The 105702-nt window shown below is 42.9% G+C and overlaps 2 protein-coding genes across 4 annotated transcripts; one reads left to right on the top strand and one right to left on the bottom strand.

Moving 5' to 3' along the window:
- Positions 1–2257: 2257 nt before the first annotated feature.
- nubp1 (nucleotide binding protein 1 (MinD homolog, E. coli)) lies at positions 2258–62351 on the top strand. The gene is made up of 11 exons (XM_055651754.1): positions 2258–2400; positions 5151–5255; positions 5345–5478; positions 35898–35966; positions 44435–44467; positions 45650–45740; positions 49512–49666; positions 54064–54174; positions 55318–55420; positions 58451–58534; positions 61139–62351. Exons 1-11 carry the CDS (start codon positions 2370–2372, stop codon positions 61189–61191), a joined length of 969 nt encoding a protein of 322 aa, XP_055507729.1. The 5' UTR covers positions 2258–2369; the 3' UTR covers positions 61192–62351.
- On the bottom strand, positions 61652–99881 carry LOC129707025 (Golgi apparatus membrane protein TVP23 homolog A-like). Of its 3 annotated transcripts, none has more exons than XR_008725132.1 (8): positions 98541–98626; positions 82811–83007; positions 77960–78104; positions 73223–73312; positions 71081–71212; positions 67970–68098; positions 65332–65425; positions 61652–62481 (listed from the first exon to the last, which is right to left on the bottom strand). XR_008725132.1 is itself a non-coding variant. In XM_055651756.1 (8 exons), exons 1-7 carry the CDS (start codon positions 99744–99746, stop codon positions 65399–65401), a joined length of 618 nt encoding a protein of 205 aa, XP_055507731.1. In that variant the 5' UTR covers positions 99747–99881; the 3' UTR covers positions 61652–62481; positions 65392–65398. The 3 variants fall into 3 exon arrangements, 2 of the variants coding, with proteins under 2 accessions (XP_055507731.1, XP_055507730.1); XM_055651756.1 differs by lacking the exon at positions 82811–83007 and adding an exon at positions 99738–99881 and having other exon boundaries at positions 65392–65425; XM_055651755.1 differs by having other exon boundaries at positions 65392–65425.
- Positions 99882–105702: the final 5821 nt, after the last annotated feature.

Below are 105702 nucleotides of genomic sequence, written 5' to 3' on the forward strand. Positions count from 1 at the left end.
TCGGAGCTTTGGAGGCTCTGGCCAAAAGACCGGTGGACAGGAACATCGGGAGCTCGCAGGTCCCTGGTGGGAGACTGCTTTCAGGAGCTCCCGCAATGGCAACTCCTCCCGCTGGAATCGCGGGGTTTAAATGACTCGGAGCGGGGCCTAACATCGCCCCGCGCGGCTTAAACGGCTGCGGGACTCACCATCGCCCGCCGAGGGTTTTAACATTGTGAGCCCCAGTCGCCTCGACGCTACAGTTGGACTGCTGGACCACGGGAGAACAAAGGGAAGAGATAAGACTTTTGCCTTCCTTCACAGTGAGGAGGTGTTGGAGATTCACTGTGATGGATGTTTGTGTAAAGTATGTATTATATAATCCGGAAGTCTGGACCTGGCTCAGTTGCTGCAAGATGGCGATGGGAGAGACCACGACTCTCAGTCTGAGCTGGGAATCTACACAACCCTGAGTGTCTACTGAACTGTGTGCCCTTTATGTGGACTGGAAATCAGTCCCTTCAGCCCACAATTAGAATTAAAATTACCTTTATTGTCATTCAGACCTTACGGTCACAACACCCATACTAGTGCTCCAGAAAGCCCCCCCCCACGCCCCCACCCCCACTGGCCAGCAATATTGGAATTGGTGGGGAGGTGGAATAGTGCATTGGGGGGGCCAGCCCTCCCGTGTGAAGCTGGGACCCAACGGGTCCCACTTAGTCGGGTCCCACTTAGTCTAGTATATATATATATATGTGTGTGTGTGTGTGTGTGTGCATTAAATTAAATGGTGCAATTCTACCAAATGGTAAACTAATAAGCTACATTCATAAGGTAGACAAAAATGCTGGAGAAACTCAGCGGGTAAGGCAGCATCGATGGAGCAAAGGAAATAGGCAACGTTTCCGGTCGAGACCCTTCTTCATAAGATGCTTGTATGTGAAGATCATTTTAAAAGATGGTATGAAATAAGAATGAGATGTAGTTTGCAAGGTATCAATTAAAGGATTATAAGGAAGCTAATGCCCCTGCCCTACTTAGGTGATTTTTTAGGCAACTACAGGCGACTAGGCTGTCGCCACATGGTTGCTGGGTGTCGCCTGTATGGTCGTGAGTAGTCTCCTCAGTCACCCAAAAAATCATTTTTTCTGGTCGCCGCTGGATTTTGAAATGTTCAAAACTTTGCGGCGACAGTTGGGTTGTCGTAGGTTGTCACCAGGATGACGTAGATTGTCGACGGTGCTGACTTTAGTGAATTCCATTGGTGACTACCTATGTCAACCGGCGCCAGGTACCGGCGACTGAATTGACTTCAGTTGTCGCCGACAGGGTCGTAGCTTGCCATAGCTTATCGTGGGTGGACGTAGGTTGACTTCGGTTGTCCCCTGTGTGGTCTTAGGTTGTTGTAGGTGTGGTCATAGGTGGACGTCCTCATGGGTCGCCTGTTGTTGGTAGCTTGTCGTAGCTGGACATCGACTAGGTGGTAGGTTGTTGTAGACATTGGCGTAGGGAGTCCAGCCGCCATTTTTTCGGCGACCTGCTGCGACTATGACAGTCGGCAGCAGTCACCGAAAAAAAAAATCCTAAGTGGGACGGGCCCATAAGGGCCAACGGTTTGTAGGAGTGTAAGCAATTTGTTTTCACAAGACTCGGCACACGGCAGAGTCTTAATTGGCAATAAACTTGTCCACAGTCAACTTAATTCGCACATCGGCAGTTAAAGGTTAGAAACCGATATCTCTTTCACTATCAAAGCTCAGCAATGTTATTGGCCTTTATTTAATTAAACGATCACAATGTTCTGCCTTGAAATAACAGAAATGAGAGTTGCAAAGTCGAGTTGGAAGTTATGCTGTGTTGGACCTCTACAGCCACACTGAGCTCCAACCTGACAGCATCTCACATTCCGCTTGGGCAGCTTACACCCCAACGGTATGAATATTGACTTTTCTAACTTTAAGTAACCCTTGCTTTCCCTCTCTCCCCATCCCTCCCCATCTTAGTCATCTGACCAGTCTGACTGCCCCCCCTGATTAAATGTTACCTCTGTATGTAGGCTTGGTTGTCAACTTCTCCAAACAAACAATGATCTATTCTACATTTTGCTAGACCCGCATCTCCTTTGATCTGTCGCTTTCACACCTTACCCTTCCACTATGTCTCCCTCTCTTGCCTGACTCTCAGCCTGAAACGTCACCCATTCCTTCTCTCCAGAGATGCTGCCTGTCCCGCTGAGTTACTCCAGCATTTTGTGTCTGTCTTCGCCGTCTGCGACGCTGCCCCGCGCCGGGAACGTTTGTCGGCAGCGCTGGCGGACGGACGGCCGGCGGGGCGAGGAGCGGGTTACACCGGGAAGCCGGAAGCGCGCTGCGGGAAGGGCCGGCAGGATGGCGGACGTCCCGAGCAACGCACCAGCACGTGAGTGTGGGACCGGCCGGCGTCGTCAGCGGCAGCGAAACACGACGGGGAGGCGGCGATGTGTGTGTGGCCCGGCAACTGTGGGCTGCAGCCGGCACTGACATCCGCCCAGAGGGGGCAGCACCCAGAGTGACCAGTGACCTGGCCCAGAGTGACCAGTGACTGGCCCAAGAGAGATCCCAGAGTGACCAGTCCAGGGAGGTCCCAGAGTGACCAGTGACCAAGGAGAGGTCCCAGAGTGACCAGTGACCTGGCCCAAGGAGATGTCCCAGCGACTGGTCCAAGAGAGGTCCCAGAATGACCAGTCCAGGGAGGTCCCAGAGTGACCAGTGACTGGCCCAAGGAGAGGTCCCAGAGTGACCAGTGACCTGCCCAAGGAGAGTCCCAGTGACTGGCCCAAGGAGAGGTCCCAGAGTGACCAGTGACCTGCCCAAGGAGAGGTCCCAGAGTGACCAGTGACCTGCCCAAGGAGAGGTCCCAGAGTGACCAGTGACCTGCCCAAGGAGAGGTCACAGAGTCACTGGCCCAAGGAGATGTCCCAGCGACTGGTCCAAGAGAGGTCCCAGAATGACCAGTGACCAGTCCAGGGGGTCCCACAGTGACCAGCCCTAGGAGAGGTCCCAGAGTGACCAGTGATGGGTCCAAAGAGAGATCTCAGAGTGACCAGTGACTGGACTGAGGAGTGACAGGAGACTAGTCTGGGGAGACAAAAGTGCTGGAGAAACTCAGCGGGTGCAGCAGCATCTATGGAGCGAAGGAAATAGGCAACGTTTCGGGCCGAAGCCCGAAACGTTGCCTATTTCCTTCGCTCCATAGATGCTGCTGCACCCGCTGAGTTTCTCCAGCATTTTTGTCTACCTTCGATTTTCCAGCATCTGCAGTTCCTTCTTAAACGGCTAGTCTGGGGACCTCTCCGACAGTGACTGTCCATGTTCAGCAGTGACCAGTGACTGTCCCTGAGATCTCAGAGTGGTCTGGCCCCAAAGGAATGGCCAGTAACCTGCCTGGGGGGGATCAATGACTGATCCATGGGAGCTCCCAGAGTGACCATTGACCAACCTGGGGGGAGATTCCAGAGTGACCAGTGCCCAAGAGGAGTGATGAGTGACCAGTAACGGGCCTGGGGGTGGGGAGGGAGGGACCAGTGACTGATCACTCTGTCACTAAATGTTGCTATAGTACCTGCCTCAACAGCCTCCTATGGCACCTTGTGCCATATACCTAACATTTTCTGAGTAAAAACGTTGCTCCTCGGGTTCCGATTAAATCTTGCCCCTTTCACCTTAATTCTCTGGCCACTGGTTCATGATTCCCCTACCCTGGGTAAAACTCTGTGCATCTATTCCCTTCATAATTTTATATTCCTCCATAAGATCACCCCTCAGCCTCCTGCACTCCAAGGAATAAAGTTCTAGCCTGCACAACCTCTCCCTATAGCTCAGCCCTTCTAATCCAGCCACCATCCTTGGAAATCTTCTCCTCACTCTTTCTAGCTTAATGACATTCTATAGCAGGCTGAACAAAACTGAACACAGTACTCCAAACGTGGGCTCACCAATGTTTTGTACAACTGTTCTTCATTACAATTTTTTTTTGATGAAAGACAAATGGTAGTGGTGGCATGAAAAAGTAGGGAGAGATTGGTGAATATTATAAGTAATGTGCTATAATTATATGCACTCCCATTCTCCCAAGAAAGGTATTCCATTGCCACTACTGAAGAAACCTGCACTTATAACATGACAAGTGTACCAACATGATTTATCATAAATAAGGACAAATCAATTCATGGAAAACGGCAGATGCTGGAAAAATCGAAGGTAGACAAAAATGCTGGAGAAACTCAGGGCGGGTGAGGCAGCATCTATGGAGCGAAGGAATAGACGACGTTTTGGGTCGAGACCCTTCTTCAGACTTATGTGGGGGGGCGGGCAGTACACCTGCTCTACATCGGTGAGACCAAGCGCAGGCTTGGCGATCACTTCGCCCAACACCTCTGCACAATTCGCATTAACCAACCTGATCTCCCAGTGGCTCAGCACTTCAACTCCTCCTCCCATTCCGAATCCAACCTTTCTGTCTTGGGCCTGCTCCATGGCCAGAGCGAGGCCCACTGTAAATTGGAGGAGCAGCACCTCATATTTTGCTTGGGTAGTTTACACCCCAGCGGTATGAACATTGACTTCTCCAATTTCAGGTAGTCCAGTCCCGTCCCGTCCCGTCCCCTCCCCAGCTCTCCCACAGCCACTGTCTTCGCCTCTTCCTTTATCTCCCCTCTCCCCTTCTCCCCCCCACCACCCCCACCACCACATCAGTCTGAAGCAAGGTCTCGACCTGAAATGTCGCTTATATTGAATTGGTTTTAAATAGGCAATGGGTAAATTTGAACAAAGCGTATCAAATTTCTTCCAACCATATTTTAACCTGTTCATTATTTCTGATTCTAGCAGTGTTTTATAGAATGTTATCAATGCTATATTATAATGATATATTTATACACAATGACACAGCAGAAACTCATTCAGCCTAATGAATTCATGCCGGGTCTTTGTAGAGCAATCCTATTAATCTAGTTTCCCTTGTCTTATTCCCATATCGCTATGCACCATATTCTCTCACATCCCTTCCAACACCTATTCTACATTTTACAGCGGCTAAATAATCTATCAACACATCTTTGGCATATCGTAGGGGAGAATGTGCAAATTCCACACAAAGACTAATACACGGTAATATCTGTTGATTTTTAGATTGTCCTGGGACAGCCAGTGAAGATGCTGGTAAAGTGTCTGCCTGCCAGGGCTGTCCCAATCAAGCGTTATGTGCATCCGGTGCCTCAAAAGCTCCAGATCCAGGTAAATGATCTGGCATATTTTTAGCTATCAAAGTAATTCATGTGGTTCGACGCTCAATGTGAAAAGCTCCAACTTTGTTTCAATACCAGCCATTCAGGAAATTAAGGAGAAAATGATGTCTGTTAAACATAAAATCCTGATATTATCTGGAAAAGGAGGGGTTGGAAAGAGCACCGTCAGTGCACACCTTGCTCATGGGATAGCAAGTGATGACACCAAGCAGGTAAGGAATTACAGTTTTGCACTTGGACTTTTGGTTGTTTTCTGTTACATTTTACATTAGTGCAGAATTAAAGAATGAAGGAACTAATTTTGAATGGACTTGCATTCTTTAGTAATGTAATTATATGGCCACTATCACATGATACAGTTTTGTCATGTGTAAAAATATTTCTTTGAATTGAAATAATATTTAAAATGGAATGTTATTTCTTCAAGATAATAGCAATAGACGTCAATGATAGACAGTCATCTGGTTATCATTACCCATTCGTCCTGCTGTATAATAGTGGTTCAGCTGTGACCAACGTTACTGCCATTCAAAAGTTTACTGTTGATGATAATATTGTTACCCTTGTTGGCTGGATTCCCCCTGAGTATTGCCTCCTTTCTTGGCTCTCGCTGTATCCTGACATAAAAGGCCACAGAGCAATGTGCACTAAACATATACTGACTCCTTCCTACTTGGAGCAAATCACCTTGTTTATTATCTTGCCTCATTCAAATATTTGTTCTGTGTTGTCTACTTAGTGTGATGATATTGAGCATATCCCTTCTGGAGCCCTAAACGTAAGACGTTAAACCCTATCAGTTATAAGTATCTGCTAATACCCTCACTTAGAGAGATTATGCTGTATCGACCTATATTTAAAAAAAAACTAATTTACTCTACCACCTTAGGCTCTTTTGTTGAATTGGTTTAGCTGTCAATAATCACTATCTCAAACAGCGGGACTCCTTCCCGACAAGGATGGGATACTTCCAGCAAACAAAGCAGTTTAGACATGGCTATATTTTTTAAATGGAGCGTGTTTAATTTTGGGGAGTAATTTCTACAGAGGTTATAAAGGATTTCCAAAACACAAGTACTTAAAAGGTTCAAAATGTGTAAGAAGGAACTGTAGATGCTGGAAAATTGAAGGTAGACAAAAATGCTGGAGAAACTCAGCGGGTGAGGCAGCATCAATGGGGCGAAGGAAATAGGCAACGTTTCGGGTCGAGACCCTTCTTCAAGCTGATTTGAGGGTGGGGGGCGGGAAGAAGAAAGGAAGAGGCAGTGACAGTGGGCTTAAAGAGAGCTGGGAAGGGGAGGAGAAAGCCGGGGCTACCTGAAATTGGAGAAGTCAATGTTCATACCAAAGATCCTATAGCGGAGCCTATATCCTCTGCTATAGGATCTTTGGTTCATACCGCTGGGGTGTAAACTGCCCAAGCGAAATATGAGATGCTGTTCCTCCAATTTACAAATGGGTCTCACTCTGGCCAGGGAGGAGGCCCAGGACAGAAAGGTCAGATTTGAAATGGGAGGGGGAGTTGAAGCGCTGAGCCACCGGGAGATCAGGTTGGCTATTGCGAACCGAGCGGAGGTGTTGGGCGAAGTGATCGGCAGACCTACGCTTGGTATCACCGATGTAGAGCAGCTGACACCTATAGCAGCGGATGCAATAGATGAAGTTGGAGGAGGTGCAGGTGAACCACTGTCGCACCTGGAAAGATTGCTTGGGTCCTTGAATGGAGTCAAGGGGGAGGTAAAGCGACGGGCTCAGCACTTCAACTCCCCTTCCCATTCCGATAGTTAATAGGATGGATAGTTAATGTCTGGATAGTTAATGTCCATCACACTGAGGCACCATGACAGCTTTGCTGCTTTCTGCTCTGCAATCAACAGTTTATCACCTTCAGCTCCTTATCCTTTTTTCTGGGATATGCTGCTCACCTAAACTCCATTCATCCCTTTGTCCACATAAACTCCCAACCCCTGCACATGGCCACACTTTCATCTTCTCTATCTCAAGTAATTCCACCATTTCCCTTATGTTAATTACAGATAAGCCATTCTTCCATAATTTTCTTGTACTCTTATATCCTTTCTGCTTCCAACCCTACTTCCTTATGTTCTCTCCTGGTGGAGAAAACCATTTCCTAGACTATGAAACTCCTACTTTTCTAGCAGTTGGCATAATATCTCCCAACTGCAGGTCCAATATCGTCTTGGTTATGTCAATTTTTAATATTCTGATCTTTATAGAAAGATAGAAAATAGGTGCAGGAGTAGGCCATTCGGCCCTTCGAGACAGCACCACCATTCAATATGATCATGACTGATCATCCAAAATCAGTACCCCGTTCCTGCTTTCTCCCCATATCCCTTGATTCCGTTAGCCCTAAGAGCTAAATCTATCTCTGTGTGCGTAAGCATCAATTTTCCTGCTTTTTTTTTGTGAAGTGCCATGGAAGATTTATTGTTAAGGAAATTGTAAGCATTTGGGTTGCTGTCTTATAATTAGCGATTGAAACTCACTGGTGTGGCATTTTGAGGTCTACTAAAGCCATAATTTGAATCTGTAGTACAGATCTGTATTAATTAATGAATTATATTTAAAATCTAAAATTAACTGAGATCTGTACTAATGTTAACCCTTCAGTGTAACCTGTGTGATCTCGGCCAACGGCATTTCTAACGTGAAGAAACTTTGAGTTACAGACAGTTCTGTAACTCAAAGTTTGTGGGAATCTTTCCTTCACACGGGGCATGGCCATACTGCAATAGACTTGTTCACCTGCTCAGAGGAACATGATCAGGGCACCACTTCTGTAATTCAGCATTGGTCAGGTCACAAGATTGCTGGACTAGAGTTCCAGTCTTCCATTTTAAATCTGATATAGATAACCATGTGTGTTAATAGATGCAGAGTCAAGGGTGTGGATAGAATTAAGATACTGACCATCCATAATTTAGTTGAATAATAGAGCAGATTTGAAAGAGCTGCATGGGCTACCTAACCTCATTTCAATGTTTCTATGAGTGGATTCTTCCACAGTAGTGAACGATAGTTTGTCTAAATGCTTTTGAATCTCTTCATGGGTGGTGTTGCAACACTGACTCTGGCTTGAACAGGTTTACAAAAATTTGGTGTGAATAAACTGAGAATTCTTGCTTCCAAACTACAAATTCTGACGGAAGGCCAATGCCCTGAAATGTCATCACGTTCGGAATCGCCTTGGTCTAAGATGATTTTGTATTTTTCGCCTTTAATTGCATTTTTGTTCTAACAAATTACATAATATTGATTCCGGATAAGAATGCATGGATTAGGAAAGCAGCAGATGGCAAAGGGACATGAGTTAAAATACAGCCGAGCTCTGGAGATGGGGAAAGATGCAGTACTAATGACTGCTCATTGTGGAACAGGAAGGCTACCTTCAGATCTATAAGAGCAACAAAGCTTCTCTGTTTTCTTAGTTAATTTTAATGTGCACCCAGAAAACTAGGGTCAGCGTTACATAGAAGGTGACGGAAGTAAAAACGTATTGATTTATAATATTGTGCAGTATCTGATTAAGTTCAAGTTCAAGTGAGTTTATTGTCATGTGTCCCTGATAGGACAATGAAATTCTTGCTTTGCTTCAGCACACAGAACATAGTAGGCATTTACTACAAAACAGATCAGTGTGTCCATATACCATTATATACATATATACACACTTGAATTAAGGATCCCAAAACAAAATGTTGGCTGTTTATTTACATCCACTGATGATACCTGAAAAGCTGAGTTCCTTCTTGAAAGGGGAATCGGTTATATTTAGTAGATTTTTCTTCTGTCTGATATATTCAGTGCTTAGCTTTAAATGTTTCATTATGCTCAAAGGTCATAATGAGCTTAGTCTTTTTTATTTACTAGTTTAGGCAGCCAGGTACAATACAGGTTATTTTGAGCAGCTTGCATTGTAAGAATTGAAAGGTGGGCTAACTGCGAGGCGGCAGCTCTAACTCCAGTACGTACTGGGTGAAATACACAATGAATAGTAGATATGGTTACATTTATTATTTGACAGCCTTCTAAACAACACAACAACAATATTGAACGTCATCAAATAAAGTCTAAAGAATTGTGTAAAAAGTAAAATGACAAAGTTGAGGTGAATCTTCAAAACGAAGAAAATATGAAGACAATGTGCTTTTTAACTTGGTTTATACAAGAAGGGTGGAGGGACCTTGATGGTATTGTGCAATTTGCAGAAAAGAGACATTTTATGTTCAAGTTGGCATACGCAGGGATAAGCATTGTTCGTGGAGATTTTGTTTTCTGGTCAAATAATTGGTAGGAAAGCAATGATAAAGTTTACCACCACCACTACTACTTATAACTAAAATTTGTAATCTCATCCTAATTGGTGATGCACAAAATTATTACAGCAAACGACTTGCATGCAGTTGCTGGATGGCCAATAATGCCATTGCCACTGAAATGGTATGGGGAAATATTTGAAGAGGTGATGGCGTGTCATACAACAGATTAATTTAACCTCAGATTATGTCAATTGGCCATGATTATAATTTTCCAAATAAATTGATTAATCTGCAGTTATTTCAAAATATCAGTTATTTCAAAAATAGTCAATTTACTTGCCTTTGATTGTTGCTTGTAGTAAGAAGACTTTGTTGTACCATCGATCACGGCAAGATCAGAAATCTGCCAATCAATTGTATTGGACGGCACAGTTGGTGCTACAGCTAGGGGTGGAAAGCACTCTGATGATGAGCAAACCTCAATGGTCCCAAGAAAACTCCTGCTAAAGTTTTGAATGGGATGTTACAGAATTCCCGTTGTAGTGGTTACACTGACTAGTGTTATTAAATCCAGAGCAACTGTGTCGGTGCTCACTGCAATTTGTGAAGCTGTTGGTGCAGAGCACAATTCTTTCTTCATGTAAACAGAGGTGAAATGGCAGCCTTGAGAGAGGATGTGTACCCGTATATTCAACCCCCTGAAAGGAAGATTGCTGGAGTTTAGGTTGGTACCTCACTCACCCCCATGTTACAAAGATAGACAAAATGCTTGAGTAACTCAGCGGGACAGGCAGCATCTCTGGAGAGATCACCCATTCCTCTCCAGAGGTGCTGCCCGTCCCGCTGAGTTACTCCAGCATTTTGTGTCTATCTTTGATTTAAACCAGCATCTGCAGTTCTTTCCTCCACACGATGTTACAGAGAGCAGTTACAGAGTGGTAATATATTGGCACAGTGGAACAGCTGAGAGATATGTTACCTCCCAATGCCAGATTCGATCTCGGGTGCTGTCTGTATTGCATATTTTCCCTATGACCACATGGGTTTCCTCCGGGTGCTCCGGTTTCATCCCACATCCCAAAGATGTGAGGGTTTGTTAGTTAATTGGCCGTTGTAAATTACCTCCAGTGCATAGGGAGTAGATGAGAAAGTGGGCTAAAGGGCATGTTTCCTTGCTGTATCTCCAGACGAAACTAAATCGGGGGCATGTGTACATTCCTAAAATGAAATAAAAGCAAGTTGTCAGAATGAAATAAAATTCTGGCATCTCGTGTTTTACGCGTATTTAATGTAATTCATTTTTGTAATTACAAACTTGTTTAATTAATTAATGTTACTTAATACCGAATCATAATTTACACCTTGTATTTTTGAAATATTTATGCCTGTTTGTTCCACGTTTTGAAATACGTTTCAGGAACTTAACCCCTGCGTAGAATGTACATAGATATAATTTAATCAAATATCTAGTTTTAATGTCCTAATAAACGTGCTTCAGGAGAATCATAGCACTTAAAAAATATTGGGGTTGGGTGTATCAGCAGAAAAAAACAAAGAATCCCCTTCCTGAGAAGTGTCTGTCGTAAAAGTAGATTTGGTGTCTCAGCACAAAAGAAGCGTCTGCCTCCTCTCTACCTCCTTGTGATCATGACACTGGTGTCTGAGCTATTTCCAAATTGCAAACTAACCAATACAATAAATTTCAGTGATTCATCAGCATGATTGTTCACGAAAGAATTTCTATTTGAAATGAAATCTTTCCCACCCATAGTCCAGATTTCAGTGTTTACCCTTCTTTCAAAAGCACCACAATTGCACTTGCATTTGAGTGTGAGCGCACAGTGTCATGAGCTCCCAAATTCTCTGCCCTTTATCATGACTTACCAGACTTGACAACAGTGTTGCTAAGAAAGAAGTCTCGGCAAACTATTTCAGTAATTTGTGCTGGGGGAGTAATGGGGAAAATACAATGGTGCAGACTTGTTCCAAAGCATTTTGTGGTATTAGTGAAGGAGGCCAAAGAAAGAATAGCCATGGCCAGTTTTTATCAAACAATAATAAGCGCTTTGTTGGGAATGTAGGGAGCTGCCATCAAATTTTGCTGCACAGGGTATAAGATTTTATTTCTCTGTTTTTTTATTGTATAGGTATAGCAGAGCTTTAGAAAATTCGACAGTAATATTGTTCATTCAGTCTCTTTTATTGGAAACTAAAATAATACTTCTGTGGAATTTTACAGCATAGAAAAGGTCAATCAGACCAGATGTCTATTGCCTGTGTTAGGAATTTACAGCACGGATGTATGCCATTTGGTCTATTGTGCCGATTTCTGCTATAAAAGAGCTATTTAGATTAATCCCATTTTCCAGCACTAATTTTTGCAGCTTTATTTTCAGTCTCTGGTGATGTTCCAGATTGTTTTAATGTAGTTTAACAACTATTTCTTCCTCCACATCTCTTTCACGCATTCAGTTCTAAATCCCCACCACTTTTCAGGTGAATAGATTCTACCACTTATTACCATAACTGCATTCCCTCCTAATTATTGACACCTCTGGTGATAGAAATGCATTTCTATTCATGCTAAATTGGGCTCTCATAATGTCGCGTAACACTTTAATTCTCCTTCCCATTCCCACACAGATCTTTCTGTCCTAGGTCTCCTCCATTGTCAGAGTGAGGCTAAACGCAAATTGGAGGAACAGCATATCATATTTCGCTTGGGCAGCTTACAGCCCAGTGGTATGAATGTAGACACAAAATGCTGGAGTAACTCAGTGGAACAGGCAGCATCTCTGTTGAGAAGAATTGCGAGATGTTTCGGTTCGAAACGTCACCTATTCCTTCTCTCCAGAGATGCTGCCTGTCCCGCTGAGTTACTCCAGCATTTTGTCTACCTTCGATTTAAACCAGCATCTGCAGTTCTTTCCTACACCAGTGACATGAATGTTGATTTCTCTAACTTCAGGAAGCCCCAGCATTCCCTATCCTCTCTCTCTCTCTCTCTATCCCTCCCCCACCCAAATTGCACTAGCTTCTTGCTTTCACACAACAAACAGCTAAAAATGGCTGGTATCCTTTATCATCGTTACCTTTTTGCATATCTTTCATTCATTGTTCTTTATCTCTCTACATCATCATCTATATCTCTTGTTTCCCTTATCCGAACCAGTCTGAAGAAGGGTCTCGACCCGTAATGTCACCCATTTCTTCTCCCCAGAGATGCTGCCTGTCCTGCTGAGTTACTCCACCTTTTTGTGTCTATCTTCTCATAATGTAAACATCTCCAATTAAATCTTCTCTGCCTCTGCCTCTTCTGTTCTAATAGTGAACCTGAACCTATCTGCTCTTTTCTCATAGCCAATGTGACTTTGTTGCACATGTTCTTTCTTCCACATTCTGATATTGTACGCTTTTCATGTCCTTGCTTAGGTTCCCATTAAATGCATTAATTTAGATACTTTAGCTGCTTCAAGTGTTTAGCAACAGTTTCAAGTGTTATATCAGTATGACTATTTCGGTTCACTTTTCCTGGAGTAATTATAGTCTGTGATTTTTCGGGGATCAAACCAGTATGGACCTACAGTGGATCGGCAGCCACTATCGGCGTATTTGTACCTTGCTCCATTTCCCTATCAGCAGAATATAAAATGGGTTGCCCAATTGTCGCAACTGCCGCCATGATCATTTTTGAGAAGACTCTGCTCCTTTAACTTCTGCAGATGTTCTACCAATTGGTGGTAGCCAGTGTCAACTTCTTCACTGTTGTGTGCTGGGGCAGCAGGTTGAAGGTTGCGGACACCAATCGGATTAACAAACTCATCAGGAAGGTTGGCTCCATCCTGGGCGCGGAGTTGGATTCATGGGAGGTGGTCTTGGAGGGGAGGATGCTCCACAAACTGCGGAGCATCTTGGACAATACAGCTCACCCCCTCCATGACACACTGGTCAACCTGAGGACTGCCTTCAGCAATAGACTGGTTCCACCAAGATGCAGTACAGAACGCCACAGGAGATCCTTCTTCCCTGTGGCTGTCAAAGTTTACAACTCCTCCCCCTTCTGTCATGGGGTAGGCTGACTCCCCTCTCCCCCCCACCCCAATCTTTGCACATCCTTAACTCTCCTTGCCATCCCCATGCAGATATTTCTGTCCTGGGCCTCCTCCATTGTCAGAGTGAGGCCACATGCTAACAAGAGGGACAGCATCTCATATCCCGCATGGGTAGTGTACAACATAATGCTTTGAACATTGAATTCTCCAATTTTAGATAACTAACCAACAAACGGCCCTCCCTTTTTTCTCCCTCTTCCCTGTGCCCTACCTGGATGTGCATCCATTTCTTCCTTTCGCCTTACTCTGTCTCTTTCCACATTTATTCCTTCCTCTGGCTTCACATTTTGCGCATCTTCTATCTATCTTTATCTCCATATCTCACATTTTATGTCTTTTCATATATGGCCTTTTGTCCATTGATTTGCCAATCATAACTCACCCTCGCCTGTATCCATCCATCACTTGCCAAATTTTGTCTTGCCCTCGCCTCTTCCAACCTTCTCCTACCCTCCACTACAATCAATCTGAAGAAGTGGCCTGGTCCAAAATATCACCTATTCCATGTTCTCCAGAGAAGGTGCCTGACTCCCTGAGTTACTCCAGCATTTTGTGCCTCTTTTGTTAACCAGCATCTGCTGTTCCTTGTGCCTACTTTAAGAAAGTCATTTTCCTCTGGCTGGCTTCTCTTTCTTAATCTAATCTAGTTTTTTTCTAATCCCTCTTATTTCTATTTTTTAAACTCTAATTTGATCTATCTCCGATGCTACTGATTGCTCTATTTTGCTCTCTGCTCTTATAATTCATTGCACCTGGTGCTCAGGAGATTCCATTAGCCTGTTGAAGAAACATAAGAATCAGGATTAGACTGTATATCCCCTCTTTCATGCTTCACCCATGCAATTCGAACACCCTTGGCCATGGAGTTTGAACCGGCCCGTTTGCGGAGCTCGGCTGAGCCGCGGGACTTACTTACCATCACCCGGTGGGGCCACAACATCGGAGGCCTGGATCGCCTCAGCGCAGAGGGAGAACAAGGAGGGAAAAGACAGAGACTTTAAGACTTTTGCCTTCCATCACAGTGAGGAGGTGCCTGGTGAACTCACTGTGGTGGATGTTATTTTGTGTTTATTGTATGTTTTGTTATTTATTATTATACGTATGACTGCAGGCAACGAAATTTCGTTCAGACCAAAAGGTCTGAATGACAATAAAGGAATCCAATCCAATCCAATAAGATTAAGGCTGACCTTTTACCTCAGCACCACCTTCCCACGCTATACCTAAAGCCTTTATTTCCTTATTATCTAAAAATACTATTGATCCCTTTCTTTAAACTAAAGAAAGGGATCAATAGTATTTTTAGATAATAAGGGATAGTTTAGATAGTTTAGGGATACATACAGCGTGGAAACAGGCTCTTTGGCCCACCCAGTCTGTGCTGACGAGCAATTGCCTATATACTAGTTGTATCCCACACTCCAGGGACAATTTACAGAAGCCAGTGTGTCTTTTGAATGTGGAGGAAATCGGAGCACCCAGAGAAAACCCATGTGGTCACAGGGAAAACATACAAACTCCATACAGACAGCACCCGTTATTTTTTGTCTAGTTAAATGTAGTGTTGGTGTTTTTTAATACTGGTTTTAAATGTGTATATGTGGGGGGGGGGGGGGGGGGGGGAAATCTCTGGGGGAGACCCGACCTTTTCCCTGTGGGTCTCGTTGTCGTTGGGGCCTAGCACCGTGGAGCGGCCTCCAACCTGAAAGACCCGGGGGCTCGGGAGACTGCAGATCTGCGGACTACTCACCATCTGGCTGGCTGGCCTCAGAGCGTGGGGAGCGGTGGTGACTCGCTGCTGCGACTAGACTCCTGGGGCTTGGAGGCTCCAGCAACGCAGCCGCAGGTCCGGTGGACTGGGACATCGGGAGCTCGCGGGTCCGGGTGGAGAGACCGCTTCCCGGAGCTCCCGCAACGCGACATCTTCAGCCCGTGTCACGGGGTTGAAACGACCAGGAGTGGGGCCGTACATCGCCCGGCGCGGCATGGCCGTGGGACATTACAGCGCCCGCCGGGGGCTCCAACATTGTGACTTTTAGACCGGGAGCGGGGCCGTAAATTGCCCGGCACGGCCTAAAATGGCCGGGGGACTTATCATCGCCCGCCTGGGGCTTGGACATCGGGAGAGAAATGGAGAACCGGGGAGAGAAAAGACCTTGCCTTCTCAGCCATACAGCCTTCTCAGCCATACAAACAAAGACAATTTCCTACAGACATACACACAATTTAATTCACACAAACATCCATCACAGTGAACCCACTGTGATGGATGTTTGTGTGAATTAAATTGTGTGTATGTCTGTAGGAAATTGTCTTTGTTTGTATGGCTGTGGAAACGGAATTTCGTTTGAGCCTCACTGAGGCTCATTTGACAATAAATATTGTATTGCATATTGTATTATAGGATCTGTTGTGTTCGATAAGTCACCAGATTCAGATAACAGAGTTTGATTCACTCAGTAATTTATTACACTTCTAAATAAGACACATACACTCACATATCCCCGAACACACTTGCAAACCCCGAGTACACAGCAGAGCATGCAGGATGTTTCTACATAACACTCACATAAACCTGTACACACTTGCAAACTCATCAGAGCACGCCGCAGGATGTTTCGTTCTTGATCACCTTGCACCATTCGCCACACGGTCCAGGGCTGAGATTCTCTCATCGAAAGGGTACCCAACACCTTCCTTTATGGCATTTCTTATCAGAGCAGACTGCGCCACTGCCTCCCCAGCCAATCATAAGCCCCCCTTGTCTGCAACGTTTCCGCGCCACAAACCGCAGGGGGCGCGAGTGGTCTACCCAACTTTTGCTGTTGTGTTTTGTTCACCAATGCAACGCTTTCCCATAGAATGGCCTGGGAAAGGCTGCGTTCCCAGACAATGCGAGTCCCCACACATGGACGGGTGCAAGGTCAATTCTAGGAGATAACACGTCCTAATCTTGTTTTCAAGAGGCTATGGAATGTAGGGCTGCTAATTTAGCTGATAACTCCATTCTACATTTTAGGTGAAATTGTCTGTTTAACCCCATTCACTATACGATCAAAACCCATTCTCTGACGCTGTAAGAAAGCACCTTTACCACTGTGCCACCCTCTGTGCTTGACAATGAGTAAGTCATTCCAGTCATCGTGGTCAGAATTCCAAAGATTGTAGGTTCAGACTTTCTAAGCCTAGTTATCTTTCCAATGTATTGTTAATTTTGTTTTTGCAGTTTGCCAGTGCTGGACCAAATAAAACTACTTTTCAGTACTAACTGCTTAAGGACCTTTGCAGATAAGAAAAATGAGCACATGTCAAACAGAAATGTACATTAGCCAGCATGACATATCTCAACAGATATGACATCCATGAAAAGCAAGAGAGTTAATCTTTTTAATCAGTAACCTTAAGATCACAAACCAAAATATGAAAGACTATCAATGCGAAGTGTTAGCTCTGTTTCACAGTTAAAAACAGTATTAAAAAAACACGAACAACCACATTTAACTAGACAAAAAAAAAAGACAGACAGGCTATAGGGGCCACTGCAACGTGAGTCATGCCGCCGCCGAAAATCTAGTTGCAGATTTCCTTCATTTTACATATTTTGTCTTTGTCCTGGCATCTGTTGCTAGCTGTGGGTATTGTGCTATTAATTCAACCAAATATATTGACTGATTGAATTTGGACTTGCTCATAGATTTTCAGCATACCAATCTCTGCTCGTGGCATTTCAAGAAAATATTGCAGCATTTGGGTGCTAATATGTAGAATAAGGAAAATCCTTGTGAAATGATTCCAGCTGCTGTTTTGGACACCACGAGTGAGGATTGAGAAAACATTGCCTGCTTGTAGGGAAAACGGATTGCCCTTTTGTTTTGTTGTGTGGGACAATGCAAATGTTCTGAAATAGGAGGAAAAATAGATTTAGAGGATAATGAAACTGATAGAAAATTATATTCTGCAGTTAGTATTTGATGGGAAGAAGAATACTGCAGAGGTACTTATTCAACTTTTCCTTTGCCATGGTTAACTTTAAATAATATGATTTTGAAAGCTCTGCTATCTCCTGACTTGCATTAGTCATCTTCCCAGCCTACTGCTCCTCTCTTAGCATCTGCAAATCATTAAAAAGGGTGTAGTTGACTCAGCGGATCAAAAGTTCTGTTCAGCTTTCCACTGAATGTATCTTTCATCAGTAAACAAGTTTTGAACTAGCTGCCCTCATTATAACAATCTAACCTTGTGTTCCAATGTTTCTGGGTGTATGCTATTTCCACTGAATAATTCGTCAAGATATTTGAGAAAGATCAGATTTTTAAGCCATCTATTAAACAGTGGAGAAAATCATGAAAGACTATGGAATGTGATGCTTGATTAAATTTTAAATCATTTTTATGTCTGTTAAACTGACGCTATCTTTATCAATGAAACTATTCTTTTAACTCCAGCATGATCTACTAAGGTCACCAGTAAAGGTGATCAAAATTGAGTTGCTAAATGAATCTGATTTAAAAATATAATAATGATCTATACTATTAGTATAAGGTAGACAAAAATGCTGGAGAAACTCGGCGGGTGAGGCAGCATCGATGGAACAAAGGAATAAGTGACGTTTTGGGGTCATAGTATAGACCATATCAGAAATAGCAGATCAATTAATGGAATCATTTTTTAAGTGTTTCTCTAATGCTGGGCTGTATTTGTTAGAAAGCTGCAATAGTGATCTACATCCTAACAACAGAACATTCTGAGAAACTATAGGAAGCAGGATTACTAAACGGCTGTATGTGTGATGGGGGTTTAGACATCTTGTCATATTACACCTAAGCAATTGCTAGGTGGAACAAACCAGGTGGTAGTGACCTGTATGCAAGATTCTGTTTTTTAAAAGGATAATATTTGAGGAATGTGATCAACTAATTTAATGAAGAAAAAAGTATTTTTCAGATATATCAAAACTGCAATATAGCTTTTTGTGCCCAGCAATGCTACACAATTTGACCCTGCTGTGTAAATGAAGATGCATCAGCTTCAGCCATATGCCTGATAATGTGGAATGAAGATAGACACAAAATGCTGACACAAAAACTCAGTGGGTCAAGCAGCATTTCGAGATGCTTTATCTTTTTATTCCTGAGGTGCTGCCTGACCCACTGAGCTACTCTAGCACTTTGTGTCTATCTTTGGTATAAAGTAGCATCTGCAGTTCCTTTCTACAGTGGATGAAGTTAATTTCAATGTACCCAGCCAAAATCGAAATAGTTTACATTTGGTACTTGGGTGTGATGATGATTCATTTTGAATTATTATCAACATGATGACGAGGATGATATGCTTTGAAAATATCCACGGTGAGTAATGATTTGGCTGCTTGCTTCAGGTTTTAGCTACAAACCATGAATTCATTTCTGATCACAGCAACAATAATGTGCATTCCCAAAAGGTTTGTGATCCTTGTTTGAGTTTTCTCAAGCTTTTGTTATCTGACCTGCCCACTACCAGTGCACTATTCTTACAATTTATCAGTTACAATATGGCCAACTCATCCATGCTGACCCATTTGCCCGCGTTTAATCCATTTCATTATAAACCCAGCTGATCAAGATTCTATTGTAATTCTAGATAATCTTTACTGTCTGCAATACCACCCACTTTAATGTTATCTGCAAACTTACTTATCACGCCTTTACACTCTCATCCAAATAGTTGATGTTGATGACCAATAACAATAAGCCCAGCACTAACCACTTACAGGCCTCCAGTCTGAAAAACAACCTTCTGCCACCACCCTCTGCTTCCTTCCATCAAGCCAATTATTTATCACTTAGCTAGCTCAGCCTCCTCTTCCAGAGCAGCCTACCACACAAAACGTTATCAGAAGTCTTGCTGAAGTCCATGTAGACTACTTCTACCGTCCTTCCCTCATCGACCTTCTTGGTTACTTCTTCAAAGAACACAATCAAATTTGTTAGACATGATCTGTCAAGCACAAAGCTATGCTGACTATCCCTAACCAACCCAATTTTCAAAATGTATGTGTATCTTGTCCTCAGAATCACCTAGAGTAACTTGCCCACTAAAGATGTTAAGCTTTTCTTTAATAGAGGCACAATAATATCCAGCCTCCAGTCTCATCGCATCCCCTCATGGTAGATGTTCGGCTAATGTGCCTCTATTAAAGAAGGGTTGCAAGGGAAAAACCTAACATCCAAAGAAAAGATACAGGTGGAGGAAAAAGAGGAGGGGGTTGTTGCATTTTCTGATAATTGGGATCATCATGGCAATAGTTATAATTGAGATCCTCTAAATATTTAATCTCTGGTTTTACTTTGGAGAAAGACATTAATTACTTAAACCCACAGCACGGAATCCATGAAATACAATGTTTTTTGAAAGGATGGTTATCTCTTCTGTGCAAATCAAAGTATCAACTTATTCTATTGATTAATTAGAAACAGTCCATATTTCTAAAATGGTTCTTAATTGTAAAAGGCATAAATCATTATTGCCAGATTTAGCAATAGTAATAATGACGTGGAAACGAACTAACTAACAAACAGAGTCGGCTTCATTAAACTGGGACTCTGGGCACAGACTGGCTCTTAGTTTGGTAACTGACAACAACACTTTCAGTTCACTTTGTATGTAATTTTTTTAAATTGCAGATTAATCTTGTCACATCTATAATTTGATCAGCTAAAATAGAATCATCTTATTTTGTCCTACCTTGTGACTGAGTTACTCGGACAATATTCAGAGTTTCTTGGTATTTATACTTTGATGTCAGTTTAGAGTGTAATGCAACACATTAAACTATTTGTATTATTTAAAGGAAATGCAAATATTTGTAATTGTTTATCACAGTGTTGTGCCCCTGGATATCAGAAACTGCCCTTTTACAAGGAAAATTGGATAAATATTTAATCAGATAGCATTGCCTTTTTCAGAAGGACTCGTATAAAAAATTGCATTTTCTTGGGCATTTGATAATCACCCAGATTTCCTGGTTAAATAGCACCACTCTGGAAATTGATGTAGACACGGCATCACATTGATGTCATGTCTACATCAGTTAAGTTAAGTTCCCTATAGGTTATTTACACACCATTTCTCATCTGGGCCACCACTAGGCAGTTGACCAACCCACGCCCTTGTCTTGCACTCAAGTACAAAGGAAAACCTTTGCCTCATGCAAGATTGATTCACTAGCTTCTAATACTTTGGACCTTGGATGTTCCCGAATTTACAGATCGTGGTCCGTAATTGAAACAATGGTGGGCTGTGCCATGCTGTGACTAATTAATGCACTATTTGAGGCACTGAAGAATTCTAGACAGTTGTTTCTGAAGTGCAGTTGCTACTATTGTCCTATCAAAAGACATAGAGACTTTATGGAACAACAAATGATTTTATTTGCCAAATGAACTATTTTTTGATTTGTTGAAGGATAAATGTTAGTACACCAAACAACTTTATCATGTTGAAAAGGTGCCAGGGGACAGTTTATGTCATGTAACCAGGCAGATGTGGCTGAATTAATTACAAAATAACACTACCTTAATTCAGCACTTTACTAATAACGTGGATTTTGTGGTGAAAAATGAGGTGTACATTTACACTTAAATAAGAGGGATGACAGCTACTAATCAATACACTTACTTTGTCTGATGCCAGATGTTGTTTATATTTATAAGATGACTCTCCTGAGAGTGGATAAATGTACCATTTACTAACATTGATGCTGACTTTCAATTGAACAAAACATAAGATCGTCTCTTAGATGGTCGCTCAGTTTCAAGCATGATTTGCTTCCATTCTAGTTCTTTGAGTTTTGAGATGCTCAAAGAGCCGGCCGGTACGGGATCTGCAGAATCTGCCATGTGCGAGTTTGAGGTAACAGAATAAATATATATTTTTTAAACTGCAGATGCTGGAAATATGAAACAAAAACACAAATTGCTGGAAATATTTTGCATCTGTGGCCCTTCATCAGAACTGAGAAAGGGAGAGAAGTTAGTTTTCAGTGGCGACGAGGTAGGGGAGGAACATGTAGGACAAAGGGATTATCTGTGTTGGGTTGGGGAAATTATTTAATGGGGACAGTTGTCAGCACATTAAGGTACAAGGCCTGAGTGCCGAGTTGCTAGTGGAAAGGTTGTGGGACTCATGCAGAAAGCTATACGTATTGACTATAGAAAACGGGTGGAGTACACGCCCCAGTCTGTATCAATGGTGCCGACGTGGAAATGGTTGAGAGCTTCAAGTACCTTGTAGTAAATATTATCAACATTTTCTCCAAGTCCAACCACATTGATGCTATGAACAAGAACGCGCACCAACGTCTCCAATCCCATAGAAGACTAAGGGAATTTGGCATGTCTCTGACAACTCTTACCAATTTCTTTAGATGCACTTTCGAAAGCATTCCATCCAGATGCTGGGGTTGGCAACTACCGTGCCCAAGACCACAAGATGTTGCAGAGTTGAGACAGTTGCACTATAGATCACGCATGCCAGCTCCCCAACATCGATTCCATCTACACTTCACAATGCCTTGGGAAAACAGCCAATGCAATCAAGGACCACTGGCATCTGTCATTTCCTATTCTCCTGTCTCCCTTCATGCAGAACTTAGAAAAAATTGACAACACGTACTACCAGATTCAAGAACAGCTTCTTCAACCCTCCCCCCGTGTTATCAGACACTTGAGTGGACCTCTCATATGTGAAGGATGACTTCCCGATCTCCCAATCTACCTTGCTGTGGCCCTTTGCACTTTGTTTTAAATGCACTTTCTCTGTAGCTGTAATACTGTATTTTGCATTCCGTTCTTAATCATTTTTGTACTACCTTGATGTACTTCATCATGGTATGATTTGCCTGGATAATACATAAATCAAAGTTTTTCACTTTATCTAGGTACACGTGACAATAAGAAACCAATACAAATACTAATTATGCATGTAAAATAAGAACAAAAAACAGTAAATGGAACATGCTGGAATAACCAAGCGTGTTAGACTGCATCTGTAGAAAACAAAAATGTTAATGGTCATCAGATTAGAAAGAGAAAAATAAGTTAGCAGCAAAATGTGGGATAAACGAAGAGAATTTCTGTGATGGGGCAGACTTGTGGCAGGTGGGCTAAGGTACAGTGGGTTGTGTAATTTGTTGCTGATGTGGTTCTGGCATAGTAGATGCGTTCATCAGGCCAGAATACACACAGCACATAAATGACAAAAGGATGTCAAATAATATGATTCCTGCATAACCAGGAAGAAAGTGCACGTTATCTAATGTTGGAGAGTTTGATATCGTCTGCAAGGCTACAACATACCCTTACACGGATGAAACGTTGTTCCTTGTGCAGGAGGCCACACATAAAGCCCTGACTCTTATTCTGAAAAAGGGTTTCAACCCGAAAAGTCACCCATTCCTTCCCTCCAGAAATGCTGCCTGTCCCGCTGAGTTACTCCAGCATTTTGTGTCTATCACAAGACCATGTCCTCTTTTGTTGAGAAGAGGTTATCTGAAAAAGAATGTTTGGGACATACGATGATGGGAATGGTTAAAAGGACAGGTATTGCTTCTCCTCGGATCATCTTAAGGTGAACGGCTTAGAAGGAGTAGACTTTTTGGAGTGCATTCATGAGCATTTTTGGAACCAGTTTGAAGAAAACCCTATAGGACGAAGGTCAGTTCTAGACCTGTTCTTGAGGAATTTGGTGATGGGAATGTCGGTGGGAGAGCATTTCATAGTGACCATTAAAGTAGCAATGTGTTGGTAAGATGGACACAGAAGTGGCAGATGGAATTTAATCTTGAAAAACGTGAGATGACATACTCTGGGAGCCGGCATAAGGCTAGGATATATACACTGAATGATAGAACTCCAAGATGTACAGGAAAATGGAGAGCTTGGTGCATAATGATCTTGATGGCATCAGCACAAGTGGACAGAGTGGTTAAGAAGGCATAAGGGATATTTTCCTCCATTAGCTGGGACATAGAATATAAGTGAAGGATAGTAATGTTGCAACTACTCAAACCTTAATTAAATCACAGCTGGAGTCCTGTGCTTAGTTTAGGTCACCACCATATAGGAAGCACGAGATGGCACTTGGGAGGGAGCAGTGGTGATTCACCAGGATGCTGCCAGAGATGACACATTTCAATTATGAGACTGAATAGGCTGGGTTTGCTTGCCTTGGAGTGGAGAAGGCTCATAAGGGTATAGATGATTATGAGAGGCAGTGACAGGGAAGATAGTGAGAAACCAGGTTTAGGAGATTTAAGGAGGATTTCTTTACCCAGAGGGTGATTGAAATTTAGAATATTCTCCTCGAGTTGGTGATGGAGGCAGTCACTTGTAAGGCATTTAAGACATGGATGAGCACTTGAAGCATCATGGCATCAAATGCGAGGGATTGAGTTCTGGAAATGGGATTAATCAGATTCAATTTTAATTGTCATTGTCAGTGTACAGTACAGAGACAACGAAATGCATTTAGCATCTCCCTTGAAGAGCGACATAGCAAACGATTTGAATAAAAAATAAATAATAAGTGTCCGGGGGGGGGGGGGTGATTGGCAGTCACCGAGGTACGTTGTTTAGTAGAGTGACAGCCGCCGGAAAGAAGCTGTTCCTCGACCTGCTGGTTCGGCAACGGAGAGACCTGTAGCGCCTCCCGGATGGTAGGAGGGTAAACAGTCCATGGTTGGGGTGAGAGCAGTCCTTGGCGATGCTGAGCGCCCTCCGCAGACAGCGCTTGCTTTGGACAGACTCAATGGAGGGGAGCGTGGAACCGGTGATGCGTTGGGCAATTTTCACCACCCCCTGCAGTGCCTTCCGGTCGGAGACAGAGCAGTTGCCATACCATACTGTGATGCAGTTGGTAAGGATGCTCTCGATGGTGCAGCGGTAGAAGTTCACCAGGATCTGAGGAGACAGATGGACCTTCTTCAGTCTCCTCAGGAAGAAGAGACGCTGATGAGCCTTCTTGATCAGAGTAGAGGTATTGTGGGTCCAAGAGAGGTCATCGGAGATGTTGACTCCCAGGAACCTGAAGCTAGAAACACGTTCCACCTCCGTCCCGTTAATGTGGATGGGGGTGTGCGTGCCACCTCTGGACTTCCTGAAGTCTACAATGAGCTCCTTGGTCTTCTTGGAGTTAAGGGCCAGGTTGTTGTCAGCGCACCATGCTGCTAAGTGCTGGACCTCCTCCCTGTAGGCCAGCTCATCGTTGTTGCTGATGAGGCCCATCACCGTTGTATCATCTGCATACTTGATGATGGTGTTAGTACCATGTACAGGTGTGCAGTCATAGGTGAAGAGGGAGTAGAGGAGGGGGCTCAGCACACAGCCCTGAGGAACGCCGGTGTTCAGGGTGAGGGTTGAAGAGGTGTGCTTGTCTAACCTCACAGACTGGGGTCTGTTGGTTAGAAAGTCCAGTATCCAGTTGCAGAGGGAGGGGTCGATGCCCAGGTTACCGAGTTTGGTGATCAGTTTTGATGGAATAATGGTGTTGAATGCTGAGCTGTAATCGATGAACAGCATTCTTACATAAGTGTCTCTGTTGTCAAGGTGGGAGAGGGCGGAGTGAAGTGCCGTTGAGATGGCATCCTCCGTACTCCTGTTCTTGCGGTAGGCAAACTGATAGGGATCCAGTGTGGGGGGTAGGCAGCTTTTGAGGTGTGCCAGGACCAGCCTCTCGAAGCACTTGGTGATGATGGGGGTAAGTGCAACTGGGCGGAAGTCGTCGAGGCTTGCCGCAGTGGAGTGTTTTGGCACTGGCACGATGGAGGTGGCTTTAAGGCAAGTGGGGACAACTGCTTGGGCAAGTGACAGGTTGAAGATGTCAGTCCAGACGTCTGTCAGCTGCGCAGCACAGGCCCTGAGCACACGCCCGGGGATGCCGTCAGGGCCAGCAGCCTTACGTGCATTAGTCCTACTCAGTGCCACGTACACGTCGTAGGGGGTGAGTGTGAGGGGTTGGTGATCGGCAGGTAGCACAGCCTTGATGGCTGTCTCTAGATTGTCCCTGTCGAAGCGGCCATAGAAGTGGTTAAGCTCCTCAAGGAAGGAGGCGTCGCTGGATGTGGGGGTGATGTTGGAGGGTCTGTAGTCCGTGATGGCCTGGATGCCTTGCCACATGCGTCGGGGGTCGGAGTTGTTGTTGAAGTGCTCCTCAATCCTGAGCTTATGGCAGTGCTTGGCCTTCCTGATGCCCCTCTTCAGGTTAGCCCTGGATGAACTGTAGGCTCGAGCATCGCCTGACCTGAAAGCGGTGTCCCGTGCTTTCAGCAGTAGCCTGACCTCGCTGTTCATCCATGGCTTCTGATTCGGGTATATGGTCACCTGTTTGAGGGAGGTGACACTATTGATGGTGGAGTTTATAAAGTCCAGAACAGAGGATGTATAGGAATCAATGTCCGTGTGAGAGTCAAGGGTGGCCTGGGCTGCAAACGCCTTCCAGTCAGTGTTTCCAAAACACTGCTGAAGTGTGAAGTCCGCTTCCTCTGACCAGACTTTAACTGTCCTTACAGTTGGTTTAACCCGTCTGATGAGTGGGGAGTACTTAGGGAGCAGGAACAATGAGACGTGATCAGACTGACCAAGGTGGGGGAGGGGGATGGCTTTGTAAGCTTCAGCCATGTTGGTGTAGACTTTGTCCAGTGTCTTGTCTACTCTAGTGGGGAAGGATACATGTTGGTGGAATTTGGGGAGTACAGTCTTCAGGTTGGAGTGATTGAAGTCACCCGCAACAATGAAGGCTGCCTCGGGATTGTGAGTCTGTTGTTTGCTAATGGCAGTATGCAGCTCTTTCATTGCAAGCTTGGCATTAGCATCAGGAGGGATGTAGGCTGCAGTCACAACAGTGGAGGTGAACTCTCTGGGCAGATAGAACGGTCTGCATCTAACCAAGAGGAATTCAATGTTAGCTGAGCAGTGACTCTCGATGATGGTGGAGTCCGTGCACCATGCTTTGTTTACATAAATGCACAGACCCCCCCCTCTGGTCTTACCAGAGTCTGATGTCCTGTCCGCTCGGAGTAAATGACGCCCCGATAGCTGGATGGCGCTGTCAGGAACGTCAGTGTTGAGCCAAGTTTCAGTGAAGATCAAGATGTTGCAGTCCTTGATCCGGTTGTGGGAGGTGATCCTTAGCCGGAGTTCATCCATTTTGTTTGCCAGTGAGCGCACGTTGGCGAGGAAAAGGCTAGGAATCGCTGCCCTGTGTGGGGCTAGCTCTAACCTGGCCTTTAACCCACCTCTGCGTCCCCGGCGGTGTTTTCGTACCCGTCGCCGTCTGTTGGTGCTTCTGGTGGGCCGAGCTGGCTTGGTGCGCGCTGGTGTTCTGCCGCTCCGTTGCTCCGCGTCTGCGTTACTCCGCAAGCGGTCTTCAGCCCCGCGGCTCTGCTGATGGTCTCCAGCCCCGGGGCTTACCTGGCGTTCTCCAGCTCCACGGGTCGGGTGGTGGTCTCCAGCTCCACGGGTCGGGTGGCGTTCTCCAGCTCCACGGGTCGGGTGGTGGTCTCCAGCTCCACGGGTCGGGTGGTGGTCTCCAGCTCCACGGGTCGGGTGGCGTTCTCCAGCTCCACGGGTCGGGTGGTGGTCTCCAGCTCCACGGGTCGGGTGGCGTTCTCCAGCTCCACGGGTCGGGTGGCGGTCTCCAGCTCCACGGGTCGGGTGGTGGTCTCCAGCTCCACGGGTCGGGTGGTGGTCTCCAGCTCCACGGGTCGGGTGGCGGTCTCCAGCTCCACGGGTCGGGTGGCGTTCTCCAGCTCCACGGGTCGGGTGGTCTCCAGTGGGTGGTCTCCAGCTCCACGGGTCGGGTGGTGGTCTCCAGCTCCACGGGTCGGGTGGTGGTCTCCAGCTCCACGGGTCGGGTGGTGTTCTCCAGCGCCACGGGTCGGGTGGTGGTCTCCAGCTCCACGGGTCGGGTGGTGGTCTCCAGCTCCACGGGTCGGGTGGTGGTCTCCAGCTCCACGGGTCGGGTGGCGTTCTCCAGCTCCACGGGTCGGGTGGTGGTCTCCAGCTCCACGGGTCGGGTGGTGGTCTCACAAAGCACAAAGGTAGACATTTGGTGTTGATCATAGATACAGCGGCCAAAAAGCCAGCTTCGGTGTGGGTTACTCTATGGTTATGATGTCAATACCTTGTAGGGCTGGAGGGCTTTAATTGAGGAAATCTGAGGCAAAGCCTCTCGTTAGAAAAAAATATTGCATGTTATCCATTAACATTAGCTTTACTTTGTGCTTAGGCTAAGTTTGTTTCACAATCTTTAAGATGTAGCTTGTAAATTAACTGCTTGCAGTTGAAATGGATGCAATACTGGGACAAAACAAAAAAAATATGAAGCTCTTGTATGTGCACATGAGCAATCTTTACATTTTGATGACCCTTGATGTTTCTGATGCAAATGTCTATTTGTTTTTAATTGAAATTCCGACTTTCAACAATACTTGGCATTTGTGGTGCACGGAATGGTTTTATGTTACAAAATGGGTATATGAATGGGTGTATAAACCTATAGAGATGATGGCAATGTATGGCATTGAACATGACAATTTACTAACAAGTTGAGTGGTCTGTGGCTACTAGTGTTGAGTGACAATGAACATAATTGGCATGTTGACATTTAACATTTAGTCTAAGTTCAGTATTAACTGGAAATCAATCTGTAAACCCATCCATCATTCCATAAAATTGCTTCCATTTGCTCCATATACATTTAATTGAGAGAGATGAGGGTGTGGTCTAGTTTAGTAGCAACTCCTTTCATGGAATTTATTTTTTAAAGGATGAATTTTTATTATTTTGTGGGCTGCAAGGCACAGTGGAATTATTTTCTTGTCACATTTGTTGATTTTCCCCACAAATAGAAGGCGGGAAAAGAAATTGAGTTAGATGATTTTACCTTTAAAATGTCTACGCTAAATTTGGCTGATGTACCAGGGACACTCTCTTGCTTGTTCTACATAGAAGCATAGAAAATAGGTGCAGGAGGAGGCCATTTGGCCCCTCTAGCCAGCATCGCCATTCATTGTGATCATGGCTGATCATCCACAATCAGTAACCCGTGCCTGCCTATTGTTACTGATGTGGATTTTGCATGAGATTAAAAACATATAATTTCAATGTACTCATGGGGTGGAGACACCACTGTTTCAGCTGACATTTATTGTTCTTGTAAGGCTCTTTCAGAGTCAGACAGTCAAATTCATTTGGAGTCACAAATAGACCAAGGAAGACATTTTCTTCCTGGAGGAATATTAATGAATCAAATCATTGGGGGGGGATTAATGCTGTTGGTTTTATATTTCAGATTTATTTAATCAATTGCAAGCAAAAAGAAAGGAATTCAGCAGCATTTGTGGAGGGAAATGGACAGGTGACGTCAGTCTGAAGTAGAGAACCAATCCAGCACATATTCTGTCCATTCTCCTCCACAGATGTTGCCTGACCCGCTAAGTTACTCCAGCGCTTCATCTTTTGCTCATGTTTTCAGCATCTGCCATCTCTTATGTCTACTTATTTAGTCAATTGGTTGAAATTAAATTCCTCAGCCCATCTGAAGAAGGGTCTCGACCCGAAACGTCACCCATTCCTTCTCTCCAGAGATGCTGCCTGTCCCGCTGAGTTACTCCAGCATTTTGTGTCATACTCCTGAATACCTCACGTGTACTTATTAATTTGTAGTTCAAATACACAAAACGGCCACATGACTGTTCCAGAAGTTATAAATTGAAGTCAAGCACATTCATTGCTGGTGTACATTTTTGCCTCACCGGCACTGAAGTAACTTTAAAATGCAAATGAGGGATTAGTTATCTAGGTTCAGAATTTATCCCCCATGCAGAGTCATTTCATTTTTGAGCTAGCAGGTTCCTTTACGTTTATTCTTTGTACAAACACATTTGCATTAACTGCAGGTAAATCTCAGCTGCAGAAAAAATAACGGCCTCAGACTACTGCTTAGAAATTTTTGAGATCTGTATTTTAAAACAACATTTCTATGAAAACATTAAAATTGGAGAACTCTGGGAAACGACAAAAATCAGTTGAAATCATTTTTTGAAACAGAACATTTGTGATTTTTAGTTTTTTTCATATTCTTGCCCTGCACTGGTGGTAGCTGATGGATACGTTCAGTGACACTATTTCCAAGATAATAATAATAATAATAATAAATTTTATTTATGGGCGCCTTTCAAGAGTCTCAAGGACACCTTACAAAAATTTAGCAGGTAGAGGAAAAACATGTAAGGGGAATGAAATAAATAGTAGAGACATGACTAGTACACAAAGTAAAGACAGAATTCAATTCAAAACACAATATGAGGCAATTAATGCACAGATGAAAAGGGAGGGGGACGTGGGGCTAAGGATAGGCAGAAGTGAAGAGATGGGTCTTGAGGGGGGACTGGAAGATGGTGAGGGACACGGAATTGCGGATCAGTTGGGGGAGGGAGTTCCAGAGCCTGGGAGCTGCCCTGGAGAAGGCTCTGTCCCCAAAACTGCGGAGGTTGGACTTGTGGATGAAGAGGAGACCGGCTGATGTGGATCTGAGGGACCTTGAGGGTTGGTAGGGGGAGAGGAGGTCAGTGAGATATGGGGGGGCCAGATGGTGGAGGGCTTTGTAGGTGAGGATCAGGATTTTGTAGGTGATCCGGTGGGAGATGGGAAGCCAGTGAAGAAAGAAGAACAGCAGAAAATCCTTGCAAACTATTACCCTCTCATGGCCATCATCCTGTACTTACATAGCCCAGGTGCTGTCAAGTGATTTTGTAGCTAGTAATAAAGAATTTTTATCATATTTTATGTTGAAATAATCTACAATTTATTTTTGAGCATAAATTCTAGTTATACATTAGATCCCAGTTGGATACTAATGGAAATGGGTTCAAAAAGTATATCATGCAAGTGAATTATTTAGACAATTAAAAATACCATAAGCAGACTGATTGACAAAACTAATGAATCAAAGTAGAGGGTTATCCGTAAAATTGAATTGTATTTAAATATTACCTTGTATTTTATTCATGAGGCTGGTAAAGAAACAAAAATGTTGAGTGCATTGAATTTTTAATATTCTACCTTGCTATTTCTATGATAAGCCAAGGGGGACTTAAGTCTCAAGATGGAGTGTGGCTCCTCTGACGTCAGTCGTGTATAAGTAGGATCCTTACAACTGGCAAAAGGAAGCAACTGCAAATCTCAAACTACTGTAGATTTGTATCCTCTTCCCGAAGGACAATCTCAACCCCTACCTCCATCCCATTCCTCTGCCCCTATCCAATACCTTTCACCTCGTTCACCTTTTCACATCTTGCAGCCTTGCATCACTGAGCAGGAAAGATCAAAGTTGTGAATTTCTTCACTCCATCATTAACGCACATATTGGCATGACGTGTGGCTTCATCAGCTCATTAGCATCATTGTCACTTGACCAGACCTCAAAATGCATCATGCTGGTGCTGAACGTTTCCCCGAATAGTTACATCTTTCATGAAACAATGAATCACTGAAGCCCGAAAGAGGGAAGTATTTCTTTAGAAAGTGCTGTCTGCAAAATCTCCTTCCCATTTTAGGTTGCCATGGATATGTGCAAACACAGCCTTATTTTTAAACAGTGGCACACCCTTGTTTCAGCTATGCTGCCTTTCTGACTAGTATTGCTGGTGCCTTGTAATGACATGTAAATAGGTATAGGCTTAGGTGGGTGTGTCTGAAGAAGGGTCTGGTGCTAAAATGTCTGTTCATTTCCCTCCACAGATGCAGCCCAAACCCACTTTGATCCTCCATCAGTGTTATATTGTTTTCTGCTCAGGATTCTAGCATCTGCAGTCTCTTGTGTCTTTAATCTTTATGTGTTAGCATTGAGTTAATTGGTAGGTTTCTCTAATTATGACTAATGTTCTGGATAAAGCTGCTTTTAATTCATACAAAACATTAGCATGGGAGAAAGACTAAATGCATTAATATATATGGTGAGGTGAACCCTGAAATGAAAACCTTGGTTAATCTGAACAGTTTTGAATCGCATGAACATTTTTCATTTTTCAGGCATTCTCCTTGCACCCAAGTGGCCTTTCAAATCAAATGCCTTGTGCCATCCAGATGCAGCCAGCGCCATCTGTTGTCCAAACGACACAGCTGTTTCTCAACATGCTGCTGGGCTGTTGTCTAACTTATCATTTGAGCACAACACATGGTTTAGAATGGAACAGGAAACCTGGTCCTTTTCTTTCTCTTCTCCCCTCATGGAGTGTTTGATATGCAACGTTGCAGATGTCTCTTAATGATGAACTCTTAAGTGTCCAAGTACCTTGCATAGATGTGTAGGAAGGAACTGCAGATAGACACAAAAAGCTGGAGTAACTCAGCGGGTCGGACAGCATCTCTGGAGAAAAGGAATAGATGACATTTTGGGTCGAGACCCTTCAGCCAACATAATAAAGGACGTTTTTCACCACAGTCATTCTCTCTTCTTCCTTCTGAAGAAAGGTCTTGACCAGAAACATCACTTATCCCCTTTTCTCCAGAGATGCTGATTGACCTGCTGAGTTACTCCAGCTTTTTGTGACTATCTTGCATACTTATTTAAGTGCCTCAGTTCTCCATTCCTATGGCAATCAGTGATTAAGATAAAGGGTTTGTTGTGATTGCAATTGATATTCCTGGCATTAACCTACAAATATCTGAATTTGATCTGGGATTTTTATTTTTTAAAGACTTTGCTTGTCTTTTTATTGCTATTGCTTTAGTATTGTCATGTGTACTGAGATATAGTGAGAAACATATTATATGCTATCCAGGAAAATCATGCCATATACCAAAGGTAGTGCGAAAGAGAAAAAGATTCAGGGCAGAATACAGTGTTACAGCAGCAAGAGTACCAACTTCTACAGATTCACTGCAGAAAGCATTCTATTGGGATACATCACAGCATGGTTTGACAACAGCTCCGCCCAAGACCACAAGAAATTGCAGTGAGTTGTTGATATAGCCCAGTCTATCACAAAGGGAAACCTCATCACCATCGACTCCGTACTTCAGTCTGCCTCAGGAAAGCAACCAACATGATCAAGGACCCTTTGGAGCCCCAGACATTCTCTCTTCTCCCTTCCCTCCTTGGACAGGAATTACAAAAGCCTAAAAGCATGTACCACCAGATTCAGGAACAGCTTCTTCCCCGCTGTCATCAGGTGACTGAGTGGTCCACCCATAAATCAGGGTGTAATCATGATCTTCCAATTTATGTCATTGTGGACCTTAAACTTTTTCTCAGGTCGACAAAAATGCTGGAGAAACTCCGCAGGTGAGGCAGCATCTATGGAGCGAAGGAAATAGGTAACGTTTTGGGTCAAGAAGGGTCTGAAGAAGGGTCTCGACCCGAAACGTTGCCTATTTTCTTGGACTTGTGAGGAAGTAGAGTTGTTTTTGTGCTTTGTTGGTTATAGTGTCAATGTATTTGGACCAGGACGAATCATTAGTGATATTTAAAGCTAGGAACTTGAAGCTCTCAACCATCTCAAATATGCAGATAGGGGCCTGTACTCTAAACTGCTTCCTAAGGTTGATGCTATGCCTTTGTTTTACGGAGATTGAGAGAGTTTGTTGTTTTTTTACGCCATGACCTAAGCTCTCTATCTCCTTCCTGTACTCTGTTTTGTCATTGTCTGAGATCCATTCATTATGGATCTCCGTGGGAGAAAAGGAGGAAAGAAGGTATAAGTTATTTGCCTTCCATCACAGTGGGGAATGTGAGGTCGCTGAAAAAAACAAGATGGACGTGCTCCCTGCACTGGTGAGGATTCGGAGGGAGTGCCGTGAATGCAGTGAGTTTGGTGTTTTGCGGGGACATGGCTCCATGAGCGGCCATGCTATCCGACCGGAAGGCATTGCAGAGAGTGGTGAAAATTGCCCAACGCATCACCGGTTCCACGCTCCCCTCCATTGAGTCTGTCCAAAGCAAGCGCTGTCTGCGGAGGGCGCTCAGCATCGCCAAGGACTGCTCTCACCCCAACCATGGACTGTTTACCCTCCTAACATCCGGGAGGCGCTACAGGTCTCTCCGTTGCCGAACCAGCAGGTCGAGGAACAACTTCTTTCCGGCGGCTGTCACTCTACTATACAACGTACCTCGGTGACTGCCAATCACCACCACCACCCCCCCCCCCCCGGACACTTATTATTATTTTTTTATTCAAATCGTTTGCTATGTCGCTCTTCAAGGGAGATGCTAAATGCATTTCGTTGTCTCTGTACTGTACACTGACAATGACAATTAAAATTGAATCTGAATCTGAATCTGAATCTGATGAGGACATCCCGGAGTCTAGTGTGAGTGCGGACGGCTTTCTGAATGTTCGGGCGAACAGGGACTGCAGAGAGAGTGACAGCGGTCAGTACAGCTCTGGTCACACCACGGGTGAAGGAACGTGTTTGTATGTGTGGCCCGGACATTGAACTGATGGCTGTGGGTCTCCGCTTATGCTGTGTTACGAGATGGCAAATCAAATTCCTTGTATGTTTACATACTTGGCTAATAAATTACAATACAATGTAATCTGCAAGCTTGTAAATTGAGTTAGAGCAGAATCCAAGCCTATAGGGAGTATAGTAAGAGGCTGAGAACACAGCCTTGTAGGTCACCTGTGTTGAGAATTATCATGGAACATATTTTGTCACTTATCCTTATTGATTGCAGTCTATGGGTCAGGAAGACAAGGATCCATGTACTGAGGGGATTGCTGAGTCTTGGGATACAAGGGATTAGAGATGTGTTTGGTTGGATTTATGGTGGTGAAGTTGGAGCTATTGTCAATAAATAGGAGGCTGATGTATGTGGTCTTGTTATCCAGATGTACCAGGATGCGTATAGGGCCAGGGAGATAGCATGTGTCGTGGACCTGTTGCAGTGGTAAATTTATTACAGTGGATCAAAGCACTTCATGATGATGAATGTCAGCGTCACCTGATCATTGTCATTAAAGCATGCTCCCTTGTTTTTATGAAGCACTGGGATGATAATGGTCTTCATAAAGCAGGTGAGATCCTCAGATGGGACTAGGGAGAGGTTAACGATATCCACGAATATTCCCTGCAGATGGTCTTCAGAATACAGGTGGTGGCTCCATCCGGGCCAATCCCTTTCTGTGGGGTCATTCTTAGGAAGGCCGATCTGAGGATTAAAATAGTGACCATGGGTACACGACCACCAATGGCTGTCAGGGTGGATGATGTCATTCCACTGATGTCCTCAAAAAGAGCATAGAATGCATTGAGCTTGTCAGAGAGGGTTGCATTGCTGCCAGCAAACCTGCCCAACTTCGCTTTGTGGCCTGTTATAGCCTGCAAGCCTTGTCACAATCAATGGTCAGTCTGGTACTCTAACTTGGTCCCGAATCACCTCTTGCTGTCCTTGATGCCATTACAGTAAGGAACGTGGGGAATCCGGTGGTGGATGTTTATGTTCATTTTTATGTAGTTGTGTGTCTTGTTGATTTGTTTTTAGTATGGCAATTTTAAATTTTACTGTACCCCAATTGGTACAAGTGACAATAAATTGACCTTGAACCTTGATAGCTTTGCAAAGGTTACACCTAGATTTCTATATATGACAGCTTTATGTAATATTCTCCAGGATTGTGTGGTAAAATGGTGTTCTGTGACAATGGTGGAAACCTAGATTGACAGTGTTTGTGCTTGTACATGTCCTGCATAAGGATAAATCTTGACAATGATTTTTATGATTCGTGACAAACAATGCCTCCGGTGAAATGTCCTGGTGTTGCCAGCGCCATCTGTTGTTCAAATTTCTTATGAAAGTTGCGGATTTACTGAAGATTTACTGATAGATTTTTTCCATCATCCTTTACACTAATACAGTCATGGGAAAATTCACAGCTATAATTTTTTGTCGTTGAATAATCAGCATGAATAATACATCCCCAAAGTTGAGGTTGTAGAGGATGGAAAACAATTAATCTAGAAATGTTTAAGTGGTTATTTTTTTTAGCAGATTCCAAGTTTGGGTGGGATGAGGTAAAGGGAGATAATCAAATGGCACTCTCTGGACTTTGTTCATCTGTTCCATGTTGACATGTTTATTCTTGTAGTATTGTCCATTTATTGTGCAGTTACATCAATGTGTTAAGGTTGTACTGTTCTTGGCAATTCTGATATATTAAGCTTACAATTGACATTCTTGGCATTTTTTGATTGGCAGGTTGCTCTTTTGGATGTTGATATATGTGGTCCATCAATTCCTAAAATGATGGGAGTAGAAGGTGAACAGGTAAGAATAAAATTCAACAGTTGTGAGTAATTGGAAACATTTTAATTGATATTGATTCATCTCGCTCATTGAAACAGCGTCTTAAAATTCTAGTAGTGGCTTGGTAATTACCAATTAAATCAAGTTAGACTTCAGAACACTTTCTTTCGTAAACAGTGCGTTACCACAATAATGATCCTGGTGAAGAAAAGTAACTGTTAAAAATGTGATTTATTTACCACGATGTACTTTTACTTTCTAAGCATGTGTTATTAAATATGTTATTAAATAAAATGACAGCAACTGGGCATAGGTGAGCTGGGATTGATACAAAGCAAAAGGAGTAAATTGATTGGGTTAGCTCTACTCTCTGGGAACACTACTCTTCTGGCACATTTTGAACAAGGAATAAGTAACCAGTACTGGAACGGACAAAGACTCAGAAAGATAAGTTTGCATTCACATAGCACTGGTCATAACTTTAGCCTGTGTCCCAAAATGTATACACTACTGAAGTAATATAGGACATACCATTGATAGACACAAATTGCTGGAGTAACTCAGCAGGTCAGGCAGCATGAGGATGAGTGACATTTCTGGTCGGAACCCTTCTTTAAACTAAAAGTAGGGAGGGAACTAGAGGTAGGAAAAGGCCAGAACAAATCTGGGCTGCCAATAGATGACCAAGGAAGGGTGTAGTCCATCATAGCCCATTGTTGGCTGGGGAAGAGGTGATACAAGGATGTGAGCAGTGGAACTTGTAGGACCACTAGGGTGGGGGAAGTGGGGGGAGTTACATACCAGTGGTTGGTGGTTGGCTTGTTAATTGAACCTCAGACTAGAAAATTGATTCTTCACAAAAGGGGAAGCTGATTTGAAGATAGCACTAAAAGATGATAGCACTAAATAAAATGATAGTAATTAAAGAGTTTTCATAATTAATTGTTTATTCCAAACAAACTATCCGTACTTTTCAGAGATGCTGCCTGAGCTGCTTCAGTACTGGTTTTTTTTTTGCGTAGACCAGCGTTTGCATTTGCAAAAGTAGGTGTCATATTTGTGTGGACTCGAATAACATTTGACAAATGTTTGACAAGGCCCTGCAACTAAGAGGAAAGTGATAATATTGATGAAAAATTGATGCTTTTAAGATAATAGAATATAGAACTCAGAACAGTACAGCATAGAAATGGGTCCTTCAGCCCACAATGTTTGTGTCACACACACGCAGGTAGTGTGATGATGCTTTCTCTCTCACAATCACTCACAGGGGCAATGTGATGATCCTCACACTCACACATGAAGGGCAGTGTGATGCTACACGCACACGCGCGCGCACACACACACACGCACACACACACAAACACACACACGTGTGATGTTGCTCACTCTCACACACCAACAAGGATGGTGTGACAATTCCCACACACACGGGCAGTGTGATGCTACACACACACGTAATATTGTCCGTCCACCCATTCCTTTTATCAATGAGCCAGTTATGAATCCATATGACCACTTTTCTCTGTCCATACTTGTGTATGGCTTGATTGTGCTTGTGTACGCTAGAACATAGAAACGTACAGCATAGGAACAGGCCGTTTGGCCCACAATGCCTGTGCTGAATGTAATGCCTAGAAACACTACTCTCATCTGCCAGCACATGATCCATATACCTGCATTCCATGCATGTCCACGTGCCTATTAAAACTGTTAATCACCTGCATCTTAATCTTCTGAATCAGCCTATCATTGGGAACTTTCTCAAGTGCCTTACTATAATCCATTTAGTATTACTTATTTATGTCAGTCAGGCTAATCTTTATTATTCACATTAATGGAACTGGATTTCAGAGCCATTGAGCATTAATAATATTAAGGAAGTTCTGAATTAATAAAGCTTCAAATTAACAAGGGTGCACTGAAATCTTTCAATGCAAATCCATTTTCTAACTCCTTCATTTCCACCTCTTTGCAGATCAGGTCCCCTCATTAATATATTCTGTAGTAATTAACAGTTGCCCTTAATTCTTTGCTTGATTATCTGTTTTTATTCAATGGATCATGGATGTTTGCCACCTTTGGCAAGCAGGACAGATGGTGAAATCCCCTTCTCACTGGTGTCCTCACAGATCCACTCAGGGATGAGCTTTTGGTTCTTGTTTAGAAACAGGAACAATTTCCTGTTTCCTTTTTACGAAACAAAAACTTTCCCATCAATGAAACACAACCCAGCAAAAATTGAGGAAGAAACCTGATCTTTGTGGGAGACAGTCTGAAGAATGGCCTCGACCTGAAACGTCACCCATTCCATCTCTCCAGAGATGCTGCCTGTTCCCGTTGAGTTACTCCAGCATTTTGTGTTTGTCTTTGAGGGAGACTCATGGAATTGCAGCTGCTGGAATTTTGCATAAAACATAAAGTGCTGGAGTAACTCAGTGGGTTGGCCAACATATCTGGACAACACGGATGGGCAACGTTTTAGGGGGTCCTTCAGACTGGAAAAGGATCCCAACCTAAAACATTGTCTATCTGTACTGAGTTACTCCAGCACTTTGTATTTTACTCTTTGAGAGATCCAGTGTCACATTTCTGGTTACGTGCTGTGAATGATTGGTAGGAGAAACAATGAACTTCTAGTTTCATGCTTGCATCTTAGTCCATTTGGCTGCTTTGGCAGAGATCTAGAATTGAAGCATAACATAAAGAATCAGGTTTAAAAAAAAGACACAAAATGTTGGAGTAACTCAGCGGGTCAGGCAGCATCTTTGGAGAACGTGGATAGGTGACGTTTTGGGTTGGATCCCTTCATAAGTGGATGCCAAATTAATGAGAGGAATACATTGAGAAAAATAAGGGTTTATTACTGTAATTCATTTGCCTTATGAAGTATGCACGACAAAAAAAGCCCTTTCATCTGTAAAGTGCAATTTTCACACTAGCCATTTAAAGGAGAACAAACTTACTTTCACTTCTCATTAAACAGTCTGCAGAAATGTATACATTTTCATTGTGGTTTTAATTAAGTTGCAAATTCACAGCACCAAATGCCCAGTAATTTGGCACTGAATTGTTTTGTACTTGTGAAGTGTTACAGGTGAAGCCTGCTGCTAAGTAATTGCAGGAAGCAGCATTATTGCTTAAGAAACGGAAGCAAGGGTCAACCATTAAGTGGTGCTCACTGTGACATTTATTCCACTGGCAGTTTAATGCACCAGCCCCCATATCCTTAATTCCATAACCTCACAATAACCTTAAAAGTATCCTTCTCAAGTATGGCTAGGTACAGAGATGCATCTGCATCATTGTGGTATGCAAGCTGTGATCTTAACCAAATCATCTACAACAGGTGCAAGGCAGTTTAGTTTTTAATCAGTGAGAAACTGGAGCACCTATGGTATTTATCACTGAGGTCTGAAGGCATGATTTGGTATTTATCACAGATCTGAGGGCATGGCCCTCTATTTATCACAGAGATCTGATGACCTGGCTTGAATTATCGTATGTCTCAGGGCAAGGGGAAAACACTCCAATGGAATCGTGCCTTACACAAAAAGAGATGGTTATGGCTGTGAAAAAGTAATCATCCCAGGCCCAGTAATCATTGCAGATGTTCCCTAGTCAGTACCCTTGGCCCAACCATCGTAAACTGCTTCATCAACAACCTTTCTTCTATCTGAAGGCTAGCCCTGGTGATTGCACAATTCCATTTGCAATGTTCAGTAAATGAAGCAGCTCATGCCTGCACGCAGCAGGGCCTAGACAACACATGGGCTGATAAGTGGCTTGTAAAATGTTACAGAAGTGCCTGGCAATGGCCATCTCCAACAAGAGAGAATCTATTTATTTGTCCTTAAAATAGAATACCACCACCATCCTTGGGTCCGCTGCCATTATTAGAGTGAGGTCACCATTGACCAGAATGCTCAGTTAGAGCGGCTACATAAACTACATAGGCATCTTCAGGGTAATTAAGAAAGGACAGTCCATACCAGCAACATCCACATTTCAAATCTAAATAAAAATCAACAAAACCGATACGGATGATGAAATTTGCCAACATGATCAGTGTACCTGCACAGCCATCTGAGGAATGTTTTGGATCAAGACTTAAGCCTGGCACAAACTCACGGTCTACCAGGCAGCAGTGATCCTGTATGCTTTGAAAGCATGGAGCAGCTACAGTAGGTGCCTCGAAATATCGGAAAGAATCCAACCACTTTTTCTCTGTAAAATATTCCAAATCCAATGGCAGGATAAAGAACCAACGTCAGTGTCCTGTCCCAGGCCAACTTCCCCAGCATTTCCATGACTGGTTAGCACACAAGAAAAGCTTTTCACTATACCTCGGTACACGTGACATTAAACTGAAACTGAAGCATTGAAGCAATTATTGGCTCCGTCAGTTCTAATGCGTGCCCAACACCTGACTCTTGAAAATGTCTGAAAGCTCGAAACTGTAGAGGACAGCAGAGCTAGCTAATGGCACCCTGTCCATCACCAGTGCGGTGTGGCTGCAGTGCGTATCCTTCACAAGATGCACCATGAACCAAAGCCCATTTTGACTGTGCCGTCCAAATCTGCAACCTCTGTGTCAAAAGCAGCATGGTAGGGCTGGTGTCATCACTTGCATGACTTCCTTCAACATTCACACAGCCTGGACATAGAAATAAATTGCCACCCCTTCTTAAGTCCTGAATCTCTCCATCAATGGAAAACACATAGAACAGTACAGTACAAGAATAGGCCCATCAGCCCACAATGTCGGTGCCGAACAAGATGCCAAAACCAACTTCTATCTGCCTGCACATAATCTATATTCCTCCATTCCCTGCATATACATATGCCTACCAAAAAGTATTTTAAATGCCACTATCGTATCTGCCTCATCCACCAGCCCCTGTAATGTGTTCGGGCACTTGCCACCCTCTGTGTAAAAAAACAACTTTATCCCGCACATTTCCTTTAATCTTTGCCCCTCTCAACTTAAAGCTATACCCCCCTAAGCCCTCCATACCTTCCAATGTTGGATTCATTGGAGGTGGTCTTGGAGGTGAGGATGCTGCTCAAACTGTGGAGCATCTTGGACAATACAGCTCACCCCCTCCATGACACACTGGTCAACCTGAGGAGCACCTTCAGCAACAGACTGGCTAAACCAAGATGCAACACTGAACGCCATCGGAGATCCTTTTTCCCTGTGCCTATCACACTCTGCAACTCTTCCCTCTTCTGTTGTGGGATAGACTGACTGCCCACCCCCACCCAATCGTTGCGTATCCCCAATCGTGGACTTTCCACTCATCATTTTAATTCTGTGTTTCATATATCTTGGTGTGTGTTTTGGAATGGGTGACATTTCGGGTCGAGATCCTTCCTCAGACTGATGTCAGGGGAGTGGGCGGGTCAAAGATAGAATGTTGTCGGAGATAGTAAGACTGGTGTGAGAACTGGGGAGGGGATAGAGAGGGAAAACAAGGGCTATTTGAAATTAGAGAAGTCAATGTTCATACCGCTGGGGTGTAAACTACCCATGAAATATGAGGCGCTGTTCCTCCAATTTGGGCTGGGTCTCACTGACAATGGAGGAGGGCCAGGACAAAAAGGTCAGATTGAGAATGGGAGGGGGAGTGCTGAGCAACCGGGTGATCAGACGGACTGAGCGGAGGTGTTCAGCGAAACGATTGCCGTGCCTGCGCTTGGTCTTGCCATTGTAGAGAAGTTGACACCTGAAACAGCGGATACAGTAGATGAGGTTGGAGGAGGTACAAGTGAACCTCTGCCTCACCTGGAAAGACTGTTTGGGTCCTTGGATGGAGTCGAGGGGGGAAGTAAAGGGACAGGTGTTGCATCTCCTGCGGTTGCAGGGGAAAGTACCTGGGGAGGGGGTGGCTTGGGTGGGAAGGGACGAGTTGACCAGGGAGTTTTGGAGGGAACGGTCTCTGCAGAAAGCAGAAAGGGGTGGAGATGGGAAGATGTGGCCTGTAGTGGGATCACGTTGGAGTTGGCGAAAATGTTGGAGGATTATATGCTGTATAATTCTGGTAAATCTCCTCTGCACCCTTTCCAAAACTTCCATGTTCTTCCTGTAATGGGGGCGACCAGCGTGCATGCAATACTCCAAATGCAGCCTAACCGAAGTCCTGTAAAGCTATATCATGACTTTCTGACTCTTGTATTCAGTAAGCTTTTGACTACAATGGTTCAAGAAGTCATCATCTTAGGGGCAAACGTGATGAGCACTGTACTCCCACGTCACCTGTAGCTTGTAGATGAATTTTTTGATAAGTCCTATTTCCTTTTCATATTTCCCTTTGAGTATCGATACTTTCACCTCCCCATTAGAGCAGTTAGCTGTGCCCTAAATGAATAGGATGTTGTGGGCAGCAAGGGAAGAAATTGCTGGGGGCTCTAGCAGAGATTTTTATATCTTCCTTAGCCACTGGTGAATTACTGGAAAACTGGAAGGAGGTTAACGGGCTTTTATTTCAGAAGGGCTGCAAGGCCAAGCCAGGGAACTACAAATCTATGCGTTTGCTGTCCTACAGCGCCAGAGACCCGGGTTCGATCCTGACTACAGGTGCTGTCTGTAGGGAGATTGTACATTCTCCCTGTGACTACATGGTTTTTCTACAGGTTCTCCGGTTTCCTCCAACACCAAAGACATACAGATTTGTAGGTTCATTGACCTCAGTAAGATTGTAAATTGTCCCTAGTCTGTAGGATAGTACTAGTGTAGGTGCGGGGATCACTTATCGGTGAGGACTCAGTGGGCCGAATGGCCTGTTTCCACGCTGTATCTCTGAAGTCTCATGTACAGAAGTAAGAATGTAAAATAAAATAATATTAAGGGCCTTGCTAATTTTATGGCCAGATCCTGGGTGGTTGGTTTTTGATCCCAGCCACGCCCTTTGAATCACACTGGTGAAGAGTGAGCAGATTCTGACTGCTTTCACCTTCAGCCTGTGGTTCAAAGGGCTCATTGCAACAAGTTGTCCAGTTTGGTAGAAATTGTGATAATGCTGAGAAAATGTAAAAAGATGCTGCAACAAGATCAAGAAACTTATACTAGAAACTAGACTTGGTTTCCCATTGGATGTATTCTCGCAGCATAAAGTACTATTGGAGTAAGCAAACGTGTTGTCCTTCATCACATTTACATCAGGAGATGGGTAAATCGTTATGGAATATTGTGAAATTGAAATTAAGTATAAAAGCAGCTACACTGTTACATAACACACTTTGTTAATGAATGCCCTTCAAGAAAGATCCTGATACTCTTACTTCAAACGGCCTATAATGACAGCAGTCTGATAGTTTATGGTTGATTCTAAATGCCCATTGAAACAACCTCAACAGCTTTTGGGTAATAAATTTATTCATTGCAAGGCAAGTTAATGGGGAATTATCAGATGTGCTTTAATGGCTATGATCACAGCAGCATGCAAGCTCTGCATTTGAGCAGTCTTGGCATAATCATTGCTGTAAACCTCTGCTCACCAATATCTTGCCTGCTTTAAGAGGTAATCACTGTGGGTATAAAAAAGGCACCATCTGGTTTCCTCTCCAAGTTAGATGTCATCCCGATGAGACGTGGCACCCATGAATCATCATGGTTGGGTTGAATTGTTTGACAACACCGTGGCAGCGTGACTATCATAGTTATGCCAGAAATTCAGGTAGCCTCAGAAACTGTAAGGTACACAAAAATGCTGGAGAAACTCAGCGGGTGCAGCAGCATCTATGGAGCAAAGGAAATAGGCAACGTTTCGGGCCTAAACCCTTCTCCATCTCAGGTCCACTATGAGTGAGCAATTTGTTATTTTCTGACATCACTTGTGTGCCAAGAATAAATATAAAGTGAAGGAATATTATCCCAGTATTCTACTAGATTAGGACCAACCAACTTTCGATTGTAAACCTGAAACATCCTTTATTTAGTCAGTTTTAGATTGCATGGGGAATGCACTATTTATTTACTTTGGTTTTCTCTGATTGATTACATTGGAAAGAATCCATGACAGTGAAGTTTGCCCCTTTGGACTTCTGATTAAAGTGCCACATGAGTAAACAAGCTGGCACTTGTGTTTCTTTACTTGTGAATGTTTGTGCTTGCAATGTTCTGTGTAACACTGCATGGATGGATCCTGTGGTACGTGCTTTCACAATCCTGACTGCTGCAATGTGGGAGTCGATTTATTTGGCTTGTGTTGGTTTATCCCATTACATATTTACTTTCTCCACTGGACTACAAGGAAGCTTCTCCTTAGCTATCACAACTAATATCGGTAAAGAAAAGTGGATATTATCCATCAGCATATGTTAAGGTGTCCCCCATTGGATTAAATAGCAATAAAATAAGTCAATCATAAGCTGCACATGTTTTTTATAATCTCAAATTTTAATGTTAGGAATGTAAATGATTATCAGAACATTAATCCCAATGATTTAACAGCAAGTAATTAAACCTTTTCCTTCTGCTCTTACAGGTACATCAGAGTGGGTCAGGATGGTCTCCTGTGGTACGTATTTCTTCATTTTAATGCTAGGGTATCTGACATTAACATCTGGTATGGAAAATGGAGGAGGACTGGCCAAATTTTGTGCCTTCCACCACAGTGATGAATGCTGTGTTGGATGTTTGTGTTAATTTTTTATTGTGTATTGTGTGTTCTTTTTTTATTGTACCGCTGCTGGCAAATTCATTTCACTTGCACTTATGTGCAAGTGCCGAATAAAACTTGATTGATTGATTGATTGATTGACGCTGCAGGTGAAAGGGCGAAGCTCTCGACGCAAGTGGGTGAAAGGGCTGATTAAACCCACAATCAACAAATCTTTCTAGTTGTACAGCATCCTTATTTCAAATGAACCATTAGTCACTGCAAATCTGCTCAAGAGTTATTGTAGTCCAATGGCACAAATCCAGGTTTACTTTTATAGGTTATGCTGCACAGTGCAGGGTGTGGAAGATTGAAAAAGTAATTTTCCAGGAAAAGTGTTTTTGTTTGCTCACAGCTTATTATTCTAAGAGAGATGATTGAGGCACCATATGGCAGTTCAGAGTGAAAACAATGGCACCCACAATACTTGAACGTTTTCTTTGAATAAATGATAAATGCTATTCATAGTGAATTTCTAAAAGTCGGTTTCCCACAGGGTTCATTTGGCCACCTCCCACTCCCATTTGTTGAAGCTGAGTTGCCTCAGAGACACACAAACTCTATATCTAGGGGCGACACAGTGGTGCAGCTGGTAGAGCTGCTGCATCACAGTGTCAGAGACCCGGGTTCCATCCGGACCTTGGGTGCTGTCTGTGTAGAGTTTATACACAGTCAACCCTGTGACTGCATGGGTTTCTTCTGGGTGCTCCGGTTTCTTCCCACATCCCAAAGCTAACCAGGTTTGTAGGTTAATTGGTCTCTGTAAATTTCCTTTCTTGTGGAGGCAGTGGATGCGAAAGTAGAATAACATGGAACAATGTGAACGAGCGATGGATAGTCAGCATGGAATCGGTGGACCGAAGGACCTGTTTCTATGGTGTATCTTTCAATCAATCTGATTCTCTTGTTTTTTTAATTAAAGACCCCATTTTATAACTGATGCATAATACCACTTCTTCCATTTTATGAAGCGACTGTTTTTCTCTGCACAATGTGGTTACAGTGATATTGTCTCTGGTTTATCTTTTTTGTCTCTCACAGTATGTAGAAGAAAACCTGGGTGTAATGTCAGTGGGATTTTTGCTCAGCAGTCTTGATGATGCTATCATTTGGAGAGGACCCAAGAAAAATGGTTGGTATTCTTTTGTTGATTTAACCTTTTCTGATTTAACGAATGCCCCTTCTGTCATTGGAAGGTTTCAAATGCATAACAACATGGGAAGCAATTTCGGGTGTTTCTGTGTTTCAGTTCAATGACTCTTCGTCAGTATAATTTCTTTAATCATTAATGCAATATTACAACATACAGGAACCATGATATGGAGGAAAGCTAGTTTTGATTAGGTCCAATTAGATACACTCAGTCCAGCGAGTATACTAGTTAATGCAGCAGTGAAGGCCTTCAATGGTCTTTATTGTGGAGGCATCGATAGGTGATATTTCAAGAATCATTGGAGTCAGGAATGGTTCCAAATGATTGGAAAATTGCCAATATTACCCCGTTGCACAAAAAGGGAGCAAGGCAGAATAGTGGGATCTGTAGGCCGGTTAGCCTGACTTCTGTGATTGATAAGATTTTAGAGTCCATTGTAAAAGATGAGGTTATTGAGTACTTAGAAGTTCACGATAAAATAGGCCAAAGTCAGCATGGCTTTTTGAAGGCGATGTCTTGCTTTACAAATTTGTGGGAATTCTTTGAAGAAGTAAATAGCAGGACAGACAAAGGAGAGTCAGTAAATGTTGTTTGCTTAAATTTTCAGAAAGCCTTTGATAAGGTGCCATACGTTAGGCTGCTAAGGCAGATGAGAACCCACGGTATCAAAGGGCAGAGATACTAGCATGGATAGCAGGTTGGCTGGATGGCAGAAGACCAAGTATGGCTATAAAGGGGGCTTTTTCTGGTTGGTTGCCAGTGACTAGTGGAGTTCTGCAAGGGTCGATGCTGGGGCCACTACTCTTCACGTTGTATATTAATGATTATTAATAACAAGGGGGTTGAAGGCTTTGTGGCCAAGTTTTCAGATGATACAAAAATAGGTGGAGGGGCAGGTAGTATAGAGAAAGCAGGGCCTGCAGAAGGACTTGAACAGGTTGGGAGAATGGGCAGAGAAGTGGCAGATGGAATGTAGTGTAGCAAGTGTGGAGTCATGCATTTTGGTAGTAGGAATAAAGGCAGTGACTATTTTCTAATTAGGGTGAGAATCCAGAAATTGGAGGTGCAAAGGGACTTGGGAGTGCTGGTCCACAATTCCCAAAACATTAATCTGCAAGTCGAATCAGTGGTAAAGAAAGCAAACTCAATGCTAGCATTTATTTCAAGAGGGCTTGTATACAAAAACAGGCATGCAATGTTGATGCTCTATAAGGCGCAGGTAAGGCCACATTTGGAATATTGTGAGTAATTTTGGGCATCTTATCTGAGGAAGGATGTGCTGGCTCTGGAGAGTGTCCAGATGAGGTTGACAAGAATGATCCCAGGAATTAGCAGGTTAACCTATGAAGAGGGTTTGCCTGCATTGAGCCTGTACTCGGTTGAGTTTAGAAGAATGAGGGGGGGACCTCATTGAAACATTCAGAATAGTGAAAGGCTTGGACAGAGTGGATGTGGAGAGGATGTTTTTACTAGTGGGAGAGTCTAGGACTAGAGTTCATAGCCTCAGAATTAAAGGATGTTCTATTAGGAAGATGAGGAGTAATTTCTTTAGTCAGAGGGTGGTGAATCTGTGGAATTCTTTGCCACAGAAGACTGTGGAGGCCGTCGGTGGATATTTTTACGGCAGAGATAGATAGATTCTTGATTAGTACAGGTTTCAGAGGTTATGGGGAGAAGGCAGGAGAATGGGGTTAGGTGTGAGATAGATCAGCCATGATTGATGGTGGAGTAGACTTGATGGGCCGAATGGCCTAATTCAACTCTTATCCCTTATGGCCTTATAATGTGCTGTGATGTCCATCCTTAATATTGCCAATCAAGTACCAGAGAAACTGAGTCAGGTCAAATCCATTCTTGATAAGCAATGAAGGGGAATCCAGTGATTAGATTTTCTTATCAGGCTCATTGACTGAGGTTGAAAAGTTAGTTGTGTGGCCAACGTCACAGCCAGAAAACAATGGTTTTGAATTAAAGGTATGTTCAACCTGCTTTTTTAAACTACCCCAGTGGTTGCATTTGTGGGATTGGGAGTTTAAACAGGAAACTAACTTTGCACATTTTTACTGTGGAAAATTGAGTTAATATTAGATATTCTGTTAAAATGGTAATCATGGTTCTTAGGAGTGTATTTTTTAAGCAGTCCAGACTCTGGAAACCGTTTCCAGAGTCCGAATGTACCTAAGCTGTGGTTTCCTGATGTCATATCAGACTGACTGCAAGTGCAAAAAACAGAATTACTTGATAATTTTGACTTCCATTACTAGGTATATATTTTTAGAATTGATATAAAACTCATTGACCTGAAACGCTAACACTGTTTTTCTCTAAACATGCGGTCAGACATATTGAGTTTTTTCAGAAATTTCACAGCTTGTATTTTCAGTATTATATCAGATTACACCTTTCAGAGTTCAACAATTTCCAGCTTTCCCTCCACTTAAATTATTAACAGTTCATATCAGTTTTATGATTCCTATCTGCAGTGGTTGGCATGGCTTCCTTATGCCTTGATGATTGTGCATTATTAAATATGTGGTCAGAATAGATCTCAATATATTATCATCATGACTTTCTCTGACGTGTATTCTACTATTTTGGCTGTATGTTTAGTATGTTAAGGTTTCTAATGCCACCAAATATTTAGTTGTTACTGGTGGCTTTTGGTAACTCAGAAGATGTTAGCGCACAGGAGTTGGACATTTAACCTATCAATTCTGACACTGAGATCTTTATAGATATCCTTTAACATTGATCTTTTTCATGCAATTATCTTCATTTCTGAAATTTTAATTTAAGAAATTTATTTTAACATTTTGTGACAAGGAATTCTAAATTGGAAACATCAGCAACTAATACGGGGTTTTTTTCTTGCTGATCCCTTTTGAGATTATTAAAAAATTGTGCTTTCCCATTGCCATCTCTCCCATCAGCAGAGAATCCAGTGCTATTTATCTTATTGTGTCTATTCTAATCTCTAAATCTTTTTACTGAGCCACCCCTTAACTTCTCCTTTCTACGTGCAAAGACCTCTTTCCATAGTATTTATATTATTTTACCTTTTTTTCCAATATTTTATGCTTCTGTTGAAGAAGTGCTCAAAACTATCCATATTGGTCCATTTATTATTCAGGTAAAAACCTCTTTAAAATCGCCTCTCAGTCTCCTCTCCCTAGCTCTTGAGTCCAAGCAATATCCTTGTAATTTTTTTTCAGCACTCTTTCCATGTTAATGACATCTTTCCTCTGGCAGAGTGTCCAAAACTGAACGTAATATTCCAAGTGCAGCCTTGAACAAAGTCTTGTACAACGGCAACATAACATCCCAACCTCTATATTCAATGCTCTGACAAATGAAGGCCAAATGCCAAAAGCCATCCTCACATAAAACAGTTAACAAAACCCATTTGATTAACCATTTCAATATCAGTCTGCATTGATATATTAATAATATGCTCTCTTCTAAGTTTTTTCCCCACTCAACAATTAGATGGCACTGAATTATGGTCATGATCTCTTTACAGCGTGAGGTATGTGTGTGAGATGGTTTTCCTCCTGACTTTATACTGCTTTACAATTGTAAAGTGCCTACAGTTTCCCCACCAACTTTGAGTATCTCTTATTTATAACAGAGGCTAGCAAGGAATCATGAGGGTGAATCCAATTGTGTTCAAACAGCCCTGTTGAAAATATTTATTTTGTTTTTTCTTCTTAGGTAAGCATTTATTGACAACATGTTAATTGGTTCCTTTAGGTTTGATCAAACAATTTCTGCGAGATGTGGACTGGGGAGAGGTTGACTACTTGATTGTTGATACACCACCTGGTACCTCGGATGAACATCTCTCCATTGTACAGTACTTGAGTGCCACGCCGGTGGATGGTGCTGTGATCATCACCACTCCTCAGGTAGGCTGCCTAATATAACCAGAAAACCAAGGCTGCCTATCCTCTGGAGTTGTCCTGACATTTAATATAACAGCATCTCATATTTCGCTTGGGCAGCTATACAACTCAGTGGTATAAATATAGATTTCCCTATCTTCAAGTAATCCCTGCACTCCCTCTCTCTCCATCCCTTCCCCCATCCAAGTCACACCAGGTTCCAGTTCTCACATAGCAAACGGCTAACAATGGCCTGTTACCTTTATCATCATTATTTTTTTGCATATCTTTCATTCATTTGCACTATATCTTTCTATATCTGTCTATATATCTAATTTCCCTTTCCCCTGACTAGTCTGAGGAAGGGTCTTGACCTGAAACGTTACCCATTCCTTCTCTCTAGAGATGCTGCCCGTCCCACTGAATTACTCCAGCATTTTGTGTCTCTCTTCGGTTTAAACCATCATCTGCAGTTCCGTCCTACGCTTCTATCTTCTATCTATCTATCTTATATATATAAAACTCAAATCAGTCCGCCTGCCGCCGTACGGCGTCCGCCGCGTTTCTTCCTTTGACGCTCCGCAACTCCGAAACCGGACGCTCAATCTCCGAGATATTTTCCATTTCGGTAGAGATTTCGCTTTTCTTTCTAAGTATCCGCTCCTCATTTCATTTCGTCGTGTTGAAGTACATGTTTTTAATCAAATCCTTCTCCCCCCCCCCCAAGTATTTCAAAAATAAACAGGCTTCTCCATTTACATCAGCTTCCAACACACTTCCAAACAAAGTTGCAAGAGAGGAACACTGAACTTTTCACTGCTGCAGCAGGCAGGGGAGGGCTGCAATCTTACATTTGGGAACGGGCTCAGTTCCAATGGAGGAGACGGGTGCATGGTGGAATATTGGGTTGGGGGATCACACCATTGGGGGAGCAGACCCAACGGGTCTGCACTTGGTCTAGTATATATATAAAACTCAAATCCGTCCGTCCGCCTGCAGTACGGATCCCTTCCTGCCTTTCGATTCGTGCCCGATACTCGCAGATGTCCAATCGGAATGGCCGATGCTCGCAGATGTCCAATCGGAATGGATTCATTTGCATGTACGGCTGCCGGCTGCATTTCTTCCTTTGATTCATTGCCACGCCCAATCCAGACGCTCAATCTCCGAGATATTTTCCATTTCGGTAGAGATTTCGCTTTTCTTTCTAAGTATCCGCTCCTCATTTCATTTCGTCGTGTTCAAGTACATGTTTTTAATCAAATCCTTCTCCCCCCCCCCCCCCCGACCCACCCCCAAGTATTTCAAAAATAAACAGGCTTCTCCATTTACATGTCAGCTTCCAACACACTTCGAAACAAAGTTGCAAGAGAGGAACACTGAACTTTTCACTGCTGCAGCAGGCAGGGGAGGGCTGCAATCTTACATTTGGGAACGGGCTCAGTTCCAATGGAGGAGACGGGTGCATGGTGGAATATTGGGTTGGGGGATCACACCATTGGGGGAGCAGACCCAACGGGTCTGCACTTGGTCTAGTATATATATAAAACTCAAATCCGTCCGTCCGCCTGCAGTACGGATCCCTTCCTGCCTTTTGATTCGTTGACGGCTGCTCCTTCCTCAGCTTCCAACACACTTCGAAACAATGTTGCAAGACAGGAACACTGAACTTTTCACTGCTGCAGCAGGCAGGGATTTTTTTTTAAAGAGGCAGGGCAGTGCTGGAATCTTACTTTTGAGAACGGCTTCAGTTCCATTGGAGGAGACGGGTGCATGGTGGAATATTGGGTTGGGGGATCACACCATTGGGGGAGCAGACCCAACGGGTCTGCACTTGGTCTAGTATACATTTAAAACTCTGGCCCCATCCGACCGACTGCCGACCGGCGCCCTTCCTGCCTTTCGATTCGTGCCCGATACTCGCAGATGTCCAATCGGAATGGCCGATGCTCGCAGATGTCCAATCGGAATGGATTCATTTGCATGTACGGCTGCCGGCTGCATTTCTTCCTTTGATTCATTGATAAGCCCAATCCAAACGCTCAATCTCCGAGATATTTTCCATTTCGGTAGAGATTTCGCTTTTCTTTCTAAGTATCCGTTCCTCATTTCATTTCGTCGTGTTCAAGTACACGTTTTTAATCAAATCCTTCTCCCCCCCACCCCCAAGTATTTCAAAAAGAAACTGGCTTCTCCATTTACATGCCAGCTTCCAACACACTTCGAAACAAAGTTGCAAGACAGGAACATTCTGAACTTTTCACTGCTGCAGCAGGCAGGGGAGGTGCCATTGGATTTTTTTTTTAATCCACTGCTGAGGGAGGCAGGGCAATGCTGGAATCTTACTTTTGGGAACGGCTTCAGTTCCATTGGAGGAGACGGGTGCATGGTGGAATATTGGGTTGGGGGATCACACCATTGGGGGAGCAGACCCAACGGGTCTGCACTTGGTCTAGTATACATTTAAAACTATGGGGCCATCCGACCGACTGCCGACCGGCGCCCTTCCTGCCTTTCGATTCGTGCCCGATACTCGCAGATGTCCAATCGGAATGGCCGATGCTCGCAGATGTCCAATCGGAATGGATTCATTTGCATGTACGGCTGCCGGCTGCATTTCTTCCTTTGATTCATTGCCATGCCCAATCCAGACGCTCAATCTCCGAGATATTTTCCATTTCGGTAGAGATTTCGCTTTTCTTTCTAAGTATCCGCTCCTCATTTCATTTTGTCGTGTTGAAGTACACGTTTTTAATCAAATCCTTCTCCCCCCCACCCCCAAGTATTTCAAAAATAAACAGGCTTCTCCATTTACATGCCAGCTTCCAACACACTTCGAAACAAAGTTGCAAGACAGGAACACTGAACTTTTCACTGCTGCAGCAGGCAGGGGAGGTGCCATTGGATTTTTTTTTAAAGAGGCAGGGCAGTGCTGGAATCTTACTTTTGAGAACGGCTTCAGTTCCATTGGAGGAGACGGGTGCATGGTGGAATATTGGGTTGGGGGATCACACCATTGGGGGAGCAGACCCAACGGGTCTGCACTTGGTCTAGTTTAATATAAATCTCTGGGCAACTTAGGAGAAAAACTCTGTGGTCATTGAAAATGATGTGCTTTTAATCTGCAATTCCCATTTTCTTTGAATAATTTTGTTAATGTTAATTGGGGTGGCGTGAGGGTGCTGTGGGAGGCTTTTCAGCGGAGCAGTAGATGTGGACAGATCATTTGATAGAGCCACAGTTGAAGTCTTGCAGGATAGATGTGCAATTGGAAGGATAGATGTGAAGGATAATAAAAGGATAGATTTGCAGCATAGATGGCAATCTGAAATTGATTTTCAAAGACAATAGTAAAATAGCCAGACTGTTGGTAACCTAAAATAGAGGGATTCCTGGAAACAACCCATATTGGAGAGGAAACAACCCATATTGGAGAGGAAACAACCCATATTGGAGAGGAACCAATAGTTTTGGTTTTCTGGCCAGCTTGATATCTATAAATTGAACTTGGGGTTATTAGATACACTTGCCTCCCATCACTGCACTCAGGTGCACACTGTGTGGGTTTTATGAATACTTGAGTGTAAGTTCTGCAACACTTTGTAGCAGTGAGATCTTTCATTAACCTGAGACGTGTTTAGAATCTTTAGATTTTTGCAATGTAATTTAATGTGAAATATCTGTGGGACCTTTGCAATGAACATTCATGTAATTTGAAATCTGATAAAAGGTATCCTGAATTGTTTGCTATTGGCGATAAACAACATGAATCATCCTACCACAACTAGAGAGCAGTCCTGAACGACTATCTAATAGCCCTGTCCCACGGTACGAGTTCATTCCAAGAGCTCTCCCGAGTTTTAAAAAAATCAAACTCGTGGTAAGCATGGAGAATGAACGTAGCAGGTACGTCGGAGCTCGGGGACGTCTCTTAGCGCTAACAGCAGGTACTCGGGAAGACTCGCTAACGGCAGGTAAGCACGGGAAGACTCTTGAAGATTTTTCAACATGATGAAAAATGTCCACGAGAGCCCCGAGTATCAACGAGTGGCCATTACCGTAAATCTCCAAGTTCGAATCAGGGCAAACTCGGGAGAACTCTTGGAATGAACTCGTACCGTGGGACAGGGGTTTATCTCTTTGGAGACCCTCGAACTATATTTGATCAGTTGTTACTGGCTTTATCTTGCACTGAACGTTATTCATGTTATTCCCTTTATCATGTATCTGTACTATGTGGCTGGCTCGATTGTAATCATGTAATGTCTTTCCACGTTCTGGTTGGCACGCAACAAAAGGTTTTCACTGCACCTCGGTAAACGTGACAATAAACTAAAATCAAACTTAAATGCCTTTAGAATATAATTTGTACTCTACCATCTGCTGTCGTACTGTAATCTTTATTCCGTTTTTTTTAACAGGAAGTTTCACTGCAGGATGTTAGAAAGGAAATCAACTTCTGCCAGAAAGTGAAACTGCCTATAATTGGAGTTATTGAAAATATGAGTGGTTTTGTGTGCCCAAAGTGCCAGGTGAGCTGTGCTTTACATCGAAGAATTTAACATTTAAAAAGTACAAACATTTTTTATCTCTTTGCTAATTCCAGTGTTTGTTGCATCATCACAATCTAGCGTTCAGGCTGTTGACTTTCCCGAGAATTTTTGTAGTTCTTACACGACATATAGCTCAAACATAAGTCAAGTAAATTCTTCTTCAGGAGAGTTCCTAATTCCCAGTGCTGGGAGTATAGATGGAACACCTATTGTTGAGTTTCAATCTTGACATTAAGCTAGAAAGAGTGCAGAGAAGATTTGTTTGAAAATATTGCCAGGACCTGAGAGGCTGAGCTATCTATAGGGAAAGGTTGGGCAGGCAAGGACTTTATTCCTCGGAGCACAGGAGGCTGAGGGGTGATCTTACTGAGGAGTATAAAATCATGAGCGGAATAGATAGCATGAATGCTGCAAGTCTTTTTCCCAGGGTAGGGGAATCAAAAATCAGTGGACATAAGTTTAAGAAAGGTAAGATTTAATAAGAACCAGATTGGCAACTTTTTCACTCAGAAGGTGGTGGGCACATGGAACAAGCTGCCTGAGACAGATACTATAGCAGCAAGTAAAAGACACATGGATAGGTACATGGATAGGAAAGGTTTAGAGAGTTATGGGCTAAATTTGGCCAATTGGGACTGGCTTAGATGGTGTATCTAAATCAGTCCCTAAGGCAGTATTGGCTTGATCAAGTTGGTCTGATGGGCCTGTTTCCATGCTGTATGACTATGACTGTACATAAAATAGAACTGGGCAAGATAATAATTTCCTAGGGCAGACTTTGTGAGTTTCAGAAATTAAACGAGGCTTGCTTTTTACAATCAGGCTGAAGGGTGATGGGGAGATTTATGATGATTTTTAGATGAAAATTTATGACTGCCTTTATCCTAGTTTTGCATTGAAGCAGCAACTTAGGACGCCAGTAATATGGTTAGTTAGTTGTATAGCTCTGTATGCAAGCAACTGAGGCGTGAGGACTGAGAACCCCTCTAAAAGGGTACCTTCCATAGGTTTGAATTGTCAAAAAGGACAAATGAAGGGTTAAATCAGTTCTATTTGTTATTGATGTATAATGTTACCATTGGTGGATCTATGTTGCTTATTCTGTGTTCTTTATGCTTACAGCATGAATCACAAATTTTTCCACCAACCACAGGAGGTGCCATGAAGATGTGCAAAGATTTAAACATTCCCTTTCTTGGTAAAGTACCCTTGGATCCCAGGATAGGTATGTCCGAGAACTACCTCACAAAGAACCTCACCCAAAGAGCAGCAGTGATTGCTCTTGGCAACAGCTCTGCACAAGATCACAAGGAATCAGAGTTGTGGATGTAGCACTGTCCATCACACAGACTAGCCTCTTCCCATCGACTCCATCTAAACTTCATGCTGCCTTGAGAAACCAGCCAACATAATCAAGGACCATTTTCACCCTTAGTTATTCCATCTCCTTCCATTTTTTAATCTCTCTAACATTATATTCTGCACTCTTGTATTTTTCTCGTAGCATTTGCTGTTGTACTTGTGTGACGTGATTGTACTTGTGTGATGGGAGTGTGGAAACATGTCCATCGGCCCAACTTGCTCACGCCGACCAACATGCGCCATCTACACTAGCCCCACCTGCCTGCATTTGGCTCATATCCCTCTAAACCTGTCCTATCCATGAACATGTTTAAATGCTTCTTAAACATTGTGATAGGACCTGCGTCAACTACCTCCTCTGGAAGCTCGTTTCATAGACCCACCCACCATCCTTTGTGTAAAAAAAAAAGTTGCCTCTCGGGTTTCTATTAAATCCTTCCCCCTTCACCTTAAACCTATGTCCTCTGGTTCTCATTTTCCCTACTCTGGGCAAAAGTCTCTCTGTTTACCTGATCTCTTCCTTTCATGATTTTGCACACCTCTATAAGATCACCCCTCATCATCCTGCACTCCAAGGAATAAAGTCTTAGCCTGCTCAACTTCTCCCTATAGCTCAGTGTAGAGATTTGACTGGATAGCATGCAAAAATGTTCACAGTATCTCAGTACACTTAATAACAATAAACCACTACCAAGACCGGAGCCCAAATACTACTGCTTACTTATTATGAGCTGCCGTGTCTTTAAGCCTATCCAGTCACTGCTAAGCTGAAGGCAGTGTACATGGTTTTTCAAAAATAAATGTTTTTGCTTGATTACCCTGAATTCCATTCCCCTTGAGATGACAGTTGACATTCTATTAGCTTTTCTGATTACATGAATTTATTGATTTGTGTAAACTGATCTTAAATCCCTCTAGATTCCATTGCTTTCTTTTGAGTTCAAAAACTGAAAATAGAATCAACCTCCTTTACAAATCTGTTGTTTTCTTCTTATCCATTATATGGTCTCTTTTTTTCTTTCAATAGAATAAAGGGCCTGTCCCACGGGCATGCGACTCCATGCGGCAAGCGCGACCTAAAAAGGGCCGATCCCAACAGCATGCGCCTGCATGTGACAAGCGCAACCTAACGTGGTCGCTTGAGCCATACGGCCTCGCGGGGCCGGTCCCACTTCGATCGCCGGAGCCGTATGGAGTTGTGCGGAGCTGGTCCCGACATCGCGAGGGGCTCCGAAAAACTGACCGCGTTCAAAAACTCCTGCAGCTGCCTCAACGCCGTACGTCACATGCGAACTTCCCGCTGACTTCGCTCGCACTTCATGTCACTCACTCGACCTCCGCGCAGCCCCTGCTTCTGGTTAGGTCGTGCTTGCCGCATGCAGGCGCATGCTGGTGGGACTGGCCCTTTAGGTCGCGCTTGCCGCGTGGAGTCGCATGCCCATGGGACAGGCCCTTTAGATTGCCTTCCGTCTTTTTTTCTAATCTCTGACTATTGTTCCCAGTTCCATAAGTTCCTTTTGCATATGTGGAAAGCAGCTCTTGGGATCTGAGGTTCCTTTTCACTAGAATGGCTGAATAGTGAATGTTCATTAGTCACCAATAAGAGTTTACATCTACACAATTAGTTCCTAAACTAGCTTCCAAATTGCTGATACAGCTCCAACAATCTTCCATAGGCTTTCTGATTCTTCTATTTTTAACTTCTGCATCCTCAATTTCTATTGACCCCATCCTTGGTGGATAGGCCTTCAGCTGCTTGAAAGCACAGCCAAGGAATGAATTACTTCTGAAAAAAATGCAGGTTAGCTGATCTAAACCTGGATCACCGATCAGAACATATTAAAGTGGATTGTGACCTTTTTGGGAATTAAAAGAGTAAATGGAGTGCTACCCCTTTCTAAAGTAAACATTTTAAATGACAGCTTTTTTTCAAAGTAGGTGATATTGTTTCAATCTTTTTATTTAAAAAGGAACTGCAGATGCTGGAAAATCAAAGGTATACAAAAATGCTGGAGAAACTCAGCAGATGAGGCAGCATCTATGGAGCGAAGGAAATAGGCAATGTTTCGGGTCGAGACCCTTCTTCAGACTGATGTGAGGGTGGGAAGAAGAGAGGAAGAGGCGGAGACAGTGGGCTGAGGGTGAGCTGAGAAGGGGAGGAGAAAGCAGGGACTACCTGAAATTAGAGAAGTCAATGTTCATACCACTGGGTTGTAAACTGCCCAAGTGAAATATGAGATGCTGCTCCTCCAATTTACGGTGATCCTCACTCTGGCCATGGAGGAGGCCCAGGACAGAAAGGTCTGATTCGGAATGGGGAGTTGAAGTGCTGAGCCACTTGGAGATCAGGTAGGTTAATGCGAACTGAGCGGAGTTGTTGGGCGAAGCGATCGCCAAGTCTACGCTTGGTCTCACCGATGTAGAGTAACTGACACCTTTCAGCCTCTATGAGGTTCAATTGACAAATAAATTGTATTGTATTGTATTGTAGAGCAGCGGATGCAATAGATGAGGTTGGGGGAGGTGCAGGTGAACCTCTGCCGCACCTGGAAAGACTGCTTGGGTCCTTGAATGGAGTCAAGGGGGGAGGTAAAGCGACAAGTGTAGCATTTCCTGCGGTTGCAAGGGAAAGTGCGAGGAGAGGGGGTGGTTTGGGTGGGAAGGGACAAATTGACCCCCCACCCCCCCCACATCAGTCTGAAGAAGTGTCTCGACCCGAAACATTGCCTATTTCCTTCGCTTCATATCTGCTGCCTCACCCGCTGAGTTTCTCCAGCATTTTTGTCTACTTTTGTTTCATTCTTTGCACTTCAGGAAGTTAAAGGCCAGAGTTTGCTTCTTAAATGTTTAATTTTGTTGAATAGATTTCAAATATATTTTAATTTCATTACAGGGAAGAGTTGTGACGAAGGCAAATCATTCTTATCAGAAATACCTGATTCTCCTGCATGTGTTGCCTACAAGGATATTGTTAAACGTAAGTAGTGTTTATTTTTATTTGACCTGGGGTGTATTAACTACATGGAAGTCACAATACAGCACTGTATCAATCTGAACATAGACTATATACCTTCTCTAAAGGAAGTCAAATATTACTTTTATATTGTAGTTATGCAGATCAAAAGTTATTTCAAGAATTCCTTCCGATATGAGATCAACTAGAACATCTCGTTCACTGATTGTTTTGTGAAAGCTTCCATTTGTCTGGAATTGACTTATTTTGGAGCTCGATCAAATTAAAAAGAAACTTGTCTGTGGATAGGACTATTTTAGGAAGGTGGATAGACATTCCTCCAGCAGTCTTTTTTTTGTATATAAAATTGTATGTTTAGAGTTGTTACACTGGTTCATTGTGTATGATGGACTTCCTGATCATGAAAAGAATAGATTGAGTGCTTTAACTAAGAAAACCTAACCCAGCAGCTAGGTCACTTTTCCACTGCCCACGCACATTGAAAAATAACAGGTATCCTGTGATCTGATATCTCACCACTAACACAAACCATACCCCTTAATTAACTAGCAGAACGATACAATGTTATTGTCAAAGCTTCTGAGCCTATGTAATATTTGGCATAACAAATAGTGGATATCACTGGTTTAAGATGATGGTGGAACATAGAATACATACTACATGTGCTGAGTGAAAATGTGTGGTGTAACTAACTCAAGCGTCTTCAAGGATTGTGATGTCCGTTTTGAAATTAAAAACAAAAAGCACAAAATCCATAACATAATTTTATTTGTAGAATATTTCACAATGACAGGCCCCATTCCCTAACCTGTCATAAATACACAAAGAGAAGACTTCAAACCTGGAGACACTGGTAATCAATTATAGGTGATAATCAGTTAGTTACAAATAAGGTTTTCAATGGCAGTTGCTTCATTCTTGACCATTGATTTTTCTCTACCAGACGGAAAATCTGTCTAATATCTAATAGTTTGTATCGGCAGTCTATTTAAAAATAGTTATACAGCGAATCTAAATTACTGTACATCCCATCATGGGTAAAATGGAGATGTTTGATTTATGTCTGCAACTCCTCTTCCTTATGCCTTTGTAACATATTCCACAAATGCACCCTAGTCCATGGGTTCAGCACGAGGTTTGGCATCAGCAATAGCTGTAGTGGCCACACAATCTCAGTTCCTGAATCAATGAAGTAAGGATTGTTGATGTTATCGAAGCCTTTTGTTTAACTCTGTAGCTGACTAGCAAATGGTTGGCATAGTTAAAGCATCTTGGCTTTTCAATCCTGCCGATTACCTGCTCTGGATGGTTTTCCAACCGAAAGATCTAATACCCGATCTTTTGTAGACAAAAAATGCTGGAGAAACTCAGCGGGTGAGGCAGCATCTATGGAGAAAAGGAGTAGGCCAAGTTTCGGGTCAAGACCCTTCTCTGTCAACCTTTGATTTTTCCAGCATCTGCATTTTCTTCTTAAACATACCAGATCTTTTGGTTGCAAGCCACCAACTGCATTTTGGTCTTTCCCACAGTAAATTTTAACTGGTATACATTTAAATAAGACAACCTTGCTGCATTAAAACTATCAGTAGAATTAACATTTGGAAACATTTCTTTGCCAGTCCTCCAGATTTTGTGGTGTCCTCCAGATAAAAGTTCCCTGCAAAGCAACTTGTAGATGAGAATATGCTGCAATTTAAACCATGAAAAACAACCTTTACTTGAATGAAAGTTGTCAACACGAATTGTCTTAAGCCTTTCAACTTACTCTACCAAATTTTCAAGTATTAAAGTGGTTCCTGGGTTTGTTTCACCATACTATTATAAAAGCTCTAATCCTGGATATTACTGCACCTTTTTACATACCAATATTCCACTCTCCATTATCATATTTTTAAAATTATATTCAGCTGCTGGATATTTGACATCAAAAGCAGCTTGTACTTGTTTATGTGTTCTCCCTTCATCAGGTGCCTTGTGTTTTGCTTGCAGTTTCTCACCATTCATTATTTTCATCTACACTCTAAGGGTTAAACTCAAGTTCCCCAAAATTAATCAGAAATTGAAGTAAGCCTATTCCACTTGTTCAGTACATCTTGTTATGTCTGATGTAACACTAATAACTGAAGCATGCTACCCAACTTAATTGATACAGGACAAATCGTAAATGCCTAAAATGTCCAAATACGTTGGCTATTCCAAAATAAAGACATCAGCAGGAAACATTGTCTGTGAACTTAGTAGGTTCACCTGTATCTTGTGGGACGTGCATTGCAAAGCTAAATAGCGAAATGATTCAGGACTTTGTGTAGTCAACAAATATTGGTTGGGAATAACTGGATAGCATTGCATTGAGTCCGTCTAAAATATCTTCACCACAGCATTATCTAGTGTTTATGTCCTTAGTCCTTCCAATATCTGTCCCATGATAGTGATCGTTAGCTCAACTGTGCTAGGTTTGCCTGGGATATCTTCAGAAATATAAAACATGTATTTAATTCCAAGTTATATTTTGTGCCCTAAATTTCTCATGTTCTTACAGTGTGCATCATTTCCTTTAACTTTTGCACATGCACATTTTAATTGCTTAAAAAATTTGTTTTGAAATAGGAATCCAGGAACACTGTGACACACACAGTTCCGAAGTGGAAAAGAATGCCTGATGTGAACAAGAACATTCTGTGCAAGCTGCTGAGTGAATTTGAACAACTTGCACTCAAACAAATTCCGTTGGTCTATTTTAATCATTCCTTGTACGTAATTTCAGACTCTTTGCCACCTGACCCCATTTCTGTACAAAATTATGCTTTTATATTTCAATGGCTTACAGAAATAACCGATGAATGTTAAGATCTGTAGTAATGTCAATTTTTGTATAATACATTAGAGGTAAAAGTAGAGAAATAAGAGAACTGTGATTGGGTGATTTAATTATGATGGCAGGAGGAGTTAAATAAATAAACTTCTTTCTGTTTGGCTGCACAACAATATACAATGGACGTTCAAGCAATTGACATAAAATTGTTCTTGTACTCTGGTAAATCATAGCATTTTGACAGCATTAGATGCAACAGCTAAGAATTTAAATGATATATCCAAAAACTATATTAATCTCTAAACTTATGGGTTTGGTTTGAAGAAAATAAAGCCCGACAATAGATGCTATTTAATTGGAACACATAAACTTAAATGTTTTCTGTTGCAGTGTGGTATCACAGTCTTTGACTGAACATCAGTTTATACTGCAAAAAACATGTTCTCTCAGCACCAGCCACCTCCACAATAATGAAAACCTGGACCATTGCTGGGCAGGAGCATTTGTTTTCAAATGATCAGCAAATAATACAGGTGACAGTTTTGCCAAAGGTTCAAGATTTTGGAAATCATCTTACCTTTCTTGCCCATAATTTCAACTAATTTATTTGAACTAAAGTGGTGATTGGGTGTTTAAGTTTTTGTATTTGTAAAGATAATTGATGTGTATGAAACAGGCGGGTATAAGGACACAAGGTCCTTCCAATTTACCCCAACTAACAATGGAAAAGGGAATTGTAGATTTTTTTTGTTTCTTCACCAAAATAACAGAAGTCTGGACCACAGCCTGAAAAAAATGGTGACCTGTAAAACCACAATATCTTTGAGTGCAAAAGTATATTGTGTTCAAGAGTGCATGACAAGATTGAATTATTTAAGATCAGACAATAACAATCATGTAAAGTAATAATTTATTACTGAAGTTAACTTCAACTGTAAGCAAGGCACTGTACTTTCAGAACAAAATATTTTCTAAAATTTACAACATAAATAAACCATCTTCAACTGACATCTTTACTCAAATGCAATTGCAACTGCTTAGAAATAAATCCACTTTGTTGGTACAATACTTAATTCTTCAGCACCAACAAAACTTAACTGAATTATTTTCTTTTCCCACATTCGGTGTTCCACGATGCCTGGGATGACAATAAAATAAATCTTTTGTAATAACTAGATATTTACAACATGCTTAGAATATAACCTCACGTTTGTTTTTACTTTTCAGGCAAAGAATTCTCATCAAAAATAATTGGGGATCTTTGTTACACCACACCCGCCTGGTGTGAGAGTCTTAAGACTGAGGCTCTGGTGTGGGACTCTTATGTAGAGTCCAGCGATAAAGCATTATGACTAATGCACAAACATTTATCACTCTGCACACCTTGGGCTTGCAGTTCCACAACCAGTACAGTTCGGGTCTTTGTGGGTGCTTGTGTAGTTGAAGACTGACAAAGGGATTTCAACATTGTTGCACATATTTGCATAATTTTACTCAGTATTCTACTTGTGTGACTTGAGCTTCATCACATGGCACAACAGGGATTGTCTTACTTTCAGGGAAAATGAACATCTGGTCAAGGTTCTTCTGTTCCTGGATTTCAAATTCAATCATCTAACCAAGTACATTAAATAGCATGTCTTTCTGTGAAAATTATTTAGGTATATTGTACACCTATATTTGGGCTGCACTGAACTGATTTTCACTGCTGAGCTAAGAGTCCTTTCAAGGATAAGCAGGCAGTAGTTTTAGGAACAACTACTCTGTCTGCCACTGCGGCCCGGGGACTTGCTCACCAAAGACGGAGGTACCGCTCACTACGTACCAACGACGGTGGACTTGCCGGTAGGCCCGGCTCACCCACTGCAGACTCTGAAGCCAGAAGGAAATTGGCTGGGGGGGAGGAGGAGAAATAAGTGGGAGAGTAAGGGGGGGAGGGAAGGAAAGAGTGTGTTAGCCTTGTCCACAAACACTTCACCCTTGACTGTAAAGAGCTAATGCAATTCAAGTCAAGCCAGGATTTGGTCTCTATTTCCAATCTCCTGAAGTGTCTTGCCCTTTTCCCCTTCTTGCTCATTTTCAAAAGCCATCTGCCTTTTTATCTTCTGGTTCCCACTTAATCTCAATCACACGATTACACTTTATGCCCTTAAACTGATGGAACACCTAGCTGGAAGCAGTCCATGAAACTGATTTTTATTCAGAAAATGTCTTGCAATTGGAAGGGTTAAAGTTAATATGATCTGTTGAACAGTGGAAACGTGGCTAAAGGTTCGTACTTTTGAAATTTACTCCAGATTTGAATTAAATACCAAGTTTTAGCGTAATTAAAATAGAACCAAAATATTTTTTAGTTTTACCACAGGCACAATTGTAACATGGAAAACAAATATAAGGCTTTGGGCTTTTGGACCAAAATGATTTATTTTCCACATGCAAAATCAGTTTATCCCATTAATTTCACATGATTGAAGAACAAATGCTAATCTTGAAAAGAACAGAGCTGGAAGGACAGGGGTTGTATTTTTGATTACAATCATACAGTTAGAGCATTACAGCTTGAAGATTAATAATTGCATTCTTTCAATCATTTGTTCCCATGATTCAAGTTGCTATTGGGAGAATCTGGAGAGATCTACAAACTGCAGGGCTAGTGCGGGGATGCAGGATAAGAAATAAAATGGTTTTGCTTATGTTCAAATTGGGCATGAATTGTGAATCCATTTAAATCAATCTTAGCAGCCGGAACACATTTGTAATTCAAAATTGTTGTTAAATATTTCAAAGTTGCATTCATTTAAAACCTGCATAGTATATATAAATAAAAAACTGACCCTAACGCACACCGAGTTAAAGGATATATGGCTAATATAGTCTATAAAGTTATCCCGAAAGATTGAACTGATTTAAGTAAAATCAGCTTAGACACAAAAAACTGGAGTAACTCAGCGGGACAGGCAGCATCTCTGGATAGAAGGAATGGATGACATTTCGGGTCGAGACCTTCTTCAGACATCTTTGGTGTAAACCAGCCTCTGCAGTTCCTTCCTATGCAGTAAAATCAGCTTAATTGGTATAAAATTGTGTTACAATGGAAGTATTTGGCAAAAAATATTGGTGAATAATTTCCAGCTGGGAACTTCCTAATAGTGTGCATGTTCATCATGGAACAATGATCACAAACAGACCAATTAAAAATATCTCTTAAAAAAAGTTAACAGAAAATAGTGCGAGAAAGTTGCTGATAAGAAAATTAAGGAATCTACAAGAATCAGCAAATGTTAGCACATTTCAATTCAGTGGTGGCAGCCTAAAAGATCATACTATGCTCTCACAAGGTTTAAGGCCCTTATACATTTTACTTCACGCATGATGAAATGCTCATATCAGACGGAGCACAAATGACATTGGGGGTGGATAGAGTCACAACTCAATTTGCTTTACAGTCCTTGAGATGTATACAATTGTGCAAAGACGGCAGTGCAGCTGCCAATTTGTCCAAGGGCTCTGAAACAATATGGTAATTATGATATATTTTCGGTGATGGTTGAGCTTTAAATATTGCCCAGAACACTGAGGAGAACTCTCCAGTTCAAATTTTAATGACATTTTACATGCACCTCAGGACAATCTTAAAGAAGACATCCCACTAACTTATTAAGAATTTGAACCCACATGAATGTTCCTTACCTTAACATCAGTGACAGGATAGCATTTAAAATGAAAAACAAAATTATGAGAAGACAAAAAGTAAAGTACATTTAACAATCAATAGTTCTGTGAAATTGAAGGTGACAACTATATATTTAATTGGAGATATCTTCCAATACAAATATTTCTACATCACTGCAGAAAGATTGGAAATAATTACTTCTGAACGATTACAACGCTTACACTGGTTGTATAAAAGAAAATTCAATTTATGTTGGAACAACTTATGTTTGATAAAGATTTTTTTATTATCAAGGTAATTATTCATCTGATTCACCTTATTTTTCTCAATTTACGACACTGGGAGAGGGTGATATGAACGCTATCTGCTGCATACCTGTAGTTTACAGCTCTCCAAATACGATGTCCGACTGTAACAAATGACCAGGAGTTAGAGACCACAAACAAATTCACATGCTGATGTAAATATCATTCCAGTTTTGCTTAAGAACTGAAATAATTTTAGGATAAAAATTGTAAAATACTAACCACAGTAAAAAAAAACCTAGAAGCTAACATGAATTCTCTCCCAGCTGGCCATTGACAAAAAGCATATTGGCAGCTAGCAATAATCCTTTACAAACCTCATTAAGGCCATCCGAGTGCCTAGCATTCCCCAGTATATGAAAGCCTAATGCTCCTTGAAGGTACTATTCAAGGATGGCATTTTGTCAACGTGATGGTTGATGACATTTACAGCTTACCATAAGCACACATATCCCATACTGGAACTTCAGTCACGCATTGAGCAAAGAAAAACAGATACAGTGTGTCACAGAAAGGGCTTTTGGCCCTTATATGATAGTTCTTTGCGACTGCTGTTTTCTCATGACCTCTTCAGTGTATAAAAAGTTCCCATGTAATCGTTTTTATGCATCTAAATAACTGCCAAATAAGCTGCCAGTAACTGAATGAATAGCAACGATTACTGCAACTTTTCTAAATCTTTGCTGACAACAAACCACAGAACCAGCAAACCACCGGCTCTAAAATTCCACATGTGGAAGTTGTGCAACTTAAGTCTTCGGGTAGATACCCATAACAAGTACTGGAGATGAGAAACTCACTTCTGATTTTCTGACGATCTTCCTTTGGATATTATGCCATGATCTGTGTTCATAATAGAGAATGGTTTGACATCTGCGTGTATTATCTCTGTTATGACTACCTAGTGGGTTAATATCCCCACATGTACAGCTTCACAAGTAAGTACAGGTAAGTGTGTGCTCGTGTTTGTATGTGCTCGTGTGCCAGTAAGTTGACCTCTTCGGTTGGAAAACATTCTGGCTTGAAACTGCCATCTCTTACCAAAAGAAGTGCAGTTCAATATGTGAACATCTTCAAGGATACTAGGTGTGATCATGCAATGAGTGTCCCTGACGTTGCTTACTTGTGCTTGCCAATGAGATACCCAAAGAGCTTTGTAGGTTTTCTCTTTTTCTACTCCTAGTGCCAGAATGACTTTCCCGTTTGGATATATAAACAATGTTTAGAATTTCTTTCCAGCTACCCTGCCCTTTGCAAAATATTGTAGTTAGAATCTACTGGTACCTTTCAGCTGATTTCCATTTCAAGATCACCAGCTCTCAACCCTGAATATCCAATTTCATTGAGTGTACAAAGAAAACGTACTGAAATGGAAAATCCTATACATAATATACTAATACATAATTGTACATATATCTGCACATACAAACAGGTACTTTCTACAGCAATTTAAGCAATCTAATTTCCTCTTTATTTTCTGGTCACCAGTGCTTAATTTCAACTGAAAAATCTGTTTTTGCAATGTAAAATCTAACAATCTAAACACTGTTTTTTATCACTCTGGCAAATACAAACTTTTAAAAGAGATTTTTAATTTAAACTAAAATTATGAAATAATGTGTTAATGAGTTGGTCCTTAATTAAAAAAAACTTTTCATTAAAATCCAATGTCAGTAATCCCCCCCCACCGGCCCCCGCCTAAAGCCGTCCCCAGCTCAGGGAGCTGCAGCTGTGGACGGCTTCAGGCAGGGGCCGGTGAGTGGGGAGCGTCCTGCAGCGGGGGAGTGAGTGGGGAGCGTCCTGCAGCGGGGGACGGGGACGGCTTCAGGCAGGGCCTGTCGGGGGCTGGTGAGGGGAGCACTGGCATGGCCTACTGCGGGGGGGGGGGGGGGGGTGGGAGGGGTTGTGGGGGGGAGGGTATGTGGGTGGGGGGGGGGTGGGCAGGGGTGTGGGGCAGGAAGGGGGTGTGTGGGCAGGAAGGGGGGTGTGTGGGCTGGAAGAGGGTATGTGGCCGGGGGGGGGGGGGGGGGGGGGCGGGGGGGGGGGGGGAGAGCTTGAGCTTGAAAAAAAGACGGGGATTGTGGGGGAGAAGGGTGTATCGCGAGGGAGGGAGGCAGGAACAGGCGAGGGGGACCAGAGGACCAAAGGGGATGGAGCTGACGGTGCGATGGGAATGCACAGCGGGCACTGGTCGCTGGATGTTCTCCAGCGGGATCAAATTTTCCGCTTTCCCTTTGGCGACATCTCCTGTGCCGCACTGGGCTTCTGGTCCCATCAAAAATTGTGTCCGGCTGGAAACCTCCGCCGGCCATCCTCGGCTCCAGTGGAGACGCGATGACTCAGGAAGGGGCGGACCGTCCAGCGGAGTGACAGGAGAAAAGACAAATTAATGCGACGCTGACTGGCAGGAGCGCAGATCGATCTGCGCACGTGCGTTTTTTAAAAAAGATTTTTAAACCTCGTTACTTTTTACATTAGACCCCGATCGGAACGAAACTTGGTGCACTTGCAGCACAGGAGAATGGTGAGTAAGCTGGCGAAAAATCATAGCGCTATCGCGTACCGTTTTTATGCAAATTGAGAGACTGCGCAAACTGGAAGATAACAAGATCAGAGCTTTAGTTATTTATAGATGGTCTCACACTTACCCTCTGAAAGAGTTGTTGACCTAGATACGTTGAAGCTGCTCTTGTGATGTTCTTGCTGCCTCCAAGCTTGCAGCGGATATACCCATACAGATTAGCTGCTTGCAAGGAAAGCCCTGCTATTACCAAGGCCTGCAAGACAATACATTAGGGGGGCAAAGATCAATAAATAGACTCAAACACAATAAGCACATTTATAAAATGTATGGATACATATATTCCTCCAAATAAATTAATATCAAATGATTTATGTGAGTGCGAGTACATTTCAAAAATTATTTTCTCAAATCAAACTTGCAAGATCATGATTTTCTAGAAAGGATCATAACAAATCTGATGTTCAAAAACTGGAATTAAAGAATTACACCAAATACCTATTTCCCTTGTGTGCTACAAGATTGTTGGAAATTATTTAGTCATATCCAATGTTAGACAATTAAAACTCAAAGAGCACTAATGGATCAAACAATCTGCTAGAGGAACTCAGCAAGTCAAACAGCATCCAGGGTTGGAAAGGAATGCTTGGCGTTTTGAGTCGAAACCCTGCATCAGGACACAATACACGAGTTCAATTCCAAATGCCAAACATTCCTTTCCATGCTTAAATTCTGCGTGACTCACTGAGTTGCTTCAGCAGATTCTGTAGCTCCAGATTACAACATTTGCAGACTCTTGAGTTTCCAAGCACTAGTGCGTGTTCTTCGGATGTCAAATACATTTGTCATAGAACGTGCAGTGTGGAGAGACTAGTTCTGTGTTTAGCATAATTAGTTTAATAATTGCACTTTTTTGGGGTTTCCATTTTGAATCTTCTCAAGAGATGACAATTATTATAATGTTAAAAATAACTTACTGTCGAATATCACCACAACAAAGATACAAGGATTTAGCCCCAAGTTTTATTTGGCGGTGCATTTGATAAAGAACGATCTTTTTTGGAACTAAAGATCACACTGATCATGAAGATAGCAAAAGTGAAAGACAGTGAAGTTTTAAAACTTAGATACAAGGTTAAAAATGTGGAATACAAACAGGATCTACAAGGTCCTGCTTAAGAATTGATTGGAATCTGCAAAATCAGAGCAATACAGCACTGAAACGGGCCCTTTGGCCCAACTCATCCATGCCGATCAAGATTCCCATCTAAACTAATGCCATCTCCTGTTCAGCAGAAGATACAAAAGCTTGGAAACATGTACCACCATATTCAGGAACAGCTTCTTCCTCACTGTCATCACCTCTCGCATATTAATGATCAATTAGCAATCTTCCAATCTACCAGCCCTTGAATGTTTTTTTTTAATCTGCAGTTTTCCTGTCGCTGTAAACCTATATTCAGAGCTCTGTTTTTATTTTTTGCTTCAGTAATACCTGATGTATTCATGTATGTATGATTTGCCTAGATAACACACAAAACATCGTTTTTCACTGTATCTTGGTACACGTGATAATAATAAACTACCAATGCCATTTGCTCACATTAGTCCCATAAATCCCTTACAATTTTCCTATCTATGTACCTGTCAAAATGTCTCTTAAATATTGTTATTGTACCTGCCTCAACTACTTCCTCTGGCAGCCCATTCCACATACATACCACCCTCTGGGTGAAAATGTTGACCCTGGGGTTCCTATTAAATCATCCCCCTCTCACCTTAAACCTACGTACTCTAGTTCTTGGTTCCTCAACCAAGAAAAAAAGTCTGTGTGCATGTATCCTATCTATGTTTAAGAAAGAACTGCAGATGCTGGAAAAATCGAAGGTAGACAAAAATGCTGAAGAAACTCAGCGCGTGAGGCAGCATCTATGGAGAGAAGGAGTAGGTGACGTTTCGGGTCGAGACCTCTTCTTCAGACTGATGTGGGGTAGGGGTGGGCGGGAAGAAGAAAGCAGAAGGCGGAGACAGTATGCTGTGGTAGAGCTGGGAAGGGGAGGGGAAGGAGGGAGAAAGCAGGGACTACCTGAAATTGGAGAAGTCAATGTTCATACTGCTGCGGTGTAAACTACCTAAGCAAAATATGAGGTGCTGCTCCTCCTCCTTGCAGCGGGACTCACTCTGGCCATGGAGGTGGCCCAGGACAGAAAGGTCGGATTTGGAATGGGAGGGGGAGTTGAAGTGCTGTGCCACCGGGAGATCAGGTTGGTTAATGCAATCTGAGCAGAGGTGTTGTGCGAAGCGATCGCCAAGCCTACGCTTAGTCTCACCGATGTAGAGCAGTTGACACCTAGAACAGCAGATGCAATAGATGAGTTAGGAGGAGGTGCAGGTGAAAATCTGCCTCACCTAGAAAGACTGCTTGGGTCCTTGGATGGAGTTGAGGAGGGAGGTAAAGCGACAAGTGTAGCATTTCTTGTGGTTGCAAGGGAAAGTACCAGGGGAAGGGGTGGTTTGGGTGGGAAGGGACGAGTTGACCAAGGATCCTATCCATGCTTCTCATCATATTATACAACTTTATGGGGTCAAGGAAAGAGCGTTCACGTCACGGCCCTGTTTTCACCAATCTCTCCACCCCTACGCACAAGAAGCACAAGACACCATTATATGCAGATGCCGAGAAGTGTGTTCAGCTCTGGCAGAACAATTTCTGATCTTGTGATGTGGACGCGATAAGAAGATACATCTCTATAAGATCTCCATCCATCTCTGTAAGTTCAAAAGAACCGTTTCTATTTGATAAAGGAAAAATACTTAAATGATTTCTATATTTCCAAAGATCTGTTGTATCTTTCTGGCTTGTTTTCAAAAACTTTTGTAAAAACTTTTGCAAAGGCAAGAAGATTACGTCTCAAGTTGATATCCCGAATGGAAATTACAAATTATAGATAAAACTTGTATAACAAACACTGGACAACACAAGGTTCCTCAAAAATTGAACAGATTAAATTCATAATTTCAGCCCGACCCATGTAATGGAGACAGCGCTGGCCAGGCACCAACCGATGGTTGGGAACAGTAGGAAGAAAACTTAAAACCCTGTATCTAGCAGGTATTGAGATCTGGCTAAATTCTCAGTAAGGATCCTCCTTGCAGAAGACAAAAGAAAATAATCTTATTTTAACCAACAAAATAACTGTTCTTTTTTGCTATTCCATTTCTGTTTAAAAATTCTTACCAGCCACTTAAGTTTCAGGGAAAACAAAGTACTGAAAAGAAAGACTGTCCAAATTAGGGGACAGACAATTAGCCCAAGCCAGAAAATCTGAGCCTCTGCTTCAATAGAGGTAGCTCTATTCTTTGCAGTAGTCTGTAAGTAAACAGAAAGACAACATACTGTTTATTGGAATTCAATTATTAAAACAAATAACATAAAAATTAAAAGAGCGTGAGAAATGGGGGATGTGAGGAAGGTGGAAATGGATTAACAAGATGTGGATAATGGAATGGGAGGGGAAATGGCGAGAGTACCTGTTATTGATGTGATATCTAGCCACAGCTTGAATGTAATGTACTGCAGTTGTACAGGGTCTTGGTGAGACCACACCTGGAGTATTGCGTGCAGTTTTGGTCTCCAAATCTGAGGAAGGACATTATTGCCATAGAGGGAGTGCAGAGAAGGTTCACCAGACTGATTCCTGGGATGTTAGGACTGCCTTATGAAGAAAGACTGGATAGACTTGGTTTATACTCTCTAGAATTTAGGAGATTGAGAGGGGATCTTATAGAAACTTATAGAACTTTTTTCACACAGAGAGTGGTGAATCTCTGGAACTCTCTGCCACAGAGGGTAGTTGAGGCCAGTGCATTGGCTATATTTAAGAGGGAGTTAGATGTGGCCCTTGTGGCTAAGGGGATCAGAGGGTATGGAGAGAAGGCAGGTACGGGATACTGAGTTGGATGATCAGCCATGATCATATTAAATGGCGGTGCAGGCCCAAAGGGCCGAATGGCTTACTCCTGCACCTAATTTCTAATTCTCAGTTTTTTTGTTGAAAATCTGATTGAAAATATCGAGCTATTAGTGATATTATGGAAATGTTTCAAATCATGCTGATTTAAACCTGGATTGTGTTATTTTAGTGAGAATCCTTGAGATGATTTTTCAAGAGTGTTGAGAGCTATTGCACTCCAGTGAACACTTAGTGCTTAAGCCATATAATTTGTAAATCAAGATAGCTTACAGGGAATGGAAGGACTGCGTTGATTGATGGAACTCTATTTTTAGTAGTAGTCTGTGAGGAAATAAGAACATTGTTTGTTCTGGTTTAACTTTTTATGAAAGACAGGCACAGTAGCGCAGCGGTACAGTAGCTGCCTTATAGCACCAGAGACCAGGGTTCGATCCTGACTACAGGAGCTGTCTGTACAGAGTTTGTACATTCTTCCTGTGACCACATGGGTTTTCTCCGGGTGCTACGGTTTCCTCCACATTCCAAAGACGTGTTTCTAGGTTACTTGGCTTCTGTAAAATGCCCTATCGTGTATGATGCAAAACCGGGATAACGTAAACTTGTGTACGGGTGATCGTTGGTCAGCGCAGATCCGAGGGGTCAAAAGGGTTGTTTCCGTGCAGCATCTCAAACCAAACTAATCTAGCTTTAGAAAAGATTGCTTATTATGGAGACTCTAGATTGGAACTTTATTTTCTATTTCATCGAGTTTTATTGCATAAAGTGCACCATTATAAAAAGTAAAACCTGGGTTGCTCCTGATGGAAAACACAACATATTTCACCAGCTTTTTCATTTGGTTGATAATTTTAATGCTGAGGGGGCAGCAGCCGAGTTCCCAAGGCAACAAGGATATTTCAATCCAAAGCATTGCTCACATTCTACCCAGTCAGATGCAGATAGTCCCAAAAGTGCATACCCAGATAGATATCAGATGACTCTAGCTGAACATGAAGGAAGTAAACATGGCAGAGGTACTTTGTCGGCAGCTTGTACTGTTTTAACTAATAATCCAGTATTAGCCACAGCTTTATCAACAATCACCTAAACCTTGGATTTGCACAAGTGGTGATATTTTATAATTAGGGACATCTCCATCGCAAATTAAAAAAATAATCAGCAGGAGTCTAATCTGCCCTTAAATGGTTTAAGGTGCAATTATTGGTGATGCATGAAAAAACAAATCTTGACATTTAATTGCAAATATGAAACATTGAAAATTGGGTTAACGAAAGAAAACAAAATATGACTGGCAAAAACACAAGACAATGAACACCCACAGCAATATATACAGTATTTTCAACTATAAACAATTTAGGCAAATAATTATATAATTGAATGGCTTTTATATGTTGGAAAAAGTCTACCTTTCTAGCTTCAAAAAGCCAATGGCTTTTTCCATCTTCATCAATCTGATTCCACCAACGCAAGCCAACCAAAAGCCTTCCCGTTACATTCTGCAATCAATATGTTTCAAATGCACATTAGTTTCATCAATATTTTCTTTTGACCTGTAACCGTAGTTTAGGAAAGCAGGTTGAAGGAACTACACACTGGATTAGCTAGCAAAGGAATTAGCCTGTTCATATAGTCAGATATTGAGATGGCTAGAAATGTTTGTTTTGCATCCATTAGGCCTATGACACAAAATGCTGGAGTAATTCACTGGGACAGGCAGCATCTCCAGATAGAAGGAATGGGTGACGTTTCAGGTTGAGACTCTTCTTCAGAATATGTCTATGCTCTATACTGGGTATTCGATCCTCCACATAAACAGCATGAATTTGCCAATTTACGTAATAATCCCCATACCCTCCCCTTTCTTTCCCTTGCCGCCAAACACATTTCTCCCATCAACTCCCACCCCAATCACCGTCGTAAACCCATCTTACATTCGTAACTCCCCCATTTCCATTTATCACCCCCCCCCCCTTATTCCTTCCCCCATATCTCTCCCTCCGGCTTTACATTTCACTCCTCATCTTCTTATCTGACACCCTTTTTGCGAGTGTGAAGTGATGTTCAAATAACGTTTGTTTAGCTGGTTTAATCAAAATTACCTCTCCACACTTGGAATTACCTTGCACGTTTAGGAGCTTAATTTTCTGGGTCATTAAGGACAGCTGTTTTCTGCACTATAATTATCAACCAAATTAAAAGTATAGACTGATATTTGTAATGTACTATTAATAAATTCCCCATCCCTTCCCAGCTCCCCCACAGCCTACTGTCTCCGCCTCTTCCTTTCTTTTTTCTGCCCCCCCCCCCCCCGACATCATTCTGAAGAAGGGTCTCGACCTGCAATGTTGCCTATTCCTTCGCTCCATAGATGCTGCCTCACCCGCCGAGTTTCTCCAGATTTTTTTGTCTACCTTTGATTTTTCCAGCATCTGCAGTTCTTTCTTAAATATTAATAAATTGGAAGTGGTCTTTCTATGCTCTATGTCTTTCAGCAAGAAAAACTGTAAAAGCAATCTGTTCACTCTGAAAGCAAAGTCCAAAGAGCTGGAGAAACAGAACCAGCCATTTCTGAATCCAGCAGAAACCCACGCGGTAACAGGGAGAACGAGCAAACTCCCCACAGACAGCACCGAGGTCACGATTGAACCCAGGTCTCTGGCGCTGTGAGGAGCAGCTCTATTAGTTGAAAGATGATGGGAAAAAATGGGGGAAGAGAAGTAAAAGATTGGGATAGGATAGTGATGAAGGGAGAGGGTGAGCAAAATGGATTGTGACAGGTGACAATTCTAAAAACAAGTTAAATGACAAAGGTAGACTAAAATGCTGGAGAAACTCAGCGGGTGAGGCAGCTCTATGAAGCAAAGGAAATAGGCAACGTTTCGGGCCGAAACCCTTCCTCAGACTGATGTGAGGGTGGCGGGGTGGGAAGAAGAAAGGAAGAGGAGGAGCCATAGGGCTAGAGGTAGAGCTGAGAAGGGGAGGAGACAGTAAGTACTACCTGAAATTGGAGAAGTCAATGTTCATCCCGCTAGGGTACAAACTGCCCAAGCGAAATATGAGGTGCTGCTCCTCCAATTTCCGGTGGTCCTCACTCTGACCATGGAGGAGGCCCAGGACAGAAAGGTCGGATTAGGAATGGAAGGGGGAGTTGAAGTGCTGAGCCACTGGGAGATCAGGTTGGTTATTGCGAACCTAAAGTGCTGAGCCACCGGGAGATCAGGTTGGTTATTGCGAACACCCCCTTTAACTGAGGAAGAACAATGTTGGGCAGCCTTCTCTACTATTTTTCATGAAATGTTGATGTGCACTAAACAGCAGCTGCATTTCACAACAGCAAGCAGACTGGCATATTTGAGGGTGCGATGCATGTCTTTGCTTATTTTGCTCATCAAAACAGCAGCAAGAAACTAATAATATATTTTTGTTAAGTTCAAGAAAGATAATGCTGGAACTATCATCAAGTAGGTGGTAACAGGACACGGTGTTTTGAGACAGTCACAAAATAAAAATAATTCCCTTTCCTTTCCAAAAAAAAAAGAATTTTCTTGCGTTGGCAATATGAGAATACAATGAATTTAAATATTTTAAAGAGTAAAATATCTTTAACTCTCCTTTAACAAATCATCGGAACATATGGAATTACATTTTACGATAATAAAATATGTATTTATTGGTCAGCTATTGGAAGGACAAAATCTTATTATTTCTATCCCCTGATGAAATAGGTAAATTGTCCTTGGGTGCAAATAGTCAACATTTATCACTGATTATTACAATTTGTTGATTGGCCTGTAGGTGGTAAACTTGTTATATCAGAAACCTAACTTATCAAAAAAAAAAAATGCTGACCTTTCTATCCTGGGCTCCCTGCATTGCCAGAGTGAGGCCACAGGCAAAATGGAGGAACAGCACCTCGTATTCCGCTTGAGTAGCTTACAACCAAATGATATGAACACTGAATTTTCTAATATTAGGTAAAACCCTCCCTTCTTTTTCAACCCTCCTTTCTCTCCTGTGCCCCACCCTGGTGCACACCCATTTATCCCATTATTCCACCCCTTTCTCCTCCTCCTTCCCCCCACCAGTCCCCTTCCACTTTTCTCCCTCCCTCTTGCTTTACAGTCCATTCCTCCTCTCCTTATCTGACACCACTTTGTCTCCTTTTCTTCTCCAGCATTTGTCCACCCATCGGTCAATCAAACCCACCTCACCTTCATCCACCCATCACTCACCAGGCATTGTCCAACCTTTTCCAGATTTCTTTCCCCTACTACAATCAGTCTGAAGAAAAGTCCGGACCCAAAACGTCACCTATCCACATCCTCATCCTCAAAATGCTGTTTGACCCACTGAGTTAATCCAGCACTTTGTGTTATGTTTATATGCCAACATTTGCAATAAGCGAGTTCGGTATTTCGAAAAACTCAAGGAATCATGGGATTTGTCAAAGGTCATTCGCGATAAAGAAATAGCGAACAAAGCGCTGGCTGTATAAACTGTGCATAAATTCTTATTTTTATTAATAATTTATGTGTAAAAATATATTTAATCTGAGGAATGGGGGTGCCAGGTAGCGGGAGAGTGGGGTGTAACAGTGAGAGAGAGGGGTCAGATGCGAGTGGGAGACGGGGAGAGACTGGACCGGCGGAGAGACATTCTCAGCAGCTGCGCACACACAGACCCGCGCCTCATCCGCAGCCAGGATCGAACCCGGGTCCGTGGCGCCGCAAACGCTGCCGAACCGCCACTGGACCGGGGAAGGCCGGAAAAGTCCAGGGCGACTGGACAACAACCTGGAGCAGTGGCGGCTCCAGGCCTACAGCCAGCTCGGAGAAGAAGCGCCAACACCAACTCAACTCCGCCTGCCCCGCTGGGCCAACTGACAACCCCGGACCAACGGGAGAACGGCCCGGAGCAGCAGTGGCCCCAGGCCCACAGCCATCGCGGAGAAGAACCGGCAACTCCAGCCCATCCCCGCTCCAACTGCCGAGGAACCCGCTCCCCGATGGGCCGGGGAACGCCAACCGCACCTCCGTCCCACCCAGTGGCTGCCGGCCAAAACCTCCCCCCCCCGGCGCCGGCGAAAGTCAAGCACCAGCCATCAATGGGGACACATACAAAACGCTGCAGCAACTCAGCGGGACAAGCAGCATCCCGGGAAAATGGTTGATGTTTCGGGTCGAGACCATTCTCCAGAGATGTTGCCTGACCGCCGAGCCACCGCAGCACCTCGTGTGCATCCCCGCCAATGACCGGCGCTCAGCCTCCGCCGGCACCGAGGGGGCCAACCGACAGCCACCGGACAAGGCGAGAGACGCTGCCGACGTTCCCCGGCTACCACTCCCAGGGAGGGAACGGTACACCGGCCGCCCCCAGACAGGGACGGGACGGGACACCCAGGAGGGGACAGGGACGGCTCAGCAGTAACTCAACGCGCCCCCACGGACGAAACGCAGGCCTGACAACCCGCAGCCCCGCAGCTGCCGAGAATGTTTATAGCGAGTGACCTATGACTTGGGCATGCGCAGTCGGAATACTGAACTCGCTTATTCCTTGTGTCTCTTGTTCATCAAATATTATCATCCCACAAAGGAACGGAATGCAACCTGGTGACCACCCAAGTGGCAGCAAACGATCAGCATTGCTGCAAGCACAAGCATGACATTTGTCTGTAAACGGGAACTAAGATTTTCCTGAGTATTTACTCTGTTTTGAATGTAGTTTCTGGATGAATAAAAGCAGAATTCCTCATTCTCCCTATGTTCCTATAAACTCCTCCCAGTTTATAGCATTCATCCATATACAAGGGACAATTTACAATGGCAATTAACCCATCAACTATCCTTACAGGCACAAGAGTAGAGCTCATATAATCCAATGCTGGACTTGTAACAAATAATTTAATATAGTGGGCAAACATTTCTGCCCGTAGCTCCACATACAGAATAATTGTTTGTCTACCCATGCTGAAGGATCTAACTTTAAATCTTGCTCTTTGTTTATCAGTTTTACAACCATCCATGACATTGAATTGAGAAATAATTAGACAATGATTTCCTTACAAAGGAAAGCAAATTATCCCATTAGAAATTATACAAAACATATAAACTGAAACCTGATATCATCAGGTATAAATGTCTTACCTTTACTGACCAGAAATCGCAGGACAAGAGGATGAGTATTGTCACAAAGCAGGCAACAAAGCTTCTGCTAAACCAGTCACAGAAGAGGTAAGCAATGATGGCACTTACACGAAAAAAGAGATGAAAAAATGTAGCCAGTGGATGCCTGAAAAAGAATTAAACACATTAAAATTAATAGTAAGGATTTAAAGCATGAGAAAAATATTCCAATACTTGGTTGTTGATCATGATAATTTAGTTTATCAGGAAGGCTTATTTAGGTCTCAATTATACACACAGGATATCAATCTAATTAAGAGAGGATATGGACGTTAGTGTTGTGAGACCAGAGCAGGAAATGAACTTTCAGTGGTACTTTCCCAACTGAACAATGCGTATAAACACAACATCTACTGAATTAAACACAGATCAAACACAAAGATCAAAAAGCCGTTGCTGAGAGAAAAAGCACGGCTGAAATAATCACTGTGGAAAGAAAAAGCACGTTATCACCATTTCTGTTATTTAATTGCAGATTAACAAAACACGTAGCCAACACAAGACACACAAGGAACCGCAGACGCTGGTTTACAAAATAGGATACAAAGTGCTGAAGTAACTCAGGACAGGCAGCATCTCTGGAGAAGATGGGTAGGTGATGTATCGGGTCGGAACTGTAGAAGGGCCCTGATCCGAAAAGTCATCTATCCATGTTCTTCAGACATGCCCTACCTGTTGAATTACTCCTGCACTTCGTATCTTTTTAAAACCAAATCTCTATTTTCTTTATTTTATAATTAATAACTAACCATCTACATAGTGTCAACATGAACATATTAATTAATTATTTATATTACTAAAAGTCTGATCTTGACCACTTCCTGTTGTTCTGTAAATTGATTTTAGAAAAAACGCTGCCACTTACGGCTGTGATTTTTGGCCATCTTACTCCGAGTCCCCTTCCGCTACGCAGGACAAGAGGATTTTTCCCATCAATGAAAAATAAGTTATTAGTGTTTAAAAAATGTTGAGATTCTCTCTCCTGAAGGCCAAGCCCCTTCCGGAGGGACGATAAAACCCGGAAGTGTGGAGGTGCCTCAGTTCTCTGCAAGATGGGGGAGCGAGAGGTCGCAATTCTCTGTGAATAACACTGAACACATGTCTACTAAACTGTGAGTGGTTTTACTGACCTGTCAGTGCCCTTAATGTGGTTTGAAAATGTAGTTTGAAAATGCAAAAGTGTGTTTTGGTTTGAAAGTGCTAAAGCAAGCTGTGTTGCCTTTGGTTTTAAAAGTGCTAAAGCAAGCTGCGTTGCCTTTGGTTTTGAAAGTGCTAAAGCAAGCTGCGTTGCCTTTGGATTTGAATGCTAAAGCAAGCTGCGTAAAGTGCTAAAGCAACCTGCGTTGCCTTTGGTTTTGAAAGTGCTAAAGCAAGCTGCATTGCCTTTGGTTTTGAAAGTGCTAAAGCAACCTGCATTGCCTTTGGTTTTGAAAGTGCTAATGCAAGCTGCGTTGTTTTTGGTTTTGAATGCTAAAGCAAGCTGCGTTGCCTTTGGTTTTAAAAGTACTAAAGCAAGCTGCGTTGCCTTTGGTTTTAAAAGTACTAAAGCAAGCTGCGTTGCCTTTGGTTTTGAAAGTGCTAAAGCGAGTTGCCTTGCCTAATTAATGCTGCCTTGCCTAATTAGAGCTGCATTGCCTTCTATATAATTAAAAGTGTAATCTTGACCACTTCCTGTTTGCGTTTTATATTGATTTTAGAGAAAACGCTACCACGTACGGCTGTGATTTTTGGCCATCTTACTCAGAGTCCCCCTCCGCTCATCAGGTACCAAGGATTTTTCCCATCGATGAAAAATAAAAGAGTTCTTAGTGTTTAAAAAATGTTGAGATTCTCTCTCTTGTCAATCACGCCATGAAGGCCATGCCCCTTCTGGTGGGTGGGGGAGAGGGACTATAAAACCCGGAAGTGTGGGCGTGGCTCAGTCTCTGCAAGATGGGGGAGGGAGAGGTCACGACTCGCTGTCTTTAGTGGCCTTGCACCCTGCTTGAAATGGTATGAAACTGCACTTGAATTTGGTGCCCTTGCACTCTGCTTGAAATGCAATTTCAAGGAATAGCCGTGAGTCAACTGCGAGCCCACCAGCCTTGAATGAGTGAGCTGCCAGCTCAACAGGCTTGAGTGACTGAGCCGCCAGCCCAAGAATCCATTCGGCCCACAATATCCATACTAGCCCTCTGGAAACCAGTCCCTTCAGCGCACACCCATACTAGCGCTCCAGAGAGCCCCCCCAATTGGAATTGGTGGAGGGGTGGAATATTGTGTTGGGGGACCAGCCCTCCTGTATGATGCTGGGACACAACGGGTCCCACTTAGTCTAGTTATATTATATATTTTTGAAATGTAGCATACCATAGCTTATGAAGACACAAGGAACTACAGATGCTGGTTAACAAAAAAAGACACTAAATGCTAGTTATTCAGTGGATCAGGCAGAATCTCTGGAGAACATGGATAGATAGTAGTTTGGGTTGGATCACTTCTTCAGCATATGTTCACATTGCTTTTGGATCACTTGGCTGATCCCATTATTTATTTTGTTACATAATCCAAGTTACTGAAGTGCTTTGTCGCCATTATGAATTTGTCAAAGAGTTCAGAACATTTGACATCCAAAGTTTTTGCCATTAGAGAATACATTTCAACATTTTCACCTGGTAGTTTTAATGCAAACTTTGCTCATAGCTCTGCAAATAAATGTTTGCTCGACAACATTAAAATGATTAAATGATTCTAAATTCAGTGATATTGCATTTCTAGGTTAACTTTCATACAAAATAAGTTCATAGTAACTTAAATAAGTTAAACTTTAAAACTTTAAGCATACTACAATCAAAATAATTGAATGCAAATTAGACATGCAAAGTCAAAAAGACACGGGGCTCAAAAGGCTTTATGCAAACCATTTTATTTAACTGACAATTGCACTGCAAGTCAAAGTTATTTTGAAGCAGGTTAATTATTATGAGTGAAAAGAAGGAGATGATCACCTTGTTGGAACTGTACTATAGGCCCCCAAATGGTCAACTAAAATTGGAGGAAATATGTAGGGAGATGGCGGAGAGTTACAAGAATAATAGTGTTGCCACAGTCGGAGATATTAACTTTAGTACTATGTACTGGGACTCCCAGAGTGTTATGTGCTTAAATGCGGTGGAATTTGTAGAGTGTATTCAGGAAAGTTTCCTCAGTCAATATATAGAGGACCCTTCAAGGGAGAGGGCATAGCTTGACCTACTCTTAAGCCAGTGATTAAGGTGTGAATGAAGAGGCACTTTAGGACCGGTGACCATGTTTCTATTTGGTTTAAAATAGCTATGGAAAATGACAGAATTGGGTCAAGGCAAATTTTGATGGTATTAGATAGGGGCTTACATACATTGATTGGAATAAGTTGTATGCGGGCAGAGGAATGTATGGCAAGTGGGAGGCTATTAAGTGTGCATTTGCAACAGTTCCAAGGCCAGCAGGAATAGGGAACCCTGAACAATAAGAGATATTGAGTCTGTCAGAAAATAGGAAGCATGGATCAGGTACAAGCACCTGGGATCAAGTAAATTCCTGCTTCACTATAGGGGATGCAGCAGTATACTTAAGAAGGATATCAGGAAGGCAAAAAGGGGGACATGGGACAGAGATGATTGCGAATCCAGTTATTTTGTAAGTATATTAAAAGAATGACTAGTGAGAGATTAGGGTTCCTCAAGACAAAAGTGGATATATATGTTTTGAGCCGCAGAGTTATGTGGAAAGAGGTAACAGCATCAAGTTCCTGACAATCCCGGAACCTAGCATGATGCAATTACAAAGAAAACTCACCAATACCTCTACTTCCTCAGCAATTTGAGGAGATTTGGCATATCCAAATATTCAGAGTTTCTATAGGTGTCCATTGGAGAGCATACTGTCGTGGTCGCATCTCCACCCGGTTCAGTAATTTGAATGCTCATGTCAAGCAGGTTATTCATGTAAACTCAATGACATTCTCAGAGGACAGATGAGAGGCTAAACTAATTTTCATAAAATGACAATGAAGTGACATGTTTCACCATGATTTAACAGGAGTGGATGGCTAATTTTTTTTGCGTGCCACATTTGCACAAATTTTCCTCGTCACAGTGGCAGTATTACTTGATTATGGTGGAAACATCAGGGGAGCTATTACTAATTGCTTATCTGCAATCTCTGCTTGATTGTATACTTTGGCATAGTACACAGCTGTGAGCAATTAAACCATATTCACCTTGTTTTTGATATGTAATGTGGAAGTGTTTTTGTATGGATTGCAATCATTGCAATTTTACACATTTAAAATTGTGCTTATACATATATGATTTTACTGAATTGTATACACAGAATTTCACTCTATCTAGGTCCATGTGACAATAAAGTACCATTCACCATTGATTAAATATTTAGAAAAAAGGATTCTAATCTGATCTGGGAACAACTATTCACCTCAACTATGCTCCCTCTGGTCCTTGCTGCTCTAGTCTTTTCACATCAAGAATAAGAATTTCCAAGGTAACCTTTGGACTCCGAATAATGTTTTAATCCAGCTTCCTCATGCTTCCATTCATATAAATTGATTTCATTGCAGGAAGCCTATACATTTCAGATTTGTACATTACAACATTTGCGATCAATTTAGCCAGTTGAAGAGGAATAAGACACAAATGCTTGACAGCATGCATCACTAGATTCAAGAATAACTTCTTCCCCACTATTATTGATTCTTGAACCTATGTCTCATTAGCCAAGCTTGTATTCCCGATCTCCTAATTAACCTCAATGCAGCCCTTGCACATTTTTTACCTGCACTTTCTCTGTAGCTGGTACAGCTGCTGCCTCACAGCTCCAAAGATCGGGGTTTCGATCCTGACCTTGGGTGCTCTCTGTAGAGTTTGCTTATTCTTCCTGTGACTGCGTGGGTTTCCTCCATGTCCTTCAGTTTCCTCCCACATCCCAAAGACGTGCAGGTTCATTGTTTAAATGCCCTCTGCACATTGCCCCTAGTGTGTAGGAATTGGATGAGAAAGTGGGACAACGTGAAACTAGTATGAACAGATGATTGATCGTCGACGTGGACTTGGACCAAGGGTCCTGTTACCATGCTGTATCTCTAAACTAAGTTATATTCTGCACCGTTTCCTTTTATTTTTGCACAACCTGTTGCACTCATGTACAGTTAGATATGTGTATGGTATAATTTGCCGGAATAGTAGGCAAAATGTTTTTTACAGCACATTGGTGCACCTGTCAATAAATCCCCTAAGAAACAAAAATAGAAAAAAAAAATCAGCATCTGCAGACTCGAGAAAAATAATCAACCGTTTCACCATTTATTGACAGCAAAATACACACCATTATAAACTCCTGTTCACATTTTCAAATCATCTCATGCTAAAATGGTGTCATAAATTTGTTCTTCCAGTCATTTATTTCATTGTTCATAGTTATTCAATGTCTCTGAATATCAAAGACCTTCAATAATTCGACAAACTATTTGGCGAAATATTGTTTCCAATCATCTATTTATCCAACCAACCACCTCTTGCACTACCATGGACATCAGTTTTCAGATGATGCAAATGATAGGGTTTAATTAATTGAGGAATACTGTGATAACATTTCATAAGATATTGAAAACCACTCATACAATTGATAATTAATGTAATGTAATGTAATGCAAATGTAATTAATTGCAAGGGGATGCGATTAGCTAAGAGCAATAACGCCATGAACGCATTGCATTGTATATTAAGGCTCCTAAATGGGTTGGAAGTGCAAAGATTCATGCGTCACAAATTTGCAATCTGTTAAAAGTATTGATGCAGATTAGTAAATGTGTAAAAGCAAGCAAGCATGGAGTTTCATTTCCATAGAATTAGAACGTAAATGAGAAGTTGTCTTAAACTCACATATTTCAGTGGCCAGACCAACTGGACTTTGTAGTTATTGTCTTCGTTTTAACAACAGAAAGAAACATCAGAGAAAATGCAAAATGTTTACAAAGCTGACAAAAGAATAAATATTGCAGGATAAACTAAACAAACTTATTCATATGAAAGTTTGAGGTAGTTTAAACAAAGCTTTTAAAACTATGAACAGTTTTGACAAAGCAGGCAGGCCAACACTGGGGACCATGAATAAAATAGTTACTTGTATTAAAAATCCAACAAAGAAAGTTAGTAAAGGCTCTGTAAAAAAAGAGGAATTAGTTATTACAACAGCTGGTAGAGGAGAATCTAAGAACGAGCTTGTAAGTAGAAATGTATAAGCGGGAGGAAGCAACAGAAGTATGTTGTAATAGAGTATAATAATAGAGCATCGTGAGATGTTCAGCTGGAGCAGAAACACGTCAAATAGCCCGTTTCTATTTTTCTATTCAGCAAAGCATGGTGGGGGCAGGTGGGAGGGGGGAGTTAATAAAGTTCTGCTGAATAATCAATGATCAATATGTGTTGGTATGCAGAGGAACATACAGTATAAGAAATGCAGATGATAGTTTACAAAAAAAAATGCTGGAGTAACTCAGCAAGTCAGGCAACATCCATGGAAAACATGGATAGATGATGTTTTGGGGTCGAAGCCCTGTTTCGCACCGATTGTGGTGGAAGAGCAGGGGAGAAAACTGGATGAGGATAAGCAGGACAAAGCCTGGCAAATTATAGGTAGACTCAGGCGAGCGGAATGTTTGAAAGGCAGGTGGTTGGACAAATAGATGTGAGATAAGGTTTGTGAAGCCAGAGGACGAAACACAGTTGGAGGGGAAGGGGGAAAGTGAATGTATATCCTGATGGGGCACAGGGAAGGGGGTGGGGGCTGTAGGTTGGTTAACAAAAATGTGGAGAACTCACTGTTCATACCGTTGGGTTGTAAGCTACAGAAGCAGAATGTGAGGTGCTGTTCCTCCAGTTTGATGTGGTCTCACTCTGGCAACGAAAGAGGCCCAGGACAGGAAAGTCAGTTTGGGAATGGGAGTTAAAACGGTTAGCGATTGGGAGATCTAGTGAGCCTTGGTGGACCGTGTGCAAGTGGTCAGCAAAACGGCCATCAAGGCCATGCTTGGCTTATGTCACGGGTATTTTTAGAGCAACATTATAAACCAATAGCCAACTTGATTAAAGTGAACAGACTTTTATTCCAGTCTCGATTTTTCAATCAGCAGAAATCCCTGCCGACCTCAAAGTAAACTTTCTATAAATATTTTATAACAGTGCAGAAATCTGGTCCAGAAATGATCTACCCAGAAAATTAAGCTCCTAAACATGCAAGATAATTCCAAGTGAAGAGAGGTGATGCTGATTAAATCAGCTAAAAAAACATATATACTTTTGAACATCACTTCTCCCTTGCATGAAGTAAGAACCAGGCAAAGGAGATTTAAAGCAAGCAGCTTCACAGGATCTAATCTGCAAGGAGAATCTTGGTTACAATGGCTGGTTTCATTAAAATTGTGGTCAATGATTACATACGATAATAATGTCCGGCGATTGGAACGGACTTACCTTGCTGTGATAAAATGAATGCTTATGTCAAGCAGTTTACTAAGGTAAACTCAATGAGGGCATTAATTTATGCTTGCACAAATTTGCCTTCTCCCAGTCAAAGTGGCAGTGGGAACGTCACTTGATTGTGGTGGTAACATCAGGGAAGCCATTTCTATCTGTTAATCATCCGCAGAACTCCCTGCTAACCTCAAAAACCTTTAAATATTTAAGAAACTCCATGGCAAGAATCCCTGTCCCCACCCCCGACACACTAAGAAACATTGAGCAATTTCTATTTTTATTGCCTATTTCCAATGCCGACACCTGTAATGAACCTGTTCACTGGTACCCTGCCACAGAATTCTCAGGCAAAGTTTTTATAAAACTTTTAATTTATATTTAATCCAATACTATCTTATTAAAACCTGGTTATCCAGGCCAACAAAGATGATCCTGGACAAGTTTGACTAATACTTTCCCAAACAATTTTCCCCTCCAATCATAGCCCCACAACTGAAATGAAGTCACAGTTCTTGCTGAAATCACTTTAAGAAGAAAACTAGGCGAGTAATCTAGAGTGAAATAAAGTGACCCAGAAATCATTATTACTTTTCAAATCAGAAAAGGTCAATTTTTAAAAGTGTAATCAAAAGCAAACAAAAAACTCTAGCTGCTAGACATATGAAATTACCACAGGTGCCGGAATACCTAGCATTAATGGAGAAAAAACCCAGCTATTCTGAGGATCATCAAACTGAAATGTTAACTGTTTCTCCACAGATGCTGACAGGCCTGCTGGGTATTTTCAACAAATTATTCAAAAGCATAATGCTGGAAAGAATGAACTTTCATTGAATTTCTCGGTCATTATATTTTGATGAGTTAATCCTGCATTACAATCCACAAAAGGTTGTTTTTTAAAAAAATACTGCAAAAGTTGTTACTTTCACAACGTAATGCCCTATAACAATGGCCGAATCATCTTCTTGGCAAATTAACATTTAATAGTCCCAATAACAACAGCATTTCCAAATTTAATGCAACAAGAAAACAGTATTCATCCGTCTATGTCTCCAACAATGTCAAATTGGGCAGGTATCATATCCTCCATTTTCTTCCTACATTGGAGGAAAAAGTAATACTGGACTGCTTTACATGCTCACTTGAAAATGCCACTTGAAAAACAGTGAGGATGTCATAGGAATGTGTACCAAGCAAGAGTACAATGAGAGAAGACATGGCAGTGATAAAATATGCACAAGGAAGAAAATAAATATCCAGTGCATACCAAATAATCAAGGGGAAAACGTTTCAGTAGATTGTCAGAACATAAATTTAAATGATGAAATGAAGATCAATGTTATTACAAATGAGTAAATGAGCAAAAATGCGTGATGCGGCCAGTCAAAAATACTAAGTTCATGCGGGCAAATTTATGTATATCATATGACCACAAATTAAAGAAAGCATTTGATTTGAAACGATTGTTCTATGTTTAAATTCTACACCCATATTCAATATCATTTATTCTCACATTCATCCCTAAATGAATATTCCATTCCATAACCTGAAGCAAACCAATTTTATTAATCAAACACAAGTCTGCAGATTTTCATAACGGGGATTACATCACACACTTCTGTAATAAAGACAAAGTGCTTGAAATATATAACAGGTCATGTAATATCTGAGGAGAAAGTAAGAGAGAGTTAATATTTCAGGTCAATGACTATTTATCAGTTAATGCTGAGTATTTCCTGCAGCAGGGAGCAGAAATACTTTTATTTCAGATTACATGCATCCGTAGTTATTGTTTTTTTTCAATTGCAGGTCCTCTCCGGTTACAAGGTTCACAGTCTAAGAACTTTTCATAACCCAAACAGTTCGGAAATCAAAAATGTAGCTGCCTGGCAATGTATTTAAATAACAACAATGCAAGGCCAAACCAGGACAATTAGCTCAACTAATCAGACGTTGCCACAACCAGAGATCACATAAGGCAGGATTTCCCTGCCATCCTGAAGCAGCCGGCAAATATATCCCTTTTAACTGCATTGATTCCCTGCAGAGGTTCATTGGATTTGCTATTTATTTATGAATTCCCACAATGTATCGGTATCATTACCAAAGCCAGCAATTATTCCCCAGCCCTGATGGTAAGTATCTTGTTCAACCACTGTGGTCCTTCTGAAGATACACACACACACAATGCTGCTAGGTGGGAACTTCCAGGATTTCGGCTCAATGAAGGAACTCCACCTTATTTCCGTGTCAGGAAAGTGTGCAACTTGGGAGAGAATCTGCAGGTAGTATAAATATAGACACTGCTGGAAATGCTCAGCAGCACAGGCAGCCTGAAAGCAAAGGGAGTTAACATTTCTGGTCAATGAGCCTTGGTCAAAACAGGGAAGGAGAGAATGCCAACTTATCTTCTCTCCTGCTGAGTGTTACTAGCATTTTAGATTATCAGCATCTGCACTTTTGATCTTCAGCCTGCAGGTGGCATCACCTTCATCTTTCGTGGGTTTGGATGTTCTGTAGCGAATAGGCTAAGTGAGTGATTACAGTGCATAATGCAGACCAAACACACTGTGAGCCTAATGCACCAACAATGGACAGAATGAATATTTTGTCTCATGTTTAGCATTTTAATTGTGTGTTTTTTGTTCTGTATGATGTTCTAGAAGCTTATTGTTGTTGTCTAGATTGTTGTAGGAGTTGTACATTCATCCATCACAACTCAGACCTGTGAACAGCAGGTGGCAGAAAGACTGGAGCAGCAAATTGTTTGCCACAGGCTACCCAGTGCCTGACCTGCTGTTGTACAAACTTTATATTGGTGACTGATGCAGTTGGGTTCTGATCAATGGTGATTCCCAGCATGCCAGTGGTGAAGAACTCAGCAATGATAATGTCATTGAATATCAAGGGCACTCGTGTGTTGGAGATGGTAATTTATTGGCTGGCACTTTTGTATTAAGAATGGTGTTTTCCATTTATCAGCCCATGGATTACAAACGGTTGCATGCAGTCACAGACTGCTTCATTTGCTGAGGAGTTATGAACAGAGCTGAAGATGTGCAATGAATGCCGTTTTATGACTTAAGGATGGAAGGAAATAATTGATGAATCAACTTAATGTCTATGCATCCCTTTGGAACTGGATCTTCCACTTCTCCATCAATAGAACACAATCTATACCAATTGGCAAAAACACTTCCTCCTTGAAAACCATCAGCACAGGGTCACCTAAAAGATGTGTGCTCAGCTCCCCACTCACTCATTCTATACCAATGATTGTGTAGCTGGACACTGTTCCAACTCCATCTTTAAATTAATTGACGACACCACCGGTGTTGAACGAACTACAGATAATGATGAATCAGAATAAAGGAGGGAGATCGATCGACTGATTGAGTGAGTAGTGGCAGAAAAACCACCCTGCTCTCAGTAAGTCAGTAAAATCATGGAAAAGATTGTTAACTTTCAAAGAGGAAGACCAAAGATCCACAAACCTGTATTTATCAACAGGGTGGTGGTGAAGAGAATTAACACTCCGAGTTCCTGGGCGAGCATCTCTCTGAAGAGCTATCCTGGACCCAGTACGTTGAAGCAATCATAAAGAGAGCCCATCAATGCCTTTACTTCCTTAGAAGATTGGAGAGATTTGGTATGTTGATGAATGCTCTCTTGTTAAACATTTCTGGTTAAAGAGGAGATTAATGCAATAGCAAGGAGAGACATTAGCTTGGATGCTGTAGAATCGGTATGGGTAGAACTGCGAAATAGCCAAGGGCAGAAAACACGTGTTGGAGTTGTATACAGACCACCAAACAGCAGTCGGGAGGTTGGGGATAGCATCAAGCATGAAATTAGGGATGCGTGTAGTAAAGGTACAGCAGTTATCATGAGTGACTTTAATCTACATATAGATTGGGCCAAGTAGCAGCACTGAGGAGGAGGATTTCCTGGAATGTATACAGGGTGGGTTTTTTTAAACCAATATGTAAAGGAACCGACTAGAGGGCAGGCCAGGTATAATGAAGAAGGAATAGTTAGATATCTTGTTGTGTTGAGCCCTTTGGGCAACAGTGACCATAATATGGTGGAATTCTGCATTAGGATGGAGAGTGAACAGTTAATTCAGAGACTAGGGTGCTGAACTTGAAGAAAGGTGACTTTGAAGGTATGAGATGGGAATCGGATAGGACAGACTGGCAAATTATACTTAAAGGATTGACGGTGGAGATGCAATGGCAAAGATTTAAAGACCGCATGGATGAATTCCAAAAATTGTTCATCCCAGTCTGGGAAAAAAATAAAATGGGGAAGGCGGCACAACTGTGGCTAACGAGGGAAATCAAGGATAGTGTTAAATCCAACGAAGAGGCATATATATTGGCCAGAAGAAGCAAACCGGACTGGGAGAAATTTGGAACAACAGAAAGCTTGTGGGGAATATAAAAACTGACTGTAAAAGGTTCTTTAGATATGTAAAAAAGAAAAGATTAGTCAAGACAAATGTAGGTCCCTTACAATCAGATACAGGTGAATTGATAATGGAAAACAAGGAAATGGTAGAACAGTTAAATGATTACTTTGGTTCTGTCTTCACTAAGGAAGACACAAACAATCTCCCAGAAATGCTAGGGGACTGAGGATCTAGTGGGAGGGAGGAACTGAAGGAAATCCACATTAGTCAGGAAATGGTGTTAGGTAAACTGTTGGGACTGAACGCAGGTAAATCCCCAGGGCCTGATGGTCTGCATTCGAGAGTACTCAAGGAGGTGGCCCTAGAAATCAGGGATGCATTGGTGATCATTTTCCAATGGTCTCTCAACTTTGGATCAGTTCCTGTGGACAGAAGGGTGGCTAATGTAACTCCACTTTTTAAGAAAGGAGAGAGAGAGAAAATGGGGAATTGTAGACCAGTTAAGCGCCTGTCTTACTTAGGCGATTTTTTAGGCAACTGCTGGTGACTGTCATAGTCATAGCAGGTTGCCGAAAAACCAGCGACTGGACCCCCCTACCACAATGTCTACAAGCTACAACAACCTACCACCTAGTCGACGTCAAGCTACGGCAAGCTACCGACATCCGGTGACCCATTAGGACGTCCACCTACGACCAAACAGGCGACAACCAACGACAACCGAAGTCAACCTATGTCCACCCGCGAAAAGCTTCGACAAGCTGCGATCCTGTTGGCGACAACTGAAGACAATTTAGTCGCCAGCACCTGTCGCCGATTGACGTAGGTTGTCACCAATGGAATTCACCAAAGTCAGCACCGGCGACAACCTACGTCACCTGGCGATAACTTACGACAGCACCTAGGTCAGGAGAAGTCAAGCTACGTTCATTGGCGTCAACCCAGTCACTGAATGTCGCCGAAAAGTTTTGAACGTTGACATGGATAGAGAACTGGTTGGCAGACAGGAAGCACAGAGTAGGAATTAACGTGCTCTTTTCAGAATGGCAGGCAGTGACTAGTGGGGTGCCGCAAGGCTCGGAGCTGGGACCCCAGTTATTTACAATATATATTAACGATTTAGACGAGGGAATTAAATGTGACATCTCCAAGTTTGCGGATGACACAAAGCTGGGTGGCAGTGTGAGCTGTGATGAGGATGCTATGAGGCTGCAGGGTGACTTGGATAGGTTGGGTGAGTGGGCAGATGCAGTATAATGTGGATGGATACATGTGAGGTTATCCATTTTGGTGGCAAGAACAAGAAGGCAGATTATCATATGAATGGTAGACCCAAAATGCTGGAGTAACTCAGCGGGATTATCTGAATGGTGTCAGATTAGGAAACTGGGAGGTGCAACAAGACCTGGGTGTGCTTGTACATCAGTCATTGAAAGTAAGCATGTAGGTGCAGCAGGCAGTGAAGAAAGCTAATGGAAAATTGGCCTTCATTGCTAGAGGATTTGTTTAGGAGCAAGGAGGTCCTACTGCAGTTGTGCAGGGTCCTGGTGAGACCGCACCTGGCGTATTGTGTGTAATTTTGGTCTCCTAATTTGAGGAAGGACATTGTTGCTATTGAGGGAGTGCAGCGTAGGTTCACAAAGTTAATTCCCAGGATGGCGGGACGTTCACATGTTGATATAATGGATCAGCTGGGCCTGTATACTTTGGAATTTAGAGGGTACTAGACCAAGTCTGTTTCCCCAACGGCGTTTGGGGGTGGGGGGGGGGGGGGGGGGGGGGGGGGGGGGGGGGTAAGAGGGGGGGGAGGGGAGAGGAGGAGAGGAGGAGGAAACGGGATAGATTTGGGAGGGAAAGGAGAGCGGGGTAGGGGGTGAGAGATGGGGGGAGAGATGTGGGGGAGGGGGGGGGATGGGGAAGATGGGGAGGAGGGGGAGAGGGGGGGGGGGGAGAGGGGAAAGAGTGGGGAGGGGGGAGGGAGAAGGGGAGGGAAAGGGGGAGAGAAGTGGAAGAGCGGGGAGGGAGGAGGAGGAGGGGTAGGGGGGAGTGATGGAAGAGGGACAGAGGGATAGGGGGAAGGGGGAGAAGAGGGGGAAGGGGGGGGTGGTAGAGAGGGAAGGGGGTGGGGTAGAGAGAGGGAAGGGGGTGGGGTAGAGAGGGAAGGGGTGGGGGAGAGAGGGATGGGAGAGGGAGAGGGGTGAGGAGAGGGAGAGGGGGAGGAGAGAAGGGGGAGAGAAGTGGAAGAGTGGAGAGAGAGGGAGGGCGGGGTAGCAGGAGTGGTGGGAGAGGGACGGCGGAGGGGTGGAAGAGGGACAGAGGGGTAGGGAAGGGGTGGGGGAGGGGAGAGAGGGGAAGAGAGAGAGGGGGGGGGTGGAAGAGAGGCGTGGGGTAAGGGGATAGAAGATGAAGAGTGGGGAGGGAGGGGCAGGGGGGAGTGGTGAAAGAGGGACAGAGGGGTAGGGGGAAGGGGGGTGGTGGTAGAGAGGGAGGGGGGGTGGGGGAGAGAGGGATGGGTGCGAGAGGGGAGAGGGGTGAGGAGAGGGAAACATAGAAGCATAGAAATTAAGTGCAGGAGTAGGCCATTCGGCCCTTTGAGCCTGCACCACCATTCAATATGATCATGGCTGATCATCCAACTCAGTATCCTGTACCTGCCTTCTCTCCATACCCCCTGATCCCTTTAGCCACAAGGGCCACATCTAACTCCCTCTTAAATATAGCCAATGAACTGGCCTCAACTACCTTCTGTGGCAGAGAATTCCAGAAATTCACCACTCTCTGTGTGAAAAATGTTTTCCTCATCTCAGTACTAAAGGATTTCCCCTTTATCCTTAAACTGTGACCCGCTTGTCCTGGACTTCCCCAACATCAGGAACAATCTTCCTGCATCAGACAAATGCAATTCAGGACTTTTCTCTTCACAAGCAAAGTCAGAATGACGGTTAGTGAAGAATTCGAATAATCGCTGAGCGTTCAGATGCTGCGTGCGCCTCCTGCACCAAAGGGGGGGGGGGAGCATGTGTCGTCACACACAAAGATCTTGTAGTGGAGAGCTCCGCTATAAGATCTTTGGTCACATACTAAGCACGCGCCTCCACAAACAGATGAACGTCTTCTTGAATGGAGAGCACGTGGCCGCCTCCACAAAGTCACACACACTGTGGACCCGCCCCCACAAAAATATTGTGTGAAGAAGGGGAGGAGCAGGGTGGAGACGGAGAGGGGGAGGGGGGGCGGGAGAAGAGGGTGGGGGAGAGAGGGTGAAGGGGGGCGGGAGGGGTTGGAGCGGGCGTGCATGAGTCGAGAGAAGAGAGAAGAGCAGAGAGAGAGGGGCTGGTACAACAACAAAAAAGCTGGATAAACTCAGCGGGTGCAGCAGCATCTATGGACCGAAGGAAAAGTGCAACATTTTTGGCTGAAACCCTTCCTTCGGGCTTCGGCCAAAAACGTTGAACATTCAACTCGCTCCATAGATGCGGCCGCACCCGCTGAGTTTATCCAGCTTTTTTATGTCTACCTTCGATTTTCCAGCATCTGTAGTCCCTTCTTAAAGACAGAGACTGTGCACGGTAAGGGAAGGAGGAGGGAGAGGGGGAAGAGTGTGGAGGGAGGGGGAGAGTGGGATGGGAGGGGGGGAGGGGTGGGGGGGGGAGAGAGGGGAAAAGTGTGTGGGGGGGGAGAGAAGTGGAAGAGTGGGGAGGGAGGGAGGGGGAGAGAGGTAGCAGGAGTGCTGGAAGAGGGACAGGGGGAGTGGTGGAAGAGGGACAGAGGGGTAGGGGAAGGGGTGGGGGAGAGAGGGGAAGGGAGGGGGGAGACAGGTGGAGGAGGGAGAGGGGTGGGGTAAGGGGAAAGGTGGGAGAGGGAGGGGTAGGGGGAGAGTGGTGGTGGAAGAGGGACAGAACGGAAGGGGACGGGGGGGAGAGAGGGAAGGGGGTGGGGTAGAAAGGGAAGGGGTGGGGGAGAGAGGGATGGGAGAGGGGTGAGGAGAGGGAGGGAGAGGGGGAGGAGAAAGGGGTGTGGGGCGGGAGGAGAGAGGGATGGGGAGGGGGAGAAACGGGTAGCGGGAGTGGTGGAAGAGGGACGGGGGAGTTGTGGAAGAGGGACAGAGGGGTAGGGGAAGGGGTGTGACAGGGAGGGGAAGAGAGAGGGGTGAGGGAGGGAGAGTGGTGGGGTAAGGGGAGAGAAGTGGAAGAGTGGGGAGGGAGGGGTAGAGGGACTGGTGGAAGAGGGACAGAGCGGTATGGGGCTGGTGCTGCTTCTATGGGTGAGAAGCCATTTTTTTTTTGATATATCGGGGGGGAGGTGAAGGATTTGATTAAAAACATGTACTTAAACACGACGAAATGTAATGAGGAGCGGATACTTAGAAAGAAAAGTGAAATCTCTACCGAAATGGAAAAGATGTCGGCGATTCTGCCTCTGGTTTCGGAGTTGCAGTGAATCAAAGGAAGAAATGCAGCCGGAAGCCGTACATGTAAATGGATCCATTCCGATTGGACATCTGCGAGCATTGGGCATTGTGATTGGACATCTGCGAGCATTGGGCATTGTGACATCACACGATGGAAAAACTAATCAAAACGGCGTTTGCGGGGGGGGGGGGGGGGGGGGGGGGGGAGGGGGGGGGGGGGACTGCGGCATCACACTCACATTAACCACCCCCCAAACAAACACAGGTGGGGGGAGGGGAAGTGAGAAGAGGGGAGGGAGGGGAGAGGGGGAGAGGAAAACGGGACAGATTTGGGAGGGAAAGGAGAGCGGGGTAGGAGGTGAGAGAGGGGGTTGGGGAGAGAGATGTGGGGGAGGGGGGGGGGAGGATGGAGGGAGGGGGAGGGTGGTGGGGGGAGGGAGAGAGGGGGAAGGGGGAGAGAGGAGGAGGGGGGAGGGAGGAGGAGGGGTGGGGGTAGGGGAGTGATGGAAGTGGGGTAGGGGAAGAGAGGGAAGGGGGTGGGGTAGAGAGGGAAGGGGGTGGGGGAGACAGGGAAGGGGGTGGTGGAGGGATGAGGAGAGGGAGAGGGGGAGAGGAGTGGGGAGGGAGGGGGGGAGGGGGGGTAGCGGGAGTGGTGGAAGAGGGAAGAGGGAGTGGTGGAAGAGGAACAGAGGGGTAGGGGAAGGGGTGGGGGAGAGAGGGGAAGGGAAGGGAAGAGAGAGGGGTGGAGGAGGAAGAGGGGTGGGGTAAGGGGAGAGAAGTGGAAGAGTGGGGAGGGAGGGGTAGGGGGAGTGGTGGAAGAGGGACAGAGCGGTATGGGGGAAGGACGCGGTGGGAGAGAGGGAAGGGGGTGGGGTAGAGAGAGAGGGAAGGGGGGGGGGGGAGAGAGAAGAGATGCGTGGGAGAGGGAGAGGGGCGAGGAGAGGGAAACATAGAAATTAAGTGCAGGAGTAGGCCATTCGGCCCTACGAGCCTGCACCACCATTCAATATGATCATGGCTGATCATCCAACTCAGTATCCTGTACCTGCCTTCTCTCCATACCCCCTGATCCCTTTAGCCACAAGGGCCAGATCTAACTCCCTCTTAAATATATCCAATGAACTGGCCTCAACTACCTTCTGTGCCAGTGTATTCCAGAGATTCATCTCGGTCCTAAAAGATTTACCCCTTATCCTTAAATTGTGACCCCTTGTTCTGGACTTCCCCAACATCTGGAACAATCTTCCTGCATCTAGCCTGTCCAACCCCTTAAGAATTTTGTAAGTTTCTATAAGATCCCCCCCCCAATCTTCTAAAATCTAGCCAGTACAAGCCGTGTCTATCCAGTCTTTCTTCATATGAAAGTCCTGACATCCCAGGAATCAGTCTGGTGAACCTTCTCTGTACTCCCTCTATGGCAACAATGTATTTCAGCATTGGGCATTGTGACATCACACGATTGGAACGTTCACCATTGGCTGGGGCTCCTGCAAAGGCATATGTAAATGGGTCCATTCCGATTGGACATCTGTGAGCATCGGGCATTGTGACATCACACGATGGAACGTTCAGCAGGGGCTGGGGCTGGTGCTGCTTCTATGGGTGAGAAGCCAGTTTATTTCTGAAATATTGGAGGGGGGGAAGGATTTGATTAAAAACGTGTACTTAAACACGATGAAATGTAATGAGGAGCGGATACCTAGAAAGAAAAGCGAGTTTCGGAGTTGCAGTGAATCAAAGGAAGAAATGCAGCCGGAAGCCGTACATGTAAATGGATCCATTCCGATTGGACATTTGCGAGCATTGGGCATTGTGATTGGACATCTGCGAGCATTGGGCATTGTGACATCACACGATGGAAACGAATCAAAAGGCAGAAAGGCAGCCGGACTGCAGGCACACAGTTTTATATATTAACTAGACCAATGGCAGACCCGTTGGGTCTGCTCCCCCAACGCAGCCGTTCCCTACCCGTAGCCGTTCCTTACCCGCAGCCCCCACGGGAGACGTGGTCCTCGAACTGAAGCCGTCCTTGAAAGGGCAAATTAAATGGCATCTCTTGAGGTTGAAATGCAGGCACCAGCAGCCGTTATGGTCGCTGACCAGCAGGAGGCGACAAAATGAGTGAGGGGGGGGAGCGGATACTTAGAAATAAAAGCGAAATCTCCATCGAAATGGAAAAGATGTGGGAGATTGAGCGTCTGGTTTCGGCATGGCAGTGAATCAAAGGAAGAAAGTAAAAGGATCCATTCCGATTGGACATCTGCGAGCATCGGCCATTCCGATTGGACATCTGCGAGCATCAGCCATTCCGATTGGACATCTGCGAGTATTGGGCACGAATCAAAAGGCAGAAAGGCAGCCAGTCGTCAGGCACAGAGTTTTATAGATATATAGAAGATAGATAGATAGATAGATAGATAGATAGATAGATAGATATTATTGAAACATAAAAGATTATTTAGGGTTTGGACATGCGGGAGGCAGGAAACATGTTCCCGATGGTGGGGAGTCCAGAACCAGGGGCCACAGTTTAAGAATAAGGGGTAAGTCATTTAGAAAGAAGATGAGGAAAAACTTTTTCACACAGATAGTTGTGAATCTGTGGAATCCTCTGCTTCAGAAGGCAGTGGAGGCCTTTTCTCTGGAAGCTTTCAAGAGAGAGTTAGATAGATTATCATTTCCTAGATACCCATGAAACATTGATGTCTCCAGTGACCAGAAACTCAACTGCACAAACCACACAAATATTAGGGGGATGGGGAGTGAGAGCGGAGCTGCAGGATATAGAGGAGACCATGGTGAGAGCCTCATCTATAATAGAAGAGGGGAACCCCCGTTCCCTAAAGAATGAGGAGATCTCCGATGCAGGGTCTCTCTATATCCCACAGCTCCGCTCTCACTCCACATCCCCTACTCGAAACAAGGAGAGTCCCCCTTGTCCTCACCTTCTACCCTACCAGCCGTCGCATACATTATATAATCCTCCAACATTTTCGCCACCTCCAATGGGATCCCACCACTGGCCGCATCTTCCCTTTCTGCTTTCCGCAGAGACTGGGTAGTTTACACCCCAGTGGTATGCACATTGACCTCTAATTTCAGGTAGTCCTTGCTTTCTCCCTCCTTCCCCTCCCATTCCCAACTCTCCCACAAGCTTACTGTCTCTGCCTCTTCCTTTTTTTCCCCAGCCCCCCCCCCCCCCGACATCAGTCTGAAGAAGGGTCTCGACCCGAAACGTCACATATTCCTTCTCTCCATAGATGCTGCCTCACCCGCTGAGTTTCTGCAGCATTTTTGTCTACCTTAGATGATAGGCAGTAATGATTTTCATTAGCATTAGTATACCATATTTTTCAATTAGAAGAGGGAAGAAAAGTGAATCTTTGGGAATTGGGGAAAGATATACCTGAAATTGATTGAAGTTGTTTTAAGATATATTGCAGTGAATGCTATACAAATTAGTTGAAAGATATTTAAAACAGCAAGATATATACTTAAGGGACAGCTGCCTAAAAAAGAGAGATCAGTGCTTATTTAGGTATTGAAATCTAAATGAAGTGCTCCCAAGTGTTTAGACAGTTGCTCTTAAAAATGAATGTTAGACCATAATCCTTTCTCTGAAATATTTTCCATTATTCAACCCTCAATTCATACACTTCCAGTTCAAATTTATTTTGCGAATTCCATGGGGTATATGAAATTAAAATTTCTACCCTGTTTAAGGTAGTTTTATCATTTTACCTCTTCCTGTTTATGATTTTATCTTGAACTCAATTATGTTATGGTTGCAGGCTCTGGTGCTTCTCTGATCTTAATGCTCAGTTGTCTAATGGTGTTTCCTGAGTCGAGATAAAACATTGACCCAGAACTAAGTACTGCAGACGCTGGAAATCAAACAGAAATAATGCTTGGGGAGAGGAATAGAAATCATAGAAATCTATGTGGAGAGAAATAATTTCAAATCGACAGAATACTGTTTCCCTCCTGATGGAATGAAAGCATTCACAGTGATGGTTTTAGTTTTTTGCATATCTTTCATTCATTTGTTCTACAATACTCTACATCACCATCTATATCTCTTGTTTCCCTCACCCCGACTCTCAGTCTGAAGAAGGTTCTTGACCCGAAAAGTTGCGGATTCCTTCTCTCCACAGATGCTGCCCGACCCGCTGATTTACTCCAGCACATTGTGTCCAGCATCTTTACCTGATCCTGTTCTTCCTCAGTGCCAGCTCCTCCTCCTCCTCCGTGCCAAAATCCAGGGACACGTCCTCCGTGTCGTCCACCAGCGCCTGCACACAACGGAGAAAGGGATTTAAAAAAATGAATGAATGGAGACAGGGGCTGAGACTCTTCGGGATCCTCACGGAGCCGCTGCTGGGCGAGACCAGCCAGACCCGTCCAGGGACCTCTACAATCCTGTCAGGTGAGGCAGAAATTAATTTGCACCTCCTCCAACCTCATCTACTGTATCCATTGTTCAAGATGTGGACTCTTATACATTGATGTGACCAAATGTAGACTGGGCGATCGTTTCGCTGAACACCTTCACTCAGTCTGCCTGGACCTACCTGATCTCCTGGTTGCCAAACACTTTAATTCCCCTTCCCATTCCCACACTGACCTTTCTGTCCTGGGTCTCCTCCGTTGTGCTAGCGAGGCTAAACACAAATTGGAGGAACAGCATTTCATATTTCGCTTCGGCAGCTTACAGTCCCGCGACTGTATGAATATTAATTTCTCTAACTTCCAGTAACCCTTGCTTTCCCTCTCTTTCTCCATCCCTCCCCCACCCAAGTCGCACCAGCTTCTCGTTTTCACCCAACAAACAGCTAACAATGGAAGATAGACACAAAACGCTGGAGTAACTCAACGGGACAGGCAGCATCTTTGGGGGGAAATGGGTGCGACGTTTCGAGTCGAGACCCTTCTTCAGACTGACAAACAGCTAACAATGGCCCTTCTCCTTTATCGTCGTTACGTTTTTGCATATATTTTATTCACGTGTTCAATATCTATCTACATCGCCGTCTATATCTCTCTATCTCCCTCTCCACTGACTCTCAGCCTGGAGAAGGGTCTCGACCCGAAACGTCACCCATTCCTTCTCTCCAGGATCAGGTAAAGATGCTGCCTGTCCCGCCGAGTTACTCCAGCTGTTTCTGTTTATCTTCGGTGTAAACCAACCAGCATCTGCAGTTCCTCCCTACGGGCTGGACTAGGCGGGACTGGGCCGGGCTGGACCGGGTTGGGCCGGGTTGGACCGGGTTGGGCTGGGCTGGGCTGGGTTGGGCCGGGCTGGACTGGGCTGGGCCGGGCTGGGTTGGGCCGGACTGAGCCGGACTGAGCCGGGCTGGGCTGGGCCGGGTTGGGCTGGGCCGGGCCGGGCCAGACGTTGCTCACCTGCCTCATGACGATTGCTCGGCAGCGGCTCCGCTCCCGCCGTCTCCGTCTCCGACTCCAGTGTCACCGTCAAATGTTTCCGGCCGAGGTATGATCTTTGGTCGCTACGGGCGTTGCATCACCTAATTCCTCCCCCCTGCTTGTTCTACACCGGGCCGACACAAAATGCTGGAAACAGACACAAACCACTCGTTTGCCATTCATGGCGTAATCCAGATCATTTTAGAAGCTCTCGTTAATAGAAAACGGTTAATCAGCAAAGAAGGCGTGTGGTATATGTAGGAAGGAACTGCAGATGGTGGTTTAAACCGAAGATGGACACAGAATGCTGGAGTGACCGACAGGCAGCATCTCTGGAGAGAAGGAATGGGCGACATTTCGTGTCGAGACCCTTCTTCAGACTGAGAGTCAGGGGAGAGAGGGGGACTAGAGATATGGAAGGGTAAGGTGTGAAAACGATAGATCGAAGTAGACGCTGCTTAAGGAAAGTAGAATTGTTCATTGTTGCTGGAGGCGCTCAACGGGCCAGGCAGCATCTGTGGAGGGAAATGGACAGGTGACAGGTTTCGGTTTCCGTACCCTCTGTGTTTAGTTTTAGAGATGCAGCATGGAAACAAGTCCTTCGGCCCACCGAGACCATGTTGGTTGCCCTTTCGCACCATTTCTATGTTATCCCACTTCCACATCCACTTCCTACATATTGGGGGCAATTTACAGAGGCCAATTAATATACAACCCCGCACGTTTTGGGGAATGTAGGAAGAAACCGAAGCACATGCAGGTGACGACAGAAAGAGGGAATGTGAAAACTCCACACAGACGGCATCTGACTGAGATGCTGACAGAGCACACAAACTGAGATGCTGCCTGTCCCGCCGAGTTCCTCTTGTAATTTGTTTACTTTGATTCATTCCCCAAAATTATCCTGTAAAGGCACAGCTTCTAGCTGCTGATTAAGATCTCATGGAGTATTAAAAAATTAACTAGCCTGAGGGAACTAGAATTCATTTTAAGAATCAGAATCAGAATCAGGATTCACATTTTTAAACCAGAGTAATGGCTAATATTTTCCTGGCACATTTGACTCAAGTAAGCTGTGTTTTGCCCACACTGGGAGGTGTCATGTCTCACAAATCTGATTGAGTTGTTTTAAGATGTAATCAAAAAGATTGATGAGGGCAGAATTGTAGAAGTATAGTAGAAACAAAGAACTGCAGTTGCTGGTTTATAGGGGGGGGTTGCACGGAAGGTTACTGGGTCAGAGGGCTCGACGCACGGAGCCGCTAAATCCAAATGGAAGACATCCGTCACTTCCGGTATATGTTATTAGTGCTAGAAACGCGTACTTTCCTACCTGTTAAAAACCGCCAAAATGTTGAATTTTTGCGCTGAAAAAAATTGTGGGAGTCGGGGTAAGTGTGAGAGACATGTACCCAACTTTAGAATTCCAAACGGAGGGAGGAAGAGGTCAAAGACCAGATGGAAGTGATGGAAGCCAGACTCGTTTCGGTGGAAACAAAGGCTCAAATAGAGGTGGACCCCATTCGCCAAGAACTCGATCAACACAGAATAGCGTTAACCGAGCTTGAGAAATGTGCGATGACGAGTGCAGAAACAGTAAATCAGCTCCTTACTGAAAACCAACGCCTCACAAACATGGTGAGCAAATTAAATGATAAATGTATCGATCTGGAGGGGCGTCAAAGACGAAAGAACCTAAGAATTGTAGGGGTGAAAGAAGGAAGGGAGAAGGAAATGGGTACTCGGGATTTTGTGGCAGACCTACTACATACAGTCCTAAAATTGGATCACAAACCTCTACTCGGCCGAGCCCATAGAGCGCAGCGACGTCGTACTCAAGATGATGTCCATCCAAGACAAATTATTGTAAAAGTCCTACAGGATCATGAATTTGATGAGATAATGAAGAAAAGTGTTCGGAGCGGTCAACTTTTTTTTGAAGGCGAGAGATTTAGCATCTACCGAGATTACTCGACAGAGGTCTTCAAGAAAAGAATGCTGTTCAACGAGACCAAAAGAATATTGAAGAGTGTACCGGATTTGAAATACAGCCTACTCTATCCCGCAAAGCTAAGAGTCACCTACAATTCCAATGTGTTCTTTTTTACAGAGCACGAAAAAGCACTCGAATACGCCAAGGTAGTTGGTAACGTGCCTACAGACTGAAGAACCCACACCACTCCTTAGGAGCCAAGGACTAAGATGACCATCAGATCTAAAAGGACCTTTAAAATTCGTTCAAGAACTTTATAGACACTTGGAAATCGAAAATGATGGAGGACACTGGACAAAAACTGCGATTTTTCGAGGGTTTTTCCCTCTTTTCTCTCTTTTTTGTTTTAGCTCTTTTTAGGTTACTAATCATTACTATTATATGTAAATTCATATTTAACTATATAGGTAACAACTAATACTTATTAAATATCCTTATTACAAATAAAATTATTAAAATAATTAATTCTTATAAAAGTTAAAACGGTATAAGATGGATAAAAATGAAAAATAACTAATAGTCTTTAAAAAATGAAAATAGGAATTACAGAATATAGTATATAGAAAGATATTTAAGAGGTAAATCAACCTATATGATAATTATGATTGACGGGTTTCCTTTTCTTTTTTTCGCTCTATCTTTCAATTTTTAAATCATTTTGCTGTCTTGAACCTTTCTGCAGGGTCGTGTTGACACTAGTATACATGTGGGTATGCATACATATATATATATATATACGTGTACGTAGGTAGGTGTATATATATTGTGTGGGTATAAGTATGACTAGGTAAATAAGTTTGATACTCCCAAAGAAGATGATTGAATGTTAAATATAATTTCCTTTTTTTTTTTTTTTTTCTTTCCTCTTCCTCGGGCACGGAGCTGGGAATTTTTTCGTTTTACAAAGGCTACGGAAGTCTTTAGAATTCTAGCCACGTTAGTGTGGCTATCACTAACTACACTAATTGTAGATGTAGTTCTTTTTTTCTTCACCCTACACTAACCAACCCTATCACTTTTCTTTCTTTAAATACTTCTTTAACTCAAGGTTTGAATGGAAAAACAAGACCAAGCAAGGAGATATGATCGGAGAATGATGTATTTGAATTTAAATTCATCTATCTGAGGTTTGGGAGCAGGGTCAGGTTCTATGTGTTGTTCCTTCTACCCGATTATAGACCACCACAAAAGCAATATGCAAGATGCTAACATGACAAGAAGGGGTCAGGGAATAACATTTTGTAGTTGGAATGTCAAGGGAATCAATGAACCAATTAAGAGAAGTAAAGTTTTGGCACACCTAAATCAAATCAAAACAGATATAATATTTCTTCAAGAGACACATCTTAAAAAGGAATCACAACACAGACTTAAAGCTAAGTGGATCGCTGAATCATATCATTCTTCTTTTTCCCACAAGTCAAGAGGAGTAGCAATAGTAATTCGTAAAGGAATTCCTTTTGCGACCTCCTCAATAATAGTGGATATGGATGGCAGATATATTATAGTGGTTGGAGAGTTAAATGGTGAAAAAGTGATCCTTCTAAATGTTTATGGGCCTAACTTCGATAACCCCACTTTTTTTAACAAAACATTTAATAAAATTCCTGAATTTGCACAATACAAATTAATAATTGGAGGAGACTTCAATTGTACATTAGACCCATACTTAGATAGATCATCAAGGCAAAAAAAATCAACATCCAACTCAAGTGTTTTTTTAAATTCATTTATTAATACCACTAATATTAAGGATATCTGGAGAATAGAAAACCCAACCGGACGGGAATATTCATTTTATTCACCAGTACACAAAACATACTCAAGAATAGATTACTTTTTAGTTGATTCTACGTTTATTCCATTTACTTATAATTCAAAATATCATAACATTATAATCTCAGATCACGCACCGGTAACATTCATGATTAAATTAAATGGAATGTCCGAGAAAAGAAACAACATATTGGAGACTTAACCCGCAAATCTTGAACGAAAGATCATGCCAGGAATATATTATTAAACAAATTCAAATAGTTTTTGAGGTAAATGACACCCCTGACACACCTGCTTCTCTTATGTGGGAGACGTTCAAAGCGTATGTTCGAGGTACATTAATCTCTGCCCAAGCATTTTATAATAAAGAAAACAGGATTAAACAAAAAGCACTGGAAAGTGAAATTAAGCAACTAGATACAGAAAACGCGAGAACGCCATCTACGTTAAAACATAATAAAATTGCTGTACTGAAATATAAATTAAATAAAATGTACTCAGAACAAGTAATAAAACTTTATCAAAAAACCAAACAATTACAGTTTGAATTTGGAGACAAACCACAAAAATTATTAGCACGCCAGCTGCGAAAAATGGAAGGGGAAAAAATAATTCATAAAATTAGAACAGAGACAGGAGAATTATTAAAAATGCCCAAGGATATAAATGATAGATTTCTACAATACTATCATAACCTTTATTCAACTAAAACTGTAGCACAATCAGAAGGAATAGCAGATTTTTTAATAAAATTTAATTTAAAAGGTTTAGATTCAAAGGATAGAGAATTATTAGAAAGGGAAATTACGATAAAGGATATTGAGGAGTCTATTGGCTCTCTTAAAAATGGTAAGGCAGTAGGGCCAGATGGTCTAGGTTCAGAATTTTACAAGAAATTTCATGATTTGCTGTGCCCACGCTTGCAAAGACTATATGATTATATCTACACCCAACAGAAACTCCCAGATACCTTAAATGAATCTATAATAACGCTTATTCCTAAAGCTGATAAAGATCCGGAAGATCCGGGATCATACAGAGCAATTGCACTTCTGAATACAGACCAGAAAATACTAACTAAAATACTAGCACGTAGATTAAGTACAGTGATGAATAAATTAATACACCCTGACCAAACAGGCTTTATTCAGAAACGGTATTCATATTATAACCTAAGAAGATTATTTAATATTATATATACCAAGAGAATTATTAATGAAGATTTAGCAATAATCTCACTTGACGCTGAAAAAGCATTTGATCAGGTCGAATGGCCTTATTTATTTTCGGTGATGGAAAAGATGCAGCTAGGGGAGAAATTTTGCACATGGATAAAACTGCTATACACAAATCCTACGGCCAGAATACTTACCAACCAAAGACTGTCATCTAAATTCAGTCTATCTAGAGGGTGTAGACAAGGATGCCCGTTATCTCCATTACTATTTGCACTTGCAATTGAGCCACTTGCAGAAAGAATTAGGGGGCATCCGGAAATATATGGGTATAACAGTAAAGACACAGTGAATAAAATTTCTCTATATGCAGATGACGTATTAATTTACATCACAAAACCAGAAATTAGTATCCCAAACCTATTAAAACTAATAAACCAATTCGGTGCACTTTCAGGATACAGAATAAATTGGAATAAAAGTGAAATTATGCCAATAAGGGAACATAATAAACAGATAATACAACAATTCCCATTTAAAGTAGTAAATGAAAAATTTAAATATATCTAGGTATCTATGTAACTAAGATATATACATCATTATTTAAAGCAAATTTCCCCCCATTATTGAATAAATTACATAAGAATATCCAATACTGGAAAACATTACCTATTTCAATGGTTGGTAAAATTAATGCCATAAAAATGATTTTTTTACCGCAAATATTATACCTTTTTCAGACGATTCCGATATACCTGGCAAAAAACTTCTTTAAAAAATTGGACTCTATTGTTAATGATTTTATCTGGGATTATAAGAATCATAGGATAAGCAAAAGACACCTGTGTAAATCAAAAAATAATGGAGGCTTGGTTTTACCTAACTTTTTGTTTTATTACTGGGCAGTTAATATTAAAAATATGAACTTCTGGTTGGGAGAAATAGACCAGCAACCAGACTGGTTAAAACTGGAAAGGGAAGATTGTATGCCTTATGATAT

This window comes from Leucoraja erinacea, chromosome 20 (assembly GCF_028641065.1).
Source record: "Leucoraja erinacea ecotype New England chromosome 20, Leri_hhj_1, whole genome shotgun sequence".
Classification (NCBI taxonomy): Eukaryota; Metazoa; Chordata; class Chondrichthyes; order Rajiformes; family Rajidae; genus Leucoraja; species Leucoraja erinaceus.

What these genes read in the sequence shown, in the direction of transcription:
- LOC129707025 (XM_055651755.1), bottom strand. Translation starts at nt 82,980, where the DNA reads ATGAACCTGCACGTCTTTGGGATGTGGGAGGAAACTGAAGGACATGGA. An exon ending in CCCTGAAACTTAAGTGGCTG is followed by an intron (nt 68,099 to 71,080) that starts GTAAGAATTTTT and finishes ATTGTCTTGCAG; the next exon opens with GCCTTGGTAATAGCAGGGCT. An exon ending in GTCAACAACTCTTTCAGAGG is followed by an intron (nt 65,426 to 67,969) that starts GTAAGTGTGAGA and finishes CATTTGTTACAG; the next exon opens with TCGGACATCGTATTTGGAGA.
- nubp1 (XM_055651754.1), top strand. Translation starts at nt 2,370, where the DNA reads ATGGCGGACGTCCCGAGCAACGCACCAGCAC. An exon ending in CTCAAAAGCTCCAGATCCAG is followed by an intron (nt 5,256 to 5,344) that starts GTAAATGATCTG and finishes TTTCAATACCAG; the next exon opens with CCATTCAGGAAATTAAGGAG. An exon ending in ACCCTTGGATCCCAGGATAG is followed by an intron (nt 55,421 to 58,450) that starts GTATGTCCGAGA and finishes ATTTCATTACAG; the next exon opens with GGAAGAGTTGTGACGAAGGC.